Raw genomic sequence first — 144,179 nt, 5'->3', positions numbered from 1 at the left:
AGGTATCATCTTACACCAGTCAGAATGGCCATCTTCAAAAAATCTCCAGTCATTGCTGGAGAGGGTGTGGAGAATAGGGAACCCTCTTGCACTGTTGGTGGGAATGTATACTGATACAGCCACTATGGAGAACAGTATGGAGGTTCCTTAAAAAACTAAAAATAGAACTACCATATGATCCAGCAATCCCACTACTGGGTATATACCCTGAGAAAACCTTAATTCGGAAAGAGTCATGTACACGATGTTCATTGCAGCACTATCTACAATAGCCAGGACATGGAAGCACCCTAAGTGTCCATCAACAGATGAATGGATAAAGAAGATGTGGCACATATATACAATGGAATGTTATTCAGCCATGAAAAGAATCGAAATTGAGTTATTTGTAGTGAGGTGGATGGACCTAGAGTCTGTCATACAGAGCGAAGTAAGTCAGAAAGAGAGAAACAAATACCATATGCTAACACATATATATGGAATCTAAAAGAAAAAAAGAATGTTTCTGAAGAACCTAGGGGCAGGACAGGAATAAAGACGCAGATGTAGAGAATGGACTTGAGGACACGGGGAGGGGGAAGGGTAAGCTGGGACGAAGTGAGAGAGAGGCATGGACATATATACACTACCAAATGTAAAGTAGATAGCTAGTGGGAAGCAGCTGCATAGCACAGGGAGATCAGCTCAGTGCTTTTTGAACACCTAGAGGGGTGGGATAGGGAGGGTGGGAGGGAGACGCAAGAGGGAGGAGCTATGGGGATATATGTATATGTATAGCTGATTCACTTTGTTATAAAGCAGAAACTAACACATTGTTGTAAAGCAACTATATTCCAATAAAGGTGTTAAAAAAAAAAATAGCAAGCAGTGAGGTGAACAAAGTATTATTCCTTCTATTATCCTCCAGCGCTTTGCCCCCAGAAGAGGTTTTCTACCTTATGTCCAAGTTCTGTATAATTTTTCTTATGCTTATAGAATACCATTTTCTGTTAAAGATGTCAACATGATTTCTAATGAAGGTTTAAATAGGCTCATTTTCCAAGTGGGCATTTATTATAACACAGCAGAAGGTGAAAGCTGGCATACCTTTTTCTACCTCCTATCTTTACTCCTGATCTCCAGCGGGTTTTCAGAATAACTGTAGATTTCCATGCCTAGTGATCCTTAGCCCCTGATTTGTGCTTGGATATCTGAGGTGGCTCAGAGAACAGGCATGACAGAGTGCCCACTCAAAGAGCTGTGAATATCGGGAGATTCTGCTGCTTACACTTACACCACGTGGCAAGGTAAATCTGCTTCCTGCTTTTGATTGATCCCTGTGGACGTTGGTGTGTTTCAATAGGAAATTAATATTTTTGAACTTGGGCATTCACTCTTTCTCCCCTATACATATGTTAATTACATAAGATGTAGGTTTCTCTCTGTAATCATTTATATTCATATTCATGAACAATGTTGCCTCCCTTTTACCATTTGGCTTCTATTGAACTCATCTGCATTATTCTGAGAAATTGAATGAATTGTGAGCTAGCATGGAAAAGTATCAGTATCCTGAGTGTATTAACTAGGAAACATTGATCTATAACTAAAAGTTATTTTCTAAAATAATTGTAGGGAGGGTTTGAGGGTTTTGGGGTTTTTTTTTAAGTTTGTTTTAATGTCAGAGTCTGCTTGCATTCAGAGCATTCACTGCATCTACAAAGAAGTCGGTCTTGGCTTTTACTCTCTGAAGGCAGCCAAGGGCAGAGAGGGCCCTTCACATTCTCAGCAGGGGACCTGGCAGAGTGGAAGATGCCAGAATCATCGAGTTCTCCGCATAAATAGTTCCAAGATCTGAATGCATTCTTTCCGAACAATTGAATGAATGGGTTTGTTCCCCCCTTCTTTCTGGTGAGCTAACCCTGTGTTGTTTTGGTCTGTTAAATAGCATTCTTCAGTGAAGATGTTTGGAGATAGAATGTAAATTTTCCCCTGTAAACCGCATATGGGAATGTGATATAGGGTCAGAGTTCACAACAGCTGGGAGTTCTCAGGGTTAGGGCTGCTGTTGAAATATCTAGAGATGTTTCCCAAAAGGAGGAGTGTTTCTGTTTGGCTCAGAATAAAAACACTATTTTATGTGTTAATATAGCATTCACTAAAATTTGTTCTGACGTTTGGGATAACTCCATTAGGATTCTTTCCTAAACACTTTAGATTGCCTGTCTTTATTATTATTTTCGGTAAAGAGGTATAATAAAGCTCAAGATTTTATCTGTATACTAACTTTTATAACTGAAAATGAGAATAGGTACAAAAATGAAAGGCATTTAGATCTTTCTGCATTTTAACTTTAGAAAAGGTTAGGTTCATGTAATGATTTTTTTCCCCAAATAATTTAAAAGGCTTCATTTAAACCTTGATGGTAACTTGAATTAAAGGTTTATTATGTTTCAATGTGATTTGTAGGGTAACACTGGCAACGCACCTTATATGCTTTTATTTTAAATGTTACTTACATCACGGAAGAATGGTATCTTGATTATCATGTAGATTCTTGGGGGCGTTTCATTTTTTTTTTTTTTTTTTTGCATGATGTGAAAACTTACAAGCATCAATTTGTTATTTCCATGCTCGTCTATTTTGAAACATTCTGATTTTAACATCCTGATTTTTTGCCTTGATTATATTTTATTATAAAAAAGGTGTTGACTAGAAAATTTAGAAAATATTTGCAAAGCATGGGGAAGATAATCATCATCTGTGATATCCAAACAGAAAAACTACTATTAATATTTTAGTCTCTTTCCTTCCGATATTTTATCCATGCATGCAAGTGTATATTTATATAGAATTAGGATCATCCTTTATGTAGAGTTTGTATTCTGCTTGATATTATCTCACTTATGGATACTTTGAAACCACAAAAAAGGTTGCAGAAATGTTTCTTTTCAAATGGAAAATGTTCCTGCTATGTTATTAAATAAGAAAGCAATATGTATTTTAAACTCATTTTTGGTGAAAACAACGTTATACCATGCCTGATTTATGTCTTTCCAGATTTTTCCTTATTACGATGTATGCTCCATTCTTTATGCTCTTTTTGCTTATTTGTGTTTTCTGATTGTTCTGTGGTGGAGCATGTGTTAGTTACTTTTTGGACTTCATCAGTATAGATTGAAATAACTCAAAAAGAATCATCCCTATCCAAAAACCTTTGTGAGTAGCTTCTTCTCTGATTATTTTCTTTCTTTCTTTCTTTGTCTTGGGGGGGTGCTGTGTTGGGTCTTCGTTGCCGCATGCAGGCTTTCTCTAGTTGTGGTGAGCCGGGGCTGCTCTTCATTGCGGTGCGTGGGCTTCTAATTGCAGTGGCTTCTCTTATTGCGGAGCACGGGCCCTAGAGCGCTCAGGCTTCAGTAGTTGTGGCACATTGGCTCAGTAGTTGTGGCTTGCGGGCTCTAGAGTGCAAGCTCAGTAGTTGTGGTGCATGGGCTTAGTTGCTCTGCGGCATGTGGGATCTTCCCGGACCAGGGCTCGAACCCGTGTCCCCTGCATTGGCAGGCGGATTCTTAACCACTGCGCCACCAGGAAGTCCCTCTCTGATTATTGTCTTAGAATAAATTCCTAGGAGTGGAATAACTGGGTCTAAGTGCTGAATATTTTGTGTGTGTTGTAGTCTAATTATGTTCTTCTTGGAAAGGAGTTTTAAATGTGTTTTTTGCAAAGTAAAGCACACTTATTCCACCATTTTTGCCCTCACTTCTTTTTTTTATCATGCTTTTTGCATCATTATCTTTTACCCATCTTCCATAGCGTTCCTACCTCCTTATAAACCACACACACTCTTCTCTCTCCACCGCCCCCCCCCCCACACACACAAATCCACCTTTTCTGGACAGAATTATCCTAGGGCTGGCTAGTGGCTCCACACGTCTGTACTGTGCTCTGTACACTGTCCTCTGCCCCTCAGCTCACCTTGGCCATTCCAGAGAACTGTGAACTCTTTTCCCTCTGGACCCATGCACTGTGCCAAACACATGTCTGTGCAGTTCCAAAGAAATCACCTCCTCATTTAGAACTTGCTAAAATCAAAACAGCAGATCCAATCCTGAGATGAAGATTTTGTGAGTTTTTCATTTCTGTGAATTAAGTAGCTTGAAAAAATTAGTGTAAAGAAGTTGTCCTTGAATTTTCAAGCACTCTGGTCCTTATTTTTTATTTTTATTATTTATTTTATTTTTGGCTGCGTTGGGTCTAAATTGCTGCACGTGAGCGGGGGCTACTCTCTGTTGCGGTGCACAGGCTTCTCATTGCGGTGGCTTCTCTTGTTGCGGAGCACAGGCTCTAGACGCGCGGGCTTCAGTAGTCGTGGCTCGTGGGCTCTAGAGCACAGGCTCAGTAGTTGTGGCGCACGGGCTTAGTTGCTCTGCGGCATGTGGGGTCTTCCAGAACCAGGACCCAAACCCATGTCCCCTGCATTGGCAGGCGGATTCTTAACCACTGCACCACCAGGAAAACCCTCATCCTTATTTTTTAGGAGCTGTTTAGAATAAGTTTATTATTAGAAACATAGAGCCCCAAATGAGAAGGTTCATTAGAAATGGTTCAAGTATTTTTATTACAAAAGTACCTAAATTGGGCTTCCCTGGTGGCGCAGTGGTTGAGAGTCCGCCTGCGGATGCAGGGGACACGGGTTCGTGCCCCGGTCCGGGAAGATCCCACACGCCGCGGAGCGGCTGGGCCCGTGAGCCGTGGCTGCTGAGCCTGCGCGTCCGGAGCCTGTGCTCCGCAACGGGTGAGGCCACAACAGTGAGAGGCCCGCGTACTGCAAAAAAAAACCTGAATTGTCTTTATTACAATGCCACCTTTTATGGCTAAAAATCCAACTGTGTGGCTAGAAGGAAAAATCTGTACAGCAGCAGCCATGTTGGCCAAAATTACTTTCGCCTCAAATGCTAGGGCTGTGGACCAAAATTGTCTCATCTCTTGATGCACTGAAGAGGAACAGAATTAGTTTATGATTAATATTCCAACCATATGTCCAGGAATTTGGTAACTGCAGTTACAAAGGAAGACAGAGGGAAGGAAGGAAGGCACATTTTCTTTTATGTATGGTAACAATGGGTTTTAAATATTATGGATATTCCGGAAAGAGAAAGGCATTAAATTCTCCTAATCTGTGTAACTGAATATCTGCTACCTGTTAGGCACTGTGCTAGGAGCTTTGAGGAATAATGTCAAGTTGCAAGAGAACTTCCTCCTTGCTGATCAGACTGTCATAATCAACTCAGGAGAAAAGCATGTGGACACATAACTACAGCAAAGGCAATTTAAGAGAGGGGCTTTTTGGATGGACCTAGAGACTGTCATACAGAGTGAAGTTAAGTCAGAAAGAGAAAAACAAATATCGTATATTAACGCATATATGTGGAACCTAGAAAAATGGTACAGATGAACCGGTTTGCGGGGCAGATATAGAGACACAGATGTAGAGAACAAACGTATGGACAACAAGGGGAGCAAGCAGCGGGAGGGTGTGTGTGTATGATAAATTGGGAGACTGGGATTGACATATATACACTAATGTGTATAAAATGGATAACTAATAAGAACCTGCTGTATAAAAAAATAAATAAAATTAAAAGAAAAAAAAGAGAGGGGCTTTTTGAGTGCTGTTAAACAAGTGCCTTTACATTCAGTTCAGGCACAGGTTATTTCCAACTGTGGAGGTACAGGAAGATATTCTGGAAAGGAAGTAGCTTTTGAGCTGAGCCTTAGATGAGCTGATAAGATCTTGATAGATAGAGATGGTTAAAATGTGCCATACATAAAAGGAACGTAAAACTATGATAAAATTGTGCAAGGCATATTTGGGAAAAGCAAGTAGACCTATCTGACTGGTGTGGAATGTTCAAATGGGAAAGGAGTGAGAGAAAACCCTGGAATGGTAGGTTAATTAAACCCATATGAAGCAGGACTCAGTCCGTCGAGAGGTTGGTATTTCTCAGAGTCGTTTCTGTTTAGACTCACTACATCAGCATTATGTTGAGGTGTTAAAATGCAGGCTCCTGGGCCACACGGCAGATCAGAATCAGAGGGCAGTCCTCTGAACTCTACATCTTAAAAATTGTCCTAAGTGATTCCAATGCACACTAAAATTGGCAAACATTGGTTATTGAAACAGCAACCAGGAAGGTGGTCAGTGAATGCTGTGGGTAGGAGACTGGCTGGCAGGCAGGGAACTGAAGGTCTGGGTTGGGGAGTGGGCATTCAGAGGTGACGGCAGGAGCTAGTGAATGAAGAAGGGGGGGGTCTGTGACTGCTGGTCAGAGGTAGTGAGAGGAAGTCATTCGGACTCTGAGCTTCTGCAACCAGGGAGCCTGGGGGTGGGGGGTCGTCCATCAACAGAAATATGTATAAGTAATGAATTTCTCTGAGCCCTACAGGGTCACTCTGAACCAATAGTCCTCTGCCAAATTGTGTTTAACCCCTACAGAAATGGGGGCGTTAAACACAGTTCAACCCTAACAGAAATGCCCACATGAAAACTGTCTTGACTTTGCAAAAGGAGTCTCACATCTGCTCAGGAACCAGTCCGAGCCCCTAGCACCACGGTTGGCCTGTCGGACGCCATGATGTGAAGATAACATTGCTGGGTCCCTTGCTCTCTGCCCAGGCTGTGACCTTGAGCATCTTGGTCTTGCCCGCTGCCCTCCAGGCCCAGCAGCTTTCTGATGTTGTCCCACCAGCAGGTCTAGGATATGCTGTTGTTGCTCTGAGTTCTGCAGTCCCTGCCCCATCAGCATCCTTCCCTGCTGATCTGCGTGTCACCAGTGACTCTTTGGCTGCTTCACCAGGCAAAGCAGATCTGTGCCCATGACTCTAATTCAAGGGCCACAGTGGATGATACAGATGCTCTACCTTTGTCATGGTGTCATAAAGTGCCCACGTGGGGCACTGTGGCCTGGAGGTATGAGGCAGAATGGGTTCCTCCCTTTGGAGAGCCCTCTGCCAGAAGGGTCTCCAGGCAGCATTCTTTTTTTTTGCGGTACGCGGGCCTCTCACCCCTGTGGCCTCTCCCGCTGCGGAGCACAGGCTCTGGACGTGCAGGCTCAGCGGCCATGGCTCACGGGCCCAGCCGCTCCGCGGCATGTGGGATCTTCCTGGACCGGGGCACGAACCCGTGTCCCCTGCATCGGCAGGGGGACTCTCAACCACTGCACCACCAGGGAAGCCCCAGGCAGCATTCTTTAGCTCTGTGTTTTGCAGATGGAGGCAAAATGACTCTTCCATCCTCTCTGACTTCCTCAGGGCTCAGACTCGAGTTCAGTGGGGCTGCCAGGAGACACTCGGAGTGGCAGAACCTCGTCTCCCCACTGAGAAAGTAGAGGCTTGTGTGGGGTATCGAGTTCATTGTGCCTGGCCCTGCCCCTCCCCTCAAACTGTGTGTTCCTTTAACACTCACAGAAAGACGCCCTCAGTCCTCAGCAGGTGATGCTTCGGCAGGTCAGTCGCATGCCCCCATCACCATATATGCCCAATCCCCTGGGGAGGACACCACTAGACTCATCTCAGATCCCCACTTCGTATGGGGAATTGAAAGGCAGATCCTGTTTGGAAGAGGAGAGACCGAATTTTTTTCACTTAATTTTTTAGAGTAGGCAGTACCTTTATGTGATATAAAATTCAAAAAGGGGAATCCCCTGGTGGTCCGGTGGTTAGGACTCCACGCTTCCACTGTAGGGGGCCCGGGTTTGATCCCCGGTCAGGGAACTAAGATCCTGCAAGCCGCGTGGCGTGGTCAAAAAAAAAAAATTCAAAAGGTACACAGGGGTATCCTGTGAAAAGCCTCCTTGCCAGCTGCATCCCCTGCCATTCAAGTGAACCTGTTTGTGTATCATGTAAAAATGTATCCATGTATTCTACCACCGTTGTAACAATGGAAAATGGTAGCATACTATACGTATTGTTCAGTACCATGTGTTTTAAACTTCCACATCAGAGCTTCCTCATCCTTTTTACAGCTGCAGAGTATTCCATTGTATGAATATACCACGCTTAGATTTAACTGCCCTCTCTAGGTAGAGCTTGGCATTTTTCCAGGGTCCTGCTATTACAAACAATAGTACAATGGACAGCTTGTAAATACAGACACAGGCAGGTGTATCTCTATGGTCAAGACCTAGAGTGAGATTGTTGGTCAGAGGTTATATGAATGTGTAATTTTTAAAAATATTGCCAGGTTCCTCCCCATAAGGATTGTGCCGTTTTGCATTCATATGATCGAGAGACAAGAGTCCCTTTGCCCCAACTACTGTTTCATCAACAGAATACGGTCAAACTTCTGGAGTTTGTTAATGCTGATAGGTGAGGGGTACATTCTCAGTGGTTTGTGGGGCAGGGGAAGGAGGGCGGGGTCACGCTGGAACCTCTGGGTTTCCAGAGCACTGGTTCACACACAGCACACACAACACTGTTATTTAGAGAAAACAAAAGAGGCCACCAGCTTTTTTATTTTTGTTTAAAATGTCATTTTTTATTTTATTTTTTTTAAATGAACAAACAGTGAAATTGATTTTGCTTTGGGTGTATAGTTCTCTGGATTTTAACACTGGGATAGATCTGAGTAACCACCACCGCAACACAGAATGGCTCCATCACCCCAAAAAAGTCCCCCATGTTCTCCCTTTGTAGTCACACCCTCCCCCTGCCCCTAGACCCTGGCAACCACTGATCTGTTCCCCATCCCTGTAGTTCTGTCTTTTAGAGAATGTCATATAAATAGAACCACACAGCATGTAACCCTTGGAGACTGGCTTTTTCCATTCAGCATAATTTCCTGGATATTTCATCAAAGCTGTTGCCTGCATCAGTAGTTTGTTGTTTTTTATTGCTGAGAAGTATTCCATTGTATGAAAGTAGCACAGTTTGTTTACCCCTTGAATGACATTGGGTTTTTTTTTTTTTTTTTTTCCAGTTCTGGGTGATTATTAATAGAACTGCTGTAAACATTTGTGTACTGATTTTTGTGTGAATGTAAATTTTAATTTCTCTTCAGCATAGCTTAATTTCCACTTCTTATTATGAGTAAGTTTAGGTATATTTTATATGTTTAAGAAGCATTCATATTTCTTTTCCTATAAAGTGCTCATTTCCTTTACTCATTTTTCATTTTGGTGACTTTTATCTTAGACAAGTTGGTTTGGGGGTGCTGACAGGACGTCTGAATGAAAATGTCTAGCTTTCAGTTTAAAGAGGCAGGACTAAAGTTTGAGAGAAACGCCTGGAGACATAGTTGTTTTTTTTTCTTTTGTACTTCGCTTTTTTACTTTTTTATTGTTGCATAGTATTCCACTCAATGACTATACAATAGCTTATTTGACCAGTTTTTTAAAGTTAATTTTTATTGGAGCATCTAAACAGAGGCATTTCCACAGACTGTGTCTTCAGGCTCTGCATGTTTTTCTCTGTTGAAAAGTTTGTGTAGGTCCATGGCCTCATCTTTCCATTCTTTACCAGTGTAACACTCAAATCTGTGTCTCCAATGTTGTGCAGCAGAAACTAACACAACATAGAAACTACACAAACTATTCAACAGAGAAAAGCACGCAGAGCCTGAAGACAGAATCTGTGAAAATGCCTGTCTAGGATCTATTAGGATCTACAGGAGGAAACCAAGAAAGAGACTTCTTAGAGGTCAGAGAAGAGCCAAGATGGTGTAGGGTAATATTAATAAATGCTGAATATTAAAGGTCTGCTAAGTGAAGGGTGTCAGTCCACAGGGCCCAGTGTTCAGAAGGAGAAAGAACATCTCTTTCCAAGAGTTCCAAGCAAAACCCGCACAATTTTGTCTGATTGGACTGGAGTAGGTCACATGACCACCCCTGCACCAATCACAGTGACCAGGAGATACAGTGCACTGATTGGCCTACCTAGGTCATGTGCTCCAACTCCATAATTTTCCAGAACTTCATGGATCCCCAGGGGGAGGTATGAGGCTATTGGGTCAAAGACAGATGCTGAAGAAACAACCAGCAAATGTCTAGTAAGTGGCCTTTGAGAATGGTGTATCATCTAAGTCTAGGTTGACAGCACTTGTGTTTCAAGGTGCAGAAGTGGAGATGACAGGTGTAGAAAATTCAATTCAAGAGTTTGGCCCAAGTTTTGGTAACCAGGAAACTTAAATGAAGGATTGTTCCTTTTATTTTCCAAAAATAAAGTAACATTCGTGCACAATCATAGCACAGGAGAAGGTCATGGGGAGAAAGATCATGGAGACTGTGAAGCCTGAGGGATATTTGAAGAGAAGGATGATGGCGGAAGTAAGAACAGGTAAAGCCCAGGTGCCACATGAAGGACAACATGCAGCGACACAAGGCTTTCCCCAACTCTTGCCCCTCTCCTATGTGTTCTCCTCACTGCAGTCAGAAACTCTTGTCATGTTGGTACCCAATGAGAGCAACATCAGTGGCTTCATGTTGCTCCCTGGATGCAGGCTTTAGGAAGCGGACTGGACTCTAGGGCCCTGTGGGAAGTGTCTCCTACCTGTGTTTACTCTTTACTCTCCAGCCCGAAGGGACCATCAAGATCCACAGGCTTATCCCTTTCCCTCATAAACAACAGTAATCCTCTGTCTCTCCACTAAGCTGTAAGCTCTGCCTAGGTGTGGCTGTGATTGTTTGGCTCAGACTGGATCCTCTAGCACTGTGTCTGGCATATAGCAGGCACTCACACATGGGCACTGGAAGGAAGAATGGATGCCCTCTAATCTGTGACATTTGCTGAAGCCTCAGTGTTTATTTCTAAGGTCTGATTCTCACCCACTGTTCACTCAAATCAGATGTCATTTTATTAGAAACTAAACAAGAGAAATAATGAATGAAGCTATTAGGAAAAAAAAAAACCTAAGCCTTTAGAATTCTATTTTATGTTTATATGAAAAAAAAAGTGGGGCTTCCCTGGTGGCGCAGTGGTTGAGAGTCCGCCTGCCGATGCAGGGGACGCGGGTTCGTGCCCCGGTCCGGGAAGATCCCACATGCCGCGGAGCGGCTGGGCCCGTGAGCCATGGCCGCTGAGCCTGCGTGTCCGGAGCCTGTGCTCCGCAACGGGAGAGGCCACAACAGTGAGAGGCCCGCGTACCACACACACACAAAAAAAGTGGAAGGCAACATGCCAAAATATAGACGGCGTTAACTGTAGGTGGTGGAAATAAGGATCTATTTTTTTTTTTCTTATACTTTTCAGTGCTTTCCAGTTTTTCCACAATGCATGTGTTTTACTTTTTGGTGTTTCCCAGATTTTCCAATACATTGAGGAAAGTGTTTCAATTTTCCAATGGTAAACTTTCAAAGAAATCTATGTGAAACTTTGTAACAAAACCACAGTAAGCTCCTCATTCTCTGACTTAGATGTATTCATCTCTTGGTTACATTAAGAATTCACCTTATTTGTATGGAAATATGTTAATATAAACGTTTCAGACATTACATGAAATTTCTAAAAATCTTATGTTCTGGTATAATGTTATAAGTCATAATTCTAGTTATTACTTTAAAATGTATATCTCAGAAATAACTAAATTTCCTTGTCAATTGCATTATTATGAACTTTCATCAAATCTTTAACCGTGGTCATTTTTAAGTCTTTTGTCACTTACAGACAGTTCTGGGTGTACTCTAATGCTTTTGCGAAAATGTTCCTATAAAAGGGTTTCATCTTAAAGGAATTCATGCAAAAGACTCTGACAAGTACAGGTTTCTGGTAACTGACTATACTGCTGAACTGAATGAATAAGCATTTTCAGAACTCTAATGGAAAACTGATGAATTCATAAAAGATCAAGATTAAAAAAAATAATTACACGAGACTGAGTGAACTGATGAGGATGATTATAGTTTTTGTGACTTTGTTTGAATAATAATAAAAAAAATCCCACAGGGACTCAGAGGCAAAAAATATACAAATCAATTTTCACTGCAAAGTAAAGGAGCTGTTACAGTGGAGGATTACTGGACTGAATGTCAATATTATGACATAGTATGAGTGTGTTTCATGTTTGGTAATTGCAATCATTGTTGCTTTTGTTGTGGCCATCCATTTACAATGCTTGGTGTCAGTTCATTTATCTCTTGTAAAAGTAAAATACAGTGTGTGAGAAAAAAAAAATTCACCTAATGAATTTTGCTGCGAGAACGCTAAAGGAAGAAGAAAGTGGATGACATTAAGGAGTTAAAAATATTTTAAACAGGAGTTTAAGGAAAGAAACAAGCAGGGAGGGAGAGAAAGAGGAAAAAATAGGGAAGGCGGGAGGGTCAGAGGAAGCAAGAAAGAAAACCAGACTCTAAAATGTAAAGAAGGATTGATTAAATCAAGCATGGTGCATGCACCCAGTGAAATCTGTACACTATTTGAAATTCTGTCTCTGAAGACAGAGTGGTAGTACCCAGACGGGCATGGCGGAGCTTCGGCACCACCACATCTACAGCATCTTCTCAAACCACCCCAAATAAACGCGATCCATAAGTAATGACGGTGTGCTTGCTAGGAAGTGGCTCCCGAAGCAGCCAGCTTCCTGCTCCAGCCAGCTGCAGCCCCGACCCCTGCCTGCCAAGAAAGGATGACGCCACCTCTGTGAAGATCATGACAACCCTTGTGATATAAGATGAAATCAAAAATAATAGAGGGCTTCCCTGGTGGCGCAGTGGTTGAGAGTCCGCCTGCCGATGCAGGGGACACGGGTTCGTGCCCCAGTCCGGGAAAATCCCACATGCCGCAGAGCGGCTGGGCCCGTGAGCCATGGCCGCTGAGCCTGCGTGTCCGGAGCCTGTGCTCCGCAACGGGAGAGGCCACAACAGAGAGAGGCCCGCATACCACACACACACAAAAAAAATAAAAATACATTGAAGAGAATTCCCTGGCGGTCCGGTGGTTAGGACTCAGCACTTTCACTCCCATCGCCTGAGTTTGGTCCCTAGTTGGGGAACTAAGATCCTGCAAGCTGTGTGGCGCAGCCAAAACAAGTTTTTTTAAAGTACAGAATTCAAAAAAAATAATAATAATAGATTGAAGGAACAGTGTGATTATAGCTATGCATTAAGAAAATAATTTATTCCAAAAGACAGAAAAACTGGAAGAAAAGACATAGCATGAATAGTGTGACTGTGGTTTGTATTTTTCCTATTTTCAAATGTCTACAACTGTACCTTTTAAAAATATGTATTATAAAATAAAACAATATAAAAATTGTATTTTAAATGTCAAATCAATTATATTTGCATCAAAATTATACCTGTATACAGGGGAGCACTCATTTGACTTACATCACCCTTTTCTCTCCCTCAGGATGTGCTGGGTGGCATCCTGATCACCGCCATCCTCATCGTCCTCACCTACCCCGCCTGGACCCTTATCGATCGCTTGGACTCAGCCAGCCCCCTCTTCCCTGTGTGTGTCCTGGTGGTGCCATTCTTCCTGTGTTACAATTACCCCGTGTCTGATTACTACAGCCCAACCAGAGCGGACACCACTACCATCATGGCTGCCGGGGCCGGGGTGACCATAGGATTTTGGATCAACCATTTTTTCCAGCTCGTGTCCAAGCCCACGGGATCTCCCCCTGTTCTTCGGAACATCCCACCGCTCACCAGCAACCTGTTAGTTTTGGGTCTGACCAAGTTTACTGTGGGAATTGTGCTGATTCTCCTGGTTCGTCAACTTGTACAAAATCTCTCGCTGCAAGTGTTGTACTCCTGGTTCAAGGTGGTCACCAGAAACAAGGAGGCCAGGCGGAGGCTGGAGATTGAAGTGCCTTACAAGTTTGTCACCTACACGTCAGTTGGCATCTGTGCTACCACCTTCGTGCCAATGCTACACAGGTTTCTGGGATTACTGTGAGCCTCAAGTGGTCGGAAATTAGCTCACTGGACATGAGAGCAAGACGTCAAAAAGTTGTTGAGTGGGGAAGTTTTGACAACACATTTTTCTTTAAAAAAAAAAAATTCCCTAAGTCACATGTCTGTTTTGCTGATACCTGAGATAAATGTTGCTGCTTTATGGAAGGAAAAATGGTCTCACGGTGACCACTAGCCTGTAAGAGTCATGTTGCAGATGAAGCCAGGCAAACCCACATCTGAGTTCTTTAAGGCGCCCCACCCTGTCCATTACTTGGACTTTGGACCAGTCCTGGGCTGGCAGGAGTTGTGGCCTGGCTTAGGAACGGCCACAAGCGCCCCCGGGTTCTGGAGAGCCTACAGAGAAGGGCATGATCCAGGAGGCTGGACGTCGGGCGTTCCTTTTCAGCTGTGACCTTGCCCAGCGCTGAGTCTCATTTCCAAAACTGGAATGTTGGTCCAAGAGAAAGGGTGGCGCCACGTGAAACTGCATTCCCTGGACAGGATGACTTTCTTGTCATGATGATCACATCAGACAGTGCCTGCTTGTGGGGAAAGAGCTCTGTGAACCTCGCTGGGAAGCATGAAAGGCAGGGGCAAAGCTGGCGAGGCCACAGGCACGAGCCTGCTTTCCTTATGCATCCTGGTCTCTGTCGGGTGCATACTGAATAGGGATCCTCTCCCCCTCGTTTGTACACTTTGCAGGATTCCAGGCACCATTTCTATCTTCTTCTGACCCATGAACCCAACTGGCTGCTCCCTTCTCACCTCATCTGCGTCCCTCTGAGTGTCCTGCTCTCTCCTGCATCAGAGTGACTTGGGACAAGCCCTCTGCCCTTCTTCAGCTTTTTTGCTTCCTTACAAACTGGGAAGACAGTGTCGTCGGTCTGTGAAAGTGGATCAGTAGAAGAACAGATGAACACAATCCTTCCTGGGGCCTGACACAGAGGGAATAGGCCTCCCTCCCTGACACTGTTCCTCCACTTAGTTACTTTTCCTAAATCTGTTTTCTCATCTGAATAGAATCAGCCGCTCCCTTTCCATCTTCCCACCTCTTTCTTACCTCTTGGCAATTTTAAGGGTAATTAATGCAAGAACATCAGCCTCTCTTAGGAAAACAAGCCAACCAAATACAACACCCTTTAAATCTGGGAGAGCCTTAGACTTAGGAAGGTGGTCATTATGCAGACAACCCCCTGCAGGGTCTCCTCTTCAGTTCTTAAGAATGAGGATGAACAGGTATCAACAATGTTCTTAAAAGTGAGTATCAACATGTAATTAACACAGTGTCTTCTAAGGGTCGTGCCTGAGCTGCTGAAGCCAACGATTTATAACCCTCATGCATCCTCACCATGCACACACTTTGGGGGAAAATTAGCCTGCCTGGAGAGTTAAGCCTTTACCTCTGCATCCAGTGTGAAAACTGAACACCTGTTTCTCCTGATTTTGAATAAGCACCCTGGCCTTTTGGTTGTGATGATCTTTAGTATTTGACTTAATGCTCCAGTTTGTTGAAAAGAATAATTGTAAGACATCCTGTTTTTCCTTCAAATTCTTTTTTTTTTTTTTTTAATTTATTTTTGGCTGTGTTGGGTCTTCGTTTCTGTGCGAGGGCTTTCTTTAGTTGTGGCAAGCGCGGGCCTCTCACTATCGCGGCCTCTCTTGTTGCGGAGCACAAGCTCCAGACGCGCAGGCTCAGTAGTTGTGGCTCACGGGCCTAGTTGCTCCGCGGCATGTGGGATCCTCCCAGACCAGGGCTCGAACCCGTGTCCCCTGCATTGGCAGGCAGGTTCTCAACCACTGCGCCACTAGGGAAGCCCCTCCTCTGACATTTTTCATAGTTAGAAGGCAGGGGTCAAAATGACCTGCCGTTTGCCTGTTTTTAGATCCTACTCTGACCAGTATTTGTGGCACCGTGATGGGGAGATGCCCCAGCTCACGGGCACCCCTGCCCTAGGCCGCCCCACAATGCAGTGCATGGGGCACTTCCCTGTACCTCCGACCCCACAGGCTGCCAAACCCGAGGTCACAGTGCTAGCTAATATTTACGCGAAATGATTTTAGTTGATGTCTCTGAAGCCAACCAGCAAAAGGATCAGTCTTTTCCACTTGTATCTTTTGAGAAGGGCCATAATTATTGTCACAGCAATGGGTGTGGGTGATTCATTTGTGTGTGTGTACATTTTACTGCTGTCCTTTCGTTTTAAGTCCCAACAATAGGATTGCGATCAGCTGTATTATATAGTTAAGGCTGTATTTACACAATTTGGATTGAGGATGAATATGTTAGCCACAGCTCGCTAAGGAAAGACCCATGGATTTGTCATGGTTGGTCGCTTTTCAAAGTCTCTTGCTATAGCATCTGAAGAATAAAATGTGCATATTGGTGAGGCCAAGCTTAGTTTTTCAGCCAGTTTCCGTGGCTTAGAAACTGGTTGGAAAAGTCCTTACCTGATTCAAACCGCAGCTTGGCCAGTCCTTTTCATTCACTTCACACAGCGCTTCACTGTTAGACCCTCACACCCTCTCCCTCTCTCTCACACACACACACCCCACTTGCCCCTTCAAAGACTATGCCTTCTGTCTCTGACCTTTGGATTTTCTCTCTGGGGAAAGACTGCCCCCTGCTGGCTCGCGTCAGGCTCGGTCCAGAGCCTCTCTCTTGAGCCAGAGTCCTGGAGATGAAGAGTTTCAGAATCCAGCTCACCGTGATGTATCCAATCTAAGCTTAGGACCTGCGGTCTGGCCAGTCCTGAACTTGGAAATGGTGACAGCAGAGCCCTCGGGGTCGTTGGCCCCTCCAGGAAGAACACACGCCCTGTTCCTGGTGGTCCTCATCCTGCCCCCAGCCCACCACCTCTCTGGACCAGGACATCATCCTGTGACTGTCATTTTAAACAGCCATCATCTCAGGCCAGCTTTGCTCGGACTTGCACCATAACAGAATATGCAAAAGAAAAACGCAGATCAGACCATGAACTAAAAACCCTAAACAGCTGAAATCGTCCCTCCACGTGCCTGCAGATCACAGTGTAGCACAGGATTTTCTTGCCCAAATAGGCGACTCATGCTTCCCGAGTGTAACCAAAGCATGTGGTGTTTCGGGGCCATAGGCTCCGGGTTTCTATTTTGGAAACTTTCAGCTGTCTTGCTTATGTACCATATGTAAATTTATTCTTTTTAAAATAAAATCATTTTTCTTTAAGATTTATTAAATGCTTTAAAAGCCAGTGTTCTGCTACCTTGGAATTTTTTTTCCTAGATCTTTTTCCCCCAGATCCTCAGGGTTCATGCGACCTAAGTTGAAAAGAGGCGACAAAAATAAACAGGAGGCTGTACAATTCTCTATCGCTGTCATGATTCAGTCACGTGCAAATGTTGGTGAGCATCATAGCAGCCACAGGTGATGAACAGGAAGTAAGGGGTAAGATTGCATGCTTAATTACCCTCCTTCAACTCCTTGATACTAAAGAGCATCCTCTTACCATACTTAGAGATAAATGTCACTATGTATTGACAGGTAAATGTTAAAGGTGAGGCTGGTAAAGGTAAGTAAAACAGATGAGTATGTTTTACAGATGAGTATGTTGTCTGCTGAACAAAACGGACATGACCGCATTTCATATTCACATCATTGCAACGATATGCTCTGCCTTTAAGCGTCCCTTGCTATTTGAAATGGTGCCAAAAGCTGATGACGCTCTTATTTGCAAGGCTGAGGCTAGGACCTATTTGTGCCTTGAATGCTGTGTATTTCATGATACCTAATATGCTGCATACTTGAGGCCGGATGAGACCTCATCTGCCCTGTGGAGTTCTCTCCAGAGAGAGGAGACTCAGGCTCAGAAAATTACAATCCAAGACCCAAAGTGTTAAGGCTGTAGGGAAGAGATAACTTTGTAGTGTGAATTGAGAAGAGGGAGAGAGGAATTCCAGCTTTGAGGTCTGTGACTCAAGGGAGGCTCGTGGGAAAAGTAGTGTGTGAGCCAGGCTTAAAGAACAGATGGGGTTTGCACAGGGATGTGATGCACAGCAGGTATGAGATGGTACTCCATGGTGAGGGCACAGCTTGCCAGAGACACTTCTCCAAAAGCCTCCAGCTCTAACAAAGAGAAGACAGACCACACCCGTGCTGGTGAGTGTGTGTGGGAACAACAGTGGTGGCAGGGGTGGGATAGACGGTGAGCAAGAGGCTTTGATGTTGCAGAACCGAATCACGAGACGGGAAGGAAGCCGAAGAAGCTCTTCAGTCCATTTCCTTGCCTCCACATGGGACCATCCAGGGGAGTTGACATCTACAGGTGATTCGTCTCCTTTCGCTGTTCCTCATTCGAATATTTACCCGTGGGTGCCTTCCCCTTCTGCCGTCTCTCAGCAGACGGGACGGCAGCGAGGGACTCAGTCTGTGCCCTTGGTGCCCGTGCCTCTTCCCTCTTCATGATCCTGGCTCTTTCCAGGACCTGTAAATATTCCATGTTGCTCTTTGATGATCAAGAACCAAGCCCTGTTTCTCTAGTAAGAGAGAGATTAACCAGAGCCAAGTGGAATGTGAGCATAGACGTATCTCGTTTTATGGGATAGATGTTTTCCTAAAAGCTGCCTGTGTTTTGATTGTTTAAATGTGAATTTTAAGTGCATCGAGGGATTTGCTGTTTAAAAATCATATGGCAATTCTTCATTTCTGTAAACATAAGGTTCCTTAATGGATTATTTGGGATACACCACGCACGCATTGTTTTCTTCAAATGGGGCACACCTGTAGTGCAGACTCGACTATTTACAGGATGCATATTAAGAAGAATGAGAGCTGAATGTGGACCATGAATAGAATGTTAAATTCTTAAAACTGTAGCCTCATGAGACAAGGGAAATCTATACGAAGCCAAAATCCTTTTTCCTCTTCCACGCCTGTCTGTATAGCAAGCAAAAGCCACCAAGACAAGCAGGGATGTAGTTGGAGTTCCGGCTGGGACGCTTCTTTGCTGCACACACTCAACACACCTGCTGGTACCTGTAGCTGGCACTCTCTCGCTATGACATCAGGGTCCCCTTGGTTGGAGCACAAGCCAGATTCTTTCTCAATGGAGAGGTTCAAAGAATGTCAATGCCTCTTCAATGCACACAAAGCCAGCCTTAGAGCACTGCGGGTGGGGCAGGGTGACAGTTGGTACTGCCATCATGCCATCTACCTGCATCCGTGAGCCTAAATAGGAGCCAGGATCTCCTGGGCTTCCAGTCTGCAGTGTCTCGTGGGAACCAGGTGGATGACCCTGTGACAGGGGAAACTGTGCACAGGGCACACTAAACACAGACCATTTTAGCCATCTTAATTAGGTACTGATAAAAATATTTGGCTGGAAAACTATTTTTGCTGTGGGGGAATAAAACCACAGCTTAACGTAAATTCTTCATGATGTGAGTCAATCAATTCTGCTGCTATTAAATAGGTAATGGTATTTTCATCAGGGTATCCCTTTCTACTTTATCTCCAACATCATAGTTTTTTCATTGATAGAAATTCAAAATATCCATCTTCCACGTCTGTACTTGTGCAATCTTCGCTCTAGCTTCTTAAAGATATGGGGTAGAGTTATAATATCCTTGTCTATTATTTATCAGCTATGTAATTTTTCAGTCTGTTTTTTATTCATTTTTCCCCTTCCTATTGGTTGTATTTGCCACTTTCTTTGCTTGTCTGATAATTTTTTTTTATTGGATGCCAGATACTGTGAAGTTTACAGTGTTGGGTGCTGGATTTTTTTTTTATCACTATACATATTCTTTGTTCTAGGATGCAGTTCATTCCTTGGAAATAGTTTGATTCTTCTGGACCTTATTTTTAAGCTTTATTGGTTGAACCAGAGTAACGCTTAGTCTCGAGTTGGTCTCCCCACTTCTGAGGCAAAGCCCTTCTGGGTACTCTCCCCATGGTTTCCGAGGTTTGCTAGCTCCGGCCCACCTCGTGTGGGCTCCCAGGGCGGTTCCCTCCCGTCTGTGGATGTTACAGGCGGTCTCCTCTAACGGAGCAGTTCCCTCACATGCACGCACTGGCAGTGTTCAACGGAAGACTCAAGGGCGGGGGCCTCCGCCTCTCTCTCCTCAGCTCTTCCCACTTCCCTGCCAACTCTAGCCGCTGCGGCCTCTGTGGACTCCCAGCTCCGTCTCCTCAACTTCTGGAGACCTCCGACCTCCACCTGGGTCCCCAGCGCTGCACCACAGCCTGGACTCTCTCCAGGCCGTAAGCTGGAGAATCACAGGCCTCACCTTGTTTCTTTTCTATCTCTCGGGGAGTCACTGGCCTTCGTTGCCTGATGTCTAGTGTGTTGAAAACCACTGCTTTACGTCTTTCATTTGGATTTGTAGATGGGTAAGCAGAGGAGGAAAATGTTCCTTGGTAAGAAGGAAGTAAAGACTACATGTATGGATCAACTAGGATGCAAGACGCTGAACTAACTTGAAGACGAGAGGTCAGGCCCAGCTGATCCGTGCTTGTTTTTATTATGCTCCAGAACAAACCCTGTCCAGGGCCTCCCCGTGACAGGTGTGGTGCCGTGTTTCCCGCAGGTTGTCTCACCTACACGCTCTTTCTCCTCCCTACGTCATGGTTTGCTCTTGGGGCACCTTTCTGTCTGGCTTATTTTGCTTCATGTGCCGCAGGCTCACCGCCAGTGCTCCGTGTTTAAATGTTGTGCCCGGCAATCACAGCTAAGAGATCTCCAGTGAATCCCATCCGTCTGAGTAGCCTTTCACCCCACACGTATCCAGCACCAGTGTGGATGTCTACACAGGTTTGCCTCTGTTACAACTGGTTTCTTGCTGGCCCTAAGTAGGTACTCATTTTAGGGGTGGGCGGAATGTAGGAAATTTCTTTTTCTACCAGGTTTAGAACCAAGCAGGCACATTTCCTCAACATCCTCACTTTTCTGTCTTAAAAGAAAGGGCAGATTTGCTTTGCATGTCTGACAAGTCCTATAATTCAAATGCCGGAGTTCTCTCATGCCAGTGCCTCCTAACACCTGGGAGGGGTGGGGGAGGGCTTTTTCAAAATGTGTTCTAATGCAGAACATGTCGTGTTCCTGATTTCCTTAAACAGAGACGATCAAGCCCAAACCTATGGATGAGGAGTAAAGAACTTGAGTCCAGGCCTCAAGTATATTTTTACTGCACTGCATGGGTCACGTGAGGGGGGAGAAACAGGGCTTTAGCCATTCATAATCCAATTAAACCCTCTGCTGGAGGTGTTTGTTCAGCCCACAGTCTACATGTTTACAGTCATCCTTTCTGTTTACTAGAACGTTGAAGGTGGGCAGGAAACCTGAAAACAAAGCAGGCAGTAGTGGAAATGAAAATCACCCGGATTGTTGTCAGGTACTTGCCACGTGGCTCCTCTGCCTTTGTCCAAGGAGGCCGATCGCCCCACGTGGACTCTGGTCAGGGGCCTTAGGGAGCTGCTCACAGATTGTCCCAGAGGTGAGCTCTGCCTTGAGTCTGATTACGTATGCCATCCTCTACTTTTTTTTTTTAAGTTTTCTGTTTGTTTTTTTGCTTGTTTTATTTTATCTATTTTTCGCTGCGTTGGGTCTTTGTTGCTGTACGCGGGCTTCCTCTAGTTGCAGCGAGTGGGGGCTGCTCTTCGTTGTGGTGTGTGGGCTTCTCGTCACGGTGGCTTCTCTTGTTGCGGAGCACGGACTCTAGGTGTGTGGGCTTCAGTAGTTGTGGTGCACGGGCTTAGTTGCTCTGTTGCATGTGGGATCTTCCTGGACCAGGGCTTGAACCCGTGTCCGCTGCATTAGCAGGCTGATTCTTAACCACTGCACCACCAGGGAAGCCCCATCCTCTACTTTTTTAAAAAAAGTATATACATAAAATTATTCAAGCTTATAATAAGTCACAACTCAGAAGATCAGATGTCAAATGCTTTTCTTATTTAGAGGAACTATTTTGCTGAAGGCAGTTGTATTGCTTTAAGGCCACCTGTTTGCTTTTGGATGAAACAGACAAAAGAGCCAAGTCAATACCAAGCACTGGGGTCAGTGATATTTACAGGAAACACCAAGCACAGAGGCTAACACTGAGACAAAAGATTGTGTGTGATGAGCCCATCACTACTGAGGGCAGAAGCAGTGGCTAGGCGAGCTGGTTCCTAGTTAGGCTACTGCTATGTAAAAGGTAATAGCAGAATTTCATATGCCCTGCATTGAGAAATCTAACATACTGAGATTATATACTGCTCAAGAACAAAAGTCACATCTAAGAAATATCTAAGATATTCCAGTGTGGTATTCAAATATCTAAGACAATACCAAATGTGGATAGTTATAGTCTTGCATCTTTAGGGATGGTTTTTCATGGTCCCTAAGCCAGTGCTATTTTAGGGGGAGGCATATGGAAGTCCACTGGAGCACTCTTTGTAATTGCAGAGTTGGCAACAACAGAAGGTTCATCAACAGAGGAACAGCTGAACGAATTATGGACATCCATGCAATAGGATTTTGTATCATTTAAAAGGTAGGTAGGTCTAAAGGTACTGGCCTGGAAAAATGGGACACATTAAGTGAAATGTCATGATATACACTATAGAAAATAGAAACCCAAACTTACTGCAAACCAGTAAGTAAAGCATGACCCCAAAACTGTGAGCATGTGTATGGGTCTGACTGTCTAAACTAAGGAAAATGTCAGAAACCACATGAACTGTTAACAATGGTTAGTTACTTTAGAGGATTGTGGGAGGAAGGGTAAATTAGGTTGGGATGGTCTTACTTTGTACAATTTTTTAAAGTAGTGAAGTTTTAATTTTTTGTGTTTTTTAGTATTTTATATATAAAAAACAAAACTGGTAAAAAAGAGAAAACCTCAACATTTGGGTAAGTAGGTAAATGACGCAAAACATTGAGTGATCCATGGGCTCTATGTCACTCTTACTAGGTGTCACAAACCCACTTTTTAGCCATGTGACTTCTGGGCACATTATGAATCTCTCTGTCAATTGTTCTCATCCTATAAGTCAGGGAGGATCCCTATTCTAACTCCCTCCTACAATTGTTAAACCAAGAAATTAAAATGTTGAGACAAAATCACATGTGAAAATACTTTATAAACTGAAGAGTAATGCAGGAATGTCAGGCTGTAGAAGTTATCTGTAAGCTAGAACAGGAATCAATTATATCTAATTTCTCTTTTAATACGAGGGCTCCCAGTTTTTACTACATAGGTGTGTCTTCTCCAGTAAAAGCTTTCTGGCAGGCAGTGCCCACAGACTGCTCTGGCTCCAGTTCAAATGCCTCACGGGGACGAGTGTAAGACGATCTGGCTGTGGAGCCTCCACTCATAAGCCGAAGGTTCATTTCTTCTTCTTCTCATGTACCCGATATTGTTATTCTTCCTGCTGTTTCCTGCTTCAGAGGGCAGAAACCTCCACATGATGGATGGAGTTGATCTTTCCCCTTTCATGCTGGGATATACAGTTAGGTATCACTGGGTTTTTCATTACAAGTTGTTTCTGACCATCCAAAAATTATCCAGGTGGCTGGCTGCTAACAGAACTAATGGCTCCACCCACTTCAACAATGGCTATCACATGACTCACAAACCCTGATTTCAATCATAGCGAACTTGAAACTAGCGGAGGATGTCTCACTAATGGTAGTGGACCAGTAAGCCATCATGCGCAGACATGCCGATTCTAAAATTCATGCTCTTTTACCCTATGTGTGCATCTGCTGGTGTTCGTATTAAAATACAACATGTTGCATTAATTTTTCTCTCCCAGCGTTACTGAGGTGTAACCTACATCTTAACTACCTCCTTAATTAAGGTATAGATATTTCCATCACCCCAAAGAGTTTCCTCTTAACTCTCTGCAGTCAATTTCCCTTCCACAGGCTCTAGCTAGCCAATCAATCTGCCTCTGACTTTTCTAGAACTTCATATAAATGGAATCACTTGTGTGACACCAGTCTTGTGTCTGGCTTCTTTTACTTAGTGTAGTGTTTTGAGATTCACTCATGTTGTTCTGAGTATCAGTAGTTTTGTTTTTTTTTTTTTGGCTGAGAAGCATTCCATAGTATAGATATACTATAACTTGTTTATCCATTCATCTGTTTGAATAACACTGCTGGGAACATTTGCATAAAAATCTTTGTATGGCCATATGAGTAGAGTAAACCTAGGAGTAGAATGTCTAGATGGCAGATGTATGTTTCATGATTTAACATATTGCAAAACTATTTTCCAAAGTGGCCATATCACTTTACATTCCCACCAGCCACACATGAAAGTTCCAGTCTCACCAACACTTGGTATATAGTCAGTCTTTTTAATTTTAGCCATTTTAATTCATATTTTTTTTATTTGCATTTCCCTGATGACTAACGATGTTGAGCATCTTTTCATGTGCTTATTTCATTTATCTTCTTTTGGGAAATGTCTGTTCACATCTTTTGTCCGTTTTTTAAAAACTGGGTTGTCTTAAGTTATAAGAAATCTTTATGAATGCTGGACACAAACCTTTTGACAAGCATTATTTTTAATGGGCGTATCTCACTTCATTACTGAAATGTAAGGATCAGCTTACAATGGGATTGGGAAGGAAGAGATGGCAGTCTGTACGTTCACAAATCTTGCTAAGCTGGACATTGCTGCCCTGATTCAAGGTAGTAATATAGTCTTAGTATTAGGTGCAGCAAAAGCTCCATAAACATAATTCTTGTCTATCCTTACTAGCTATTTCTACAGGGACTTACTTTGAAGTTGTTTTACAATTTACTGTGTTTCATATCATCTCAACAGTAACCGAGAACTTTTCTCAAACATTACACCCAGCTTTTTTCAATACATGGTACCTACTGGAGGATTCTAGACCAAAGTATTAAAGTAAATTAGGAGGTTAAGACAAGGCCGACTGGCAGAAGCTTAGCTTCAGAGGAGAGACCTAATACCTCCCTATAAAATAAGACAGAGACTAGTAGCTCTATTAATTATTTAAAACCATGATTTTATAACAGTGACAACAATAAAATGTATGGCCTAGGGCAAAAATAAGTTCATTGTTTCCTAACGTTCATAGTGCACTGGTACCCGTGTGTCCCTTTTAACTCTTCTAGCAGAATGAATCTGTGCTGTGTGTCCACAAACCCCATCTCTGAGTATCACAGAGTAGCCAATACCGATGCACCCTCAAATATACTGAATACGTGTGCATTTTTCTTTCACTTTAAGATGACTTCAAAGGCTGCAACTATTAGACCATCACTGATTCTTAAAAGTTTTCTAAAAATGCTGTTACTGTTTCCCAGTGATGAACATGCATCAAACGTAGAAAATAGGGACAAAAAGTTCTTAGTTAATCTCGTACGTGTGCTCTAATCAGCTATCTCGTTTCATCAGGGAAAAGAACAGGATTCTGTCCTGAAGACGTGATGGTGACGGTGAGAGGCTCTGATGTGTGGAGAGCTTCTCTGTTTCTCAGAACAGCTCCTGGCCCCCCACTGGGCTCTCATGGACAAGCAGATGCCGCATTTGTGCAGTACAAGCTGGCCTGATGCAGGGATGGCAGTACCACCCACGGAGCCAGACACTGCTTTCTACTTTATTCAACATTAACGCACAAGCACAAGTGGACTTACTGACTGTGGGGACAACTACAGGGCACCTGGGAGGAGAGAGGGACCCTCGGGGCGAGAACCACACGAGACCCATCTTCACAAAAACGGCTCAATGTTGATTTCCACGCAGGAGCACGGCATGGTCAGCTCGAATCTGGTGATAACATCAGGATGGAGGACCCCCAGCTTCCCGATGCTCTGACCCCGGGCAAAGATCTCAGCACATCGCCCGGGGAAGAATGCAGGGCCTGAAAAACAGGGAGAGAAAAATCAACGTTTCTCCTGAAAAAACTGTCAATAGACATTTAACGTTGAGAGCTCACTCATCTACTTTAAAAATAACTATTCTTCTTTAAACTACTGGCCATGAAATAAGACTGCTCCCTCACACTTTCTGGTCTTAAAAAGAAGCATTTGAGACAGCTCGTGGGAAGCAGCCGCATAGCACAGGGAGATCAGCTCTCTGCTTCGTGACCACCTAGAGGGGTGAGATAAGGAGGGTGGGAGGGAGGGAGGAAGACGCAAGAGGGAAGAGATATGGGGCTATATGTATACATATAGCTGATTCACTTTGTTATAAAGCAAGAAACTAACACACCATTGTAAAGCAATTATACTCCAATAAAGATGTTAAAAAGAAGCATTTGCTATTACACGAAGACACTCATAAGAAAAGGTTAGGGGCAAATATGAAAATCAGGGCCCTGTGTTTATCACAGCAGTCCAGGCAGGATGAAGAAAAGGAGGCTGAAGGACCAGAGGTGGGAGAAGACTTGGGAAGTGTGCCGACGCGGAACTGCTCTGAAGAGGACAAAGGGAAAAATGAAATGTACAACCAACGACCTTGCCTGGGAAGAACCTGTTTTGAAACAGGTTTTTCCATAGTAATACTTGCTGGATTAAAAGCATACACCGAATTCATGTACTATTCAAAACATCACTCTTTTCTACCTCATTCCATAGAGAAACACGAGCTGCACTGTCACCGGCAGGCGTAGGCCTTGTACCAGAACGTGACCCACATTCCTGTGGGAAAGAGAACTTCCTAAGCAGTTTTGGCACATCTACTGTAAACCCACAGCAAAGGCTAGCCCCAGAACAAGGCTGGGTTGACCTCTGATTTACTCAAGACAGGGAGAAGGTTCCCTCGCCATCTGGGTGCCAAGGCATGGATATGGCTTACTAACCCAGTAACAGTTCTTGAGGTTTAAACAGCTAAAAACAAGCAAGCAGACAAACGTACAGGCCCACTGCATAGTCACTAAGTTACCAGTGCCACAGGGATGCATCAACGCTCCATACTCTACTGAGGTTAAAACCAATGCTGACTCATTTCTCTCATCACCAACTTGTAAAGGGATTAGGTCCACAGCTCCTGACTGATTCAACCAAAACATCTACTGGCGTGAACTATAAAATGCTGAGCCACAAGCCTCCAGCCCGCCATTTCAGAGTGAGTGCATTATTTATGAAAGAGTAAACTTCTGAGTCTCTACTAATGGCTCCAAGGTCAGCATAAGGAAGAAACACAGAACTGGTAGTGTGTGTGTGCGCGCGCGCTCCCATTAAGTCAGCACCAGCCACACCACAGAGACACAGGATGACTCTACAGAGGATGTTTTCCTGAAAAATATTTTTAACTGTCATTCTTAAATAACCCCAAAGCAACCTGGTTGAACTATAACGTGGCCTGTTTCTCACATGCCCCCAAACTAAATAATTCTGCTTCACTATTAAAGCCAAAATTTCAGTGAACTGCATTTGAAGTTCAGAATTGTTTGGCTATGTGCATTAATCCACACTTGGAGAGAGGGATCAAATAAAATAATACAGAAGCCATACTGCATCGATGATGTATAGCCTAAGAGAGAGACAAATATTGCTAAATCTGAGAAAGATGGCATGTTTTATGTCTGTCAAAATAAAAAACCTAACTTAAAAGATAAAACCAGACCAAAAAAAAAAAACCACATAAGTTGTACTCCCTGGCGGTCCAGTGGTTAAGACTCCGTGCTCCCAATGCAGGGGGCATGGGTTCAATGCCTGGTCAGGGAACTAAGATCCTGCATGCCGTACAGTGAGCCCCCCCAGAAAAAGACCACCCCCATCTCCCACCAAATAAATATTCACATGACAAGTCTGTAAAGGTGTTGGTGGTAAGTGGTATAACCAAGAATCAGAGCTGAAAGGGCTGCCCCAAAGTCATTTATTCCATCACCCCTGGCACCCCTTGTACAGAATTACATCTGAATAAACTACACTGTCTGAAAAAGACCCAGATTATTTTTAAAGGCCATTCAGAGCGGAAGTTTGCAAGAACCTCCCTGACAACCTTGCTCTGTTTAAGAATCCTCACCGTACCCAAATCCTTCCTTTTTATCTGCCTTCAAATTCCAATTTGATTGGATTCATTTTAACTGAAGCATAAAACCAAACTATGTTAGAATCTAAGCCAGATGTGCTAGCTCTGACGGTGTTAGCAAAATAAAGCCTAAGAGATAAGAACTTAGAATTTTTACATCATAAAGCAACTTTTTTAATCAGAGCTTTTTTAGCAAAATTCAGTCACGTTCTTCTTCAGCTAGCAAGCACGATAATGCCAGCTGGACCTCTCTCCAGAAGTTGGCACCAAACTTTGCTGAAGCTCACTAACCAGCTAAATACTTGGTCAAACAAAAATATTCATACCATTAAATAGAATTTTCTCCCTTTCCAAAGAAAAGCAAAAAGAACTGAAATTCGTATTATGCATTATTTAAAACATATCCAGGTGTGGGAACATTCTAAATGACACAAGTATCAAAAGCTCTCAGCCCAGCACAGACCCTTCCCAGTCACTACAGCATCCTCAACTGCCCCGGGTCAGAGGCCCTCCCCACAGAGGAGCTGCTTCCCAGTGAAGCAGGCACCAAAGGGGTCCTCTGTCCTCTCATCCGATGCTAACGCTCCCCTCCCCATCCACATGTGAAAATGAAGCCCAATAATGCGTCTTCTGTAGAAACTCCACTTTGCCGAAAACTGCACATTTTAACCTGTGATGACGATTTTAACTTTCTTGCCATTTTTCATTTCTACAAGGTCTTAAGATTTTTTGATGGATGCCTCTGTTGAGTTAGAGCAAGGCTAAAGGTCTCTTCTTCAGACATAAATTGAGAGGCACACAGAAGTGCCTTCAAGTTTGTAACGGGTACAGAGAGCAACCGTACCACTTGACTGATGTTGTATGTGAACTAGAAATACTGAAAGACAATTTTAAGTTACTAGAACATAAGCATTTCTCAGTGCTTTTTAAAAATCTTTATGGTTCGAACCAAACTTTGCAGACAGAAGTGAATGGCTTCAAAGAAGGGCAGGTAAGAGAAAGAGAATTGCTTCACTAACAAAAAAAAAAGGGAACACACCCCACTAAGGCAGCAATTAGGCCCGAGTTCAAAGATGAGAGCATGTCCTCCATCAGCAGGAGGGGAGCTCAGCACATCAATGCGATCACAATGCTCTAGTTAGGACCAAGGCAACTTAAATCAGAGTCTTTCCAGAAGTAAAAGAAGTCACATCTGAATGGAACCTAAATATGGGTCTAGGCTTACAAAACATCAGACCCGGATGGTAGCCAGAGGCTACTTTTCTCTCATTAGCAAACAGAAGTATTTCTGGAGAAAAGCACCCTGCTGTGTCCAGAGTCATAACGCTGCCAATTCAAGGGAAATCATGGTGCGTTGTGAATGGGATTTCTAAAATTCAAATTCTACAAAGTACCTTCTTTTTCTTTTAATCACGCATGTAGGCCCAAACAGAGTTCTGGTTGACTGTTGTACCAAGGTACATAAAGACGACAATTTTCAACCTGTGCCCAAAACACTCTCCAGCAAAAAGCCTCTCAGCCCACTTTTCTACCTAGCTCCTTATACCGTTTAAACCTTCAGCTTTGCTGGTATCCGTCACAGCAAAATGGCTTCGAACGGAAAACAGACTTGGGAAAAATAGTGTCCTCTGTTGAAGTACATGTGGAAACCCAGACAAAAGAAACATCAGTGAAGCACAAACAAGAATTTAATTTCCAGAACTTAGTGGGGTGTAAGTAAGTCCCTTAATGAAAGCTTTTGTAGCATCTCCTCAAGGTCTATAATTGTCTCTCTGTGCTCAAACGGCAGGACCACTTTGAGGACCTTGGGGGCAATTCTTGGGCCCGTAATCCAGCACAGCACCCAGTCTTTAGCACATTTTCTGGCTAATTGACCTTCAAAGAGTTTGTGAGCTCCCTCTCTTGCTCGTTGCCAAACACCTTTCACAGTTTCTTTTTGCCCCCGTCCTTCTTTTGGAGTAATATTATAGGCCCAAAGTTTGGATAAGCTTTACACATAGAGTTATTCCTATAATTTTGTGAAGCATCGGAAGTAGAAGCTTAAGGCGGTAACTGAGCAGACCCTTAATCTGAAAGCTCCATGGTGTTATCAAGCATAAGGCTTAATTCCTTAATCTTTAAAACCCCTGCCATTGACTATTTTCAACTAATTCATTTGGTATTTTATTTAATCCATCTCTAAAAATCACCCACTCATACAATTTTACTTTTCCCTTTCTTCACATTACTAATACATACTTTGGGGTTCAAATCCACATACTGTAACTGCCTTCAGTCTGGTACTTTATCAAATTTTCCATAATAAAAAGAACAAAATTAAAAGGAGGGTGGGGAACACTGGAAAAGGAATGTCAGTGTATCCCATACATCATGGCCAATAATAGAAGCTATCATCATGAGCTTTAATAAAAATAACCACATATAAGTCCCCAAATTCAGGGACGAAACACAAAATGCAGAATTATATAAATATAGTAAGCCACTGGGCCAACAGAATGTGTTTTAAATCTGTTCTAAATGACTGATGATGTATTATGGGGTGGGAGGAAGGAATAATCACTTAATAGGCTGACTCTAGGGCTGGCCTCTACCCAAACCCTATCCTTTCCTCCCCCGAGGCCCTAATTCTAATACAATTAGATACATATAAAATTATCCATTCCTCCGTCCAGTAACCCTTCCTAGGAAATCACACAAAGGGAAAAAAAAAAAAATAAAACCCACTGTTCCATTCTGGAGTGAAACTGACAGAGTAGGTGACCGGCCAAGAGTAGAATGGGGCTGCAATGATAATTTCCCACGCAGGACTTTCTTCTGGTCTCCTACCACTTTCTGAAATTGTAGTAACCATAACTAACTATGCCACCAGCACATCAACCTCACTTTCCTTTTCTAAATAATGTTAATTTAAAGGAAAAAAATATATAGGGCTTTAAAAAAACCCAAAAAACTCCGACCACACACTTATAACATGTGAGCGGGGTATCATTCTTAAGGGTGGTTGTTCTCTAAGTTTTAGAACCAGGAGTTTTGGAGTGCCTCAGTGGAATGAGGGAGCACCCAGGGTGGAAAAGGCACAATGTAGATAAGACAAGAACTTATAAAACGAAAAGGTTTAGGAATATGAGGAGGAAAAACTGGCACAACTACCACGATATAAACACACACATTGTTTCCAGATCTTAGTACACTCCGGGTTGGAAGAGAAGTTCTCTGCAAAGACCATTTAATTTGTAAATGGAGACTGAATAATTTCCAACTGGTAATATAAAACACCCATTTTCCCCCAGATATATACAAGTCTTCACCTTATATCTGAAGTGGAATATTTATGGTACCTAAAGTCTTTAAAGAGAGGGGACCTAATCCCTTGAGTTTAATGGCTCTCTTTCATCCCTTTCTGAAGATCAAAAGAAAGAAAACCCCCTTACACAACTTTACAGTGCTAATCCCAACACACCTGCAGACTTCATTAACCCTTCACGTGGAGGCCACTGGACGAGAGAGGAGCACCGGGCCCACCTACACCCACTGCACGGACTCAGAGGGAGCCTGCGCTCACGGGAGGAAGCCCTTAGGACCTATTTTAAAGTCTGACCTTAACTATCTGTCTCTCATACACACATACTCATATTTCATAACCTGAAGAGGATCAAGAATGTTAGGAGAGGGGCTTCCCTGGTGGCACAGTGGCTAAGAATCTGCCTGCCAATGCAGGGGACACGGGTTCGAGCCCTGGTCCGGGGAGATCCCACATGCCGCAGAGCGACTAAGCCCGTGCACCACAACTACTGAGCCTGTGCTCTAGAGCCCAAGAGCCACAACTACTGAGCCCGCACGCCTAGAGCCGGTGCTCCGCAACAAGAGAAGCCACCGCAATGAGAAGCCCGCGCACCACAACGAAGAGTAGCCCCCACTCGCCGCCATTAGAGAAAGCCCACGCAGCAACAAAGACCCAACACGGCCAAAAATAAAAACAAACAAATAAATAAATTTATTAAAAAAAAGCAATACATGCCCTGAAGGTTTATATTTAAAAAAAAAATTAGGAGAACTTAAACATGATACATCTAGCTGCAATTTTAAATCCGTCTCAAATTAATTTGTGTAAAACCAAAGGATTTTTAACTCTAGGTTAACAAGTGCCCTGTCTATTGGCTTGTTTTGAAAATTCCTATTCCAAAATAATGCCACCATCCTACATTTGTCTGGCACTTGAATCATTTCCTCCCAAATTTTCACATTTCTTAAATGTTCACAGGACAGATATAGAATAACAACTCAAAAATAAAAGGTATGGATCATCATCCTGCCTTCCTGGGTCAATAAAATGGGTCTTTCCCAGTCTTTCATCTGATAAAAACCTTTAAAGGACAATTTCTCCAACCAAATATAAGCAATTTATTATCAATACTTTCTCCACAGTTATAGTAAAATAATAAAACAACAACAATAAAGAGACTATTCTAGGGCTAATTAAAGGAAAGAATGGAAATGTTGAGTGTTTGAGATTGCATCTGTAATTTCACAATTAGTTAACTTACTCAACTGAGACCTTTGGCCAGCATGGAATAAACATAACCTCAAACATGTCATTATCATAGATGTGCTGTAGTTTCAGAATTAAACTTCAGCAGACAAGTAGGGAGTGTAGAAGACAAAGAAGAGAATAATGAGATTGTGAAAACAAAGTATGTTGCTTTCTACTCATCTCCTTTCATCCCCAGTAAAGGGAGTGACTTGGTCCCAGTGCAGCCCTGGCCAAGCCCCAAGGACAGGCAAGTTACAGATGGAAAAAGTGAAGCACAAGGAGATTAGGGGACTTGCCCGAGGCAAGCAATAGCATAGGCCAGAGAGTGACCACCTCTGTGTGTGGCCCCAAGGCACAGAAGGCCTAGGGAATGGTGTTTTCAAACTTTTGGTCAAGCTGTCCATTTCATGTTTGCAAACCTCCTCTGGTTTAAAATTAAATAAACAAAACCTTTAAAAAAAGACTGACAACCTCTAGCCTTTGGACATAACCAAGTATGCTCTACAATATTATTAACACAACATGATATAGACAAAACCTAGAGCTTTCCAGGGAAGACAGAACTACATTTTAAAAAATCCCATATAACACAGGCATCCTTAAAGAATAAGTTCCAGATTCCTGAAACAAGACTGGAATAATTTAAACAGATAAATAAGCACCACAATGACACCACCTAAAAGGGTGAAGAAAAAGAGCTGCTACATTAGACCCTCAGGCAGAGACTGCTTCTGAACCATTTAAACTCCTGCAGAATCTTCAAACTAGAAATGACCCTGGCAGTGATTTTGTCCATGCCTTTATTTCTAATATGAGAAAATGGATACCAAAGAGGTTAAGAAAACCATACAGCCAGGTAACAGCAGAGCTGAGAACCCAGTTCCTTCTTGAACCCCAATCTGTGACTCTTTTATCCAATGCTGATTTTCTGAAGGGCAGACCTAGTATCTACCCAGAGGGTACTCTGGAGAGTGATCACCCGTTCCAAAATGCTGTCCCAACTTCTTATATCTGCCTCTCCCAACAACCCTGTGGTACAGACAGGACAGACATTATCATCCCCATTTTACAGATGAAGAAACTGGCATAAAGGGATTAAGTCCTAAATCACATGGGCTAACACAACAGAAGGACCTGACCCAACACACAAGAGTTACGGTTACTACATCACAGTTGATCATGCCTCCTAGGGCTCAACAAAATGTATTCTTCCCTATCATTTTAATTAGAGTCTCTACCATCTTAACATCTGCTTTTTCAACTTAGTTTATAATTCACGTTTATTATATGCCATTATATTTGTATGTAGTAGTTTGCCAAATTGTTCTTTAAGTATTTTATGTTGGAGTTGTTTCCAATTATCCACTGTTATAAATAGGGCTCCTGTAACATGTATGTTACTTGTTGCTCTTTTTTGGTTTCTTCCTTTTGCCAAAGATAGTACCACACAAGTAAAACAATGCCAATTATTGTATAGTTCAATTACATATCAAAATGTTAAACAGTGGACTTCTAGCAATGGTAGTACCAACCAACCACAAACTTAATGTAAGATTATACTGATCTTATTTTGTACAACACTGATTTTTTAAAAATTTGCCCTTGCATAGTACCAACTACTTACTACCTTTTTTTTCAGTTCCACTGGTGGGGGGAAAAAAAAAAAAAGCATCAATGCAGCCCAGGAAAATAATTCCAAAAGGAGATCTTTGTTCAGAGAATGCAATTCACAAACAAGCTAGGGGCCTTTAGGGATTAAGAGAATAAGCAGAAACCCTTCCCTTCTGGAAGAAGAGTGTCAAAGTGTAGTGGCTGCGAAAACAACATTGATAAAATATTTAACAGCTACTGATGAATATTGGACACATCAAAACAGGTCTCACAGAACAGACAACAGGAAGTTCTGGAGACATTTAGAGCAAGGCATTTTATCTGATATTTCTGCTCAACTGTTTACTCTTTATGGGCTGGCTTCAACATCATTCAAAAGAAATAAAATTATTGTAACTACAGTCGCACGGTTTATTGTTTAAAGAAAGGCAGGTAATTAATGTCTACCTATTTGCTAATATACTGGGCCATGTTGCTGTTTCCCACGTTTCTTCTTTCACCTCTTCCAAACATGCTCTTTTCACATAAGGAGGTGTGTGTGTGTGTCTGTCAACTGGGTGTGGTTTCAGAAGATGGAAAGGATTTTCCATTCCACTAAATTTGCCCCACCCTTTTTAAAGCTAATAACCTGACATTTTCATAAAGGGACCAAATTTTTCTCCTTTCACAATGAGAAAGAATGCCAAAAATTAAAGCATCTCTTAAGTTCACACTGATATGTATCAACTGAACTTCAAGTCAGATGCTTTCCTGAAAAGAAATTTTTTTTTAAAGGGTAAAATGGGAACAATGAGAGTACAGGGTTCTGAAGGGGGAGTAGCGGAAGAAGGAACAACTAAGACGCAAAGGCTGCAAGTGTGGAGGGCTGGGGTCTGAAGGCGAGCTGCCGGCCCTGTATGTGGCCTATTTGGCCTAGAAGAACCCTCGGCAGGAAGACAACGTTCCTGACCCACGACCCACCAGGGCCAGCAGGTGCTCAGAGGTATTTCCAGGAGGGGGATGGGTTGCCCACGTCACCCAAGTGACTACTGGCATTTATTTCTCAAGCAGGTGGAGATTAGGCCACAGCTACTGAACACTAATGTAAAGTAAAATAATCCATCAAGATCAAAACCACAACTGGGACCTCAATGAAGTCAGATGGTCTGCCTATCATTTATATAAAAGTAGCAGGAATGCTTTAAATGAATGTCAATCTGTGGGATTCCTGCAATGCTGTAATATACTGAAGACTGTCTCTCTAAAGGCAGCATAACGGGGAGGGAAGGAATGTGCTGGCAGATGAAAGAAACTCCAGAGAAGACAGATACCTAATGTATGTTCGATTAAGGTTCTGCCTCCCCACTGCCCCAAAGTCCACAGTAAAATATGCATTTCTAATTTTTAAACAAAGCAGACTGTGAATTAATATAATACTTTAAAACATCAGTGCAAGCATTAGTTATTTAAGGCTTCTACAGTCTTGCCTGATAAAAAGAAATACTGGGAATATGTTGGTCAAAATGTACTTTATTTTGTAGAATATTTTCTAAGTACAAAAAGAACTGAAGATAAAGCCTAAACTGTTTCTAACAATCATGTTATTAGCAATAATATTGATATTTTGAAACAAAGATGGATAAATAGGTAATAATGTAAATTCATTAGGAACCAAGATTTTCAATGTAAAGAAAAAGAGCTAACTATAAAGACAAACATATTAAGTAAAAATCCTCTAATCCTGAATATAAATTGGAACTACCCATATGAACTCAAGGCTTTTCTTTAAAAAAAAAAAATTTTTTTTTTAAAAAGGTTTTCCTCTGCGTACCAAAAAGTCCTAGAAACAATGACTCACTCAGTAGCAATGAGCAACCTTAGCACCTAGACTGTGATCTAAATTTGATTTCTCACTAAAAGGAACCAGGGCCACTTGGCAATATAGCTGATTCCAGGTCTGAGGCAGAAACTATATAAGATGAGCCCAGAAATATATTTCCTATATTATCACCCACATCCAAAAAAGCATCACCATATACAACTATTTTCTCCCTTTCATTTTAGTAAGAACCTCCCTACCAATAAAAGCTTCTCAAGACTTAAAAAGTCTTCTCCTTCCCTTCCAGAACAATCCAGCCCTAAAGGGGCTGAGGAAAGAAGAAATCCTCTCACTCAAGTGTGGGCACTGGGTGTCAGAGCTAAAGGGGGCAGGGAGGGCATGCACAGGTGAGAGGGGAACAGCCCCGAGGGGGCAGTCAGAGACTGAGAGTGAGTGATGGGCAGGGCAGACACGCAGGGGACAAGATGGAGTTTAGTTACCAACAGGAGCAATGAGCAAGTAAGTGGATAAATTATGAATCACGGGAACCAGGTTCCTCACTGTTGGAGAAGTGAGGTACAAATACAGAAGGGGAGAAAACTGGAATGAACCCTAAGGTGTTGGACTGGAATGGAGGTATTGCTGGGGGCTTATGGTCTTTAAAATATGTATAGATACAGGAGTAAGTTAGTATATGTATGTGTCTGTGTGCAACTAGAACCCTACATCTTGACTTGTAGACACCATTCCCCACTAAAAGGAACCAGGATGGAGAAATGGGACAATGGAAAGATCAAGATAAGCCTTGAATATCTTCTTGTGCCCAAAGCAAGAGAGTGCTAACAATAATAAAGAATAATAGGAACATGTTAAAAGGATACAGAAGCCAGCTTGAAGGGACTCCCACTGGCCAAAGTGAGGACAACGTGAGAATCAGAATAATGGATTAAGATACACTGAATAAAACAGAAAATAATGAATCCATACTAAGATAGATAAATAGGAGGACTGATTAGGAATGGAACATTTGCATGATTTCAAAGCTCCTGCCCACAAAATGTTTATGATGATAATGGAGAAACGAGTAACTTGACAGTAAAGAAGCCTAGCAGACACTAGTTTGATCAGGTGATTAAGTGAACATTATCAGCTATAAGTGGAAATCGGGTGCCACTGACAGGATGCACTGAGAAGAGAGCGTTACTTCTGCAACATTCCTGCAAAGTTGCCTAAGTTGAATCTAGACAACCCCAAATTGAGGAACACACTACAAAATAACTGGCCTATAATCTCCAAAAGTGTCAGGGTCATGAAAGTCAAGGAGAGACTATTCTATAACTCTCCAGAAGGAGGCTAATGAGACATGACAGCTAAAGGCAATAAGTGATTCTTTGATATAAAGGATAACTGATAAAACTTGCCCAGGGTAAAAGGATTAGATGGGGTTAACATTAACGTGAATAATATTTTCCTGGTTTTGACGATTATATTTTGGTTATGTAGGACAATGTCCCTGTTTGTAAGAAATACACACTAATGTATTAAGGGGTACAGGCTGGCAATTTATTCTCAAACAGTTCAGGAAAGTTTTTTGTCCTGCACCTGTTTTAATAAGCTTGTAACTGTTTCAAGATTTTAAAAAGTTAATAAAATGGCGTTTACATTATAGGAGTTTCTTCCATCAATTCTCAAAAAAAGGTGGGGGGGTAAAAATTATTGCCCTCGTCCTACACCTTGAAAGAAAAGGAAATACTAAATGTGAATACCTCAAGGGGAAAAGCACATTTTTCAGATAGGAGCACTTATTTATCAACCCTACCTAGAGATGTATTCAATATGTGTACCTCTTTTTCTCTCCACCCATCCATCCTTTTAATCCTTCTGGATTAAAGCTGAATTGACTGTTTAGGGGGTTAATATTTAGTGCACCAGAACACATCATTCTCTAGGAATTCAGAGGAGAGCAGTCGCTGCAGTGCACCAGTGTGCCAAAACCAGGGTGCTGCCAGTGTGTAAAGGTGCTCCTCCCTGAGGCAAACCAAACCTACATATGTAAGATCAGAACTGAGTAGTGCATTCAGACAATAACACAAAGCTACAGTAAACAAAACAGCGTGGTGCTACCACAAAAACAGACATATGGATCAATGGAACAGCACAGAGACCCCAGAAATAAACTCACACACCTACAGTCAATTAATATTTAATAAAGGAGGCAAAAACACACAATGGAGAAAAGACAGTCTCTTCAGTAAGTGACACTGAGAAAACTGGACAGCTACGTTAAAACAATTAAATTAGAACATTCTCTAACACCATATACAAAAATAAACTCAAAATGGATTAAAGACCAAAATGTAAAACTGGATACTATAAAACTCCTAGAGGAAAACATAGGCAGAACACTCTGACATAAATTCCAGCAGTATTTTTTGGATCCATCTCCTAGAGTAATGGAAACAAAAGCAAAAATAAACAAATGGGACCTAATCGAACTTAGAAGCCTTTGCACAGCAAAGGAAACCATAGACAAAATGAAAAGACAACCTACAGACTGGGAGAAAATATTTGCAAACAATGTGACTGACAAGGGATTAATTTCCAATATATACAAAAAGCTCATGCAACTCAATAACAACAAAAACAAAAAAAAAATGAATAACCCAAACAAAAAATGGGCAGAAGACCTAAATAGACACTTCTCCAAAGAAGACATACAGATGGCCAACAGGCACATGAAAAGATGCTCAACATTGCTAATTAGCAGAGAAATGCAAATCAAAACTACAATGAGGTATCACCTCACACCGGTCAGAATGGCCATCATCAAAAAGTCTACAAATAACAAATGTTGGAGAGAGTGTGGAGAAAAGGGAACCCTCCTACACTGTCATATTGTGGGAATATAAATTGGTGCAGCCACTATGGAAAACAGTATGGAGGTTTCTTAAAAAACTAAAAATAGAATTACCACATAATCCAGCAATCCCACTCCTAGGCATATATCCAGAAAAGATGAAAGCTCTAATTCAAAAAGATACATGTGCCCCAATGTTCACAGCAGCACTATTTACAATAGCCAAGACATGGAAGCAACCTACATGTCCATCAACAGATGAATGGATAAAGAAGATGTGACATATAAATTCAGTGGAATACTACTCAGCCATAAAAAGAATGAAATAATGCCATTTGCAGCAACATGGATGGACAAAAGAATATCACACTAAGTAAGTCAGACAGAAAAAGACAAATATTATATATCACTTACATGTGGAATCTAAAAAATAGTACAGGGCTTCCCTGGTGGCCCAGTGGTTAAGAGTCCGCCTGCCAATGCAGGGGACATGGGTTCGTGCCCCGGTCCGGGAAGATCCCACATGCCGTGGAGCGGCTGGGCCCGTGAGCCATGGCCGCTGAGCCTGCGCGTCCGGAGCCTGTGCTCCGCAATGGGAGAGCCCACAACAGTGAGAGGCCCGCATACCGCAAAAAATAAAAAAAATAAAAAATAAAAAAAATAAAAATAAAATAAAAATAAAAAATAGTACAAATGAACCTATTTACAAAACAGAAACAGACTCACAGACATAGGAAACAAACTTATGGTTACCAAAGGGGAAGGGCGTGAGGATAAATTGGGAGTATGGGATTAAGAGATGCATGCTGGGCTTCCCTGGTGGCGCAGTGGTTGAGAGTCCACCTGCCGATGGAGGGGACACGGGTTCGTGCCCCAGTCCGGGAAGATCCCACATGCCGCGGAGCGGCTGGGACCATGAGCCATGGCCGCTGAGCCTGCGCGTCTGGAGCCTGTGCTCCGCAACGGGAGAGGCCACAACGGTGAGAGGCCCGCGTACCGCAAAAAAAAAAAAAAAAAAAAAAAAAGAAGTTCAGAAACACTGCGTTACAAGACCTATCAGATGGGAAAGTGAGCTGACCAAGTCATTCAAGTGGGACCTGCTATGGAGCACGCACTACGACCCTGAGTACTGAAATGTCAAGTGGGTACCAAGGCACACCAAAAGCACGAGGTGGTGAGCATGAGTGGAGAGAACTTTGCCTCACACATATGAGAGTGAGGCAAGGAAATAAAACACACTAAAGAACAATACAGGGCTACGCAAATCATGATAACTGCTGAGGCTTTAATGGGCACTGTGGCCCCATGTCATCCCGCTGTGGTGATCACTGCAGATGTGTTTAATATTGCTCTTAATAAAGCCTTCAAAGAAGGTAACAAAAATTGGAGTATTTGAAAGCTTGCCTCAAACACCGAAAAGAACCAGAGAATCAGAGGATTAAGGACATTTTTTACACAGAGTAATAAGGTCAGAAGCTTAAAAACTTCCAAACCTTTTTTCTTTTCAATGTGGTGCCTTAACAGAGTAATGTCTTTGCTGATGGTAACTAAAAATGTGGAGACACTATACAGATCCCCCCTTTTTTCCAGCCTAGACTTTTGTGTAAATCAGACCATAAACGGAACCCTTTACTCCAGCAAGCTGTTCAGTACATATTCTCATATATTTCCAAGCTCATGTTACACTAAAAACCAGTGTGAAGGCTGGGGAGACATCACAATTTCACCCGTACTTTTTAGCATCTGAAATCTTTCACAGGTGTCCTAAAAGAGGAAAAAGGTCATGACCTACAGGTCAAGTCAATGATCATTAGGTGATGCTGTAACAGAAGGTATCTAAATGACCTCTGTGGGTACATATGGTGCAGGATTAAATGTGCCTATTACTTACAAGGTTATTTTTCATTTCACAAAATGAATTCTGAGCAGCATGAAAATTAGAATTGTCAAAACTAAAAGTACTAAAACTTCTGTTTTTCCATCAGGAATCTTGTCTCAGGTTAAACTGACATTTTCCATAGATTTGTGAATAAACAAAACTGAAATAGTAACAAATTCAAGGGGAAAAAATACACACTCAAGTCAATGCAGCCAATCCCACACAAAGCCTACTACCTTCCCTAAGAAATTATTTTCGCCACTGATTTGCCCAGGAACCACATAACCGTTCTAAACACAAAAATGTTGCGAATTTTCCTTGCCCAGAAGTGGTTTTGAAAAGGATAAATGCATTTTTACATAATTTAGTTTGCAACAAACCACAAAAACAAAGGAGAAGAAGTCTGAAAAAAAGCATATACATATGCTGTAATGATCCGATCAAATGCCACTAAAACATGATGAGTTGTTCCAAGTGCTCAAAATGCTCTACAGTCTGTTAAAAAGTTAAAGGTTCTTCTTTCTTTTTTCTACTCAACGACTGCCCTTATTCTATAAGCAGTGTGGCATTCTAGCTCACCTTGTGTTCTTAATTGCAAGGGCGCTCAGCAAATAAAAACTCTGTGAGACTAAGTGACCATGGCTTCTAATTGTGGCTGCAGTCACAGGACTTGGGAGTGCTTCTCAGAGATCCACAGGCTGCAGAGGGCTGCTGTCTGCATGAGAAGCCAGGTTACATGCCAATGTCAACAGAACTCCCTGAGATCAATGTGATGATCAATGAAATGAGTTACCAGATTTCTCTCACAGTGGACAGGGCCAAGTTTCTCAAAAGGGAATCAAGTTCTGCTCCACTCTCTACCACCAAACAAAGCAGCACAAAAGTCAGTGGTGTTCATTAGAAAGGACAGAGAGAGATTAGGTATATCTGCCAATGAACTGACATTAGCAAGACTCTCTGGTGAACAGACTTAGCTCAATTATAATGGCAAAGCCACCACGGACTTTTAATTATTAAAAGGTAAACCATATGCCAGGGTAATAGAAGACAACTCAGTAATCAAGAATGGCAGGAAACGGTAGCTCTTAATCTGTTTCTTCTTGACTTTTTTGATACTCTGAAGACCTTTTCTTGAAGCAGAAAAAGCTTTATGCAAAATAACAATAAATCTGAGAAAATGATGTAGCTAAACATGCCCCAGCAACCAAATTCCTGTGTAGGGATTTACTTAGGAGATATATATATACACATATTATATATGAATTAAATTTTAGATGAAGAACTTATACCAACCTTACTGCTGACTTATTTTGACAAGCCACTTCTTTAGGTCTTGGTTTCTTTAACCATTTTTAAAAAGGTAATCATATTTGTCATTACGTAATCAAAATAGATAATTAAAATATAATATAACATTACAGTATTCTACTATGAGAGCCAAAGTAAATTCAAAAGGAAAGACAAAATGGCCTCTGTCCTCATACAAAATCAAACACCAGTAACAATTTGGCCTAAAAAACTGAACATAAAGACCTACAACCACATCGTAAGTGGTTACAGTTTATGAATGTATTTTCTAATTTCAAAACACCCCCCCACACACACACACACACTCCAAGCCAAAATAATAGACATCTACATAATAGGGAAATTAAGTACTAAGTATTATATTGTTTTGGTGCTAAAATATAAAAGGATTAAAATTATAATATCATAGGTTTAGAATGATGAAAATAGAACTTAAAAAAAAGATCAACACATATGAGCTGTATCCTAAAAGGTTCCGAGTGGCACAAAAGGTTCCAGGTGGAACTTTTCCAAATGCTGAATGCTGTAGCTTCTACCTTCATAAAGTTTCTTAAATCAGTCTTCTCCTTGGTATAGCCTTGGCCGACATTCAAAGTCAAGTCCTTATTCTCACTATAACACCTTTCAACCATTCTCTTCCCCTCTACTCTCCATGCCGCCCAGCCTACATACTGCTGCCAGATTAATTCCTTCAAAGTACAGATCTAATTACATCACTCACTTAAGGAAAAAAAAAAAAAAAGCAGCAGCAGCTTCAATATTTTCCAGCTAATTAGCTACAACTCCTTATTTTAGCACTCAGGACTCTAAATGTAGTCCCAAGCTTCTTCCTCACCCTGTAGTCAAACCAAACTGCACTAGGCTATGTTTCCCATCATTTTTTGCCTTTGCTCTGGTGGTTTGCCTTGCTTCCCCTGTCTCCCACCTATTCCTTCGAAGGCCTATGTCACTTTCCAGAAACTCACTAACGCTTTCCCATATGCTCTTAAGAAACCGCACCATCTCCCTCTTTGGAAACTTCAAGGCACTTGCCTTAGCAGCTTACTGTGAAAGCTGGTATGCAGTGGTCATTCCCCCTGTAGGTTCCTTGACAGCAGGATCTGTGTCCTACTTATTCTGTCTTCTTGAAGCCTGTCTCATGACAGGGGAACTTAGAGGCTTCTGAGAAACATGTCTAAGGAACTTACTGAGGCAGGAGAGTCATAATATTAAGACACTGGTTTATGGCTTATAGAAACATCATTAATATAAAAGTTACATATAAAAGTATCATATCCACAACAAATTATGTTCCAATTTACCATTTCAGCTCTCTGCAACATTTCAAATAAGAAAAAAAATTATATCTCATATATATGGCATAATCTGTTTCAGGAAACAGATTTTTATTCAGCTAATCTCTATATGAAGTAAAATTTCTGAGAAAAGACTCTGTAAAGAAGGTTAAAAAAAAATGTGTCACATCAGCTTTCAGGTTGCCATTAACTTGGATGACCAGATCTTAAAGCAGAAATTCCAGAAGAGTCAACTGGTGAATGAGTAAAATGTAAAGCCACTATAAAGATAGGCAACTTGGTCTTGTGGAAAGAACACTGGGAGGCAGGCGCCCTGGGGTCCCCATGTGTGACCCAGGCCAACCCACTTAGCTTGCCTATCCTTGGCTCCTTCACTTGTCAAATCAAGGAACTGGACTTGATGAACTCTAAGACCCAGTTCCAACACTCTAAAATTCTATAAGCATCACACATATCTTTACTGAATGATTACTAATGAGGGATGTGGTAGAAAACGGTAACTCCCTGCAATATTTAATCTTTCAATTTTATTAAAAAAAAAGATAACTCCACAAATCTTCAACCTAAAAAGGCCATATATTTAGGGTTATTGCATTTTCAAAGAAGTTTCCAAATTAAAAAAAAAATTGAAACAAACAATAAAAAACCATCCCTGAGGACTAAGAAAAATAAAACTAGGGGAAAACAAAAATATGTCCCCCCAAACCTCACACCACCATAAGTACCGCTAAATAACACTTTTAAAAAAGTGAACGTTCCAATAGAAATTTAAGATGCCAAAAAAAGTTATAAAATTGTCAGGTAAACAGTGGAAATAAAGTGGTAAAATGTTTCTTTCAAGTTGTCTCTGGATCTCTTGTCTAATACTGATTCAAGCTATAGGGATATGAAAAGCAAAAATTTCAGAATTCCTCAGACAACAAGAAACATTTTAGGAGTATAAATACAATTCAGCATTTTAGGAGTTTAGCATTACTCCTATATTTAGCATTTTAGGAGCATATATACAATTTAGTTAGCCTAACTTCCAATGTCTCTCTTTTTTCTTTTGCCTTAAAGGCTTCAGGCAGGAGGCTCTGAGCACAAGTCATGAGTTTTGGTTCTCTCAGCTTCCAGTTTGGATTGTGGGTTGGCCATGACTTGATGGTGCCAGTAACTAGGGGTTACCAGCACTCAGCTGGAACAAAAGTATACTGTGTGGCACTACAAGAGCTCTGAAAAGCATCTTCTCAAAATGCTGGAGGGAAAAAGGGTATTTCTAGAAAATACTGACAATTCATTGATATGAAGCTCTATCTCTCACCTCCCCTCTAAATTAAAACCAAAAAAACTTTATCACAAATAGGGCTTCGCCTCTTCATTATGGGATCATTGACTCTAGACTCAGCTGATCTGTCTCACCTTCTGATGCTTTGATCACATATCCTCCCTTCTTTTCACCAGGAGGCACATCAAGTAGCTGCATGATTCTGTCCAGAAGCCCATGGATTATCTCAAACCCAGGATTCTTGTTGTAATAAACAGCACAGAGATGCCTGTAGTTTCTTGCACCTACATCTGAAAAAAAATAAAAGAATTGGTCACAAGGCTACACTGACCATCACTTAAGAAGCTGATTTACCCCAAAACATAAACTCAAGCAAAATCAACAAAAAAGGAAACCAATTAGAAAACGTAGAACCAATCAACCTCAGAAAGACGAGATAAGATGGTTTTTCAACCATTAAATTCCCTGAAGTGATTTACTTGGGGGAGATGCGGAAAAACCTCAATGCTGGCCCAGGAACAATAAGGCTTCATCGTGGTACGAATTGGTAAAGAATTTAGCAACATTTTTCAGAGCCTTAAAATTTCATACTCTTTTATTTACAATACTATCCAAAAGAAATAATTCTAAATACAAAAATGGATTCATGTAGAAAGATATTACTTCTACATAAAGCATTATTTCCAATAGTGAAAATTAGAAACAACCCAAATTGGGAAATGGCTACATGAAGTACAGCACACTCACTCAGCAGAATACTACACAGCTAAAAGGCATCTTTATAAAGATTTATCATAATAGAGCTAGAATACTTACAATAGTAAACAAAACAAAAAAAGGAGGCCACAGGGCTTCCCTGGTGGCGCAGTGGTTGAGAGTCCGCCTGCCGATGCAGGGGATGCGGGTTCGTGCCCCGGTCCGGGAAGATCCCACATGCCGCGGAGCGGCTGGGCCCGTGAGCCATGGCCGCTGAGCCTGGGCATCCGGAGCCTGCGCTCCGCAATGGGAGAGGCCACAACAGGGAGAGGCCCGCATACCGCAAAAAAAAAAAAAAAAAAAGGAGGCCACAAAGTTCAAAAAGAGTCAAAACTAAATTATATTATCTAAAGAATATACACAGGTTGGACAACTATGAAGCAAAGAAGGGAATGACTATCACAAAAGTTAGGACAGTGATTGCTCTAGGTAAAGGGAAGGTAGTTTTGATGGGGAAGGGTCTTAACTTGGATGGTTACACTAGTGGTTGTTTTATCATCTTTTTAAATTGTTTGTCATATATACATACCACAATTAAAACATGAAAAAAAAAAGCAATTTATGAAGAATCACAGCTATGTAAATATAACCACAAGCCAAAAAACTCCATGCACAGGAAAAAGAATGTAAAGAAATATACCTGAATGTTAATAGAGGTTCTGTTTGGGCAGGAATTTTTTTTCCCCATTTTTCCTTGATTAGTATATTTTTTCTACTTTGAAAATCAGGACAAACTTATACAATGTAATATTTTTAAAAAATAATTGCAATAATCCAAGTGAACTCTAATGGGTGACTAGATAAACTGGTTCACCCATACAATGGAATACTACTCAGCAATAAGGGAGACTTGATAACTTAGATGAACCTCAAGGACATGAAGCTGAATGAAAGAAGCCAGTCTTAAAAGGCAATATAAGTGGACAATGTAAGTCCATTTATATGACATTCTGGAAAAAGCAAAAGTATACCAACAGAGAACAAGATAGTGGTCGCCCGGGGTTAGATGTGGGGGATAAAATGTGACAACGTGGGACACGTGGGTTTTGGGGGTGACAGAACTGTTCTGTATCCGCAGTGATGGTTACAAAAATTTAAAACTCACTTTTTTTTAAACAGCTTTATTGGAGTATAATTGCTTTACAATGTTGTTAGTTTCTGCTGTATAACAAAGTGAATCAGCCATATGCAAACATATATCCCCATATCCCCTCCCTCTTGTGTCTCCCTCCCACCCTCCCTATCCCACCCCTCTAGGTGGTCACAAAGCACCGAACTGATCTCCCTGTGCTATGCGGCTACTTCCCACTAGCTATCTATTTTACATTTGGTAGTGTATATATGTCCATGCCACTCTCTCACTTCGTCCCAGCTTACCCTTCCCCCTCCCTGGGTCCTCAAGTCCATTCTCTACATCTGCATCTTTATTCCTGTCCTGCCCCTAGGTTAGTCAGAACCATTTTTTTTTTTGAGATTCCGTATATATGTGTTAGCATACGGTATTTGTTTTTCTCTTTCTGACTTACTTCACTCTGTATGACAGACTCTAAATCCATCCACCTCACTACAAATAACTTAATTTCGTTTCTTTTTATGGCTGAGTAATATTCCATTGTATATACGTACCACATCTTCTTTATCCATTCATCTATCGATGGACATTTAGGTTGCTTCCATGTCCTGGTTATTGTAAATAGTGCTGCAATGAACATTGTGGTACATGACTCTTTTTTGAATTATGGTTTTCTCAGGGTATATGCCCAGTAGTGGGATTGCTGGGTCATACGGTAGTTCTATTTTTAGTAAAACTCATTTTTAAAAGAAAGAAATGCATAGCATATAAAGACAGACTCAAATTCAGTGGAGATCATTTAACTTTTTAACAGGTAGATACACTTGTGGTCCCTTAATAAATTCTGGAGGAGACCACTGCTCTACACAAACAATAAATGAATGTTGGCTTCGTTTTGCCATTCAAATCAGGAAAAGAGAAAGAACAAACTAATGTCTATCTGGGAGAACAAACTGAAAATAAAAAGCTGCTTCATATTAGCATGTACTGAGCAAAAGTTCTTCCACAGACTTATTCCCATACTATAATTTGCACAAAATACAGAATGTCTTTTGCCTTCCAGATATCCAAATAAACAAATGAGTATTTTAAAACACTGTATTTTACTGCTAGTAATATAAAAGTTAGCCAATAAATGGGGTAAAAGGAAAGGGAAACTTAGTATCCAGAACTTAGTATCTTTCTATCAACCTATCTGTCATCTTAATTCTCAAGACACTCATGTAAGCTAGGTTTTATTGTACCTATAAAGTGGATAGGGAAAATAAGATGGGGAAACAAAAGTTCAGAAAGGTTTTGCCCAAAGTCAAGCTAACTGCCTGGAGATAACTGTAATTAATTACACAGCTAATAAGTTACAAAACCAGGATTTGACCAGGACTGTCTAACTCTAAAATCCATGCCCTCTCTACTATACAGTAGAAATCTCTAAATCTCTATAGGATTTAGATGAGATCTCTAAATCTCTAAAGGATTTAGATGAAAATAAGGGCAATATAAGGGCAAGCTTATGTATGAATATATTAGTATAGTCAAAGATGTGCATTCTTGACATGTTTTTGATATGATACACAGATGTTTTCATTTTCAAAAGTTTTCATATTTAAGAATTGTAGTCAAGCAACTGAAATAAATTATTTTAAGAAGTCAGTTAACTAAAGTTTCTAGCCATCAACAGTATTGTAACTCATGGGAAGTACATTCTGAATTAAACTTTGGAGTGAACATACATACAGAAATAACTGTTCTTGCCATGTAACATTTCTTAGCACCCACTATGTTCAAAGCAATCCACTCTAGGTATCCCTAGAGGGTAGAGGTCAAAGCCAGCATACAGCCTGCCCAGACTAAACCCTCAACAATTATTTTCTGAATAAATGAATAAAGCCTGGAAAGGAAGCTAAGCATACACAAAGAAATCATTAAACAAGGCCAGGACAAGACAGTGGCCACAGTCTAAGTCAGCACAAGAGCCAGCTGGTGTCGGAAAGTGAGTACTGCGCCACTGTCACTCTCCATCATTTCCATGTGCAAGAATAAAGTAATGTGGTACCTAAAAGCTATAATCGGAGGTGTCAGAATAAAGATTAATATTAAAACCAGGCAGGCATCAAACGTCACTAAATCAACCACATGCATTAACTAAAATGAGGGGCCTGATTGCTCTGTAGGCGCACACACACACACACACACACACACACACACACACACACACACACACACACTCGTCCTCTCCCCCTCCTCTCCCTCTCCCTCCCTGCTCAACCCCTCTCCCCACCCCCCTTCCCTTGAAGGGAAAAAAATGAAATGAAACAAAACTAATTTATCCCTTTCATATTACAGACTTGCTCCTGGGTATCTCTGCCATGTGGTACCCATTTGTTGGTGTCACATGCTTCCACTTTAACACACAGACACGTACTGAAACCACTTTGTAGTCCCATTTTTGCTGTGAGAGAAGAGTCCAACAGTAATGCCATCATCCAGAGAGCTTAGCAACACAAACTGGAAGCTCTGTTTTGGTAACCTTTGCCTTGGAATACTTCTGTCCTGATCTCCAAATTATGTAAAACTTGCCGTTCTGATAAGAGGAGCAACATCTGGTTTAAAGACTTAGAATTAAAAAAACAATTAAGTGATTTTGATGATCAGAATAATGAAGTTACAATAAAAAATACAGGACTTAAAACAATTATACTCCGTTCAAGAAAGATTTCAGGATGTTTACAGCACACGCATGAACAATAATGAGCTATATATTTTTAAACTCAATTTTGCAGTCTTTTAAGGAACGGCCACTGACTTTTGGGGCTTTATACTAAACCCACCATAAGAATTAGATTAAACATGTTATCTAGGTGCCCCCTCCAGCTCCCACCACTGATTGGCTGTTTTTTCACATCTCTTCCAAGTGCTACCATTCCCTCTAGACTTGCTTCCTCACATCTTGCTAAGGCATTCCCTCTGAATTAGCTGGATTGAATTAAAAGAGAAAATAAACACATACTCAGTTCCACGCAGAATTTCTCCTTGGAGAAACTGCTAGGCATAATAAAATTCCCACTTCCTAGTATTTTGCACTGAGAGACCATATTACATCACAGGAAGTTCACTGACTGCATGCCGCAAAATAAGAACTATTTAAATTTCATGTCAAAACTAGGGTTTGTTGGAAATGCCTCAGTTCTTTATAACTCAGTTAACAGACCTCTTGTGTCATGCCATCAAACAATTCTGCTTTTTAAACAGGCCTGCCAAGTATGTCAGCCTAAATTACCAGTGTCTTTCACAGACTTCAAAGTACTGCCCGGAGAGGCTGATGTAAACCACCCAGAGAAGGGGTGGCTGGCTACGATTCTGGAAGCTGAAAGAACACGCCAAGTGATTTTATAAAAGAAGAAAAAAGGAAAAAAAGTGATATGTGATGTCCCTTAGTAAATGACTATCACATACAACTCAAATTTTTCAAACAGCCTTCTGCTTAGTGTAGATTCTCTCTCACCAAAGTACCAATGATTAAAAGCAAATTAGGGGTGTTAGGCAATGTTATCGTAAGTGGCACAGAATGCAAAAGGATAAGAGTCTTCAAGAGAAGCTTTCCATCTCTGTTCTCACATTCACCGAGAAGCCCAAATGAAGATGCTAGGACAGGGCTTCCCTGGTGGCACAGTGGTTAAGAATCCACCTGCCAGTGCAGGAGACACGGGTTCGAGCCCTGGCCCAGGAAGATCCCACATGCCATGGAGCAACTAAGCCCGTGCACCACAACTACTGAGCCTGTGCTCTAGAGCCCGTGAGCCACAACTACTGAGCCTGCATACTGCAACTACTGAAGCCCATGTGCCTAGAGCCTGTGCTCCACAACAAGAGAAGCCACTGCAATGAGAAGCCTGCACACTGCAACGAAGAGTAGCCCCCGCTTGCCGCAACTAGAGAAAAGCCTGCATGCAGCAAAAAAGACCCAACGCAGCCAAAAATAAAATAAATAAATTTATAAAAAGAAAAAGAAGATGCTAGGAGAACGCCTACTGGGAGACCACAGAGCTCCCAGGGCAATTGGTGGCTGATACTGAGCTTGAGAATAATAGCCTGGCCAAGCTCAGAAAATGAAACAAATCACCTTGATTTTTAGTCTATTCCATCTAACAAATTTCTTTAATATTGGTACCCATGAGACTAGTATAGCTTATATTACAAATTTTACTTATCTTCAGAAGAAATTCAGAGTAGGCCTAATGATTCACAAAAGCTATAAGAATCCTGTCAAGACATAGACTTTAAAAAATTAGATCTAATATGGGAGAACAGGAACCTTTACACACTCTTGGTAGGACTGCAAATTTGTAAAAAAAAATCCTTTTTAGAAGAGAATTTGACAAAGTAGCAAACATTTAATATGCATACCTATGGACTGACCAATTCAATTTCTAAAAACACATATTTGTATAAGGGTACAAGGATATTCATTACAATGGACATATTTTAGCAAAAACCTGGTAACAATCTAAACAGTCGTCATAATAGTTTGAGTCAATAAATTACAGTATATCCATATAATGAGATACTATGCAGCCATTAAAAAGAATGAGGTGGACAGAATGTGTTCATAGGAAAAAAGCACAGAAGACAGAAAAAGCATAATCCTATTTGTGTAAACACTAAAAAGAATTTACCTGTATCTGTGGCTATATAGAGAAATGTAAAACATACGGTTGCATATGCATAGAATGTCTGGCAACTACTTCTAAGAGTAGGATTTGGGAGAAGTTGGATATGTGTATTTTTTTTAATGTGAAAACAACAGAATTACTCTTAATACATATTTGTGAAAGTTCTTAAAGATATTACAAATACATTTTCAATTTTAAATACAAACATAATAAAACCTAAGAACAATTTTCCTTAAAACACTTCTATATTATGGCACTGAGGTAAAGACTTTTCATTTTTTAAATAATGCTGAAAGCCAAGAAACAAATGTGAGGAAAAATCTATGACCTTCTCAATGCATGAAGGAAAAGGTTACATCCTTGTGGGTTGGCTTTTATTTCGTTAACATAAACCTGGAATGGATTTTTATCTATGAAAAAAGTACGATATTCAATGCATGACAGAGCACATTATACTCACGTTAGCAGATCTTAACTATGTGAACCAAACGTACTAAAATAACTTTCTATATTCAAAATGATGGTATTCACAGTTACGATGCCATCACATATGTGAATGATGCTACTTCAAATACTGTTAATGTCAATGTTCCTTACACCCGTATTTTTTGGATTATTAATTGGAAATTCTACATGCCAAAAATATGAAGTAGTAAAATTAAACTAATCTAGACTGATGACATAAGCTCTCTTCAGAAAGCCACATTCCACATGTGGATGTGAGATAATCTTCCATTATTTAATGGCTGCAGAATTAATGGACCATTTCTCAGAGCTAAAGTATTTTACAAGCTCATAATGAAAATGCTTTCATTGAGCTTTTTATCAAGCAAAAAATTATACAAAAAACTACGAAGACTGGGCCCCTAGAGTTTAGCAGGTTACAAAATAAGACAGATATATGAAAGGTACAAACCGACAGCAAACAGAGGAACAAACCAAATCATAAAAGAACAGTGAATTAGCTGTTCTATGTGGCCACGGTGCCAGGAGGAGAAAAGAACAAGAATCTTAAATATACTAAAGTTAAAAAAAATTAACTTTAAATTTAAAAGTTTTAAAAAAATTCTAGATTTCCATATCCAAACTAGGCAAGGTAAGAAGTAGATCTTTCAGATTTAGAAAAGTTTCAGGGAGAATGAGAAATTTTAGCAACTATTTAAGCAGCAATTTGGGGGACAGAGGAAAGGTGGCTTGTTCCAGGGCTGCAGCAACGCTCTGGAGATGCAGGAACAACCTGAGCAATACAATAATTATTAAAACCCAGCAGTTTTAAAATTATTAAAATGCAGTAGTTAAAACTAAGGGGCAGCATGATTATCGGGGTTCTCCACCGATAAATGTCAAACTGACAACTGGATGACTGTATCATGCTAAATTTAAAACACCCTATATACTTGCCTTATGAAGCCAAAGTAAGTCTTCCTTCTTAGGCTATCATTCCTTTTAAACTCAGATTCAACCCCATGATGCATTTTCTCCTGCCATTTTTGTGAGCTTTTAGGCATCCTGGCAGCTTCAGTGACCATTGTGGAATAAACTGTGATGGCAGAATTCAATCTGCGTTTAATAAAAAGCCAGAAGGCTGGACTTTGCAAAATATAGTTGCATTTCTGGGCATGAAGATTAGAAATTCACAACTGCTCCTCTGAAGTAATTTTTTACTATTTTGTTGATAGTTTCTCCTCCACACTGAAAAGACAAACATAACAACTGAAACCAACCAGTTACTCACACAGCAGCCCGATCTGATAGCTTCCGTACAGCCTCTACTGGACTTCCCTGCTATAATAAAGCTGAAAATTTACCCCACAGCAGAGTCTGCATTCAACTTCTCGTTCCAAAGACACTGCCATGCCACTCTGCCCAACAAAAGGGATAAATCAGCTTTGTCCCTCGAGTCATGACTAATTTTTTAAAATGTTGCAGCAACTTCAGATCTTACAATTCAATAAATGCAGTGACTGGCTCAGCCTCTAAGAACAGGACTGTGTCTGGCTCAGAGTGGAAATCCTCATACTTGAGGAGGGTGCCTGAGTCCCTCACCAGGCAGCCTGACAGCCTCATGACATGGATGGCCAGATAGAAAGTCCACATTAGCTTAAGAAACTGTCCGATAAGGTCAAGCACAAAAACACGGGCTAGGAGACTTTTGTCTACTCTTACAGGAACGCAAGTCAGACAGAATTTGTGGAAGGCATATTGAAATCCAATACAGATTCCTCTTCCATTTCCATTTTGGAAGATACACTTGCCTACACAAAACCGTGAGGCTGAGAGTGTTGGGTTTTCCTTAATGTTACGAAACAAGTTAGTGGCAGCTGTCACTCCCTTCTCTGTGCTATCAGGGCACCTTGTACACTCCCTTGGCAACCTTTTCTCTCATGTTCCAAGCAGCCCCTGGCAAAGAAAAGGAACTAAAAGATACTTCCTCCCAGTACAACAAATGAGACTGTCTTGCCATACATCTCCACCCCTTTTAAAACCAGCAGTTCGAGTACTGCCCTCACTAGTGAAAATTTGGGACATTTTCATAGTCCCTAGAAAACTGCTCTGTCATTTCACTTTTGATGGTCTAGATTTTTTTTTTCTTCAAAATTGTTTCATTATTTAGGAGGAAATGGCTACTGTAAATCCAACAGAAAAATGGTTCCTGGTTTGAGAGACGGTAAAAACATATACGCTCAATTCACTGAAAAGAAGTGGGTGATGAATTGCTCAAAAAACATTCCTGGACTTCCCTGGTGGCGCAGTGGTTAAGAATCCGCCTGCCAATGCAGGGGACACGGGTTCGAGCCCTGGTCCGGGAAGATCCCACATGCCGCAGAGCAACTAAGCCCATGCACCACAACTACTGAGCCCGCGTGCCACAACTACTGAAGCCCGTGCGCCTAGAGCCCATGCTCCGCAACGAGAAGCTACCACAATGAGAAGCCCGCGCACAACGAAGAGTAGCCCCCACTTGCCACAACCAGAGAAAGCCCACGCACAGCAACGAAGACCCAACACAGCCAAAATAATAATAAATAAATAAATAAATAAAAACCCCAACACTCCTACTTTCTTAAGTAAATTCCCACATTAGTATGTTTTGGTTTTCTTTTCCTAAAAAAAAAAAAAAATAGTGCACAACAGAAGAAAAACCAATTAAGTTCAAAGTTAGGATAGAAATGAGCCCCAAGTGCCTTAGCAAGGTGATATTAACCCTTTAATGGCCAGCAAAGGTTTTTCAATTAATTCTCAAAGAAAATTTCCAGAGACCAAGAAGCTAGGTATTGGGCCTTAGGGATTGCTAATATGCTGATAGTCAGAGCAAACACCAAACGGTGCTTATTACGTGGCTGGAACTTTTCAAAATACATTTAATTTTTACAAGTCTACTGAAATAAGTGCTATCATTATTCCCACTGTACAGATGAGGAAACTGAGGCACCAAGAAATTAAATAAATTGTCCAAAGTTAAGCAGCTGGTAAATGGCAGAACCATGACTCAAACGCAGGCGCTCTGGCTGCAGAGTCGCTCATGGAACCGCGGTGCTGGGCTGCCTCTCCTGCAGAGTCCTCTCTGTACACCAGATGACAGGCAGGGAGACCACAGGTCCATATTTAGAATAATCCATCAGAAAAGCTTCTTCTGTTATGAAATAAAATCCAGGCCTACCTAAACAGGAAACACACTCCACGTAAACTAAAGCAAACCTATGTTTTCAAGATGGTAGACTTACTAAGTGCATCTACCTGCTCTTATTCCTCAAGTCCCATTGATATGACAGAAAATTTTAAAGAAAAACAATAAACCATGATGGTGTAAGACAACAGGCAAAAGTATTATCAGTTAAAAATGGATTGATGGGGAAAACAGAGCAGAATGATCACAACTAAAATCAGGTATAAAAGAGGTTTGCTACAGAGATAAGAACTACTCTTCCTGATGAAACAAAGTGTAGCAGAAAGACAAATCTTTGAATTAAAAAGTATATGGATGGGGTTTCTGGAACTATCACCAGGGTGATTTGTTAAATGATGGCCTATAGCACTTGTATTTAAGAATAGCTCTCTTTCAGCCTCAATCATGGGCCTTCCCAAGAAACAAAGAGGAAAAGAAAACCAGCAAAGGCACCTCTACCCAGGACTGCAATACAGTAAAGTGGTGTTCCATGCCTACAGTGAAACCTTCCCTGGGGCAACTGTGGGGACCGCAGCTCGCGCCTCACCCTCACAGTCCAGGCTCTGAGCTGCCTGCTTGTGAGCATGCCCAGCCCTGCAGGGAACCTTTGCAATTAGGGAAGAGTCCTATTGCTGAAACAGTATTACAGAACTTTTGAGGAAATCTCGAGTAATTAACCTAATCCTATATTTAGAAATATGAAAGGATCACCAAGGATCAAAACAACATAAAACTCAAAGAACTAGGATGAAAGGTAACAAGTCAAAGTTAATAGAAAAAACTGACATTGGAATTACAACGAATTCTCAGTTATCTATACCAATGGATGATTTGAGGTATAAGAACCCTCAAAACTATTTGCAGCTGGCACTGAAAATGTTTTCTGATTTCTATTACAGCAGATTTATCACCCAAGGAAAATTCTACATAGAACTTTTATTCTCTAAGGATATAAGCACTGAGACCAAAATTCTGGCCCTAGCTCTAAGTCCCTTATTTTATGCAGCCTTGAGCAAATTACCACTTTTCTGTCTTAATTTTCCAGTATATTAAATGGGGACAATATTTTGTCCCATTTGCCTCCAAGAGATGTTTTAACAATCAAAAAAGAAAAAGTACCTTAAAAAATTTTGCGGGGGAAGCAAAAAGCAGCATACAAATGCAAGGTGACACTGTTAACTGAAGACAGGCTGCATACTGGGAGCACATGGAATCCAGCCTAGGCTGAAAGGTTTGCAATGGACAGTCCACAGCATACCTTTATAGAATCTATTTCCTAAGACAGGCCGATTTACAGTCAATAGTTCTTGGCTACTTTCTAGTAGTTAGAATGACGCCATGTTGTCCTCTTCAGGAGAAACTGAGGAAAAGGCCCCCTCTTTTGTCAACTGATTCAAAAGAACACATTCTGAATTCTGCAGAGTCTGGAGTAAGACTGAATAAATACTGCTAGGACTTCAACTGTTAAATCCAGGGAATCAAAGAAATACTGCCAGTAATTTAGTCATTTGAGGGCACTGCTCACCAAGAGATACCACATATGCAGCTCGAACAGTCAGTCGGACTTACATAAGTTGAAGACATGGAAAAGTTTGAACGAGATAGGCTTTCTTGGCAATCAGGTTTAAGGACTTACTAAATACATAATATATTAAATAACAGCTACATTCCAAATATTAGACAAAGCAACTTGCTGTACTAACAAGTCCAGACCATCCTCAAAAGAAGCAAAAAATGGTAAAACACATTTACAATCACTGGTACAACAGTATTATGAACAATCATTGTTAAACTAGAATAGTAAGGTATCAAGTATGTCAAAATGATATGCATATAAGTCACATGACATAAGAAAAAAAGAAATACTCCATAGTGCTTTTCAAGTGGAGGTTTTAATAGGGTTCTTCATAAATATTATTAAATTCTCTGTTAAAATTTGCTTTCCATTAAAAGTAAGAGATATTGCAATCAAATATCTGGCCCTTGCTTGGACTGATTCACATAAATCAGTCATGAAAATTAAACTTACGAAATAATTGGGAAAATTCAAACACTAGCTGGATATTTGATGATAAGATATAATAATGGCATTGGATTATTTAAAACAATAGTGGTAGCCCTTACCTATCATAAATACAAACTAAAGTGTTTGTTGATAAAATGATGTGATGTCTAAGATTTATACTAAACGAATACGAGGAAGTGGGTTGGAGTATAGGTGAAAGAAGTCTGGGCATGTGTGAGTTGATAACTCTTGAAGGTGGGTGCTGGAATCACAGGAGTAATTACATTATTTCCTCTATTTTTATATACAATTGAAGTTTTCATAATAAAAAATGCTTTAAGTATACAAATCAAAGGTGACTCGTTCTTACCTCTGCTAGAATCTTTTATTACAATGTCAGAGATTTCAAACAGTTTCAGAGGAAGGGGCATCTTCCGATTCGCAGCTATGGTCTTTAGGAGGCCAGGAAGCAGGGTAGTGCGTGCCACCTACAGGAGAAGACATGAAATTGCACTGACCAAATAGGAACCAGACATACTTGATTAATCATGGTCTCACAGGAAGACACTTTTGGAAAATGCAATGCCTAAACATCCAAGTCATTTTTAATTTTTAATTCCAGTACTTCATATCCTGTTTCATTTCACAAAGTAATGGAAGTAAATTACAAGAAATACAAATATTTAAACAGTTTTAACATGAATCAACCAAATTTTAAAAAACTAGGACCAGGGAAAAAATATAAATGCAATTAAAATACCAGGACAATGAGAAAAACAGAACACAAATACGTAGGCACTAAAAAACCACACAGCTGCTATGGGCAGTTTTCAGCTTAGTAGCCAAAACAAATAGGAAAACGTATAGTTATTTCATTCTTAATATTCATAAGAAATACAAATACACATTCCAATTCTTAAAAAAAAAAAAGGGGGCAAAACTTCCCCTGCTTTTGTCCGTGAAATAAATTTCTCATTCTAAGCTGTATGAGATACGTTAGCTTTCAACACATCATGTTACCAGAAGGGTTTTATGAGCGACAGTATTACATCTGCAGTCAGACTCCAACACCATTATCTTTTGCCCAGACTCTGCATGAGCTTCCTAGGATGATTTCTCTGCTTCTACTTCGCCACCTTATGATCTATTATTCTCCCCACAGAGTGACCCTTTAACACCTAAATCAGATCATGGAACTCTCCTGCTCAAAAACGTCCAATGGACTTCCATCAGATTTTGAATAAAACCCATGCCCTACATGGGGCTTTATGTGAATCTGGCCCTAGCCCCCTCTCCAACCCCGACGTCCGCTACTCCCCCTGGCATACTGCGTGTGCTCCAGCCACACACAGCCATCAGGATCCCATCCCAGGCCTCCACACGTGCTCTTTCCTCTGCCTCATACATTCTTCCTCTAGATTTTTTTTTTTTTTTTTTTGCGGTACTTGGACCTCTCACTGTTGTGGTCTCTCCCACTGTGGATCACAGGCTCCGGACGCGCAGGCCCAGAGGCCATGGCTCACGGGCCCAGCCGCTCCGCGGCACGCGGGATCTTCCCGGACCAGGGCACGAACCCATGTCCCCTGCATTGTCAGGCGGACCCTCAACCACTACGCCACCAGGGAAGCCCCTTCCTCTAGATTTGTATGTAGCTATCTTACTTCCTTCAGGTCTCTGCTCAAAGGTCTACATGGTCCTACATGGGCCTGCCCTGCCCACCCTGGCTAAAACAACAGCCCCTCTTAGATCCTGCACATATAACAGTAAGTCCTTAAAAGGACTTGCTGGATTGTGTTGAGGAAAGAAGAGAACACAGGGACCTCCCTGGTGGCGCAGTGGATAAGACTCCATGCTCCCAATGCAGGGGGCCCGGGTTCAATCCCTGGTCAGGGAACTAGCTCCCACACGCATGCCACAACTAAGAGTTCGCATGCCACAACTAAGGAGCCCGGGAGCCACAACTAAGGAGCCCATATGTTGCAACTAAGGAGCCCACCTGCAGCAACTAAGACCCAGAGCAGACAAATAAATAAATAAATATTTAAAAAAAAAAAGAGAGAACACCTTTCCTACTATATTCACTCTACCAGAAAGCTGCTATTAGCCCTCAACTCAGTGCTTTCTGAAATATGGGTCACTTTCCCAACCAGAGAGAAAGTGTCCAAACCATTCACAAAACAAAACTACAATGTTTAAAGAAAGCTTAACTTATTAGAATAGAAATAAGCCACTTTTGTAGTTGACTTTTTTAGGTTTTTTTTTTCACTTTATTTTATAGATAAGATTTATTTACTTAAAAACTCACAGCAACACAAAAAATTAAACCTGAATAAGATCAAGCTCCTAGATCTAGCTCCAATTTACTGAAAATATAGGGGACCACAGGAATATAGTCGGCAAAATCCTAAATGTGAGAACTCTACAGGATAAGTGACCCAGTTTCTTCCACAAAGTGAAAGGGGGAGGGGGAGAGAGGGAAAGAGATGAATGGTTGGAGGAGCAACCTGTGGATTAAGAGACTTAAGAATCACATCAATCAACTTTAATGTATGAACCTCATTTGAACCCCAAATCAAATAAACTATTTGAAAAAAGACGCCTGAGAAAATTTGAACACTAATTGGATATTTGAGGATATTAAGGAATACTATTGCTAATTTAGGGGGATATGGTAATTTTCTGTAATTATGTTTACAATAATTATAGTAATATTTTACATACTTCAGTAAATAACATTTCTCTTATTTCATCCATTCTCTAGTATAACTACTACCATAAAATAGCTCAAAGTTAAGAATTATGCAAAAGAAAGAATAAGCTTAGACAATAAATTGAGATACAAGACCATGAACAACTTACACTTATTTTAACCATAAATAAATATAAACCTGTTAGCCACATTGGTAATGGTAGGACGTATCTGTTCATAAAGGAGGAGTAAAATAGAGAATCTGTCAAATCTAAAAGACAGACTCTCACCTCTTAGGTAGTATTTAATGCAGAAATATTGAGTCTTACGTGTGCTGAGCCACAGCTATTTAGAGTGACATTTAATGTGTTTCTGATTTGTTTTCCTTCCACTTATATAAAATAGATATGATGTAAACCCTAAAGAACATAACATTACCACATTGTAAGAAATCTATCAAGCTTGAGAAATAAAACTGGGAGAAAAAGAAACACTTGGAAAAAACTCAAATAAAAATCCATTAAGGGCTTCCCTGGTGGCGCAGTGGTTGAGAGTCCGCCTGCCGATGCAGGGGACATGGGTTCGTGCTCCGGTCCGGGAGGATCCCACATGCCGCAGAGCGGCTAGGTCCGTGAGCCATGGCCGCTGAGCCTGCGCATCTGGAGCCTGTGCTCCGCAACGGGAGAGGCCACAACAGTGAGAGACCCGCGTATCGCAAAAAAAAGAAAAAAAAATCCATTAAGACTTACTGAAAATTTTCTCTATCCAAATGAATTTGAACATCTCTTATTAAAGAGAACACCTCAGACGTCTTAGAAAAGCTAGTGGGCATCAGAAATCAAAATATAAAAATTATCACAATCCTTCTAAACTAGCGTAAGGATTCTTCAAAGTTCTGACACTGAATATGGAGAAAGAATTTATGTATTTGATGCATATTATTAGCAATTAGTTCTTTAGTCTAGCTCTAATCTGCCACATTAGTATGTAGCTCTATACATTAAATCTAACTCTAAAAAATCTAAATCTGAACATTTTTAGAACTTTTAGAATTTTTAGAACTAATCCAGACACTACTTTTACAAAAGTGAAAACCAAGATCCAAAGAAACTATCTCAAATCAAAGTTCATGTATTATTTTATAATTAACTTTCTGAAAAGCATTTCCTTCCAATTCTAAGATTCCCCTTGATTCTAGAAGACATGATCTTCTCTAAAGCCTGTTTAAAAAAACACTGAAATGCAAATACATGGAAAATAGAATGAGCTTATTATATGAAAGAGATAAGACGATTCAAAGTCATTAATAAGCAGATATTATAACTTTGAAATGCTCTCTTTTTATAGTTAAGGTCCGAATCTATCATGTAAATCACTTAATGTTTACATTAAGGGAGTATCATTCTCATTTAAATATTCCTAACCTCCACATGAAACTGCCAATAAACTAGACAATTACAATGAAAGGCACAGTCAGCATAGTCCAGAACTGGCATAACGACTTATTTCAAAGTAAAAGACTTAATGGAGGTACTGGGAACAGGTGTAGTTTCACTTATTACAAACGGATGGAAAAGAGATGAAACCTGAAAATAGTATTAAAAAAAAATCAATTGTGAAATGGAAAGTTCAGACAAGAAAGGCTGGGCTACGTATAGGTAGCACAAAGCAAGTAAGAACCACCTATAAGGTTAATCAAGAAAAGACTATAAAATATTTAAAGAATTTTTGTCAGCAATGTATGTAAGAACCAAATATAAACCTATCCAAGAAGAAATTCTAAAGAAGCTCTATGATTTTGCCATTTGAGATAAAATAACTGAAGAGACTTTTCATAACTCATGTACCGCCTCTCAGTTTTTACCCAGATTCTTAACTACTTAAAACTCTTACCTGAAATTCGGCTGTTTTAGGATTACTTATGAGGACTGCCTTTGTTGCAGAGATATCCAAACCCAGTTTATCAGCAATATCTTCTTGGGAGCACTAAGAAATACATAAAAATAGATCAATATGGAAAAGCAATGACTAAATCCAATATAAAAAAGTATTTAATGCTGTAACAACTTTTGATGGCCTCATGGCAATGTAGATTATATAAAGTAAGCTAAGACTAAGCTGAGAATAAACGTATATCAATTAAATTCAGGTCCACAGCAGATGCAATTTAACATTAATAATTCTCTTACAATGAGTTCTAACCATGATGCAGAGCTAAAGTACATTTTTCACATGGAGCTGCTGGTATAACCTGTACTTGGGCCCCCCTAAGCTAGCCTCCCACTGACCTCACCAGTCGAGTCTCCTACAATCCCCTACTCATTCCCTGAACTGTACACTTTTCCCTACCTTCACCTGAAATGCCCTGCCTGCCCGACTTGCTGCCACCCCACCCCCTGAAAGATTCTACTTAAAAGACATCTCTTGCACCACTTCCATAAAAATAACCCTAATGACTCCAGTCAGAAATTCTCTCTCCCTCCTTGGTGCTCATATGACTTTCTGTTTTGACTACTATTGTAACCTCTGCAAAATCTGTACTGACTTGTGAAAGGATGGTGGGACTAAGAGCAGAATTCACATGGCCTCAACTATGTCACTTAACTTCCGTGCAGATGTGCTTGATAAAGCTCTGGGTAATGAGCAAACTCCTAAGCACTCACCCACCAAAAAGAGAAAGATGCCTGTCACCCTCAAAAACCAGGATGGTAGGCAGAATTCTGAAAATAAAACTCAATGACTATGAGATACAGCAAGTCTTTATCTTAATGACTATGAGATAAAGCAAATACAATACCTGTCGCAAACTAAGTGATCAAAAAATATTAATGATGATAATTAATGTCATTATTAAGAATAAACAATTATCACATATATTAATGTTAACGTTTGTAAGAGTTTAAAACTTAACATGAAAACTGATGTACCATCAGTTACTCTTTTCTATTTTCCAACATTAGGTTGGAAAATAGAAAACTGTCCTCAGGACTAGTGGTCTGTATTTCACTTAGAAAAAAAGAATGGGTTTAGATGCCAATGCCAGTTCTAACAACTTCTGCCTTGCTCTTTCACGAAGGATTCTGAAGACACATACAGGCACAGCAGCAAAGAGCTCCCTGCATCGCCATAGCTGCAGCAGTGGAGAATGGCAGCAGGCATGCTGGGAATAACCATTTTTTCCTCCATAACATGGAGGAGTTTTAATAACAAGATTTAGACATAATGTGACCAATTAGGAAATGCAATTTACATGATGCGATCTATTCTCAAACAGAACTAGTACTGTCTGTATCAAAGAAAAAGGGCCCACAGACACATAGCTACACAGTTAGGTATCTGAATGACCTTGCACTTTATCATGATGATGGACCATAAGGGATAGAGGTAAGAAGCAATTTAAATCAGGTATCCTGAATTGGCAGTAGCTGGTATACAGGATGAAATGTTTATAAGTGTTAACATTTATGTGTTTACTTTAAATAAACACATTTACTTGTTATAAAAAATAGAATAAGTAAACAAAGCCCATAATATTTACAAATATTATTCTTAAATAAGGCTGAAGTAGGTTTTTAGTTTTAAAAGTGAGCTAATTTAAATGAAAATATTACAACTGGTATGCAGATACAGCAAAAATCATGATGATGATGTGAATTACTTACACCTGGGAAGTCAAGGGCTGGGTTTTAGGAAGAGAAGGGCCGTTACTCTTGTGCAAAACTAGATATAAGGCTCAGTGATGTTTAGGTTTGCTTAGAAAGTATGTAACTTTATAAATACCTTTCATGTTGAAATTCCTATAGGAAAACTTACTGCAAATCTGAAACTCTCTAGCACCTAATTCTGACCCCCGCCCTGCCCCGCCCCACTGTGATAAAGTGTTGAAATGACCTTGGGCAATTGAACAGACTGTTTCTGGCACTCGTGGTGGGACAGTTCAGTCACAGGCCTGGGGTACAGACAGACCTGTGCTGGAATCCCTGGTCCACAGCCAACTGGCTGCGTGAAGTGGGACAAGTTACCTCAATTAACTGCTGTGTAAGACAGAAACACCTACTTCACAGGGCTGCACTGAGAGATGGAATCATGTACGTAAAGCCCTTTGTGGAAGACAAACTCTCTCTGCAGAGTAGCTACTTGTCAGGAGGCAGAGAACGTGCTCCCCCTTAGATGCGTGGGGCTACACAGTTACAAAATCAATTCCTTTGCCACTTAATTATAAAAAATAGAATACATTTCTAGAAAAACAGAATACATTTCCTTGTGCTATTTTTTGTACATCAGTTCACATGAAATCACTGCTGCTCCTGACTGCATATGCATATGTGGTCTATATATGAATGACATGGTCCTCAAACCTAGCATTCAGTCTGACATAACAGAAAAGTACTCCTCAAGAAGTCAAAAGGCCAGATTCTGGTCATGGTTCTCCTGCTGTCTGTGTAAACTTTGCTGGGTACTTATCCTCTCTCAGCCTCCGGGGCTTCCTCACTGGTACAGTACCTGGCATATAACAGATGTTCCATAAATGTTGTTGAATAAAAGATTTCTAAACCAGAAAAAGGAAGGTGTTGGGACTTCCCTGGTGGTGCAGTGGTTAAGAATCCGCCTACCAATGCATGGGACACAGGTTCGAGCCCTGGTCCAGGAAGATCCCACATGCTGCGGAGCAACTAAGCCCGTGCACCACAACTACCAAGCCTGTGCTCTAGAGCCTGAGAGCCACACTACTGAGCCCATGTGCCACAACTACTGAAGCCCGCGCGCCTAGAGCCCGTGCTCCACAACAAGAGAAGCCACCACAATAAGAAGCCCACGCACCGCAACGAAGAGTAGACCCCGCTCGCCACAACTAGAGAGAGCCCATTCGCAGCAAAGAAGACCCAATGCAACCAAAAATAAAAAAAATAAAATTAATTAAAAAAATATTAAAGAAAAAAAAGCAAAAGGAAGGTGTTGAACTAGATCTGGTTCCAATAAGAACATTCTATGAATTACAAAGGCTCAATAAAGTGACGTAGAGAGAGGCTACATCTCCTCACCAGCCCTCTGTGCACTGGTCGTGATTCCCACCACTGCCTTCTGTAAACACCTTAAAAGAGTGAGACGTTTAGAGCTGGAATTGCGTTGTGGGGAGCTTTCCTAGCTGTTTTGGGTTTTGCCTTACATCGTTAAGCTGAAACGGACTTGCATAGTCAAGAAGTACACTGTGGGCACCAGAGCACAGCTCAGCAAGAGAGAGAAAGAAACTACAAATTGCAGACACATTTCGATATCTTCAAATGCTCGATCTGCTGGGGGAGGGAGATTTCTGTCTGATTTTGTAATAAAACTCATTTCCTGACTTAGGCCTTTCATGTCAGCTTTTCAACTCAAAGCAAATGTCTGTGAACATGTTCAAAGACAAAGAAACAGGCTTAACGTGGAGCAGTCCACAAGCCCTTAACCAGGGCGGCATCTAGTGGGTACAGCCACAAGCAAATTAAGACTAAAAATTCTAACTTAATAAATTTGGTTACGAACTTCATTGTGAACCCTCAACAATTACATGAAACTCTAAAATTTAGTCCTTTGTGCTTTTCTGTGACTAAAAAAAAGAAATCTTCATTTCTTTACCAGAAATTACACAATCTCAGGTAACAAAGTGTTCTTTATAACTTTTTATAAATTCATATAAGGAATCACAGGACAAGTAATTCGGAGATTAAAAGAAAACAATCAGCAGGGCACAAAAAGCATGTACAACATACCAGAGCAAAGGTTAGTGCCTCAGTGAATCCAGCAGCTGCCATGTCGTGTCTCAGGAGTTCTGTGAGTTTATTTAGGGGAAACTGGGGGGAAGAAATTATTTCACCTCAATAAAATTTCCCACTTTTTTAAAATTAAAATAGAAAAGAGAGATTTATAGAAAACTTGTCACTTAAAGGAAACCACCCTTCCATCCTAATATGCTGCTCGGCCCACCATTTCCCCACCACACAGACCTCTCCCCATCACCTCACTACCCCAACACTCCTACCCAGACATACAAACCCCCCGCTTCTACCTCTCCCACATGCCACTTCTGCCTTCAGGCCCAGGATCAGAAAACGAATCTCCTACTTAGAGATGCAAGAAGGGCTCCAAACTCGAAACCTGTCTTTCTTCAAAGAACTAGTCATCACAGGTTTTCAACGTACTCTAATCAATCGGGCATCTGTTTTGCATCCTCTCCACAGCAAATGCCTCTCAGAGCAGAGCATGGCCAGTACTGCTTAATTCCTATGTTCTGTTTTTCTCGAAGCCTTCCTGGCATTCAATAATCAGTTTCTAACAATAAGGAGTGTTTATTTAAGTTGCAACCTTACTTGATTAGCTATGGTGTATGTTTTCGGGAGAGTCATCTGAATGTTGTTATATCCATAAGCAATAGCTGCATCTTCTATGATATCACAGGCGTGGATAATGTCAGCTCTGGTCGGAGGGATTTCAATTTCAATCTGATTCCCATCGCCTATGACTTCTGACTTTAAACACATCCTGGTCAGAAGCTTGGCAAGATTTTCTGGAGTTTCTCTGAAATAGGAACATACAAACCATAAACTTCACTGGATTATTTAAAACATGTTTATATTTTGTTTTAAAATATGCTACTACCTGAAACCTGTCTTTGTGAATTCCAATAGACACCAGACATCCTAACTAATGTTCTATTGTCACTTATTACTCTGAAGGGATATCAAAATTCTCTCCAAGCATTTTCTCAGGGAAAATTAAGTAGTCATATGTGTACTTCATTCTTGAATTCTCTTCAACAGTAAAGAAATAAATGAAGTTTTCAGAGCATACCTGATCCCAACTTTTTTGTTAATTAGATCAGCTCTCACCATCTCCTTTCGATAAGCCAGTTCCTTAGAGAGAAAAAGAGTTTGAGAAGCTGAAATCAGTCCTGCCAGACACAGCATTAGCCTATTTCTAATTCAATTCATTTTTGTTGTGGTTTCATTACCCTCCCAGGAAGTTGTCATTAGAGCCAGATATCAAAAATAAACTCAGGGCGCTTCAGGACATTATTTGCTACATTATATTCATATATGAACATTCTACTTGCTAGACAACTGGAACTGCTTGGAAATATTATAAAATGCCAAACATTTTTCTCTTTTACTTGGTCAATCACCATTCTCTTCAGCAAAACACTAGTGCATTACATCATTTCTAAAATGCTTACAAATCCTGCTGAAGATTTTCAGTTTCACCTCATGCAAGTAGGTGTTTATGACCAAGAAAGAAGAATTCATGTGCCATATTGTACTATCCATCATACTAAATCTAAGAGTGTTATGAAGTCATTCCTTTCCTACCATTTTTTTCAGGTGGGGAAAAGCAACTATGACCCAGTCCTAGCTATCAATCTGCTCCAGGAGACAGCCAGGCTGGGAGCATCTCATGAATTAGTACTCACTCTCCTTCAAACAGTACGTAACTCTACCATGTGAGATAGGAACAAACACACATAAAATCCAGGCTTTTCAGCAATGTTGGAAACATACCTATGAGTATTTCTTATCACAAAATTACTCTCAAAATTGTAACCGCCACTAGCAAAAAGGCCATAAATTTAAAAACCTGTGTGGACTCAGGTAAGGACAATGGGCTTGCTATTCAAAATGCAATTCTCAGAGCAGAAGCATCATTATCACCTGAGTGCAGCCACCACCATGTAAAGAAGCCCAAGCTAGCCTGCTGGATGAGAGGCACTTGACCTGTTCACCTCATTGCCAAGACGCAGACATGTCAGTGAGGCCATCCCAGGTCATCCAGCTGCTAGGCTACCAACCAGCTGGAGCCTAGCAGAGATTAGCCCAGCCAGTCCTGACCAGAACTACCCCGCTGACCCCCCAGAATCATGATATAAACAAACGATCATTGTTTGAAGTTAGTAAACCTTGGGGTGGTTTGTTACATAACAAAAGCTAACTGACAACAGCAACTAAAATCAATTAAAAAAAAAAAAACTGCTATTGGGACTTCCCTGGCGGTCCAGTGGTTTGGAGGGCTGACTAACCTTAAAAGGGGTGAAACTATAAATTACCTAGGTACCTAGTTAATAAGGGAATAAACCACAGGAATTATGGCCATATAATGCTGTGGTATTAATGTAGTGGGTTGGGACTGTCTGGGCTTAAATCCTAGCTCCACCACTGAATAGTAATAGGCAAGCTATTTAACATTTCAAGGTCAAGGGCCTAATGATAGCAACCACCCTCATAGGGTTAATGTGAGGATTAAATCCATGTAATACATACAGTATAGTGCCTGGCATGTAGGTGGGTGGATGCACAGATAGAAAGACCAAAAGCACCCTATAGCTATTATTATTAATGTTACTGCTGTTGTCAAAGTCATCATCATCATCAAGTCACTTCTTCTATACTCACTGGAAAGGTATGTAATTTTCCATTAGGAAAAACTACCTCAGCTGCTTCAACCCTGAAAACAAAAATAAAGCCAGAAATAAAATTAAATATAAATAAAATAAAACTTAAGGGGAAAAAAGGGCCATAAATTCTAAAAATGTGTGTGGTTAACAAAACTTTCACTTGGTCTACAACTGCAGCCTCAACACACTCAATCTATTCACATTCCAACACTGCTGTCTGGATTAATCCTCCCATACACAACATTACTATTCCATTTCCTGTGGCTCCCATGTCTCTTCAGGCAGCACCCACTTGATAAGTTTATCTCCCAGTCCTGCAAAGCATGCATCCTTGATGAACACCTTGCCAATACTGACACACACATTCCAGGCTTTACCAGGGTCACGCTGTTACACAATGAAAGCTCACTGACACAACCACTAAAATGCAAATCAATTTAAAAAAATAACCAACACTGCCCATACAATGTCAGTCATGCTTTCTACAGTTATACATTTATTTTGAATTATAATACTCTAGAATAAACTATGATGCTAGTACACAGTAAGGGCCATATAGCTTTGATAAGCAATTTTTTAAATAAAAAATTAGCTTTGGAACAAATACAGTAGTCTTATAAGTATACACAGGATACATGCTTCACTCTTATATATGATTCTCTATCTTTGTTTAGCTGTTCCTTCTGCTGTTTCTCCATGTTCAGTCTCAAATCCTTAAATACAGCTTAAATTTCATTGCCTCCATGAGGTCTACCCAGATTGCCCCAGTAAGCAGTAACTTGACCTTACAAACGGCCAGAACATCACTGGAACTTTTTAAGGTACTTATCACTTTTTACTTTATATATTATTTGTTCATGTCTTAGCTCCCCAAAGAGATTATATATTCTAGTTACAGGAACCACATATTTCATCTTTATATTAAGCACAAGGCCTTAGTGCTCTGACTTCAGAACAACAGGCCATCATCGATAAAGATGTCGAATGAACTTACGTAAATTGATTCTCACAATATTCACTGAACGTGGTGACAATGATATCAAGAACTATTTTTGCCTGCAAAGGAAAAAAACAAATATTATGGTAACCCATAAATATACTTTCTTCCATCAGCTGGAAATGAATTAATATTTAATATAATTTAGTCTCCAAACATCTAAAACTATCTGTATATATAAATTTTAAAGAAAGAAGTGGAGTAAAAACTCTTGAGCTTGAGAGGCCCTGACCTTATCTTCAGGTGTTCTGCATTTATGCGGTTCTCTGACAGTTACAACCCATGACTGAGACAAATCATCTATTTCCCCACCCCCTCCCTTGGGCTGAGCAAATTTCAAGAAAGACAGATGGCTAACTATGGCAGTAAACCATATCAGGCTCATAAGTTTCTGCAGCCAGATGCCAGACTCCTGGCCCAAGCACTTACTAGCAGTCTGATTTTGCGCATGTTACTTAATTACTGTCTTTGTACCTTTGTTTGTTTGTTAAGTAGAGATAATAAAAGTTCCTACCTCATTTGGTTAATATAAGGATTAAGAGAATGAGTGTGCGTGTGTATAAAACACATAGAGCGATGCCTGGTACACAGTGAAGGCCATATAGATTTGTTAATTTTTTTTTTAATTAAAAGAAAAAATACAGTAACCTTATTGGGATATATGCTTTGTTTTTATATATACTTTACTCATATACAAGCTTCAGAAAAGATATCCAAGGTCTGCTAATGTGCAAATTTTAAAAGTTTTTAACAGGAACAGCTATATTATTACCCTGACAATATTTCTGCAGGCACATATGGTATATGAGTTATAAATGAATTATCTTACAAGGATCTCCAATCCCGTAAGACGTATGTGAATGCCATTCATCTGCCCTGCTTCTATACTCCAGCCTTCTGTCATTCAAGTTTACCTTTCTTAATGTGCTTAACTGCCACCTCACTCTATGGCTTACTTAACATTTGTAAAGAAAAAATATGCCATAAAAAAAAGCTTTCACAACAATCCAATCTAATATATAGTGACGAAAAGTGACTGAACGATTAGTATTCTACATATTCTAGACACCTTTGTGTGTACAAACCCTTTATCAATTTGCTAAATAAAACTTGATAGCCAGTTGGTTTTAATTCTTTTTTTATCAAGTACACAAAGGTACTAAATTAGTTAGCATTCAAACTAAGCCAACTAAGACGAACACTTTATACAGGTGGCATTACAATGTATATCCCATTCTCTGTTTTACAGTAATGTATTTGGCTAATTCTCACAAGATGACAAGTTCCTTGAAGTCAAGAACATGTAACTCATTATTAAATTCATGGCATTGGAAAGATAGTAGGTGCTCACTAAACATTTGTCAACTGAATGAAAGCACCTTAACCAAAGTACAGAATAGCTACATCTTCCTAATTTTCTAAATGGCTAAAGTATGTCCCTGCCTACAAAATAAACATATTTTAAAGTTTAGCCACATGGTCTTGGCCCAGAAGTAAAAATCTACCCTGACAGTACAAAAATAGAAAAAAAGTTGTATTTACCTTAGTAAAGTCAGTCCCTGTGCATTCAATAAATATATTTCTAGTATTTACTGTTATTTTGGAATGATTTCCTGCAACAAACGCAAAACAATAATGACAAAACAATCAGTTTCAGAAATAAAAGTGCACGAAAAAGCTCTACAAAACAGAAACTACATTTTAATTTAGAACATAATATAAGCAGACACCTCAGAGGTAAGGAGATATACAACTTCTATTCTAAGCTCCCATTATAAGCTGGAGAATAAAGATAAAATAAAAACAAGGCTTTACTGAGTGCATTCCATATGTAAGGTGCTTAACAGAAGTTGTCTCATCTCATCTTCACCACGATCTATGACAGGGCTGCAGGCAGGACAACTAAGATTCAGAGATTAAGCTCACTGAACATGATTGCAGCTATTAAGCGGCAAGGATAAGATTTGGGTTTGGATCTGGCTCACTCCAAAGCCCACTATAAGTACTAGAGTCCAAGATCTTGAGGAGGAAAAGATTCTCCTTCCCTTCATGAATCAACTGAATCCCCTTCTCACCTCCAGAAGGGCAAACATCTATGGCTCTGACATCACTAAATTTTGTAAATATGTTCAAGTTGCTTCTTCAACAAAAGCTTCAGAAAGGAGTTAAGAGGGTAAAATTCAGTTTTAAAATTTTAATTTAACTATAAAACAGCAGGCCAGACAAAATTTGATTCTAAGTTTAACTAAATGAATTACCTGCTAAAACCACAACACCCTTTGGAGGAATATAACAGAATCCAGAGACTAGCACCAGAAAATATTTATAATAAACTTATAAATATGTATACATTTAAAAATTACACAAAAATCACCCGTAAAATATTGAAAAATGAATGAAAAGAACTATTACAATAAAATCCACAAAAGACCTGAGACTCTCAGATTGAGTCATCTGATTGATTCAGTCAAGTCTATTGAGAATTCCACAGAAATGATAAAGAATAAGAGGGAAACAGCAAAAAACCTATGGTGCTTAAGAAATAACTCACCATTGATGACTGGAGGCATTGAAAGGACGACACCATTGCTATCATAGATAACTGGATACAGAGGTTTATTTTCAATTATATGTAAATAATGTTTAAGGTGGTTGTCAGTCTGAAAAAAAAATAAGTCAAACAAAATTAGCTTTTTATTTCTGTCACTGTAATTAGTTTACATACCTACCTAGCATAAAAAGAGGGGGGAAAACTCAGAAAAACAATAAAACAGCCCCCAAAGTTTTAAATGTATAATATTTTCTAATGTAAATTAATATCTCAGAATCCTTATACAGCCTCATTTCCTACTGGGGAAAGATAAGACTGCAATCGTTTTTCAAGACTGAAAACAGACTTGCAGAGTAAGCCTGAATCACCTTAAGCAAAACACAAACCATACAAAACTATTTAGATAAATAGGAAAAAATCACTTGCAAATCAGGTCAATGATAATAGCTGCTTTTTCCAAATGATACCCACCTCTACTATTTGTTAAATGCAATTTAAAGTGACTACTGGAGGAGCCGGAGGAAGATGGCGGAAGAGTAAGACGCGGAGATCACCTTCCTCCCCACAGATACATCAGAAATTCATCTACACGTGGAACAACTCCAACAGAACACCTACTGAATGCTGACAGAAGACCTCAGACCCCCCAAAAGGCAAGAAACTCCCCACATACCTGGGTAGGTCAAAAGAAAAAAAGAATAAACAGAGACAATAGGATATGGACGGGACCTGCACCAGTGGGAGGGAGCCGTGAAGGAGGGAAGGTAGCCCCTTCGAGGGCGGAGACTGCAGGTGGCGGAGGGGGAAAGCTTCGGAGTAGCGGAGGAGAGCACAGCAACAGGGGTGTGGAGGGCAAAGCAGAGAGATTTTGGCACAGAGGATCGATGCCCTCAGGCACACACCAGCCCGAGAGACTTGTCTGCTCGGCCGCCAGGGCGGGCGGGGCTGGGAGCTGAGGCTCGGGTATCGGCTTTCAGTCGGAGCGCAGGGAGAGGACTGGGGCTGGCGGCGGGAAGAGAGCCTGAAGGGGTTAGTGCTAGCCCGGAGGGAGTCCGGGGAAAGGGTCTGGAGCTACCGGAGAGGCAAGAGACTTTTTTCCCTTTTGTTGCCTGGTGTGCGAGGAGAGGGCATTCCCCTCCCTCCCCTCTGCCTGAGTGAGCCAGAGCCCCCGAATCAGCGGCTCCTTTAAACCCGTCCTGTCTGAGCGAAGAACGGACGTCCTCCGGCGACCTACGCGCAGAGGCGGGGCCAGGTCCAAGGCTGAGACCCGGGAGCTGTGAGAGCAGAGACAGGGAAATCTCTCTGTGCAGCCTCCGAGGCAGCGGATTAAAGCTCCACAGTCCATTTGATGTGCCCTGCGTCTGTGGAGTGCATGAATGGACAGCGAATCATCCCAAATTGAGGAAGTGGACCTTGAGGACAAGATTTAAGACTTTCCCCCCCCTTTTTTTTCCCCTCTTTTTACAACGAATTATCTCAAATTAAGGAGGTGGACTTAGCAAGATTTCAGACTTTTCGCCCTTTTCCTCTTTTTACAACGAATTATCCCAAATCGAGGAGGTGGACTTGGAGAGCAAGATTTTTGATTTTTCCCCCTGCTCTCTTTTTGTGAATGTGTATGTGTAATCTTCTGTGTAAGATTCTCTCTGTATAGCTTTGCTTCCACCATATGTCCCAGGGTTCTTTCGGTCCGTGTTTTTTTTCAATAATTACTTTTTAATTTTAATAACGCTACTATATTTCATACTTTATTCTATTCTACTTTACCTGCTCTTTCTTTTTTTCCTCCCTTCCCTTCCTCCCTCCCTCCCTCCGCTCCTCCTTTCCTTCTTTCTTTTTCTTTCCTCCATCCCTCCCTCCCTCCCACCCTTCTTCTTTCCACTTTCTCTTTCCTTCCTCCCTCCCTCCCTCCCTCCTGTCTTTCTTTCTTTCTTTCCTTCCTCCCTCTCTTCTTCCATTCACTCTTCCTTTTGCTTTCATTCCTCCCTCCCTCCCTCCTTTCTTTCCTTTCTTTCCATCCTTCCTCCCTCCCTCCTTTCTTTCTTTCTTCCTTCCTTCCTTACTTCCCTTCTTCCTTTCTTTCAATCTCTCTTTCTTTCTTCTACTAATTATTTCTTTCTACTTTTTCTCCCTGTTATTCTGAGCCGGGTGGATGAAAGGCTCTTGGTGCTGCAGCCAGGAGTTAGTGCTGTGCCTCTGAAGTGGGAGAGCCAACTTCAGGACACGGGTCCACAAGAGACCTCCCAGCTCCACATAATATCAAGCAGCGAAAATCTCCCAGGGATCTCCATCTCAACACCAGCACCCAGATTCAGTCAACGACCAGCAAGCTACAGTGCTGGTCACCCTATGCCAAGCAACTAGCAAGGCAGGAACACAACCCCACCCATTAGCAGAGAGGATACCTAAAAACATAATAAGGCCACAGGCACCCAAAAACACACCACCAGACGTGGACCTGTCCACCAGAAAGACAAGATCGAGCCTCAACCACCAGAACACAGGCATTAGTCCCCCCCACCAGGAAGCCTACACAACCTACTGAAACAACCTTAGCCACGGGGGACAGACACCAAAAACAACGGGAACTACGAATCTGCAGCCTGCAAAAAGGAGACCCCAAACACAGTAACATAAGCAAAATGAGAAAGCAGAAAAACACACAGCAGTTGAAGGAGCAAGATAAAAACCTCCCAGACCTAACAAATGAGGAGGTAATAGGCAGTCTACCTGAAAAAGAATTCAGAATAATGATAGTAAAGCTGATCCAAGATTCTATTTCCCAGATCCAAAATCTTGGAAATAGAATAGACAATATGCAAGAAACAGTTAACAAGGACCTAGAAGAACTAAAGATGAATCAAGCATCGATTAAAAACACAATAAATGAAATGAAAAATACTCTAGATGGGATCAATAGCAGAATAACTGAGGCAGAAGAACGGATAAGTGAGGTGGAAGATAAAATAGTGGAAATAACTGATGCAGAGAAAAATAAAGAAAAAAGAATGAAAAGAACAGAGGACAGTCTCAGAGACCTCTGGGACAACATTAAACGCACCAACATTCGAATTATAGGGGTTCCAGAAGAAGAAGAGAAAAAGAAAGGGACTGAGAAAATATTTGAAGAGATTATAGTTGAAAACTTCCCTAATATGGGAAAGGAAATAGTTAATCAAGTCCAGGAGGCACAGAGAGTCCCATACAGAATAAATCCAAGAAGAAATACGCCAAGACACATATTAATCAAACTGTCAAAAATTAAACACAAAGAAATCATATTAAAAGCAGCAAGGGAAAAACAACAAATAACACACAAGGGAATCCCCATCAGGTTAACAGCTGATCTCTCAGCAGAAACTCTACAAGCCAGAAGGGAGTGGCAGGACATAATTAAAGTGATGAAGGAGAGAAACCTGCAACCAAGATTACTCTACCCAGCAAGGATCTCATTCAGATTTGATGGAGAAATTAAAACCTTTACAGACAAGCAAAAGCTGAGAGAGTTCAGCACCACCAAACCAGCTTTACAACAAATGCTAAAGGAACTTCTCTAGGCAAGAAACACAACAGAAGGACTATACCTACAATAACGAACCCAAAGCCATTAAGGAAATGGGAATAGGAACATACATATCAATAATTACCTTAAATGTAAATGGACTAAATGCTCCCACCAAAAGACACAGAGTGGCTGAATGGATACAAAAACAAGACCCATATATATGCTGTCTACAAGAGACCCACTTCAGACCTAGAGACACATACAGATTGAAAGTAAGGGGATGGAAAAAGATATTCCATGCAAATGGAAATCAAAAGAAAGCTGGAGTAGCAATTCTTATATCAGACAAAATAGACTTTAAAATAAAGACTATTAGAAGAGACAAAGAAGGACACTACATAACGATAAAGGGATCGATCCAAGAAGAAGATATAACAATTGTAAATATTTATGCACCCAACATAGGAGCACCTCAATACATAAGGCAAATACTAACAGCCATAAAAGGGGAAATCGACAGTAACACAATCATAGTAGGGGACTTTAACACCCCACTTTCACCAATGGACAGATCATCCAAAATGAAAATAAATAAGGAAACACAAGCTTTAAATGATACATTAAACAAGATGGACTTAATTGATATTTATAGGACATTCCATCCAAAAACAACAGAATACACATTTTTCTCAAGTGCTCATGGAACATTCTCCAGGATAGATCATATCTTGGGTCACAAATCAAGCCTTGGTAAATTTAAGAAAATTGAAATTGTATCAAGTATCTTTTCCGACCACAATGCTATGAGACTAGACATCAATTACAGGAAAATATCTGTAAAAAATACAAACACATGGAGGCTAAACAATACACTACTCAATAATGAAGTGATCACTGAAGAAATCAAAGAGGAAATTAAGAAATACTTAGAAACAAATGACAATGGAGACACGACGACCCAAAACCTATGGGACGCAGCAAAAGCAGTTCTAAGGGGGAAGTTTATAGCAATACAATCCCACCTTAAGAAACAGGAAACATTTCGAGTAAACAACCTCACCCTGCACCTAAAGCAATTAGAGAAAGAAGAACAAAAAACCCCCAAAGTTAGCAGAAGGAAAGAAATCATAAAGATCAGATCAGAAATAAATGAAAAAGAAATGAAGGAAACGATAGCAAAGATCAACCAAACTAAAAGCTGGTTCTTTGAGAAGATAAACAAAATTGACAAACCATTAGCCAGACTCATCAAGAAAAGAAGGGAGAAGACTCAAATCAATAGAATTAGAAATGAAAAAGGAGAAGTAACAACTGACACTGCAGAAATACAAAAGATCATGAGAGATTACTATAAGCAACTCTATGCCAATAAAATGGACAACCTGGAAGAAATGGACAAATTCTTAGAAATGCACAACCTACCAAGACTGACTCAGGAAGAAATAGAAAATATGAATAGACCAATCACAAGCACTGAAATTGAAACTGTGATTAAAAATCTTCCATCAAACAAAAGCCCAGGACCAGATGGCTTCACAGGCAAATTCTATCAAACATTTAGAGAAGAGCTAACACCCATCCTTCTCAAACTCTTCCAAACAATATCAGAGGAAGGAACACTCCCAAACTCATTCTACGAGGCCACCATCACCTTGATACCAAAACCAGGCAAGGATGTCACAAAGAAAGAAAACTACAGGCCAATATCACTGATGAACATAGATGCAAAAATCCTCAACAAAATACTAGCAAACAGAATCCAACAGCACATTAAAAGGATCATACACCATGATCAAGTGGGGTTTATTCCAGGAATGCAAGGATTCTTCAATATACGCAAATCAATCAATGTGATACACCATATTAACAAGTTGAAGGAGAAAAACCATATGATCATCTCAATAGATGCAGAGAAAGCTTTCGACAAAATTCAGCACCCATTTATGATAAAAACCCTGCAGAAAGTAGGCATAGAGGGAACTTTCCTCAACATAATAAAGGCCATATATGACAAACCCACAGCCAACATTGTCCTCAATGGTGAAAAACTGAAACCATTTCCACTAAGATCAGGAACAAGACAAGGCTGCCCACTCTCACCACTCTTATTCAACATAGTTTTGGAAGTTTTAGCCACAGCAATCAGAGAAGAAAAGGAAATAAAAGGAATCCAAATTGGAAAAGAAGAAGTAAAGCTGTCACTGTTTGCAGATGACATGATACTATACATAGAGAATCCTAAAGATGCTACCGAAAAACTACTAGAGCTAATCAATGAATTTGGTAAAGTAGCAGGATACAAAATTAATGCACAGAAATCTCTGGCATTCCTGTACACTAATGATGAAAAATCTGAAAATGAAATCAAGAAAACACTCCCATTTACCATTGCAACAAAAAGAATAAAATATCTAGGAATAAACCTACCTAAGGAGACAAAAGACCTGTATGCAGAAAATTATAAGACACTGATGAAAGAAATTAAAGATGATATAAATAGATGGAGAGATATACCATGCTCCTGGATTGGAAGAATCAATATTGTGAAAATGACTCTACTACCCAAAGCAATCTACAGATTCAATGCAATCCCTATCAAACTACCACTGGCATTTTTCACAGAAGTAGAACAAAAAATTTCAAAATTTGTTTGGAAAAACAAAAGACCCCGAATAGCCAAAGCAATCTTGAGAACGAAAAATGGAGCTGGAGGAATCAGGCTGCCTGACTTCAGACTATACTACAAAGCTACAGTAATTAAGACAGTGTGGTACTGGCATAAAAACAGAAAGATAGATCAGTGGATCAGGATAGAAAGCCCAGAGATAAACCCACGCACATATGGCCAACTTATCTTTGATAAAGGAGGCAGGAATGTACAGTGGAGAAAGGACAGCCTCTTCAATAAGTGGTGCTGGGAAAACTGGACAGGGACATGTAAAAGTATGAGATTAGATCATTCCCTAACACCATACACAAAAATAAGCTCAAAATGGATTAAAGACCTAAATGTAAGGCCAGAAACTATCAAACTCTTAGAGGAAAACATAGGTAGAACACTCTATGACATAAATCACAGCAAGATCCTTTTGGACCCACCTCCTAGAGAAATGGAACTAAAAACAAAGATAAACAAATGGGACCTAATGAAACTTCAAAGCTTTTGCACAGCAAAGGAAACCATAAACAAGACCAAAAGACAACCCTCAGAATGGGAGAAAATATTTGCAAATGAAGCAACTGACAAAGGATTAATCTCCAAAATTTATAAACAGCTCATGCAGCTCAATAGCAAAAAAACAAACAACCCAATCCAAAAATGGGCAGAAGACTTAAATAGGCATTTCTCCACAGAAGATATACAGACTGCCAACAAACACATGAAAGAATGCTCAACATCATTAATCATTAGAGAAATGCAAATCAAAACTACAATGAGATATCATCTCACACCAGTCAGAATGGCCATCATCAAGAAATCTAGAAACAATAAATGCTGGAGAGGGTGTGGAGAAAAGGGAACACTCTTGCACTGCTGGTGGGAATGTGAATTGGTACAGCCACTATGGAGAACAGTATGGAGGTTCCTTAAAAAACTAAAAATAGAACTACCATATGACCCAGCAATCCCACTACTAGGCATATACCCTGAGAAAACCATAATTCAAAAAGAGACATGTACCAAAATGTTCATTGCAGCTCTATTCACAATAGCCCGGAGCTGGAAACAACCTAAGTGTCCATCATTGGATGAATGGATAAAGAAGATGTGGCACATATATACAATGGAATATTACTCAGCCATAAAAAGAAACGAAACTGAGCTATTTGTAATGAGGTGGATAGACCTAGAGTCTGTCATACAGAGTGAAGTAAGTCAGAAAGAGAAAGACAAATACCGTATGCTAACACATATATATGGAATTTAAAAAAAAAAAATGTCATGAAGAACCTAGGGGTAAAACGGGAATAAAGACACAGACCTACTTGAGAATGGACTTGAGGATATGGGGAAGGGGAAGGGTAAGCTGTGACAAAGCGAAAGAGAGGCATGGACATATATACACTACCAAACGTAAGGTAGATAGATAGTGGGAAGCAGCCGCAGAGCACAGGGAGATCAGCTCGGTGCTTTGTGACCGCCTGGAGGGGTGGGATGGGGAGGGTGGGAGGGAGGGAGATGCATGAGGGAGGGGATGTGGGAACAGATGTATATGTATGACTGATTCACTTTGTTATAAAGCAGAAACTAATAAAAAAAAATAAAAAGAAAAAAAAAAAATAAAGTGACTACTGAATTCATTTTCACTGCTGGACTCTAAAGTGCTAATCACGGGAGGCAGACACTTTTTAATAGTGCACGCTACAAAAAAACTAGCTAAATCTCATTGTTCCTTGTATTTGAATGAGTTTTAGTTATACCTAAATATGAATATTACAATGTGGTATGACCTGCTTCAGTGGTTCTCAATCCTGGCTGTACGTTAAAAACATGAGAGGATAAAAAATAATAACAGGGCTTCCCTGGTGGCACAGTGGTTGAGTCCACCTGTCAATGCAGGGGACATGGGTTCGATCCCACATGCCGCGGAGCAACTAAGCCTGTGTGCCACAACTACTGAGCCTGGACTCTAGAGCCCACGAGCCACAACTACTGAGCCTACATGCCACAACTACTGAAGCCCACGTGCCTAGAGCCCATGGTCCACAACAAGAGAAGCCACAACAATGAGAAGCCCACACACTGCAACGAAGAGTAGCCCCCGCTCACCACAACTAGAAAAGCCTGTGCACAGCAATGAAGACCCAACACAGCCATACATACATACATACATACATACATACATACATACATAAATAAAAGTAATAATAAACAAAACTATGCCCAGACCTCACTCTAGATCAAAGGAATCAGTATCTCTGGGTTGGAGCCCAGACACTGCTATTTTTTCAAGCACTCATTTTATTGCCCTAATTAAGACTTGATTTGGGAGGAATTTCATGATTTATCTAGAGCTATTACATTAACATAAAAGAACATTTACCTTGTATATGTTCATCAGTTCACAGGCTGTATACTCCTTGGTCTTATTTAGAGGCTTGAATTTGATATCGGAAGGTTTCTTCGCAGTATAAGTAAATGGGCCTGACAAAGTGTCCAAGTCATGGGTACCAATAGCAACCAAGGCTCTTTTCCTAAATGTGGAGAGACAGAGAGAAAGAGAAACAGAAAACGATTTGAATATCTCAAAGCAGAAATTCTAAAGATAACATAGAGTACAGGTTTTTTATTTTTAGACACTTCTTTAAAATAGCCTGTTACTACTATATAGCACCTTTACAACCATTAAAAATTATGAGAAATATAAATATAAAGCTACTTAAAACACATTATTTCAGCAGCTGAAGTAAATCCCTTCCACTATGTTTTCCCTAGTACTATATTAGGACGTTTTCAAAGTCAACATACCCTTTATCTTCTTTTAATCTATTTCCTCTAGTGTCCTCAAGTAAACATAAATCTTTTATTAAATTAGAATAAACTACCAAAAAACTCCTGTGTTTTTTGGCTTTTCCATATTTTCCTAAATTTCCTGTCACATAGCTATATTGCTTTATTAATGGAAATTATTTAGTTTTAAGAACTGTGAATTGTATTTAAAATTTAATACGTAAGGAAATTTCAAGAGCTATTAATTTCATTTGTTCTACAGTTTATCTGTAAAGGATTTCAGGTAATTTTAGGAACTTAAAGCAAGATACAAAGTAGGAGAGAAAGAAACAGAAGTAGGGATATAAAACAAAGCCAGAAACAATGTTGATACTAAATTAGAATTTCAAAGCTTACAGTCTTATCACAGAGGGTCACAAATTTGGCTCTAAGCTTTCCAAAAGACAATTCAAAAAGAGAAAACTGGTCAGAATTTATGATGTCCTAAAAATTCTTAAAACGTGTGTTAGACTATGTGTACATATATTCGAATATGTATGCATAACCACAATTAAATATCAAATGGATAAAATCATTAGTAATCAAGGAATATGTTAAAGTCCATATTACATGAACCATGACACAGTTTTTAAAATTTGTAAGAAACAAATTTTGGTCAACCTCAAATTAACACAACATTGTAAACCAACTATACTGAATAAAACAAATTAAAAAAAAATTTTTTTTCGTCAAACTCCAAGACAGGTGACTAGAACTTTAATAAATACGGGTAAATTGAACAGAGTTGTTGACAAGCCTAAAGGAAGTGTTACTTTACTCAATGAGTTACATGTTTATATACTAGCATAGGTAGAAATATACATGGTTCAGTAAGTTTAGATAAATTAATAATTGACAAATTCATAGGTAAGAAAGTCCATGTTTTCTTGGACATTAATATTGGTTTCTTAATCCTGAAACAGCACCTCAAAATGTCACTAAATTTCAACTTCAAACCAATCACAAAAAAACAAATTCCGGATTAATCAAAGAGCTATGCATTTTGAAAAACAAAAGGCAAACATACACATACATACATACACATACACACACACACACAACCATAAAAATTATTCAAAGAAAATATAGGAGAACAATGCTTAAAACTGTGGAGTAGAACATCCCTTCTTAAGACACAAAACATAAAAGTCATATAGGAAGACTGACAAACTTGACTATATCCAAACTGTAAACTTTATACAACCAAAAGACCCCAAAAGTCAAAAGACACACTGAGAGCAAAGGTCTGCAACGTAGGTACAGAAAAAGGATTAATATCCCAAATATAAAAAGATATGAAAACAAAAAATAGTCAAAAATCAAGATTTTACCTATTCTACTGGTAGAAATTTTATTAAAGTCTTGCTGTGAAAAAGCAGCAGCTCAAAGAACTGGGCAGAAAATTCTGCTGCTGCCAATTGCAGAGGTCTCATCTAGCCAAATCTTTCGAGTCTGAGTCAGGCTAAGTATTCAAGACTCTTTGCCTGCAACAGAAACCACTTCTCAGAGAAAAAGAGCAAAATAAGAGCCTCCTACATAACAAAATATTCTGTATGCAATCAAAAAGCAGTGCATATGAAAACAGGGAAACATGACATACTCCACACGAACCAACCCATAAAAACCAATGCTAAGATGACCCAGATTTTCAAATCACCAGATTTTTAAAACGTTACTACTACTACTACTACTACAAAAAAAAAGCCACTACAAAAAGCGTTCAAGAATTATGTGGGAAATATACACATAATGAACAGACAGGGAAATAACAGCCAAAAAAAAGAGAAACTTTTTAAAAAGGAACCAAACAGATTCTATAGAGATGAACAATAAAGTAACTGAAGTAAAAAGTTCAATGGACCCTTCCAGCCAAGATGGAGTAACAAAGACTAGATTTACTCTCTTGCCTGATACAATCACAAAAAAGGCAAAACATATAAGACAACAGTTTCCATGGCTGGCACTGGAGATCAGGCTATGAAGGGCAGATGACAGACAGGAAACAGATAAGGCGAGCCCTACGACTGCCCAGCTGACTGCGTGGAAGGGTTTCAAGCCACAGGGCAGGAAACGGGGTCTGGCTAGAGCCCAGTGGACTCCCTAAGTTGAAGAGACACAGCTGAGAGTCTAGGGAGATCAAGACGGCCAGAGTTCACTGCATAGTACTGGGGAGGACAGAGCTACTCAGACAGAGAACTCTGATATCTGCAGAGGGGCCCCCTCAAGAATTCAGCTGAGCATTAATCAGTGTGTGCATGTGAGGAAACCAGCCAAGGCCAGGGAAAGAACCAACCAAGGCAACAGTGCTCACACAGACTGAAAACCTCACTCTTCATATGGCAATGGATAAATAGGAACAAAGTCTTGCCTCAGCAGTAAGGACTAACTAGCCCTAGAGAGAACACTGCATGATCAATGAAAACAGAAAAATAGGGGAAAAAAGCAGAGAAAAGTCAATGAAACCAAAAGCTGGTTCTCTGAAAACCGATACACAATGATACACACTGAAGTAACTGATGTGTACACTGATCTCTAGCTACACTGATCAAGGGGAAAAACGAGAGAAGACACAGGAATGAAAGAGGTGATGCTGATACAGATACTACAGATATTAAAGGATAATAAGGGAAGATCATAAACAACTTTTATGCCAGTAAATTTTATAATTTAAATGACATAAATATATCTCTGGAAAAACGCAAATTAGGATTTACTGACTCTGGCACACCAGAGTATTAGGATGTGATTTATTCTCCCCTTAGAAAAAGCTCATGATTTCCAGGAATACTGCATAAAACAGAGCTAAAGTCGAATTAAGGAAATGCCTTCCAATATAGATAAAAATTAGATTCTTCAAATGACCAGAATAGATAACTGGGCTCAAGCACTTCCTAGCTATATCAGTGCTTGTCAGAAATCCTCCATCTTGTCCTATATTCTGAAACTATATTTAAATTCTTATTGTTTTGCTCAAGAATAACATATCTGCAAGATGACAAATAGATTATTTTTATAAAGGAACTTGGAATAAATGTTATTGCTGAGAAAAAGTTTCTTCTATGATGTATGCAAAAATGTTTCAAGAAAAAGAAACCTCGTGAGCTTAACCACAAGTATTTTAATTTTTTAAATATTTTTCACACCAGAAGAAAACGCCCAAGGTCCCCCCAACCCTGTCTCTAGACCACCCCTTACACAAAAGCCTCTTTTAGTTTCCATAGTTTACCAAGTTGCAACTACTGCAATTATTAAAATATAAAAAAAAATTCTTCCATTTTTACTCAAGACATATGTAACTGTTAATCATATCTTTGACTAGCATGAGATAACTTACGTTTATATATTTTAGTACCAACACAAAAAAAACTTGGTATGTTAGCTAAAGGCTGACATTTCTTATCATCAGTAAATATATATTTTCTATTAGGATTTTTGAAATACTGAAATTAGTTCAAGGACTCCCATTGTTACCTTCCTCGACCTTTAGGGGTTCAGCAATTATTAGGTTTGAAGATCACCACACTAAAGGGGGCTGTGTGGGAAATGATGTGTAGCAATGCCAAAGACAGAATAAGAAAATTCAGTTATGTAAAGGTCTCAAGTTTCACCTGTCAATTTATAATTATATTCACTCAAAAAATGAGATCAAGCCAAAAATTTTTGTCTATTTTTAAAATAAGTCATACTTCAAATTACCATGGTTTACTATTTAGTAGTATAATCCACTGTTAATGACTTGAACCAAGAAACAAAAACCAAGAAAATGTCTAGGACTAGGTATTTCTTCTCTATATAGTACTCAAAATATATCTCTTATTTCTCCATGGATACACTATCTATAAGCAGTAACAAAGAGCTGTTTGGTGAAATTTAAACTTATTTAAATTTAAATTTAGTTAACTTTAAACTCTTGTTACTCCCACATATGATTAATTTAGAAATGCTGTGAAAAAAGTCTACAGTGGAGGAAGAAAGAAAAGAGGGGGGGAAAGAGGAAGAGAAAAGGGAAGGGGAGGGAAGGAGGAGGAACAGGAAGGAGAGCGGGAGGCAAGGAAGGAAAGATGCAACCACAAACCTGCAAATGTTCTGATGTAACTTCTCCTGAAGTTCAATGAAGCTGTCATATCGATCTTTAGTAAACTTTATGTTTCGGAGAACTGCTGCAACAGCGTACGGGCGTATTTTAGCTGTCTGAAATTCGTTATATCATTAGAGATGGTAAATATTAAGGCTTTTCTTTGTAATATCATCTTGTAATAGAAAGTTAGCTGTCGCAAATTTTCATTCAAGCAAGTGTACATTCATTCATTCAATCAACAGTAAGATATAGTGGTGATAAGAGACAAAGTCACTGTCCTCATGCAATTTACATTTCAGCAAGATCTCTGAAAATTTACCGAATTACTGAGAAAAAAATTAACCCTTAAGTAGTTTGCTCGTAGTTAATATTTCTACTAAAATAGCCTTTCCCCAAAAGATTTTTTCTAAATTTTATTAATATACCACAATTAAAACAATTATATCGCAAATGTATTTTAACCAAACATTTGGATGTTATTTTCCAAAATTATTCATGGAAAACAAATGCTGTGTTCCCTTTCACTTCTTGGTAAAAAACGAAATGACAATTTTTAAGAGCCAGAGGCTAAATATACATCCATTTTAGCAAGTGATCAAAGAAAACTACATTTGGCAGAAGGGTCACCTTTGTCCCACCTTATAGAGATATACACAAAAGAGATGTTTTTAAAAGAAAAATAAGAATGAATCCTTATTACCTCTTCTGTGATGATCAATTTCTGGATTTCTCCATTAGGCATTACCCGTTTATACATTGGAGCCTTTATCCTAAAATATTAAAACAAATTTGCTCATTATTAACCAAAACATTCGGTAAACTAATTTATTCTGTGTATAGAAAGTATACAAAATGAACAGAACTAGACAATGGGTTGAAGTTACAGCAAATCAAATTTAGGCTGAGTATTAAAAAAAAAACCCAAACCTAATAAACTTTCTAACATTTCTAGATGTCTAAAAATAGGCTAGGGGCTTCCCTGGTGGCGCAGTGGTTAAGAATCTGCCTGCCAGTGCAGGGGACATGGGTTCATGCCCTGGTCCAGGAGGATCCCAAGTGCCGCGGAGCACCTAAGCCCGTGCGCCACAACTACTGAGCCTGCGCTCTAGAGCCCGTGAGCCACAACTACTGAGCCCGCGTGCCTAGAGCCCATGCTCTGCAACAAGAGAAACCACCACGATGAGAAGCCCACGCACCACAACGAAGAGCAGCCCCCGCTCACCACAACTAGAGAAAGCCCATGCGCAGCAACGAAGACCCAGCGCAGCCAAAAATAAATAAATAACATAAATCTGGTAAAAAAAATAAAATAAAATAAAAATGGGCTAGGATGCCTCGTGGTAATGTGTGTCCTATCATTGGAGTCTCGGCAGAGGCTAGAAAACCTTTAACTAAGCAACTGTATAGGGGGCATTTAAACATCAGCTGAGGGGCTGGATTAAATCACCTTGAAGTTTTATTCCAACCATGAGAGTTTGAGCTTCTAAGAAAAATAGGGCTTATGACAAATACAGATGGCCTGGTCCCATCTGGACCTAATGAATCAGGATATTCAAGGGAAAGGCCTGGTAGACAGTACATTCTGAAGGCACAGTCCAGGTAACTGTTATCATCAGAAGAGGGTGGGAACTACTGTTCTAAGTCAGTGCTTTTCAAACCTCAACATGCCTACAGTCAACTGGGGGATTTGTTAAACCACATATTCTGATTCAATAGGTCTTGGGTAGAGGGTGAAATTCTGCAGTTCTAACAAGCTCCCAGGTGTTACAGATGATGCTGGCCCATGGACCACACTTTGAGTAGCAAAGGTTTTAAGTCACTTTCCTAATTCAGTCTCATCATAAAAATCATACGAGGTGCCTATTAAAAACAGAAATACATATCAGACAGGTTTGGGAAACACACTGTAAGGGCTTATCCCTGACCCTAAAATATAAACATCTGATTGTCATGCAGAGAACAACTGGGTCAACCCCCAAATTTTAACCACATTAACCAAATGCCTAATTATCATCCTTTCACCAACACCCATCACTCATCCGAAGGCCTCACAGTTCCAGAGTCTAGCCCATCAGCCTGAGGCTCTTACTCTTTTGCGACTGACTAGATAATGAATAAGTAATCAAAACCAAAAATAATTATTTTTGATAGCTTTACTGTTTCACCTCTTTTTCATTTCATACGTTCACCATTTTCTATATGTATTACACGAAGAGTTGGAAGAGGACTTAAAAATATTCTTCATTATATATTAGGAGATTGAAACTAGGAAAGTCAATTAACTTGCCCACAGCCATCATAAGATCTTCAGTTTTCCAGTTAGGAGGCTCCATGCCCAAGCTTCCTCAGAATTCTTAAGAAAAGAGCATATAGTTGTGCCACCTCTACTTTTCTCCCAGCCTTTAACAAACCCAACAAACTATTTACTCCAGTTGGATTACTAAAGAACTCACATGAACCCATTAAAAAGCTTTTTATGATGCCATAAAATCATTAACCACTCCAGCTTTAAAATACGCTCCCAAAATGAAAGGCTATGACTCAATATTCAGGCAAATTTTCAAACGGCTACAATCTAAAGGCTCCAATCATCCCTCTATGCAGACCTAAAGCTGTGTACCTGTCCAACAAGTTTTTTTCTAGAAACTTAAACAGGGTTGCTGATAATGACAGGCAAAGAAAAAAGAAACCCAACTTAGCCAGGTATTTAATGAACATATTCCCTTACCTTTCTTTGAAGACCTGAAGTCCTCGAACCAATCCTTCCAGACATAGGAGATCATATCTATTGGCAGGGACATCAATTTTGTAGAGAACAACATCAGAGGCCCCCTGTGCCTTTTCATTACCTTGTTCCTTACTTATAATTTCCTTCTCAGATGTCTAAAACAAACGCAAAAATTAAAATAAAACTAAATAAATCCAAATTCTTTTGAAAAAGTAGCCCTATAAAGTAGTAACTGCATTATTCATGTTCTTTCCAGAGCAGCAGAAATCCATCTAAAGCAAGGAGTGGGCCAAATCATGCCTGCCACCTATTTTTGTAAATAAAGTGTTACTGAAACATAGCCAAGCCTATTCATTTACATTTTACCTATTGTTATTTACAAACTGCAACAGCTGAATTGTGACAGAGACTATACAGCCTTCAAAAGCTTGCTATCTGGCAGAAAAAGTTTGCCCATCCCTGATCTAAAAGAAAATGAAAACACCAAAAAGAACATAGGGCAACAACAACAAAAGTGTCAATGAGACAAAGTAAAGAGAATTCACCAAATAAAAGCTATGGTGGGAATTCCCTGGAGGTCCAGTGGTTAGGACTCTACGCTTTCACTGCCAAGGGTCTGGGTTCGATCCCTGGGGGGGAAACTAAAATCCCACAAGCCACAGCTCGCGGCCAAACAAAAAAAAGAAAAAAAAATTAAAAGATACGCAACTTTTTATAAGATAATGACTCTAAAAAGCTAAATCCTATGGGCACCCAAGCCTACAAGCAACAGGAGAATGAGAGTAATACTATAAAAACAAGCAAAAACATTTGAAGAGGGGACCTCCCTGGTGGTCCAGTGGCTAAGACTCCATGCTCCCAATGCAGGGGGCCCGGGTTCGATCCCTGTGCAGGGAACTAGATCCCTCATGTCACAACTAAAGATTCCACATGCCACAACTAAGACCATCAGCGCAGTCAAATAAATAAATGACTAATAAAAAAAAAAAAAGAAACATTTGAAGAGATCATCAGAAGCTGTGGTGTAAATTAGAAGGGCTTATAGGTATGATGGGAAGCAATCTAATGACAGTAAAAGGTACAGAGCAGCAAGAATGAAAGCAAACAAGAGGAAAAAGAGAGAAAAATACCACTAGAATAATTTTTAATGCAGTAGCAAAAAGCTTAGACTATCTCAATAACCACACTACAGAGATTTTCTTAAAAACAACCATTGCCAAGAAGTTAAATTCTGTTCTCCATGTTTACTACAGCAGGGAACTGTATGTATACTGAAGAAATTTTCAATCAAAATGCTTAAAAGCCATATTCCAACTGTTAATGTTACCCACTAATTATCTGGAATCCCCACTTAACTAGAACTCCTATTTTTACCACCAATAACCTGCTAAAATAACTGATGAATTCCTATCAAAATATGTGATGATTTTTGTTTTACATGATGCTCTCCCTCTCCCACTGCCAAAATATGAGCAGTTCAAATTATTGCCCAAAGAATTCTAGTCTACACTCGCACAGCATGCAGAAGAATTCACTTTCTGTCAATCAGCACTATGTGCCCGAGCCACACCTGAGGAATCACAGAGTCCATGTGATGCTGGACTGCGCAGGGACCACAGTGCTCACTGACTATGGGCTCCGAGGAACACCTCCACTGGCCATCTCAAACTCAGGAGGCAAAGTTTTTAAATTAGGGAAAAATTAATAATAAAAAAAGAAGAGGACGAAGAGGAGGGAGCAGGAGAGGAGAAAAGAAACGGGGGGGATGGGGGAAGAGGCAGGAGGAGAAATCAGAATTTAAACAGAGTCCAATTAAAGGGGTCAATAAAATGGCTAACGTTTTAGTGAAGAAAGATAAGTCACCTCATGCGGGTGCTGGATTTCAGGGGGGACCCATATAAAGAAGGGAAGAAAATGTGGTAACTTGAGGAAAGAGGGCATCCAAACAAAAAAATGGCCTAATTCCTTTGCAAAAAAGACACAGCTGCCTAAGGCTTCTTCCATTTTCAGTATCTCAGTTCATACAAGATCATATGTGGGGCTTCCCTGGTGGCGCAGTGGTTGGGAGTCCGCCTGCCGATATAGGGGACACGGGTTCGTGCCCCGGTCTGGGAAGATCCCACATGCCGCGGAGCGGCTGGGCCCATGAGCCATGGCCGCTGAGCCTGCGCGTCCGGAGCCTGTGCTCCGCAACGGGAGAGGCCGCAACAGTGAGAGGCCCGCATACCGCAAAAAAAAAAAAAGATCATATGTGAAGGCTAGGTTTGTCAATGCTAACAAAAATGTTATGGCAATCAATGACCACAGAAATTTCAGAGCCAGAGGGATCTATAGGCATCATACAATGCAAACCTCTTATTTCACAGATGAAAAGGAGGCCCAGAGAGGCAATGTAATTGTCCATGGTTCCACAGCTAGTAAATGTGGGAGTTCGAACTATTACTCCATTTTTCTGATATCCAGTCCAATGCTCTTAGATATCACAGAGCCTCAAGCATAATTTTGAGTTCTAATAAAATTAATAACAATTTAATACAAACTACAGAAATCTCAGCTGACTTCTTAAGCATATGGATGCTTATTAATATTAAAAAAAAACTTTCCACAACATTAGTTAAGAAGCAACAGGAAAAACAAGGCAGAACAATATAGGTTTTTGTCAGTCTGAGGGTTTTTTTAACCTTATTGTGTTATAAAACACTGAACAGATCAAGAAGGCTTGGGGTAAAAAATAATACTAATTACCAGAGACATATTAAATTATCTTTTTAGTTACAAGTACAGTGTCTCTAGTACATTATCATTATTAATAATATATTTGGTAAATAAAACTATTTTTTCAACATTTTAATCATTATATAATCAAAAGACCAGGAAAATGTTTCAAAATCATTTTTACAAGCAATTCTTCAAAAAGTAGGAGATAATTTTACAAGACGAATGTATAGAGTAATAAATGAAGAGTGAATTAATGCTGGTTAAATAGGCACGAAGCAAGGTGGGGTGGGACACAGAGGAAGTGAAGGAGGCGGAGCCAGAGGCCAAGGAGACAGCAACTCCGGCTGAAGCAAAGTTCCCACTGCTCGTGGCCCTTCCATCTGGTTATATGCAAATGGCACCTCACTGCCCGGGAGACTGCTTTCATTCTGGGGTTACCTGAGAGGGTCTATCCACCTCCACAGCACTAGGCTGATGACTTGAGGGTACTGCATCAGAATAAGGCATGAACCCCTTTTGAGATTTTACACAAAGTAACACTCTCAGAACCAGAGCTTAGCCCCTTAACACAGAAAGCACCACGGCCCACAAATGTTCCATCTTGGTCTAACCGTAAGGTAACAAAGATAAAACATAATGAACTTATACACAGAATATCAGAGAAATAAATATCCAATACATACAATTTCATCAAGTTCCAGACCAAATTCAAAACATAGTTCATCAAATTCTTCGTCAGCTAGAAAAAAAAAAAAGAGATTGCTAATTTTAATCTGTTCAGTACAAATGAAAATAGCATATAAACTGCATTTTTAAATCATCTTATACCAAGCATACTAAATATCAGGCATCAGATATCTCCATTTAAAAACAAAAAAAGCTTGACCAAAAAACATTTTTTAAGAAAACCAAAACTATTTTAAAAAGGGCTGATTCATCTAATATCAGCTACAGAATTAGGTTACCTGCACTAGGGAGTTTACACTTACTTGTAAGAAAAAAACTTGCTAAGCAGGGATCCAACGTAAAGTAGGCTCCAAATCACAGATCCAACATAAAGGAACAATGTCATATAAATCCTATCATTTAAAATTCTCTGAGGTGGCCTGACAGTTGGCTTTGGAGCCAGATCAATCCAAGTTCGAATTCTGACTGTTCCACTTACCAGTTGAGAGCTTGGCACTTCATGTAAACTTTCTGATTCCTATGCCTCATCCATAAAGTAGCATTTTCCAGCCACTTATTTGTAGCATGCAACTGTTGGAAAGACTTAAATGAGTTCATGCAGATAATGGGCCTGGCATAGTGCCCTGAAACATAGTAGGTCTGCAATAATTAATAGTTCTCTTCCTTACTTTTAAGTTATATCCTACTTTGCTTTGCCACCTGATACAGCATTGTCAGGGTTTCCTTGTTACCAAAAACTGAACACAAACTATCATTACTAGTATATTCTAGTAAGAAGCTGATCTTAAGATTCCTGTTCCTGACATTGAACTTCAATTTAACAAACATTTATTGAGCACCTACTATGTGTCGGCACTGTACTAGGTGCCAGGGCTACAGAGATAAATACAATTCTTGCCTTAACTATGGCCTACTCTAGTAAACCAGATGTGCAAATACAGTTATGGTAAGTGCAAGGTACCGAGTTGGCACAAAGGAAGCAATCAACTCCACTGAGAGTCAGCGAAGGCTTCACAGAAAGCATGAATTCATTAGGCAGGGACTGTGGGGAATGAGACAACCGCATGGCAAATTTGGGACGTTCCATATGAATGAAGCGTGAGGTTCATGTCAGGAAGAGATATGATGAAAAAAGAAGAAAGAAGTCAGCTCAAGATGCCAAGGGATTTGCCCTCTGTCCTGCCTGAGGCAACGGGGAGTTACAATAAAGGATTTCCAGCTGGCCAATAGCATGATTAGACCTGCATTTTAAAGAATGGTGGTGGACAAACTGGAGCAGAGAATCTACTGCCACAGACAAGCGAGACAGTGAAGACTTGGTTAAAGCAGCCAGCAGTGAGTCTGAGGGAGAAGGAAGAATGTGCGAAACGTCAGGGGCAGAATCTGTAAGGCTCAAGGACTGACTGGGAGGTGGGAACAGTGAGTGAGCAGGAGGCGTGTGCAATGGCTCCCAGGTCCCCAGTGTGGGTGAATGGGTATCATTAGGGCAGGAAATAACAGAGGCCCCCATGACCCCTGCCTCCTGGTACTCACACCGTTCACGTCTCAACCAACCACATGAGTGAGCTGGGAAGCAAACTCCAGCCCAACCAAGCCATGAGATGACTGCAGGCCCAACTGACATGACAGCTTGACTGCAACCTGGCGGAAGACCCAGAGCCAGATCACCCAGCTATGCCACTCCTCCCTCAATTCCTCTCTCAGAAACTGTGTGAAATGATAAAGGCTTGTTGTTTTACACTCCTAAGTACTGGAGTAATTTGTTATGTAGCAACAGGTAACTAACACAGACTTCAGTCCCTGGACGGAGAGCGCTGCCATAACAAAACACGGGAAAACATGGGGAAGGCTTTGGAATCAGGAGGAGGTGGGCTCTGAGAGTGTCAATGGAAACCTAAAGTGCCTTGACAAAGCTGTTAACAGAAGTCTCAGTCTCTGATAAGGATGCAGGTGAGGATATGAAGGAAAGTGAGGAAGTGTTATTCGAAACTGACAGAAGGGGTATCCTTTTTTATGTAGAGGCAAAGTTTAGCAACACTGTTGCCTACAGTTATGGGGACTGGAGAAAAGGTACCTGCTCGACCGGGTGACTTAACTAACCTTTCCAACCAGTGCTGAAGGTGTCGCCTGGTTTAGACTGTGAGAGAAGAGATGAACTAAAGGAAAGACTATTAAACAAAAAGGAGCCAGGACCTAATGGTTTTAAGAATCCTCAGCCTCCCCAGATGTAAAAAAAAAAAAAAAAAAAAAAAAAGCTAAGAAATGGTTCTGAAGAACCTAGGGGCAAGACAGGAATAAAGACACAGACGCAGAGAACGGACTTGAGGACACGGGGAGGGGGAGGGTAAGCTGGGACGAAGTGAGAGAGTGGCATGGACATATATACACTCCCAAATGTAAAACAGATAGCTAGTGGGAAGCAGCCGCATAGCACAGGGAGATCAGCTCGGCTCTTTGTGACCACCTAGAGGGGTGGGATAGGGAGGGTGGGAGGGAGACACAAGAGGGAGGGGATATGGGGATATATGTATAGCTGATTCACTTTATTATACAGCAGAAACTAACACACCATTGTAAAGCAATTATACTCCAATAAAGATGTTAAAAAAAAAAGACTTCTGATCAAAGAGCAAATCCAGAGTATTTCCAGGGAAACGTGGTTAAAAGATGAATCAAGGACATGATTGTAAAATCTTAAGACGCAGTAAAATCAAAGGCACTATTCATTCAGACAAATGGCACTACATATAAAGAAAATAAAGGTGTGTCTCACAAATTTATTCAGTCACACAACTGAGCTTAAATAAGAGCACTGTATCAGCAAAAGCCCAAGGTACAAAACAGCTTATTTCAGAGATCTGTGGGTGGTGTGTCTTTTGACTACTGAAGTGGAAACCAGCAAAACTGACCAAAGACCCACAAAGTTTAACAACAACAACAAAAAAAGCAGAAACATGGCAAGCTGGAGCTGAAAGGGACAGAGACGGGACAAAATGAAGTCTGTGAGCCCCCAAAATTCTATTAGTGGGAAGTAGACCAAGAAAACTAATCAGCTGTAAAGCACGTGCTTTCTTTCACCAAAAAATAAAATAACGAGGATCACCCCGAGTGTGGAACCAAGAGCCTAGAAAGTAGGGCAGAACCATGGACACTGATCCCAGGCCTTGAGATCTGATCAAGAACATGCAACATCTGCCAGCTCAGTTTCTGAACTGCCATGGGCTAATAACGCCTTTGTGTCTCCCATTTTCCCCATTTGAAGAAGAATGTCCTATGCCTGTCCCACCACTGTACGTTAGGTGCAGGTGGGGCAGATAAACTGTCTCTTTAGTCTCTCAGGCCAAGAGTAAAATTCTGCTCAAGCAGCTGTACTTAAGGAACTACACCCAAAGAGCCTCATCCACAACTGGACCCGATTTAGCTGATGAGACTCTGGATTCTGAGCTGCTTCTGTAATGGGATGACACTTCCGGGGGCCTTGGGAGGGCGTGTATGTGGCATGTGGGAGGAACATGAATCACTGGGGGCCAGAGGGCAGACTGCAGTAGTCAGCCCCCAAGATGGCCTCCAAGAACACCTGCCTCCTGGTATTCACACCCTTTGTAGTCTCCACCCACACGGTGCCAGAATTGGTCCTTGTGACCTAGAGAATATGACAAGGGATGGTTTATCCCTTATGAGATGTTAGTAAAAAACTGTGGCTTCTATCTTGAGCACTCTCTCAACTACCTGCTCTCTTGGACCTCTCACTCTGGGAAAAACAAGCCACCAAGTTGCAAACAGTCCTATGGAGAGGTCCAGGTGGGAGGCACTGAAATCTCTGACCAAAAATCAGCAAGGAACTGAAGTCTGCCAACAAGCACTTGAGTGAACTTGGAATTGGACTCTCCAGCCCCAGTTAGGCCTTGAGATGACTAGAGTCCTGACACTTTTACTACAACCAGGTGAGAGTCAGAACCACCCAGCTAAGCCACTTCCCAATCCTTGAGCCTCAGAAACATATAACAAATGACTGTTATTTTAAGCTGCTAAATTTGGGGGTAATTAATTATGCAGTAATAGATAACTACATGGTTACTTACCAAACTGTGCAGAATCATTAAAATACACTGAATCCTCTACTGAGTCCTAATTATCATACAATTTGTTTTATTCCTTTCAGCTGTATTTCATGCACTTAGACTGACTAATCAACAATGAAATAGTGATTAATGATTCCCTCTAACAAAATGACACACCTGAGTAACTACATCTTCAAGGTTCATGATATACACAGGTGGCTCTGGCCGCATTGCCAGCAATGACACCAAGGCAGAACAGGGCCAGAATTGAAGTACAGTGAAAACAAACCAGTTAACAAAAAAACGAGTGGCAAGAGGAAAACACCTGAGCAGAAAGGCGATTAAAAAAGGTAGACTAAGGAGACAAAACTGCCCCAGAGGAGCAAAATGAACAGAATAAAAGCAGCCTGAAAAATATCCTTTGCTTATCCTTGATAAGCAAGTAAGTGGTGAAAGGCAATAACTGATGAAACAATGGAATTTAGGACAGACAAAAAGAAATCCCTACAGGGACTGAAAAAAAAAGAGGGAATGGGGATAGAAAAGAGTGAATGAGACATTACCTGAAAACAAGAAAAAAAGAGGAAGACAGAAAGGGGGGAGGGGGCAAGAAACAAGGCGATCCACACTACTTGCAAAGGAGATGCTTTGCCAAACATGTGTTTCCAACTTTGACCTCAACCTAATTTACACTTAAAAGATTTCAAGAAAGAACATGCGAAATATAAACTAATGATAAGTATTACTTCTGACCCATCTGAAGTACACCTCAACGTCAATCTTCCTGACTGAAATTTTAATGACTCAGTAGTCCACAGATATTTATGGATAATCAAGCTTACCTGATCTCTCTCAATATGGAAAAGGGGAGGAGGCATCTAGAGAATATATTAAAACATCAGATGACAGTAAACAGGTTATAAATCATCATGTTTTAAAACCTGACTTATTTCTTACTTTCCCAGATATGGATACACAGGTGGGAACTGATCACAGATGTACTGGACAAATTTTTGCTACACACCATCTTGTGTGATTCAGGTATATCATACACAATTAGTGAGAATATGGTTTAGAAGGATGGATAAGAAATATAAAAAAGCATAGTATGAAATAAAAAGTATAGGCAGTTAGAGCCCTGTTTAGAGGACAAGAGTATTACCTCTATTTTCAGGGACTTAGGGCAGAACCCTAGACAGAATAACACTTTAAGAATACAACTGACCCTTGAACAAGGCAGGGATGAGGGGTTCCCAGCCCTCCACCAAGTCCAAAATCTCTGTAACTTACAGTTGGCCCTCCTGGGTTCCACATGAGAGGATTCAACAACCATGGATTATGTAGTACCTTAGTATTTACTGTTGAAAATAATTCCTTCTATAAATGGACCCACCCAGCTCAAACCTGGATTGTTCAAGGGTCAACTGCACATAGTACCTAAAAATGCACCTTAAGAAACGTTTTTAAAAGCTAATTTTATTTTCACAGTAATATCTTACTGTAGGAAGCAGTATCTGTTAAATCGACTAGGCCTTTGTTACATTGAGCCCTAAAACCAAAAACAGCTCCCACAAACCAATTATCACTGCTGTCACACAAGCTGATGATATGGGACATGGCAGATATCACTTCAACTGCTACATGTATAGGGTAACTGATAATCGTACTTAATACTTCTCCCTTTTTTTAAATGATAGTGTTTTTAAAACTGAAGAGATGAAGCGTAGCCTGAAGACTAAACCCACCAAGTAAAGACTCCTTGTCACTCTGGGCTCAGCCCACGTTACCACCCTATCTAATGCTGTTCTTAGCACAATATCTTTTTTGTTTCCCTGCTAGCACTTAACATTATCCGAAATCATCTTATTAACATGCTGGTTTTATTATCTGCCTGCTTCATCAGAATGTGAACGTGGACCTTATGTGCCCTGTGCACCGCTGTATTCCCAAAGTACTTAGAACAGTGCCTGGCACATAGTAGGCGCTCAGTAAACGTGAATAAAAGTAAAACTAGGAAAGAAGGCCGCCCTCCCCCCCACACACACACACCCTGTTGCTCACAAATGGAGTTCCCACAGCGCTCTTCTGATTGCACTTAATGAACTACACTCGGGAGGCAACCCGGAGCTTCATTCCTACTCTATCCCCTGGCATCAGACACGCAGCAGGCGCTCGATATCGCTGAATGAATGACACAGTGAGCCCATCACGTGCGGGTGATGCAATGGCACCCGCGGAGACACCGGTTCCCAGAGGCTACATCAGCCCAGCAGGGCCGCCGGGGACTTTATGCCGTCTCTATCTAGAACTCGAACGCCCAAGGCCAAAACCGCGCGGCAGCATGAACGTTGCCACGATGCCTTTTTGCAGGGGGTCCCAGCCTCTGAGGAGAGGCGCAGAGCCCAGGCTGTGGGACAGGCACTCACTGTAGGTCCGGCCCAGAGCTCGGAAGAGCAAATCGCGCTTCAGGCTGACAGTCGGCATGGCGAGTCCGGTCCACTGCGCCTGCGCGGCGTGCTGGCCTGGGCGCGGCGAGCTGGCCGGGGCTTGGCGACCGAGGTGTGTAGGACCCGGCCCCTTTCGTCGGGCTGTCTTGAATATCGCCAGTCTTCTTCCAAAAGCTCCGCCTCTCTTTTCTCAACTGAAAGCAGGTAAATTGCCACCACTAACCTCAGTAAATCTAGCTTCGTTGGGTGAATAAACTATAGGCTGAAAAAGGAGACAGAATTGGATAAAATGGGCTAGGATTTGATGGGCAATAAAATGAACAGCCCGCGAAAGCCCTCACGCCTCCAACACACTACGGACGGAGGACGCCAAGCTAGGGGGGCGGGGTGAGGGGGCGAGTGCGTAAGGGGGCGGGACCTCGTGGTGGAGAATCAATCCTCCTGGGAGGGGGTGAGAGTGTGAGTAGGCGGGGTCTGAGGCGGCCCCGATAGAAGGATGTGCAAAACCAAGTAGTGGGAGCGAGAGAAACTGTTAGTAGATCTGCTTTTATCTCATTCCTTGATCTCCTACACCCTGCTACGTGTTACAACTGTGCTTTTTTGAACCTTACAGCAGCCCTATTAGGGAGGCTTCCTTAGAAACGTCTTTTTTAAAAGAGCAAAGAGACTGACATTTACTCGTCGTTCTGTATTGGCAGATGCTGGGCTCAATCCTCTGCCAGCCTTAGCAGATCTCCTTCTAACAACCCTCAGTATAATAGGCAGAATAACAACCCACAAATATATCAAGCCCTAATCCCCAGAACCTGTAAATGTTACTTTAAATGGAAGCAGTCTTTTCAGATTAAGTTAAAGATTTCCAGATGAAACGACTCTTCTGGATTATCAAAATGGGCCACTAATATGTATAAAATGGATAACTAATAAGAACCTACTGTATAAAATAAATAAAATTCAAAAAAATAAAATAAATAAAATTCAAAAAAAATAAAACCACCAATTAAAAAAGGGGGGGCCCTAAATGCAATCACATGTATCTTTATAGGAGGAAGTTAGAGGGAGATTTGAGAAAAACAGAAGAGGGGAGGCAGTGTAACCACTGGAGCAGAGATTGGAGTGATGCAGCCACAAACCAAGGAATGCCAGCAACCACCAGAAACTGCAGAGGCAAGGAAGGATTCTCTCCTAGCCTTCTGGAGCAGCCCTGTCATGTCTCTGGACACATTGACTTGAGCTCAGTGAAACTGATTTTGGACTTCTGACCCCCAGAGCTGTGAGAGAATAAATTTCTTTGTCTTAAGCCACCAAGTTTGTGGAAATGTTACAGCAGCCATGGGGAACTAATACACCAGGGTAGGTGCTACCATTATTCTCATTTTACAAATGGTAAAACTGAGGCCCACTCTGAGTCACCCAACTCAGAAGGCAGAGCTGACACAGTTCCACGAGGGAGCATTGCCCTTATCCTCTCTATACTGTACAGTAAGGGCCCCAAGGCCATTCAGGTGAGGGGACATAAACTGGGAGGGATTTAGGTCTCTCTGACTGCCATTCAAGCAGTTTTTTACTACATTAACTTCCCTCTATGGCTGCAGGCAATCCCTCCCCAGTGAGCAATATAATAGATTGGCAGAGGCCACATCAATGGCAAATACCTCCAATGCCAAATAAAATTCTCTGCTCTCAAACTGGTACTCAGTGAAAAATGAATCAATGAATAAAGGACTTCCTGAATTATTGCATGCTGACCTTCTCTCCTTTGGGCACCCCAAGATGTTCTGTGGCCTTTAACCTCAGTTTCCTTACCTGTAAAGTAGAGATGATAATAATGTACATCTTAGAGAATTATTGTAAGGATTAGAAATAATACTCATAAATGACAATCATAGTTCTTGTGTCTTAAGTCCTGGAAATTGGGCATTGTCATTACTGTTATCTTCCTAGTCAGTTTCTTGCTATTCTCAGACTACCCAGAGGCATTCTGTTCCCATCTCCCAAATGCCACAACTCACCCATCCTGCTTTTTATCCTTGCACACGCACAGGTACCCTGTGCCTTCTCTATGACTAGCTAAACTGTTAGGATAATCTAATGGAAAAGGGAAAACTAGGCCACAGGTACTCATCACAAATGGCATTGGCTGACAGATAAGGAAGATATTTGGAAAATGTTGAAATAGTATATCACAAAATGTAGATATGTGCTTCTCTTGTCTAATTTTAGAGCCAGCCTGAGAGCAGGAATGAGATGGCAGAATTTCCTAGAACTGAAAGACGGGCTGGCCAATAAACATGAAAAAAGCTCTCCATACATTAGAAATTAGGAAGATGCCAATTAAAATTATAATGAAATACATTTTTATACCTACCAGATTGGTAAAAATGTGCAAGTCTGACAAAACCAGATGTTGGCAAGAATGTGGGAGTATAAATTGATACAACCAATTTGGAAAATTATGGCCTTACCTACCTAGAAAGGCAGAGCGTGTGTGTACCCTACTACCCAGCAATTAGGAACCCAGGAATATTCCCCAGAGAAACTCTTACCCATGTGCACTGGAAGACCAAATAAGAATGTTCTGTTACATTGTTCATTATAACAAAAAAGTGGAAACATCCCAATGTCTATCAATACTAAATTCATTACAGTGAAGCACCATACAGCTATGAGAATGAATGAACTACAGCTTCATGTATAAACTTGGACAAAAAAATAAATAAACCACAAAAGCATATATACTGTATGGTGTGATTTGTATAAAAATGAAAAACAGGGGTTTCCCTGGTGGCGCAGTGGTTGAGAGTCCGCCTGCCAATGCAGGGGACACGGGTTCGTGCCCCGGTCCGGGAAGATCCCACATGCTGCGGAGCGGCTGGGCCCGTGAGCCATGGTCGCTGAGCCTGCACGTCCGGAGCCTGTGCTCCGCAACGGAAGAGGGCACCACAGTGAGAGGCCCGCGTACCGCAAAAAAAAAAAAAAAAGAAAAACAGGATAACCTAAAGAGTATATTATTTAGGCATACATAAATAGATGGTGAAACTAAAGGAAAAGGAATGAGAAACACAAAATCTGAGACTAGTCAGTTCTGAGTCGGATGGAAGGGACGAAGCCTAGGGAGTTGAGATACCCAAAGGGTTTCAAAAATATTGGCAGTGTTCTGCTTTATCTAGTATACCTTTAAGGAAGTTAAGATGAAGTTGAGAAACAAGAGATGAATGTGGCCCTCTTTTTGCGGGGTGAAGGAGACAAACGCTTGGTGGCCTATAGCTGAGTAGAAACACAATCGGAATACTTCACATTTGATTTTGTTTTAAGTTTTTTTTTTCAGAAGGGGCATTTTTAAGAGTTTTATTTAAATTAGAGTCTAATTTATGATTCTTTTTCTTTATAAATTCTGGGTTTTATGTTATGTTTTAATAGGTCTTTCACCACACCAAGTTATTTTTTTTTTAAATCACATATACTTCTTAGAGGACTTGAATGGATTCTTTTTTTTTTTTCTCTCCATTTAAGTCTCAGATCATTCTGAAATTTGTTTCGGTTTTTTTTGCGGTACGCGGGCCTCTCACTGCTGTGGCCTCTCCCGTTGCGGAGCACAGGCTCCGGATGCGCAGGCTCAGCGGCCATGGCTCACGGGAACAGCCGCTCCGCGGCACGTGGGATCCTTCCAGACCGGAGCACGAACCCGTGTCCCCTGCATTGGCAGGCGGACTCTCAACCACTGCGCCACCTGGGAAGCCCTTGTTTCGGTTTTGAGAGACAGTGAATTAACCAGCTTTATTTTGTTTTCAAACAGCTCTCTAGTGAGCCCAACAAAATTTATAAAATAAACTTCTTTTTTCCCAGAGATTTGAAATACCTTCTTTAGCACATATTAAATTCCCATATATATTTGGGTATATTGCTGAACTATCTATTCCATTGATAGTACAAAACTATTTTAATTATTATAGCTTTATAATACATTTTAATATTTGAAAGTGTTCAATGCTTTTTTTCAAAAATTTCCTGACTATTCTCTCATGTTACTTTTTCTACCTGAGCTTTGAATTCTGTCAAGTTCTGAAAAACATTCTTTTGATGTTTTACTAGGAATCAAATGTAATTTATGGGTTAATTTAGGAATTTTTCTATCCAAGATCCGCAGCCTCCATGCAAGTTTTTGAACATGTCAGGCAGTGGTCCACCTTAGAACCAGCAGTTTCCTCTGTTACAATGTTTTTGCCCCCAGACTCCTGCAAGGCCAGCTTGCTCAGCTCCAACAAGTCTTCCCAGAAAGACCTATCCCTGACTATACTATTCATTATGGTTATTAGATATAAATGTCTCTCCCTGATAAAACATAAATTTCATAGAGCAGAGACTTTTGTGTACTAATATATGCCAAGAGCCTTAAACAGTGACTGGCACAGAGCAGACCCTAGATAAATATTTGAAGTTTTCTTTTAATGATAGGAATATCATATATATATATAATTAATAACATATTATTATATATTATATATATTGTATCATCTTTTCTTTTTTAAAATAGATACTTCAATAGAAAAAAATGGGCAAAGAATAGGAACGAACAATTCAACCAATAGAAACAAAAAACAAAAGTGAGGAGGGGAGGAGAAATGCAAATTAAAACAACAGTGAAAGCAGGGATATTTTCTCCAAGGAGACTGGCAAAGATTAAAGAAATAAATGATCAACCCTCTTGCTGGCAAAGATTTAGAAAGCTGCCACTCTTAGGCACACCTGTCAGGAATATAAACAGTAGCTCGACAATAAGAATCAAACTTTTAGATATGTATACTCTTTGTTCCTGAAATTTCACTCTTGGGATTATTCTAAGGAAGTAATCAAGGAAGTATTCTTCTGTTTGTAATACAGAAAATTTGGAAACAAACTAAGTGTACAACAATGTGGGACTTGATTAAATAAATTCTGATACCTCCATACAATAGACTACCATGCAAACATTAAAAATGATAACTAAATTTTTTAACATGAAAAAACGTCTACAACATATTACATGAAAATGAGTTACTAAACAATATACTTAAAATGATTTTTTAAATGCATGCATGTATGTGAGTGTGTAAAAAAGTAAAATGGCTAGTATGGTATACACCAAAGTGTTAAGTGGTTATATTTGGGTGGTGAGATAATTTTTGTCATTGTACCTTTTGTATTTTACAGAATTGTAATTAGCAGGATTATTTCTATTGTGAGGAAGAACCAATCGTGTTTGGTTCTCCTCCTTGCCTAATCAAACATTGGTAGACAACCTCACTCTTTCATCACCACATAGGTTGTGTAGATCTGTGGGGTCATGTTTGCTTTTGTCTGTAAAACATGTAACGTAACACAGAGAAAGTTTCTGAAACGACTGGGCCACTTTCCTGTAATGCTTGTGGGTTAGGCAACAGTTGAGAAAGAGATGTTGTCAGATCTGAAATTCTTCCTACATAGATCCTGAAAATACAATGCTGTGTTTGATGACATCTCACACTAGAGCAGCAGAGGGTGGCAGCCTGGTCCATCAACAGATGAATGGATAAAGAAGATGTGAGATACACACACACACAATGGAATACTACTCATCCATTAAAACAATGAAATTTTGCCATTTTCAACAACACAGATGAACTTGGAAGGTATTATGCTGTCAGACAAAGACTGTATATCACTTATATGTGGGATCTAAAAATTAAAACAAGTGGGTAGACCTTCAAAATGGCGAAGGAGTAAGACGTGTAGATCACCTTCCTCCCCACAAATACATCAGAAATACATCTACATGTGGAACAACTCCTACAGAAGATTCCCGCACAGAGGATCGGTGTCGACGGGCACTCACCAGCCCGAGAGGCTTGTCTGCTCCCCTGCCGGGGCAGGCGGGGCTGGAGCTGAGGCTCGGGCTTCAGTCGGAGCACAGGGAGAGGACTGGGGTTGGCGGCGTGAACACAGCCTGCAGGGCGTTAGTGCGCCACGGCTAGCCTGGAGGGAGTCCGGGAAAAGTCTAGAGCTGCCGAAGAGGCAAGAGACCATTGTTTCGCGGTGTGCAAGGAGAGGGGATTCAGAGCACCGCCTAAACGAGCTCCAGAGACAGGCTCAAGCCGCGGCTGTCAGCGCGGACCCCAGAGACGGGCATGAGACGCTAAGGCTGCTGCTGCCGCCACCAAGAAGCCTGTGTGCAAGCACAGGTCACTCTCCACACCCCTCTTTCGGGGAGCCTGTGCAGCCCGCCACTGCCAGGGTCCCGTGATCCGGGAACAACTTCCCCGGGAGAACGCATGGCGCGCCTCGGGCAGGTGCAACGTCTCGCCGGCCTCTGCCGCCACAGGCTCGACCCGCATCCATGCCCCTCCCTCTCCCCGGCCTGAGTGAGCCAGAGCCCCGAAGCAGCTGCTCCTTTACCCCGTCCTGTCTGAGCAAAGAATAGACGCCCTCGGGCGACCTACACGCAGAGGCGGGGCCAGATCCAAAGCTGAGCCTCTGGAGCTGTGCGAACAAAGAAGAGAAAGGGAAATTTCTCCCAGTGGCCTCAGGAGCAGCGGATTAAATCTCCACAATCAACTTCCTGTACCCAGCATCTCTGGAATACCTGAATAGACAACAAAGCATCCCAGAATTGAGGAGGTGGACTTTGGGAGCAAAGATATATAATTTTTTTTCTTTTTCTCTTTTTGTGAGTGTGTATGTGTATGCTTCTTTGTGTGATTTTGTCTGTAGAGCTTTGCTTTTACCATTTGTCCTAGGGTTCTGTCTGTCCGTTTTTTGTTTTGTTGGGGTTTTTTGTGGGTTTTTTTTGGTATAGTTTTTAGCACTTGTTATCATAGGCAGGTTTGTTTGTTTGTTGGTTTGTTTGCTCTCTTCTTTCTTCTTTTTAAATTACTTTTCAATTTTTAAAACTTTTATTACTTATTTTTTATTTTAATAACTTTATTTTATACTATTTTATTTTATTATTTATTTTTTTCTTCTGAGCCGTGTGGCTGACAGGGTCTTGGTGCTCCAGTCGGGTGTCAGGCCTATGCCTCTGAGGTGGGAGAACCCAGTTCAGGACATTGGTCCATCAGAGACCTCCCAGCTCCACGTAATATCAAACAGCGAAAGCTCTCCCAGAGATTGCGATCTCAACACTAAGACCCAGCTCCACTCAATGACCAGCAAGCTACAGTGCTGGACACCCCATGCCAAACAACTAGCAAGACAGGAACACAACCCCACCCATTAGCAGAGAGCCTGCCTAAAATCATAACAAGGTTATAGACACCCCAAAACACACCACCGGACGCGGTCCTACGCACCAGAGGCACAAGATCCAGCCTCATCCACCAGAACACAGGCACTAGTTCCCTCCACCAGGAAGCCTACACAACCCACGGAACCAACCTTAGGAACGGGGGGCAGACACCAAAAACAACGGGAACTACGAACCTGCAGCCTGCAAAAAGGACACCCCAAACACAGTAAGTTAAGCAAAATGAGAAGACAGAAAAACACACAGCAGATGAACGAGCAAGGTAAAAACCCACCAGACTAAACAAATGAAGAGGAAATAGGCAGTCTACCTGAAAAAGAATTCAGAGTAATGATAGTAAAGATGATCCGAAATCTTGGAAATTGAATGCAGAAAATACATGAAATGTTTAACAAGGACCTAGAAGAACTAAAGAGCAAACAAACAATGATGAACAACACAATAAATGAAATTAAAAATTCTTTAGAAGGAATCAATAGCAGAATAACTGAGGCAGAAGAATGGATAAGTGACCTGGAAGATAAAATACTGGAAATAACTACCACAGAGCAGAATAAAGAAAAAAGAATGAAAAGAATTGAGGACAGTCACAGAGACCTCTGGGACAACATTAAACACACCAACATTCGAATTATAGGGGTCCCAGAAGAAGAAGAGAAAAAAAAGGACTGAGAAAATATTTGAAGAGATTATAGTTGAAAACTTCCCTAATACGGGAAAGGAAAGAGTCAATCAAGTCCAGGAAGCACAGAGAGTCCCATACAGGATAAATCCAAGGAGAAACATGCCAAGACACATATTAACCAAACTATCAAAAATTAAACACAAAGAAAAAATATTAAAAGCAGCAAGGAAAAAGCAACAAATAACATACAAGGGAATCCCCATAAGGTTAACAGCTGATCATTCAGCAGAAATTCTGCAAGCCAGAAGGGAGTGTCAGGACATATTTAAAGTGATGAAAGGGAAAAACCTACAACCAAGATTACTCTACCCAGCAAGGATCTCATTCAGATTCGATGGAGAAATTAAAACCTTTACAGACAAGCAAAAGCTAAGAGAATTCAGCACCACCAAACCAGCTTTACAACAAATGCTAAAGGAACTTCTCTAGGCAGGAAACACAAGAGAAGGAAAAGACCTACAATAACAAACCCAAAACAATTAAGAAAATGGTAAGAGGAACATACATATCAATAATTACCTTAAATGTAAATGGATTAAATGCTCCAACCAAAAGACATAGACTGACTGAATGTATACAAAAACAAGACCGTGCTGTCTACAAGAGACCCACTTCAGACCTAGGGACACATACAGACTGAAAGTGAGGGGATGGAAAAAGACATAGCATGCAAATGGAAATCAAAAGAAAGGTGGAGTAGCAATTCTCATATCAGATAAAATAGACTTTAAAATAAAGACTATTACAAGAGACAAAGAGGACACTACATAATGATCAAGGGATCAATCCAAGAAGAAGATATAACAATGGTAAACACTTATGCACCCAACATGGGAGCACCTAAATACATAAGGCAAATACTAACAGTCATAAAAGGGGAAATTGACAGTAACACAATCATAGTACGGGACTTTAACACCCCACTTTCACCAATGGACAGATCATCCAAAATGAAAATAAATAAGGAAACACAAGTTTTAAATGATACATTAAGCAAGATGGACTTAATTTATATTTATAGGACATTCCATCCAAAAACAACAGAATATACTTTCTTCTCAAGTGCTCATGGAACATCCTCCAGGATAGATCATATCTTGGGTCACAAATCAACCCTTAGTAAATTTAAGAAAATTGAAATCATATCAAGTATCTTTTCCAACCACAACGCTGTGAGACTAGACATCAATTACAGGAAAATGTGTAAAAAATTCAAACACATGGGGGCTAAACAATACAATACTTAACCAAGAGATCACTGAAGAAATCAAAGAGGAAATTTAAAAAAAAAATACCTAGAGGGCTTCCCTGGTGGCGCAGTGGTTGAGAGTCCGTCTGCCAATGCAGGGGACACGGTTTCGTGCCCCGGTCCGGGAGGATCCCACATGCCACCGAGTGGCTGGGCCCGTGAGCCATGGCCGCTGAGCCATTGTGTCTGGAGCCTGTGCTCCGCAACAGGAGAGGCCACAACAGTGAGAGGCCCGCATACTGCAAAAAAAAAAAAAATAATAAATAACCACATGCAAAAATTCTGATTAGGGAAAAAATAATAAAGTGGTAAGCTTTTATGTCTGTAATTTCTTCTCCAAAAACAAACATTGTCCAGTTCCTTATCCATAAAGTGAGGGTAGGACCTCTCCGGATGGTTTGGGGATAAAGTATGTTGAAACAATTTGAAACATGCTAAATACTTTTGAATATTAGACATTTATGTTCCAGGTAACAATCCAAGTGATCTGAGACTATTAATTCTCTCTGGTATTGAGCTTAGTAAAAGTGGGGTTGCTGCTGTAAACTGAGGTGATAGATGATACAATTTACAATAACTGAGTTTGTTGTAATTACTATGTATCCAAAACGAGTTCTGTTCTGGCTGAAATCTTTTATGCGTTTCCTGTAAGTCTCCTGGGGCATTCTAATCCCTTTGTAGATTACCCTGAAATTTTTAGGACTACATTAGAGTTTGGACTTTATCTTAAAAAATATTTTAAGCAGAGAAATGACATGATTGACTTGGTATTTTGGAAAGGTCACTTTGGGTTCATTGTGGAGAAGGGATTAGGTGTGGTAGTTCAAGGGGCAAAACTCAAGGCACAGACATCACTTAGGAGGTTGCAGTAATCCAGAGGAGAAATGATAGCAGCCAGGCTGGGGAAATGGCATGTGTTGGGGAAAAAAGTAATAATAATAGATCCAAAGAATCAACAGGTCCTATACCAAGTAGCCATAAACAACCAGAAAGATACAAACATGAGAGAAAGCCCATCCATTGGATTGGACCTTCTTGGAAACTGGAAGTAAATGATGGAGCCTGCTTTGCCACGCCTCCAAGGACACTGCTGTTTGAGTTGCTGACTGCTTCATTCAAGAGCCTGTCCTGGACCCAAGTTGGTTGCAGTAGGCATTCCCAGTCACTTTCCCCTAGTTTTTCCCTTGTTTGGGTTGCTGGGGCCCCAGTTAGGTTCTCAGGCCAGGTGCAAACAAAAGGGGGGAGAGGTTCATGGGAAAAGAAAGGACATTTCATAAATATTAGTGATTACCGTAATAATTTCTCAGAGTGATTGTTCATAGTGTTATAAAAGTTTAAAAGAGCAGCTATGGAAGCACCTGTTTTGTAGAGCAAGTAACAAATATTAACATTAACTAATGGAAAGATAAAAATTGAACCTATATCAATGGAGCTTTCAAAGGAGAATGTGAAAAGAAAGCACAGTATATAGAGTCTGAGAACCTGTATGTGCCTATAGCAACAAGAAAACACAGAGGAAAGGTAAACTTCGGACCATTATCATGGTGGCTACAAAGTCTCACTCTCTTGGGAAAGACTCCTGAAACTTTGCCCAGAACAAACATACTCCAGCCCTGTCAGATTGATAACATAGTTCATTGAGAAGAAAATCAGAAAACAGAGGGGCCTGGGCAAATTTCTTGAACTTTGTTCAGAAGAGCCTTGAGAATAGAATTTCGTGAAGGACATTCCATCGAAATTACCATAGTGATGGTCCTCTATTTGACTTTAACCCGAGCCAGTCACTCTCAATGAATTATGGTAACTGTCATGGTTGGGTTCACAGTTTATGTGGTGTGTGTGTGAATGAGAGAGAAATATTTATCTTTATGACTAAGGCATCTTATGAAAACCAGAACAGTGACCTTTGTCCTAAACTGTCCCCTTTAAGGACTCTCAATCTAGAGAGAATGCTGTTTCCTTTTAAACTGAACAATAGGCACATTTTAACTTAAACTACAGTAAAATAGAAAAATGTCATCTTCTTGTTAGTAGAAGTTAGCTATGGTAAAATGCACAGGAAACAAAATAAAAAAAGGAAGTGATTTTTAGTTATTCATTTCCAAGGATAGGCTTTTGTAATCTATAAGGCAATCTAAACGATCACCTTCTCATTCCTTAATTAGAGTTGAGAAGTGGAAAGAGGAACCACACTCGATTGCCGGAATCTCAGATCTTCAAGCCGGACAGTGTTGATTTCCTTTCACCATGGCCACTTCAGGACTTAACCACAGCAGAGGTGCTTTATAAATTTTTGTTGAATTATTGAAAAGTTATGCATGTTTTATTCACTCATATGTACCCAAAGCCAAGCACATAGTATATGACTGGTAAATATCAATATTTGTAGACTGAATGAATAACTAACCCCAACCCAAACCATGACAAAGCTGGTGTTCTGCCTTCTTCTACCAGAGGTTCAGTGACCGGTTCCTCTGTTTCAACATCCCCTTCCTCCCTCGTGCTATCATTTGAGGAAGAGCTTAATATAGCAGTTACTTGCTCAGGCTCTAGAAACAGACAAGCCTATTTTCAAAAAACAGAAACTTAGTTTTACTACCTACTAGGTGAACAATTAGTTTGACCTCTAGCCTCACTATCTTTACTGGTAAAAGGAATAATAGTACCTACCCTGGAGAGTTGCTGTGAGGCTTAAATCAAACACAGCACAGAAAGCATGTAGCCCAGTACCTGGTAGTTGGTAAGCACTGAGTAAAGTATATATATCACATATAGTTTTTTAACTGAAACCCTGTTTAAACTTTGTATTTCTCCAAATATTAGCCTACCCACCACCACCAAAAAAAAAAAAAAATGTGGTTTTCAACCTGGGTTTTGCCGATCCCTCAGAGGTTCTGTAACTGTTTGATATCAGTTTCATTTTGCTAAAGATACACCTTGGGAAGGAGGAAGATACTGAGAAGGTGGGAGTCAGGATCCCCCTTCATTTCCAACAAGAGCAGATTCACTTTGATTTCTTTTATGAATTGGAGTTATCTGAAGATTAAAAAAAAAATCCCCCTGCTAAAGTCAAAGTTTGAAACCATGATCCTACATGACATTGCTTCTGCTCATCTGTTTTTTGTTTGTTTGGTTTTTTATTTTATTTTATTTTTTTTTGCGGTACGCGGGCCTCTCACTGCTGTGGTCTCTCCCATTGCGGAGCACAGGCTCTGGACGCGCAGGCTCTGGACGCGCAGGCTCAGCAGCCATGGCTCACGGGCCCAGCTGCTCCACGGCATGTGGGATCTTCCCGGACCGGGGCATGAACCCGTATCCCCTGCATCGGCAGGCGGACTCTCAACCACTGTGCCACCAGGGAAGCCCTGCTCATCTGTTTTAGTACAGTTGTAAAGAGATCTAGGTCTACTCCTTGCCAGTAACTGGCTGGGGTACCTTGGACAAATCCCTCATCTTCTCTGCTGTAAGCTCCCTATTCCACAAAATGTGTAGTTTGGAAAGAAAACGTGTAAGGTTCATGTTTTCCTATTAGTTTTATTTCTAGAGATCAACAAAACTTTTACAGAAAAGTTGTTTTGAATAGCTTGTTGAATTAAAACGTTTTGAATAGCTTGTTGAATTAAAAGTTTCTCACCATTTCACTCCAATAATCATTTAACTCCAATAACCTGGTACACAAATAAACATGTGTTGACTGTTAAACAAATGAGTGAATGATTGATTTAGTTGCTCATTAAAATGGTGATGGACCCTCATGGGTCCCTGCTTTGCTTAAAGGAGCTGTGATGGGGTATGACAGTTCTTTTCTACCTGCTGAGGGCGCGGGGACGATGACAAGAGCATGAATCAGACGAGTTAGCTCCAGGTGACTCGGAGCAGGAGTTCCGGGTGTGCTGCTCTTCTTATCTCCTAATAGACTGTGAACCCAATTAATCAATCCATCCTGCCATTCACATCTCCCAGGCTTATGTCAAATCCATCTCTAGTCTCCTTTGCTAACACAGTAGACCAAGCCACCATCCTCTACTCTCACCCTACAACAGCCTCCTTAGGGTCTCCCTACTTCCACTCTTGTTACCTCCAATCTCTTCTAATTAGGTGCTCATTCTCTATCACTGGAACTTGCATGTTTCTTTCAGGGCACTAGCACACATTTGGTTTATTTTCTGTTTCTCTCACTAGACTGTGAACCCCAAGAGGACAGAGACCTTTCTTATTCATCTCATCTCCACTCCTCACCTAATGCTTAGCACATACCAGCCTTTCCATAAATAATCAATGAATGAATGCGTGTGAATTCTCAAAGGCTCAGAGACCCTGTCTTAATTCACCTTTGTGTTATCAGCACGCAGGGCAATGCCCGGTGCAAAGCAGGCATTCCCTACATACTTGTTCCACGTGTGGGTCAACAGATGAAGGGATGACTCCTTTCCAGGTTTTAGACGACAAAACCGTATTTGAATCTTCACTCTGCCAGCTGTGTGACTTTGAGCCTGGCCTTCATTAACTGCCAAAGGAGCTAACAGTTATTTCGCAGGGTTGCTCCAGGATAAGCTCAGGCTGGTGAAGGGCTCTGCACAATGTCTGACACGGTGTGTACTCAACGCATCCCCACTACCAGTGGGGTAAGGTGCAGGGAAGAAATCTAGAAGAATCTAGAAGAGAAGAGGGAGGGGCGAGGCGAGAAGCTCCTTGCCAATACTGCGTTCTACGGCCGCGCGCGGGCTGGCCCTCCCGGCTCGCCTTCCGCCCCTCCCCCGCCCGCCGCCGTCACCCGGGAAACGGGACGCTATCCCCCGCCCGCCGACCTAAGCGAGTTTCATGGCAGCCACGAAGAAAGCAGTTTTGGGGCAGTTGGTGGGAGCAGTGGACCAGGGCACAAGCTCGACGCGCTTTTTGGTTTTCAGTCCAAAAACAGCCGAACTACTTAGTCATCATCAAGTGGAAATAAAACAAGAGTTTCCAAAAGAAGGATGGGTGGAACAAGACCCTAAGGAAATCCTGCAGTCCGTCTATGAGTGTATAGAGAAAACGTGTGAGAAGCTTGGACAGCTCAATATTTCCAACATAAAAGCTATTGGTATCAGTAACCGGAGGGAGACCACTGTGGTCTGGGACAAGTTAACTGGAGAACCTCTCTACAATGCTGTGGTGTGGCTTGATCTAAGAACCGAATCTACCGTTGAGAGTCTTCGTAAAAGCATTCCAGTAAATAATAACTTTGTCAAGACCAAGACAGGCCTTCCACTTAGCACTTACTTCAGTGCAGTGAAACTTCGTTGGCTCCTTGCCAACGTGAGAAAAGTTCAAAAGGCAGTTGAAGAAGATAGAGCTCTTTTTGGGGCCATTGATTCATGGCCTATTTGGAGCTTGACAGGAGGAGCCAGTGGAGGTGTCCATTGTATGGATGTAACAAATGCAAGCAGGACGATGCTTTTCAACATTCATTCTTTGGAATGGGATAAAGAGCTCTGTGAATTTTTTGAAGTTCCAATGAAAATTCTTCCAAATGTCCGGAGTTCTTCTGAGATCTATGGCCTAATGGAAGCTGGGGCCTTGGAAGGTGTGCCAATATCTGGGTGTTTGGGGGACCAATCTGCTGCATTGGTGGGACAACTATGCTTCCAGGATGGACAAGCCAAAAACACGTATGGAACAGGCTGTTTCTTACTATGTAATACAGGCCATAAGTGTATATTTTCTGAACATGGCCTTCTGACCACAGTGGCTTACAAACTCGGCAGAGACAAACCAGTACATTATGCATTAGAAGGTTCGGTAGCTATAGCCGGTGCTGTTGTCCGCTGGCTCAGACACAATCTTGGAATTATAAAGACCTCAGAGGAAATTGAAAAACTTGCTAAAGAAGTAGGTTCCTCTTATGGCTGCTATTTTGTCCCAGCCTTTTCAGGGCTATATGCACCTTATTGGGAGCCCAGTGCAAGAGGTATCATCTGCGGGCTCACCCAATTCACCAATAAATGCCATATTGCTTTTGCTTCATTAGAAGCTCTTTGTTTCCAAACCCGAGAGATTTTGGATGCCATGAACCGGGACTGTGGAATTCCACTCAGCCATTTGCAGGTAGACAGAGGAATGACCAACAACAAAATTCTTATGCAGCTACAAGCAGACATTCTGTATATCCCAGTAGTGAAGCCCTCGATGCCTGAAACAACTGCCCTGGGAGCTGCCATGGCAGCCGGGGCTGCAGAAGGGGTTGGCGTTTGGAGTCTCGAGCCTGAGGATTTGTCAGCTGTCATGATGGAGCGGTTTGAACCTCAGATCAACGCCAAGGAAAGTGAAATTCGTTATTCTACATGGAAGAAAGCTGAAGTCCATGGGTTGGGTTAGCACTCGGTCTTCGGAAAATGGTGACCCTAGCATCTTCAGTAGTTTACCCTTGGGCTTTTTTATAGTGAGTAGCGTGGTAATGTTAATCGGAGCAAGTTACCTATCAGGTGTGCCATAAATAATTCCAAGTCATGGATTCCAAAGATGCGAGCTCTTTACCTAACAAGAGAATTCAGTGATTCTGTCTCTTAATGTGCTGACACTATTCATAGACTCTGATTTTATTTATAAGCCACTTGCTGCATGACCCTCCAAGTAGACCTGTGGCTTGAAATAAAGAAAATGCGGCACACACAAAAAAAGTGATTTCTCAATTAGGAACAAAAAAAACAACCGCAAGTTTTGCATACAAAAAGTCACAAACAACTCCCCTGAACTACCCAGTGGTTGTTATTTTTATCCAACTTTCTATTAAAACGTTGAAGGAGAAAGGGGCATGGTGGGGGGATGGGTAGTCAACTCTGTTGTTTTGCCCTCTTCCAGATCCCTTCTAGCAATGACTTGACAGCTACCTGCCACTTGGTGTTGGTCATCTATACAGGAAAATTTACAAAGAAAATATAGTGGGTGCTCACAGCATGAGGCACAATTTAGAATACATCCATTTATTTAACACATCATAATTGAAACCCTTCACTGGCAAATCTTAGGGTAAAGACTTGAACCCTAAACACAGTCTGCAAGGATCTGGTCCTTGGCTACCATTTTTGACTCATTTCACTCCATTCTCCTCCTTGTTCCCCAAGCTCCCACTATATTGGTCTTCTTTGAGTTTCAGCCACAGGACCTTTGCACATGTGCTTCCCTTTGCTTGAATTACATTCACCGTTATAATTAAAGTCAAGGTCACTTCTTCCGAGACTGACCTTCCAGTCTATGTCCTAGAACCTTCTCATTTATTCATAGTAGCATTTCACTTTGCAATTACACACCCAATTGTGTGGTTATTTTCTTTATGTTTCTCTCCCCCCCCCATAATTTGTACCCTCTGAGAATCGATGAATGATTTGGTTACTGAGTGTATCCCCAGCGCCCAGGATGGTTCCTGGCACGTGGGAGGTATTCAATAAATGTCCTTTGAATGAATAAGCGAAAGTTTTCCAGGATTCGTCTAGGAATCTGAGACACAAAGATGAGGAGGTCCCAGAGTTTGGGGGTGGTGTGGGGAACACAGACCAACAAACAGATGGGTACCAAGCTCCAGAGAAGCTAACTCCTGCGCCTTCCTCCAGCTGGTGGGAGATCCTAACCCTTCCCCAGCTGCAGACATCCTCGGAGGAAGAGGTGGGTTTAAAGGCGGATGCTGAAGCCTAGCGCACGGTAATCGACCAGCTGAACAATGGTCAGAGCCCGGTGGAGATCCCAGGTTTGGGCGAGGTTGCAGGAGCCCGCGTCGCCGAGCTCTGGCAGGCTGCCAGGTGACCCCTCTCGTCCACCCTTGTGCCCCAACGCGGCGCGCTCTCATCTGCGCACGGGCGCGCCAGCCAATGCGCCCCGGGCGCCGCAGCTGCTCCCGAGCCCGGGCGCGTGATTGGCAGCCTCCAGCCTCAGCCCCGGCGCGCCCTCCCACCCAAGACTAAGTCCAGTCCGCGCCCACTCCGGGGCGGTCGCCGCCTCCTCTGCGCCGGAGTGCCGGGCGCTGGGCCGGCAGGCAGCGCACACCCGGCAGGCGCTGCGGAGCAGCGAGGTCCCAGGCGGCAGCGCTCGGCGCAGTCCTCGCTCCGGCCGGGCCATGAAGGTCGAGTTTGCGCCGCTCAACATCCCGCTGGCGCGGCGGCTGCAGACGGCGGCGGTGCTGCAGTGGGTCCTGTCCTTCCTTCTGCTCGGTAAGGACTCCCGGCCGCGCAAGATCCGAGCGAAACACCGCGGTGCCTGGGGCTCCGTCTCCCCCGTCCCGGACATCACTACTTCCCTTGTAAGCCAGAGCAGGCAGGTCACAGAGGGCATTTGTAGCTAATTTAGGACTCCCCTCTTTGATTCATCTTTCCACGTGAACCTTGTAGCAAGCCACTGATTGGCGACTTCATTTTCCCCTGTGCTGTTTTTAAAACTCGAGGTGTACTTTACCCACAGTAAAAGGCACAGATTTTAACTCGATGAGTTTTTACAAATATATACATCCAAGTGTAACCACGACCCAATCGAGCTATAGGACATTGCACTTAAGCCCCTCAAAAGTAGATAAACTCGTTTCTTGAATCATCGATTCATAAATGGAAAAGCAATGTCCAAGGATTGGAAACGTGATTCCTTCCTTATCCCCACCCTCATAACAAATATCTGTGTTAGCTTTCCCGTGTTTAAGATTTTCGGGTGCAGAAAGCTACCTTGCTGCAAAGAAGACTGCACCACACGTTAGGCTGGATGGCCTCTGTCTGTAAATAATTCGACCCAGGAAGAGTGTGTTCTAGCCAGTTCCCAAGTTAAGCCCATGTAGAAATGCACAGGAGCCAGTCACTAGATGGGGCAGGGGGCTTATCTGGGAGCTTTTTCTCTGGATGTTTGTTCTGCTCTTGAGGGGGGCGGGGGCATGGGGAGGGTCAGGGAAAAGGAGGGGGTATAAGAGGACAGGAATTACTGCGAACTTAAACTCTTCTGAAGGCTAAAGTCATTTGTGTGCTATAAGATCATGGGTTGTACACTGTCCAGGCCACAGTAATAATAAATTCATTACACTGTAGAGGTTTACAATTTTGAAACCATTTTACATTTTGAATGCCTGGATCAGTGGTTCTCAACCTTGACTGCACATTAAGATCACTGGAGGAATTTCTAAAAAATAAGATGCCCAGGCTCTATCCCTAGAATTTTGAATTCATTTGTTTCAGAAAGGAACCTGCACATCGGGATTTTTTTTTTTTTTTAATAAACTCTCCAAGTACAGCTAGAGTTTACTAAAAAAGGAAATTCAAATAATTAACTCATTAAGTCCTCCTAGGCCAAACTGTTGAGACAGCATTACACTTTGTTTTGCTCTAGGCCAAAGTACCATTGAGGTAACAGCTACACTTATCGAGGGCCTCGTGTGTGTCAGGTCCTGTTCTGCCAGCTACAGCTTGGCACTTGCCATCTGCCTCTACAATTCTAAGCACCATACACTATTAACCATGTAATCTTCACAACAGCCCTATGAGGTAAGGACTGTGTCTTCCTGCGCTCATTGTACAGATGAGGGAACTAAGAGGTGAAGTGAACTGTTCAAGGTCACACAGTTAGTAGGAGGTGGAGGGGCTGGGTGCAAACCTAAATATTGTACCCAGAGTTCCTGCTTTAGCCACTACGCTGTCCAATTTAATGCCTTGAACCTGGAGACTGACTTTCTTGCCCATCAGCCAGCACATCTCTGATAGCCCACTGTCCTTTCCTTCCATGGCCCTTATCATTGCTTGTATTTGTGTTATGTCTGTGGTTACTTCAGAAAGGTCTCTATTGCCATCTGTAGGAGAGCAGAATTTGCCATCCCAAAATATGTCTCTTTGGTATATTAATTATTTTAAGCTGGTTATTTTCTAAGAAGCAGCAGACATAGGAAAAATTCTGAAAACCTAACGGGAGTTACCCTTTTGTAAGAAACATTTACACTTATAAGGGAAATCTCTATTTGTAAGGGTGTCTCTCTTGCTGTACCAGGAAGAGGATGATGACCAAATCTCTAGAAACCTACCAATGAAGAAGGCAGGGACTTAAATTTGCATAAAACCTTACCCTTCCTTACTGTGCTTTTCCTGATAACTTCTCATAACTGACTCAACCCACGTTCAATATCCTTTTTTGTCTTTAGCTGAGGATGGTATTTAAGGGGAGGGTTTTGGCCATTTTGGCAAGTTACTCAGTTTTCCTGGGTATCCCCCAGGCATTAAAATGCCTGGGGTATCCCCCAGGCATTATTAAAATTTTGTTTGATTTTCTCCCATTAATCTGTCTCATGTCAATTTAATTCTTAGATCAGCCAGAGGAACGTAGGAGGGTCGAGGAAAATTTCTTCCTCCCTGATACATCCTAGTTTACAGGCTCAGTGAGGGAGTACCCAGCACGTGCCTGGCCCATGGAAGGCACACAATAAGTACTGGTTGAATGTCTTCACTCTGTCACCCAAAAGGGAAGTGGTCCACCCCACATGTCCCTATTTGTATCAACTCATGTATGTAAATCCCCACAGCGACCCTAGAGGTAGGGGCTAACCCCTGTACTCATTTTCCAAAGATAGAGCTTGGAGGTCTGCTCTAGGTCACAAGGTGGGTGGTAGAGCCTTATGTGTCACATGTGAATGGACTAATGACTTAGACGTGGCCCACCAGTCCTAATTTGAATCAAACTACAGTGGCTTGACAGACAATTCATTTAAATGCTCTTATTGCATGCATTTGACATTCGTGTTACTAGGAGCATATTATTTTGTATTATCATATATTTTGGAAATTTTATTATGAAAAATTCCAAACATACAGAAAAGTAGAGAAGGGTATAAACTGCCATATACCCATTACTTGGATTTATAATTATTTTAACAATTTGCTATATTAGTTTTACCTATTTTGCAAAAATATTTTAAAGCAAATCACATTGAATTTTAATCCCAAGTACTTTAGTATGCCTATTATAAAATTGTTTTACATAATTATAGTAACATTGTTCCCATGTAGCATAATTAACAGTAATTGCTTAAAATCATCTAAACCAAGTCAATATTCATATTTCCTAAAATTGAGCCCCCAATACACTTTTATGTGTGACTTACTTGAATCAGGATCCAAAAAAGCCCCCTGGGTTGCATTTAGTTTTTAATTTAGAACAGTTTTTCCCTCATTTGTTTTCTTGTCAGTGAAGCATTGAAGAAGCCAGGTTATCTGTCCTGCAAGATGTGTCGCCTTCAGGAGTTCTCTGATTGCTATTTTGTAGGGTTAACATGTTCCTCAATTCCCTGTATTTCTTCTAAAATGGAAGTTGGAGCTAAAGGTTTGATTAGATTTAGGTGAAACCTTTTTGCAAGTCCTTTTCCGAGGTGCTGCTGTGTGCTCATGTTGCATTATGTCAGAATGCACATGATGTCTAGCTGTCCCATTATTAGTGCCTGAGAGTGGTCAGTGGGTACAGGTAGGAAGTAATGTGAGGGGTGGTAATTGACATGCTGCAGATAAAAGTTCCCTGTTGACCGTTGACCTTTCACCTAGTCTCCATTAATGATCCTTGACCAAATTAACTGTTTTATTTGGGACTACAAAATGGTAATTTTCATATTCTATCATTCATTCTTCACATATTAACTAGAATTTATGCCAGGAATAATTTTTCCTCATCATCTAGGGCCATTGATTACCCTACAATTCAATTCTTACAGTAAAGGCAGTATAAACGCCTACCTATTTCTTTCCATTTTAATTATTTTAAAGTAAGGAGTTCATGTAGTATCTCCTTCCAATGGTGATAAGAGAAGTTTTATTAACTATGTATTTTAAAGTCTCTAAATCAAAATCTTGGAATGCATTTTTCTTTCCACCATCAGGAAATGAGTTTAAGCTATTAGCACTTGGGATATATTTTTTAATTTTTTTAATTTTAATTATTTATTATTTTTTTATTTTTTTATTTTGCGGTACACGGGCCTCTCATTGTTGTGGCCTCTCCCGTTGCGGAGCACAGGCTCCGGACACGCAGGCTCAGCGGCCATGGCTCACGGGCCCAGCCGCTCTGTGGCATGTGGGATCTTCCCGGACCGGGGCACGAACCCACGTCCCCTGCATCGGCAGGCGGACTCTCAACCACTGCGCCACCAAGGAAGCCCGGGATATATATATATATATATATATTTTTTTAAAGTAAAATGTTTCATTTAGTCATGAAATCAAATACTGTTTCCTCGAGATAAATGTTAAGTGCCTGTCTTCCAATCGTATAACATTGTATTATTTTTCGGTGTGCAACATAATGATGTGATATATGTCTATTGCAAAATGATTTCCACAGTAAGTTTAGTTAAAATCCATTACCACACATAGTTACACATTTTTTTTCTCTTATGATGAGATCTTTAAGATTTACTCTCAGCAACTTTCAAATATGCAATACCGTATTGTTAACTATGGTCACCATGCTGTACATTACATGCCCAGGACTTATTTATCTTATAACTGGAAGTTTTTACGTTTTGATCAATTTTACTCATTTTGCCTCCCCCCGGCCCCCCCGCATACCTCCACCTTTGGCAACCACCAATCTGTTCTCTGTATCTATGAGCTTGTTCTTTTGTTTTGTTTGTCCACACATGTAAGATTATGTATTTGTCCTTCTCTGCCTCACTGATTTCACTTAGCATAAAGCTCTCAAGGTCTGTCCATGTTGCCACAAATGGCAGGATTTCCTTTCCATGGCTGAATAATATTCTATTTCATATATGTAGTATATATCACACTTTCTGTATCCATTCATCTGTTGATGGACACTAGTTGTTTCCACGTCTTGACTATTGTAAATAATGCTGCCGTGAACATGGCGGGGTGCAGATATCTTTTCCAGGTAGTGATTTCATTTCCTTCAGTAAATGCTGGGAAGTGGAATTGCTGGATCACCTATCTTCCAATCTTAATATTCAAGAAACTGAAACATTACTTTACTAGCTTGTGTGCTACCAACCTGCTAACTGAAAAGTGGAAAACTGAAAAGGAGAGAGACAACATTTATTGACCATCTTCTATCTACAACTCCTTGTGGCAGGGGTTATTTTATTGATTGATTGATTGATTGATTGCAGTACGCGGGCCTCTCACTGTTGTGGCCTCTCCCATTGCGGGGCACAGGCTCCGGATGCACAGGCTCAGCGGCCATGGCTCACGGGCCCAGCCGCTCCGTGGCATGTGGGATCTTCCCAGACCGGGGCACGAACCCATGTTCCCTGCATTGGCAGGCGGACTCTCAACCACTGCGCCACCAGGGAAGCCCTAGATTTATTTTTTTAGGTGAGAAAACTGAAGCTCAAGAGGTATGTATCTTACCTAAGACCATGTGGTGAGACTGTGATCTTTTACTGAATGGGTCTATTTATTTACTTATTTCTTTAAGCAGCCTTATTGTGACACTGTCAAACAGTTAACTGCACATATTTATTTTATTTTATTTTATGGCTGTGCCGTGCGGCTTGTGGGATCTTAGTCCCCCGACCAGGGATTGAACAAGGGCCTTTGGCAGTGAGAGCTCAGAGTCCTAACCACTGGACTGTCAGGGAATTCCCACTGCACATATTTAATGTGTACAGTTTAAGTTGTCACATATGCACACCCGAAAAAAATATTGCCACAATTAAGATAGTGAATATAGCCATCATCCCCAAAGGTTTCTCATATCCCTTCTGTAACCCCTCCTTCCCCCATCTACAAGCATCCACTTAATGTGGTGCTGTCATTCATAATACTAGTTTGCATTTTCTAGTGTTTTATATAAATGGAGACACAGCATATGTACTCTTTTTTTGGGGGGGTCTGGCTTCTTTCACTGAATATAATTATTTTGAGATTCATTCTTTTTGTATGTGTATTAAGTAGTTCATAGCTTTTTTGTTTCAAAGTGGTATTCTAGTGAGTGAATATATTGCAATTTGTTTGTTCATTCATCTATTGATGAATATTTGGGTTGTAGCTATTATCAATAATACTGCCGTGAACTTCTACCTACAAGTCTTAACGAATGTATACTTTCTTTATTCTTGGGTAAACCTAGGAATGGAATGGTTGATCATGTTATGGTTGGAGCAGGTTTAACTTTTTAAGAAATTGCCAAACTTTCTTCCCAAGTTGTTGTACCAGTTTACATTCCCACCAGCACCGTATGAGAGTTCCAGTTGCTCCATATCCTTGCGATCATTTGATATAGGCAGTCCTTTTTTTTTTTTTTTTTTTTTAATTAATTTATTTTTTTTTTATTAGTTTCTGCTTTATAACAAAGTGAATCAGTCATACATACACATCTGTTCCCACATCCCTTCCCTATTGCGTCTCCCTCCCTCCCACCCTCCCTATCCCACCCCTCCAGGCGGTCACAAAGCACCGAGCTGATCTCCCTGTGCTCTGCGGCTGCTTCCCACTATCTATCCACCTTACGTTTGGTAGTGTATATATGTCCATGCCTCTCTCTCACTTTGTCACAGCTTACCCTTCACCCTCCCCATATCCTGAAGTCCGTTCTCAAGTAGGTCTGTGTCTTTATTCCCGTTTTACCCCTAGGTTCTTTATGACATTTTTTTTTTAAATTCCATATATATGTGTTAGCATACGGTATTTGTCTTTCTCTTTCTGACTTACTTCACTCTGTATGACAGACTCTAGGTCTATCCACCTCATTACAAATAGCTCAGTTTTGTTCCTTTTTATGGCTGAGTAATATTCCATTGTATATATGTGCCACATCTTCTTTATCCATTCATCCGATGATGGACACTTAGGTTGTTTCCAGCTCCGGGCTATTGTGAATAGAGCTGCAATGAACATTTTGGTACATGTCTCTTTTTGAATTATGGTCTTCTCAGGGTATATGCCTAGTAGTGGGATTGCTGGGTCATATGGTAGTTCTATTTTTAGTTTTTTAAGGAACCTCCATACTGTTCTCCATAGTGGCTGTACCAATTCACATTCCCACCAGCAGTGCAAGAGTGTTCCCTTTTCTCCACACCCTCTCCAGCATTTATTGTTTGTAGATTTCTTGATGATGGCCATTCTGACTGGTGTGAGGTGATATCTCATTGTAGTTTTGATTTGCATTTCTCTAATGATTAATGATGTTGAGCATTCTTTCATGTGTTTGTTGGCAGTCTGTATATCTTCTGTGGAGAAATGCCTATTTAAGTCTTCTGCCCATTTTTGGATTGGGTTGTTTGTTTTTTTGCTATTGAGCTGCATGAGCTGTTTATAAATTTTGGAGATTAATCCTTTGTCAGTTGCTTCATTTGCAAATATTTTCTCCCATTCTGAGGGTTGTCTTTTGGTCTTGTTTATGGTTTCCTTTGCTGTGCAAAAGCTTTGAAGTTTCATTAGGTCCCATTTGTTTATCTTTGTTTTTAGTTCCATTTCTCTAGGAGGTGGGTCCAAAAGGATCTTGCTGTGATTTATGTCATAGAGTGTTCTACCTATGTTTTCCTCTAAGAGTTTGATAGTTTCTGGCCTTACATTTAGGTCTTTAATCCATTTTGAGCTTATTTTTGTGTATGGTGTTAGGGAATGATCTAATCTCATACTTTTACATGTCCCTGTCCAGTTTTCCCAGCACCACTTATTGAAGAGGCTGTCCTTTCTCCACTGTACATTCCTGCCTCCTTTATCAAAGATAAGTTGGCCATATGTGCGTGGGTTTATCTCTGGGCTTTCTATCCTGATCCACTGATCTATCTTTCTGTTTTTATGCCAGTACCACAGTGTCTTAATTACTGTAGCTTTGTAGTATAGTCTGAAGTCAGGGAGCCTGATTCCTCCAGCTCCATTTTTCGTTCTTAAGATTGCTTTGGCTATTCGGTGTCTTTTGTTTTTCCAAACAAATTTTGAAATTTTTTGTTCTAGTTCTGTGAAAAATGCCAGTGGTAGTTTGATAGGGATTGCATTGAATCTGTATATTGCTTTGGGTAGTAGAGTCATTTTCACAATATTGATTCTTCCAATCCAGGAGCATGGTATATCTCTCCATCTATTTGTATCCTCTTTAATTTCTTTCATCAGTGTCTTATAATTTTCTGCATAAAGGTCTTTTGTCTCCTTAGGTAGGTTTATTCCTAGATATTTTATTCTTTTTGTTGCAATGGTAAATGGGAGTGTTTTCTTGATTTCATTTTCAGATTTTTCATCATTAGTGTACAGGAATGCCAGAGATTTCTGTGCATTAATTTTGTATCCTGCTACTTTACCAAATTCATTGATTAGCTCTAGTAGTTTTCTGGTAGCATCTTTAGGATTCTCTATGTATAGTATCATGTCATCTGCAAACAGTGACAGCTTTACTTCTTCTTTTCCAATTTGGATTCCTTTTATTTCCTTTTCTTCTCTGATTGCTGTGGCTAAAACTTCCAAAACTAGGTTGAATAAGAGTGGTGAGAGTGGGCAGCCTTGTCTTGTTCCTGATCTTAGTGGAAATGGTTTCAGTTTTTCACCATTGAGGACAATGTTGGCTGTGGGTTTGTCATATATGGCCTTTATTATGTTGAGGAAAGTTCCCTCTATGCCTACTTTCTGCAGGGTTTTTATCATAAATGGGTGTTGAATTTTGTCGAAAGCTTTCTCTGCATCTATTGAGATGATCATATGGTTTTTCTCCTTCAACTTGTTAATATGGTGTATCACATTGATTGATTTGCGTATATTGAAGAATCCTTGCATTCCTGGAATAAACCCCACTTGATCATGGTGTATGATCCTTTTAATGTGTTGTTGGATTCTGTTTGCTAGTATTTTGTTGAGGATTTTTGCATCTATGTTCATCAGTGATATTGGCCTGTAGTTTTCTTAGGCAGTCCTTTTAATCTTTTCAACTTTAACAGGTGTGTAGTGGTGTCTCTCATTGTAGCTTTCGTTCACATTTCCCTGATGTCTAATGATGTTGAACATCTTTTCATGTGCTTGTTTGCCATTTGTATGTTTTCTTTTTTTAAAATAATCTTTCTTTTAATTTAGTCTTATTTCATTTTTTTAATATAAATTTATTTGTTTTATTTATTTATTTTTGGCTGTGTTGGGTCTTTGTTGCTGCGCACGGCATTTCTCTAGTTGTGGTGAGCGGGGGCTACTCTTTGTTGTGGTGTGCAGGCTTCTCATTGCGGTGGCTTCTCTTGTTGCGGAGCATGGGCTCTAGGCACGCAGGCTTCAGTAGTTGCGGCATGCGGGCTCAGGAGTTGTCGCTCACGGGCTTAGTTGCTCCGCGGCATGTGGGATCTTGCCAGACCAGGGCTCGAACCCGTGTCCCCTGCACTGGCAGGCGGATTCTTAACCACTGTGCCACCAGGGAAGTCCCTGTATGTTTTCTTGGTTGAAGTACCTGTTTAAATCTTTTGCCCATTTTTGATTGGGTTGCTTGCTTTCCTATTATTGAGTTTTGAGAGTTTGTGTTCTTCTGGATACACGTCCTTTATCAGGCATACACTTTGCATAGATTTTTTTCTTCCAGTCTATGGGTTATCTTTTGTGTATCTGAAAAGCAGAAATTTTAAATTTTGGTGAAGTCTAACTTATCCATATTTTCTCTGTGGATTGTGTTTTTGGTGTTATATCTAAGAAATCTTTGCTTAATCCCAGTTCACAAAGATTTTCTACGTTTTCTTCAAGTTTTATAGTTTTAGGTTTTACATATAGATCTATGATCCATTTTGGGTTCATTTTTGTATGTAGTACAAGGTCCAAGTTCATTTTTTTGGCATATGTTTGTTGCAGCTCTGTTGTTCAAAAGAAAAAAAAAGCTGTTTTTTCTTTACTGCACTGGGCTTGTGCTTTTGTCAAAAATCAGTTGTCCATATATGTGTGCATTTATTTCTGGATTATTCTGTATCATTAATCTGTTTATCTATCTTGATGCCATTAGCATGTTGTTTTGATTCTGTGACTTTATAATAATTCATGAAATCAGATAGTGTTAGCCCTCAAGCTTTGTTCTTTTCTTCAGAGTTGTTTTGACTATTATAGGTTCTTTACATTTTCATATGCATTTTAGAATTGGTTTTTCAGTTTATACTAAAAAGCCTGCTGGGGTTTTCATTGGAATTGCTTTGTGATTGAGATTAGTTTATAGTTTAATTTGGAGAAAATTGACGTCAAAAAATGCTGAGTCTTCCACTGTTGATTTTATTTATATCAGAAGTTTTCAACTTTAGAGTATATCTAAGAATCACCTGGGGACTTGTTAAAATGCAAATTCCCCAGAGATTTTGATTCTGTAGGTGTCAGGGAGGGCCCTTAAAATTGTTTTCACTTTTTATTTTGAAGTAACTTCAAAAATAATAATTGTAAGTTTTTTTGTAATTTTCTATATTTCTTCATCAAATTCCCCAAATGTTAACATTTTACCATGCTTCCTTTATCTTTCTCTCTTACACATGTATATCATCATCATCATCATCTGAACTCTTTAAGAGTAAGTTGCAGACATGGTCTGCCTTTATCCTTAAGTACTTCCGCACATATTTCCTAATATATATCTCTTACATAACCACAGTACAATTATCCAAATCAGAAAAATAACAGTGTTGCTGTACTATGACCTAATCCAGAGGCCCTATTCATATTTCAGCGATTGTCCTGCTGATGTCCTTTATAGCAAAGGAATCCACATGTTGTATGTAGTTACATCTTTTTAGTCTCCCTTAATCTGGAAAATTTTGAGGGAGCACATTTTAGCATTCACTCTAGTGATTCATACTAGATTCCTGGACTTGCATGAACACTATTGTGCCTCTTTTATCATGGATTATTTATGTGGTTTTCAGTTTGTAGGTATACAAAGTATTTGTGCTTCTTTTGTCCTTCAGCTTGTAAAGCTTTCTGAAATAGTATGAAAATGGGACTGGTTTCAACTGGATCCTTGTTATAATTTATTTGACTTCATTAGGCAAAGAAATAGGTCCAATAATGAATTCACTTTTAAACAAGGAAAATGCAGATCCTTGTACGGCAATACTTTTTAAAGGCGGTATGGAGCAGACCCACATATGAGGAATACTAGGCTGAAAAATTCCGCAAAGTGTTCTGAGATTTGTCTTTGAGCCCCATCCTCATCCTAAGAAATTCTGAGAGGCAAGTTTTCTTAAAGCAGGAATTTTAAAAATTAGAGGAATGTTATACTTACATTCTTATACTCAGCAGATGACACCGATTGATGTTTTGAAATACAATGCCTCAGGAATAAAAAGGAAAAGAATGTGACGTGCTAAAGGATTTTGCTTACCTCTCAGTTGTTTTCTTTCTCCATACTATGTTAAATGGCTAAAATAAGCATAGAAACAGTTTTCCCAGGGGGAAAAATGAAAACTTCTTGGATACAAGTGGAAGGGATACACATACAAGTTAAATTTTTTTTTTTTTTTTTTCCCGGTACTCGGGCCTCTCGCTGTTGTGGCCTCTCCCGTTGCGGGGCACAGGCTCCGGACGCGCAGGCTCAGCGGCCATGGCTCACGGGCCCAGCCGCTCCGCGGCATGTGGGATTTTCCCGGACCGGGGCACGAACCCATGTCCCGGGCATTGGCAGACGGACTCTCAACCACTGCGCCACCAGGGAAGCCCTGGATTGCTTTCTTTAAAATGGCTAATTTATGTTATGTGAATTTCACCTCAAAAAACAAAAATAGCAGGAGGCAGCTTCCTCAGTGATGTAGAGAAAGTAGAAAGTAGAATCTATGGCAGTTAAGTAAAAACAGAGTATAAGTGATTGGGGGCTGACTTGTGGTTTCTTATCCAGAATGTACCCAAGTCAAGGAAGCTGAAATTTAGGGGAATTCCCTGGCAGTCCAGTGGCTAGGACTCTGCACTTCCACTGCAGGGGGTACGGTTCCATCCCCGGTCGGGGAACTAAGATTCCCACACACTGTGATGCAGCCAAAGAAAAAAAAAAAAAAAAAAAAAAGGAAGAGCTGTTCCTGGGTGGTGCGTGGGGCTGGTGGCCGACAGCTGCCCCTGCCACCACCAACATGGAGAGTTTGTACCGAATCCCATTCTTCGTGCTCGAATGTCCCAACCTGAAGCTGAAGAAGCCACCCTGGGTGCACATGCCGTCGGCCATGACGATGTACCACCAGAGCGGTGGTGGTGTCTTACTTCCTCATCGCCGGAGGAATCATTTATGATGTTACTGTCGAACCTCCAAGTGTCGGCTCCATGACTGATGAACATGGGCATCAGAGATCAGTAGCTTTCTTGGCCTACGGAGTAAATGGACAATATATTATGGAAGGACTCCCATCCAGCTTCTTGTTTACAATGGGAGGTTTAGGTTTCATAATCCTGGACCGATCCAATGCACCAAACATTCCCAAACTCAATAGATTTCTCCTTCTATTCATTGGATTCTCCTGTGTCCTACTGAGTTTTTTCATGGCTACAGTATTCATGAGAATGAAACTGCCGGGCTATCTGATGGGTTAGAGTGCCTTCTGAGAAGAAATCGGTGTATACTGAATTTGCTCCTGTTAATGAAGTTTTAAAGGTTGTACCAGTCCTCTGATATGAAATATGGAAAAGGATGAAAAGCAGCAGAAAAGAAACATCTAGTGAAAACATAGGAAGCGTATTATAGCTTGGACTAGAATGCCTACTTGGTATCAAAGAGACAAGCTTATCGGTATTTTTTCCTGCTGGCCCATACTGACATACCAACGATGTTAAGTGGCATTTTCTTCTTTTTTTTATTTCTTAAAGAAAATATACTTCATTTCTACAACTATAATATTGAATAAAATGATTATTTTTTTACAAACCCCTTAACATTTTTTGGAGATGACATTTCTGACCTTCAGAAATTAATGTAAAATCAGGAAGTGAGATCCCATAAGCTGAGAACTCTGGACAGCTGATCAGCTTTACCTGTGGTGCTTTGCCTTTAAACAGAGTGTGTGACAGTACATCATTTCAGATAAGTATGTAAGACTGTTTCCTGAACAATAAGATGTATGAAAGGAGAAGAAATAAATAATTTTTCTAATAAAAAAAAAAGGCAGCTGAAATTTAGGCCTTCAGTGCAACTTGGTTTGTGAATCTAAACAATTTTTTTTAAAGTATCAACATTAGTTTTCCGAGCTGCACAATGTTTTGGAGTAAATATTTTTAACTTTCTCTTCTGTTTGACCTCCAGTTTAGGAGAATCGTGTTACCTTGGATTGCTTAGTGGGATAAAAATAGAAAATAAAGGTGATCTAGTCACCTGGTTTTTATAGTGTTTTCTGCTTTCAATCCAATTTAGGATCAAGGGATTAAAAAACTATTTTGGTGCTGTTTGTGATATGAAATAGAATCTTTACGCAAGATTATGTTATTAGAGAAAAGTTGTTAGAAGCCCAAATATTCAAAAACAAAAGAATTTGAATTAGTACTGACAACCAATGGAATGTTGCTCAGTCATTAAAAATAACACTTATGGGGGCTTCCCTGGTGGCGCAGTGGTTGAGAATCCGCCTGCCGATTCAGGGGACACGGGTTCATGCCCCGGTCTGGGAAGATCCCACATGCCGCGGAGCGGCTGGGCCCGTGAGCCATGGCCGCTGAGCCTGTGCGTCTGGAGCCTGTGCTCCGCAACGGGAGAGGCCACAACAGTGAAAGGCCTGCGTACCAAAAAAAAAAAAAAAAAAAAAAAAAAAAAAAAAAAAAACACTTATGGAGAGGTTTTAATGCCAAATTTATAATACCAAGCAGCTAAGATGAGATAATCGTAAGTGATCAAATACAGAATAAAAAATATGTGTGATCAACTGTGTTAAAAAAAACATAACCTGTTTGATGGAAAAAGACGGGAAAATTTAACAGTAGTTTTTGTTGGGTGACAGGAATATGAGTGTTATCTTGTCTGCTTCTACTTTTTACATTCTCCAAATGTATCCTAGTAAACACAGTTATTATAAAAATGGCTCCCATTTGTCAAGTGCTTGCTCTGTGCCAGACAGTGTAACATCTCTCTGTTTATTCCCCCAACAGTCCTTGGAGAGTGGTGCTGTTATTAGCCCATTTCACAGGTAAAGGAATCGAGGCTCAAGAAGTAAAAGACCTCACCCCAGGTCAGGAAGCTGGTTGGTGGCACATTCCAACATAAGGAGTCCAATTTCCCATCCATGTCTTAACCACTGTACATGCAAAACACATAATAAATGTTAGAGACATGCAGTGTGTATTCACCTAGAGGAATGTGGTTGGGTGAGTCGACCATTGAATTAGTAGCCGGAGGACTTTGTTTCTGGACCTACTTTTGACTCACTCTGTGGTTGAAATTAAGTCAATTTGCTTTTGGTCTTAGTTTCTCCACCTTTATAGTAAAGAAAATAAAACCTTTCATGTGCCTGATTCTTTATGCTTATGAACCTGCTTATGTACTTGTAATAAACACATGTTTATGGTGTTAGGACCATTAGCTGGGGATAGTTTGGTTTTCTAAGAAAAAAAAAAAAAGTGCCTGGGTTTAAGGATTAGGCAGATCCAGGTTCAAGTCCTTTGGACACTCAAACTCCCTGAGCCTCAGTTTCCACAACTGCAAAATGGGGACAGAACTCTGTGCCGTGAGGGTTGCAAGGAGGAGTAAATAATGTTGCCCATGCGAGACAGTTACTACTCAGTACCTATGCCCTCCCTCCCTTGCTCCATCATAGCTCACCTGATTCAGCTTGGGGTAGAGAATAATGAGACCTATTTATGTTTCTTGTAAATGTTTTGCACATTTTAATAAAATAAAATTAATTAACAGGGGTACATTGTCAGCACACAGACCTGGGTAGAAGGAAGCAGGTAAATCAAAATAGAGTGATCTTGGTAGGAATGAGGGCAGAGGACACTCTTTTGGCCTCACTTCTAGACTCGTGGAAACTTTCAGAATGCAAGAAAACACCCCACTGAACGGTGGAGGGCACATGCTTCCTTAACCTTTCACACACTTTTAACCTTTAACCCACCCTGGAGAGAGCAAGTCAGTCCTCTGATGGGTTCAATTCGGTATTTGGGTTAAATCTATACTGGGAAATGTATTAATTTATATATTTCTAGAAATATAAACATGTGTTCTGTTTTTGCCAAAAAAAACCCAAACAAACCCAAATCTATACCTACATCTATAGCTATAAAACAATAATAGATCAAGGTGCTCATGTCAGATACCATGATGGATTGTTTGGGGACAAAGCTCTTTTTAATAAAGGTGAGAATGGATAGGAGCTTGGGGGACCAAAGTTAGTACTAGATTAGAGACTGTAGCACATAATAAAGAAGAAAGAGGTAATGGCACTCCTTAACCCAATAGTAATAGCTGGCATTGGTTGAGCACTTACTCTGTGCCAGGCTTTAAGTCTTTGTGCTCCGCGCCATTGATATATTTTTCTTTTCATAAATAGTTTTTAGTACAACACATAGCACAGGCATAAAAAGAAAATGTCTAGCTTAGCTTAATGTATTACTTTAAGGCAACTATTCTTGTCCCTACTGCCCAGGTCAAGTTTTATCAATTCCTGCTTCATCTATTTGAAGCTACAGCCTTAGGTGCACAAGCAATTAGGATTGCTCTGTCATTATGAAATGTCAAGAGAAGTGGTAAGTGAGCTAAGGCGTAGAGTCCCTCCTGTGCCATGTCTACCTCTGGCAATAGACTTCCGGGAAATGAAGTTTGTCATTGGAATGTGCCCTCTTCATGGGCACGTGCATAATGGCTGCTCAGTCAAGGTGAACACTTGTAGTAGGAATTCGTCCTGTCAGCGACAGTTCCTCGATGTATCATGTCGGGGAGATGGTGTAGGGCCATGGGCTTTGAGAATGCATCTTGAATTTAGACAGGTCAGCCACTTACACCTCCGTGTAGTTTGGGCAATTCACTTAACCTCCCTAAGCTGCTATTTTCCCTCTTATAAAAAGAATGTTAGGAGTGCTAGGGCTGCTTCATTGATGCTGCGGCTATATGAGGATTAAATTTTAAAATATTTTGGTGGAATCCACAATACAGTACTTGGTATATACTAAACATCCAAGAAATATTAGGTCATACTGTACCATTGCTGTCTTGTTACATCACCTCACTTGAACCAAGGTTCAGTGGAACACACTTTGTATATATTAGATTCCCCTACCTTGGGCGAATGATTGTACAGTACAGTGAGTAGATGCTAACTGACCCTGATTCCTGAGGTCTTCCCCTTTCTTACAGCACAGGTGTGCCTTGGAGTCATTGTGTTCCTGATCATATACAACTACTGGTTCCTCTACATCCCTTATTTGACATGGCTTTACTTTGACTGGCAAACCCCAGAGCAAGGAGGCAGGAGATCCGACTGGGTCAGAAGCTGGACCATTTGGAGGTACTTTAAGGACTATTTTCCAATTCATGTGAGTAGATTTTTTTTTTTTTTTTTTTTTTTTTTGTGGTAGGCAGGCCTCTCACTGTTGTGGCCTCTCCCGTTGTGGAGCACAGGCTCCGGACGCGCAGGCCCAGTAGCCATGGCTCACAGGCCCAGCCGCTCCGTGGCATGTGGGATCTTCCCGGACCGGGGCACGAACCTGTGTCCCCTGCATTGGCAGGCGGACTCTCAACCATGCGCCACCAGGGAAGCCCTAGACTTGTTTTATATAGTATGGTTTTAAGCTGGGAAAAGAATTCAAATGTGTTTTTATCACATATTTTTTAAGCTTTTCCCTTTTTAGAGGGAGAGAGCCTGCAAATCAGCCCAAGTTACTAAATGGAGTCTAACCTAAATTGACAAAATTTAGAAGGCTGTGTATGAGGGGCTCTGGGTTCAGGAAACAGTTTAAAAATTTGGAAACAGCTCTACCCCAGGAAACAAAAATGAGTCATGTTCTTCATTTCCTCTTGAACGTAGAACTAATTCTGAGTCCTTCTGTTTCTTATTGGAAACTAATCAGGGAACATCTTATTCTTTTATGTCAATATAAATGCACTGTAGCTCATCAAAACTTGGGATTTGAATCCAAGTCACAACTACATATTTGGGTTTCACCCCCATGGAGTGCTTGTTGCTGGAGCCTTTGGAAACTTTTGTACAAATTATTCAAACTTCAAGGAGCTGTTTCCTGGCCTTACTGCGTATCTTCACGTGCTTCCATTTTGGTTCCGGTGTCCGTTCTTCCGAGAATATCTGATGAGTAGTGGTAAGTGAAGGCAGATCACTGTTTCTCTAGGGTTCTGGGTGGGCAGGACCACACAGAATGTCCCCTCCCAAACCAGCTGGGTTTACAGTTTCTTAGAGTAAAACTCTAAGGAGATGGATTTGGGAGAACTCAGCACACATAAGTGGGGTTTGAATCCATGTGCCACGTGTAGAGATAAGGTTAAAAACAACAGGGACGAAAAAGGAGCCTGTCTTAGTTCAGCTGCTGTAAGAGAATACCATAGACTGGGTAGCTTGAACAATAGAATTTATTTCTCACAGTCTGAAAGCTGGGAAGATCTGGTGTCTGGTGATGGCCCACTTGCTGGTTTGCAGATGGCCATCTTCTCATTGTATCTTCACATGGTGGAAAGAGAGAACATGCCAGCTCTGTTCCTCTTCCTATAAGAACATTAACCCCATTCCTGGGGGCTCCACTCTCATGACCTAATTACCTCCCAAAGGCCCCACCTCCCAATACCATCCTATTGGGGGTTAAGTTTCAACATATGAATTTTGGAGGAACGTAAACATTTAGTCCCTAACAGCCCTGAGACATAGCAGCATTTAAGCATGGCCTGAAGAAGGGAAGCCTCAGGAGGAAACTGAGAAGTGTCCAGAGGCCAATGAGGACTGCCAGGTGTCTGGAAATCCACGAGGCCCTCTTTCCAGTGGAAGCAATGCCTCCAGCTCTGACTCAGGGCACGCAGAGCAGAATGGCCGTGGCTTTGAACTCAGTGAAAGCTCACACCTATTTGCGCTCAGGTTCTCTACCCTCTAACCTACCCTCCTCTGCCTCTTCTCTTCAGAGAGTCACTGATCATTCAGAATCCTGTCCTAATTTTATATTCCCCCAATAATAGGAACCCACAGTAAAATGAGCATGTAATTTCCTTCAAGAGACGAAGGGTCGTGTCTTGATAAAACTAACACGTTCTTTTTTTTTTTTTTTTTTAACATACAGGATAGCCCATTCTCAAGGCTCTGACCTTTATTTATTTAGTTAATAAAATATTTATTTATTTTTGGCTCCATTGGGTCTTTGTTGCTGTGCACGGGCTTTCTTTAGCTGTGGTGAGTGGTGGCTACTCTTCGTTGCGGTGCACGGGCTTCTCATTGCGGTGGCTTCTCTAGTACGGAGCATGGGCTCTAGGTGCGTGGGCTTCAGTAGTTGTGGCACGCGGGCTCTAAAGCACAGGCTCGGGTGCACAGACTTAGTTGCTCCATGGCATGTGGGATCTTCCTGGACCAGGGCTCGAACCCGTGTCCCCTGCATTGGCAGGCGGATTCTTAACCACTGCGCCACCAGGGAAGCCCCACATTCTTTTATGACTAAAAAAAAGAAAATGGATAAAATCAAGAATGGAAGGAAACAGTAAGACATTAAAAAGTGGTTGTCTCTGAAATATGGGTCACAAGTTGTTTGTGTTTTCATTGTTATTCTTTTCCTCGAAGAGTTCATAGTATTTTCCTCCAAGAGTACATAGTCCATTTAAAATCTGAAAAGGAGTCTTTAAAGTTATTTTTACATGGGAAAGGCTGATATAAAGGCTGAACAATTATGTAACTTACATCTTAAATAAACAATTTACCAAAGTCAAACTAGACATTTGGGAATCACCCACGGGTTTAGCAATTGATGTAGGTTATTTGTCAGATGTCTGAATTTTTGAAACCATTTACATTATAAATCCATGTCTGAGAAATAAGAATCCATAAAGAATACCTGAAAACAGACCATTGTGTGTTCAAAAGATCCAGGGCAACCTCTTGGAGGTTATACTGTTTGGTTCTGAGCAAGGATCTGCCAGAATAAGGAGCAAGACTACCACATACACCTATGCAGATTTGTGCACTGAACAACTCTGGGGGCACCTTTTACTTATAATGCAATATGAATGGAATCTGTAGAAATGAGCAGTACACAACCTATCTGAACAAGTGATAGACCTAGTAATAAGCAAGTGACATTTTAAAGACCTAACCCTGTCACCTGCCAGAATGTTAGATCTTATTAATGGAATCTATTACCAAAGGTTCGGCTATGAAAAAATTATAAACCTGCAAACTGCTCCAAATGTAAGCAGTCTAGGAAATTCTGTGAAATATTTGCTGGTGGCATAGACTATTATGATAAGAGTGTAAAAGGGCAATTAGTTAACGCCTTTTGTTTTATTCACTAAGGACCAGTCTCAGTTTCCAGGAGAAGTGTGTCTCACGTGCTAAGCAAGGAAGGAGGTGGAAACATCTCAGTCATTGTGCTTGGGGGTGCAAAGGAATCACTGGATGCCCATCCTGGAAAGTTCACTCTGTTTATCCGCCAGCGGAAGGGATTTGTGAAAATTGCTTTGACCCATGGGTAAGTGGCTTTTCATTTCAGGCAACTGGGTCAGGGAAGTGAACACATTATTAAATGAACACAAAGAAGTAAAGTAATTTTTCTGGCCCTTAAAGACGGAGCTCCTAATCGGCTTCCCAATGAAAGCAGATGTAAATGTTTATGGGGAATGAAATACAGCCTTCCCACTAAGGTAACTCAATGTCATGGCATCCAGCAATTCAACTTGTCTATAAGAGGAAAACAAAAAACCACAAAATGTTATATGCACAGTATAAATTCCCAGCCAAATGAACAAATGAACCATGGCCAAAACCACAGATGACAAAGAAGCTTCCTGGAACCTTGAATTTCTATAGAATAAAATTCCACAAACCACTAAGACTGCTGAGGTACCTCCCCAAAGGACCTCAAGTATAAGTCAGTTTCAACTTATGGAACATGAACTTGGCACTATAGGGAGGCTTGGGAACATTAAAGAATTGTTAGGAATCTGTTGTAAAAGTCAGCTGGGCTAAATGAAATATTTAAATCCTTTTCATTGAAAATGCTTATTCTTCCTCGTTATTTGCAGTGCTTATTTGGTGCCAGTGTTTTCTTTTGGTGAAAATGAACTATTTAAACAAGTTAGCAACCCTGAAGGCTCATGGCTTCGAACTGTGCAGGAGAAACTACAGAAGATCATGGGATTTGCTTTGCCACTGTTCCACGCCAGAGGAATTTTTCAATACAATTTTGGCCTAATGCCCTATAGGAAACCCATCCACACTGTTGGTATGTACATCAAAGACTCGAGGCCTGTTAAACTGAGTAAAAAGGATTACCTTACTTTGAGCTATGTTTATTGTTACCGAAATAGCTTTGAGTAAGAACTTCCTAAAATAATAATCCTATAGGTGTTATTTGAGCTTCGTTTACAGTCTGTCTTTTATTTATGAAATGACTATGTTTTCCATTTGAATGGGAATCAATTATTTTAAAAATATTGCTATTGAACTACAAATAGAATTCAATTTTAGAAATAGAATTTCTAATAGTCTATGATGAATCTATTTCTCTGTACTAGCAGATTACAACATAGCAGTTCTTTGAACACGTTACATCAGAGTCTATTAATATGTGAACATTTCTGTGTAATAGATGCCTTCATCATGTTCAGTTCACATAGGCATCAGCTCATACGGCAAAAGCATTTTTTCCCCAACTAGATACATGTATTCTAATATAGACTGATTTTATCTTTAAAAATGGCACGTGTGGGGGGATTAAAATGGGGGAGGAGGATGAGGACCACATTAACCCCAAACTCCTAATTTATCCCTCCCCCCGTCCTTTGCCCTTTGGTAACCATAAGTCTGTGGGTCTATTTCTGTTTTGTAAATAAGTTCGTTTGTATCTTTTTTTTTTTAGATTCCACATATAAGCAATATCATATGGTATTTGTCTGTCTCTGTCTGGCTCACCTCTCTAGGTCCTTCCGTGTTTATAGCTCTGTTTTTTTTGGGTTTTTTTTGCGGTACGCGGGCCTCTCACTGTTGCAGCCTCTCCCGTTGCAGAGCACAGGCTCCGGATGCGCAGGCTCAGCGGCCATGGCTCACGGGCCTAACCGCTCTGTGGCATGTGGGATCTTCCTGGACCGGGGCACGAACCCGCGTCCCCTGCATTGGCAGGCGGACTCTCAACCACTGCACCACCAGGGAAGCCCCATAGCTCTGTTTTTTACTTAATGCCTGTCAAGCATGCATCTCTTTAAAGACTCAGAACAAAAGAAAATTGCTTCAGTGCATCCTTCCCCTTACCCCCGAACGATTACATCAGAAACACCAATTCTAGTCTCTAGCATCCTCAGAATCCTGCTATTATGTGAAGCCGTTTAAAAACCAAGCTAAGAATATGCATGTTTCATAAAGACTCAGCTGCATGCTCTTATGGTGGTCAGGTGGGAGTCAGACGGCTAAGAGCAGCCTGGTTTGTGTGAACCAGACCCTCAGACAATGTGTATTTAAAGACTTTTATTTACTTGGAGAAACACAAGTTAGGGATAAGTTATTTACAGTTCCATAAACAAAAGCAAATCTATGTATCATTCACGTGCACCAGAGAATAAAACACAACATGATTTTGAAACCATGATCTAAGTTACTATGCTCATTTCTGTTTTAAATCAGCGCGCTTCAAACCCAGAGCTGTTTCTCTGCTGACTCCCTGACACACCCCAAGCAGAATTCAGGCAGCGTCCAGAGTGGCAAGTTATTTTGGGGTCCTTCTGCTCCCCCCTCTACTTAATTAAGAGTTTGTTGGGGTTTCCCTGGTGGCGCAGTGGTTGGGGGTCCGCCTGCTGATGCAGGGGACACGGGTTCGTGCCCCGGTCTGGGAGGATCCCACATGCCGTGGAGCGGCTGGGCCTGTGAGCCATGGCCGCTGGGCCTGCCTGTCCGGAGCCTGTGCTCCGCAACGGGAGAGGCCACAACAGTGAGAGGCCCGCGTACCTCAAAAAAAAAAAAAAAAAAAGAGTTAACTCTACCTTGCATCACAAGAACTCATTAGATATTAGTTGAATTCACCCTAAATCATTACTGCATCTATAATCCTCTCACTCCCAGGTGTCCACAGATGCTCTGATTCTCCATCCTGTAAATAGTTTTCCCCCATATCTCTCAGACCCCACTTCATCAGCAACTTCAACCAGAGCATTCATTTTTTAAAAATAGATATATTTATTTTATTTATTTATTTTTGGCTGCGTTGGGTCTTTGTTGCTGTGCCTGGGCTTTCTTTAGTTTAGGCGAGTGGGGGCCCCTCTTCATTGCAGTGTTCTCATTGCGGTGGCTTCTCTTGTTGCAGAGCATGGGCTCTAGAGCGCGGGCTTCAGTAGTTGTGGTGCACGGGCTTAGTTGCTCCGCGACATGTGGGATTTTCCTGGACCAGGGCTCGAACCCGTGTCCCCTGCATTGGCAGGCGGATTCTTAACCACTGCGCCACCAGGGAAGTCCCCAGAGCATTCATTGCAGTGTGAGCAAGATTCACTAAGATTCACTAGGACTGTAATGGTTTTGTCTGTTAATGTCCTGTTAGTTAAAATCCCTTTAAAAATGTGCTCTGGCTAATTCTAAGGTGCCATCATCAGTCTCTGCTTATTTCTTACACCAGACTTTGCTAAACCATCAGGTTTCTCTGCATCCTCCATCAAGACCTTCTTTCCTCTTTCCTGAGGGTCATAATGGACATAATTTATAAAGAAGCTACCATATATTTTCTTTATGTGTCACAAATAGTATGTCATTTATATATTTTATCCAGGTTATTATCAGTTTATCCAAGAACAATAAAGCGTTCACATAGATTATATTTTATTACATAATAATGGAGAGAAACTGATTTCAATGTCACATCCATCATGACAACTGGGAGAGAAAAAGGAAATGAGTTTAGACTTTAAGAACAGTGTGTAAAGGGTCGCAGTTCCTTGCAAGAATGTTGCATAACTAAAGACTAATTTGTTGATTCACAAATTGTCTTGAGTTCCTACCCTGTGGGCACTGAGAATATAGCAGAGAACAAATAAGGCAAAATCCCTGCCCTCCTGGAGGACTGTGATGCAGAAACAAACAAAAAAGCAACATTCTTGCAAGGAACTGTGACTCTTTACACACTGTTCTTAAAGTCTAGTCTTTACTTAGGCCTGTCTGATTATAATTCTTAAGTTTTCAGAAATAGAACAAGTACATATTAAAATTTTTTAAGATGTTACTATTAGGTTCAAGTCGTAGAGCCGGTACAGGTGGTATGACAGAAAGTTGTTTGGGTAAGAAAGTAAAATACGAGGGAAACTTGCTATTTAAAAGAGGAAATTTCATGTGTCCTAGTATGTGTTGGATTTAAGTTTTAAAATGTCATGTTGAAAAAATTCAAATGTTCAGAAAAGTCTCATGAGTAGTAAAACGAACTCCTGTGTGCCTTTCTCCTAGACTCACCGGTTAACATTTTTGCTACGGTTTTTCTCTCTCTCTAATGGTATCATAAATACACCTTTTACTGTTGTTATTGCTGAACTGTTTAAGTGCAAACAACATGACCATTTGTTCCTAATTACTTTCATGTCTATTCTTAAGAACAAGATTATTCTCTTTTATAATGTCAGTACAATTCAGGAAATTGAACGTCGATTAAATACTATTAACTAGTGTACATGCCATACTCAAATTTCATCAGTTGCCACAATAACATTCTTTTTAGCTATGGGTTTGGGTGGGGGGCAGTTTTTTTTCCCATAGCAGGATCATACGCTGCATTTAATTTTCACTTTCTTTAGCCTACTTTAAGCTGGAATAGGTTTTCAACTTTTCTTCGTCTTTATAGCATGAGCAGTTTTAAGGCTGATAGCATGATCGAATCAATGATGTCTACAACTTACTCTCAAATGGTTCTACAAAAATAAAAATAATAATACATGTGTATATCCATATACATATTGTGTGTGTGTGCACAAAATGTTTAAAACTGGTGAGTCTAGAGGAAGAGCATGCAAGTGCTTATTGTATTATTTTTTCTATAGGTTTGAATTTTTTTTCTTTTTTTGATAAAAAAGTTAGGGAAGGGAATGTACCTTATTTAAATAAAACTGGTTTGGAACCACTGGAGGACAAAGGTAGTCCATTTTGTTTCAAGTCATTATTCTATCCTAATGGGAAAAAAAGCAGGCTAATGGATTTTCTGAAATAGAAAGGAAGGAAAGGGAACCTAATTTAAATTGTAAAGTAGGGATTAAAGGAGGTAATAATAAAGGAATTAGTATGGTGCCCAGTACAATGTATTAAGTGCTCAGTAAATGTTCATGAGTGTGTGTGTGTGTGCATACGTATACATACTTATATACACACATACTTAACATTGGGCGTCTTCTGAGGCTCCATCATAAGCCAGAGGTTTACTTGAACCCAGGTTTCGACTCTTCCCAAACCCCACTCTGCCCAGCTCTCTGCCTGGTCTCTCTCTTGTGTATGGCTATGTAGCATCTAAAGAAAGAGTAATTCCTATGCGAGACCATTAGAGACAGAAAACTCTGTAAAATTTTCACAATTACAGAGAAATAGAAAAAAGACTCCTTATTGTGAAATATCTACTCTTTGCCTCAATGAGAAGAAAATAACTCCCATCTCCAAGCTCTTCTCCAGCTGCAAATACAATAGCTCGTGAAGCTGCTTATTCTTCATCTAGGTAAATACAACACAGCATCACAGAAATTAGAGCAAGACTGCTGTGTAAGGCAATAAAGACATAACTAATCCTGAATTGTTGGATGGAATTGAAAAGGGAACAAAGGAGCATGCCAGCTATAAAAAGCACCGAAACATAAACAAGAGCTAAGATTCCTGACTCTGCCACAAGTAGATGTTAGCTGATTTTTCCAGGGCAAGGAGTTCTACCTCCAGAGCAGCCTGATGCAGCTGGTTTTTCCTTTGTGTTATAAAAAGGGAGTCAGGCAACAGTCTGCAACTAACCCAGTCTTACTGGAAAACAGCTTTCTTCTCCTTGATAGTAAAAATCTCCTTTTTGTGGAGAGAGGGAACTCTGGTCTTCTAGGGCTCTGGGGACCCTTCTCAGATTTGCAAGTTTTTGTTTTGTTACCTCTGTATGTATCCCTAAAAAATAATTGAGAAAGGTTCTTACTCTCTAATCCAATTTTGGGTTAGTTTAGTAATGAGGGGCAGAAGTGCTGGGTTTAAATCTTCATTTCCTTTGGTTTTTGTTTGTTTGTTTTTGTGTATGTGTATATATAGTTTAGAAACTTTCAGCATCTCAGTTTCTCTGTGGGTAAATAAGAGAAAGACAAGTATGACGGTGTTTGTCTCACAGTTTAAAGGGAAAAATCTAATGATGACAAATTCAATTTATATGAGCGTGTTTGAGCTCTCTGGAAGAACTATCTGAAATATAATAAAACCATTAATAGGAAAAGAACAGGATTGGAATTAGCTGTAGGATATCTCAGGAAATAAGACTCAATAATTCAGAATTCACAAGCCCTAACTGAAGTAAGCTGGGAACTACACTCTTCATCTTCTTAGACCACTGTATCTCTTTATAAATCCCCCCTTCCACCCAGAATAGCTGCACTTAACCTCTCTTCTTGGGATAATTTCACTAAGAAAACAGAAGCTATTTCTATAACACCACAAATTTGCTAGTAGATTTGCAGGTAGATTTCTCAATGAGCACGTAAATTTCTCAGTTTCTTTCCTCAAACAACAACAAAGATCACAGCTGGATGGAAGCTTCAAGGTCGCCTACTCTTTTATTGCATACATGTGAAAATTAAGGCCAGAGAAGAAGTTACTTACTAGCTCGGTGTACCTGCTGGTGAGCTAGCACTGGATCTGGTCTAGCCTGGTGCTTCTTGTGCAACACCAGGCCCCAATTCCACCCCATCATTTCAGCCTCTCCTAGTCTGTATTTCAACCACAACTGACATGGGAGTTCCCTGGCCATTCTGTGGTTAGAACTCAGTGCTTTCACTGCCTTGGCCTGGGTTCAATCCCTGGTCGGGGAACTGAGATCCTGCAAGCTGTGTGGCAAAAAAAAAAAAAAAAAAAAAGTCAACCACACTGACAGCGAGATAGTTATGTTAAATTACAAAGGATTGATGTCTACTATGTATGTTTGACATCCAAGCTTTCAAGGAAAACTGTATAGGAGCTTCTTGAGGCTATATATGGTTAAAAACTTAGCAATTTGAGAATACTAATGTTGTGATAAGGAGATTATATATCTATACATAGGATATATAGATTATGTGTAACATTGTATATAAATATAGATAGATATAGATAGATATCTTCTTAATATATAATATATTATAATATATGTGTGTGTGTTTGTGTATATACATTCCCTTCTCTGTGCTCCCTTACCTCCCATACTATTGTCACATTTCCTTCTACTGATATTTATCACTTCCTTCTTTCTCTGGTATCTTCTTAACTAATCACCTTTTGTTACTAACATGGATCGAACCTTGGATGTAGCATGGGGAGACTCCGGGTGGGCAAAGGAAGCCCTGCGAGTGCCATTCTGTTACCTACAGCCCCATTTGACCTCACGCCCAGGCTAATCAAATGTAGTAAGCAGTTTGCCGTTCATTGAACATCCTGTACATAATCAACTCTTGGCATCGGTAGCAGCATCAGGCCAGCAGAGGGCGCAATGAGTAGCAGAGAGGACTGAGGACAGCAGGAGGTGGAGCCACGTATATCTAGTCTCTCAAAATCTGACACAAGTGAGATAAAAGTTATTTATTACATAAATTTCTTAAAATACATGTAGAAATTGCTAGGTTTTAAAAAATTAATTAGTTCATTTTTAATTATACAGATAACACCAATGCCTTCTCATTGTAGAAAATTCATACAATACAGATAAAATGTAAATTCCCCCAGCTTTACCTTCCTCCCTCCAGGTAAGGGCTATCAGTGTACCTTGTAGATTTGCTTAGTGCACTAAAAGCTTATAATGCACCTAGATATAGAAATTTTTAATAAATAGGATCATACTATGTTATTTTACAACTTTTCCCCACCTACAACATTTTCAACATCTCTCTGTGTGTACATACATACATATTTCATTTTTAAAATTGAGATATAATTGCATATAACAGCTTCAAGTGTTGATTTGATATTTGTATATATTATAAAATGATCACCACAATAAGTCACCATACACAGTTACAAAAATATTATTTAGTTTTTTAAAAAATTGCTGCCTAGGATTCCACTGAATGAATGGTCTGTGGTTTGTTTAATGTTTTTTTCTATTAAGACTTTTGGTTGGTTTTGTTTTCCACCATTACAAACAGTGGAATCCTTGTGATTATGTATGTTTTCTAGTACAGATACTTAGCAGTGAAGATATATATTCTTTTCATTTTTTTTAGGATGACATTAAACAGAGCCAGAATAGAGGGCTGTTGCCTCATGAGTTAAGATTTCCCAGGCAGTGATAATAGAGCACTGTGGTCTGGCTGTCAGCTGTACCAGAGGAGCGAGCTGCTGACGTGCACACACAGCGATGTCCTCTTATCTCCCAGCTGCAGCCAGCACAGTAGTTCATTTGACTCAAAGTCAAAACCACAAGCGTCCTGACAATCCAGTGTCTGCTGAGAAGGAAAGCTCTTTATTTGCTACCAAAAGAGATGGTGTGACCACGGCAGGCAGCCAGTAAAATGAAAAAGGGATGGGAGCTGGCACGCCTGACAGATTCTGATTGGGAGATCTTTCTAGGGCTGTCCATTAGAGGTGGTAGTTTGTGGTGGAGTGGTTTTGATTTCTTATGTATGATGTATTCTCTGTTTTTGCAGTTGGCCGCCCAATCCCTGTTCATCAGACCCTGCACCCAACCCCAGAGCAGATTGAGGAGTTGCATCAGACCTATATGGACGAGCTAAGGAAATTATTTGAGGAGCACAAAGGGAAGTATGGTATTCCAGAAAATGAAACTCTCATTTTTAGATAACTGTCCTCTTAGAAGGCATGCAAGAGGGCGAGAGACTATCCCATTGAAAGAACAAATATTTTAAATAAATTAAATTTTTTCTTTGGTAAAGTAATCATATTTGCAACTGAGAAGTATTATGTATGGTGACAGATGTTGATGTTTATCTATGGTAACTAAAAACCCAGTGGGTGACTATAGGGTAAGGTTGAAGATGATTATCAGCCTTTTAATCGTCTTCCTCATTTAGGAAGGTAAAAATTATTTTACAAGTTAAGAAAAGGTTTAGAATTATTCACGTGCGGGACTTCCCTGGTGGCGCAGTGGTTAGGGATCCACCTGCCAATGCAGGGTACTCGAGTTCCAGCCCTGGTCCAGGAAGATCCCTCATGCCTCAGAGCAACTAAACCCGTGCACCACAACTACTGAGCCTGTGCTCTAGAGCCCACGAGCCACAGCTACTGAGCCTGCGAGCCACAACTACTAAAGCCTGTGCGCCTAGAGCCCATGCTCCGCAACAAGAGAAGCCACTGCAATGATAAGCCCATGCACCACAGGAAAGAGTAGCCCCTGCTTGCCACAACTAGAGGAAGCCTGTGCGCAGCAATGAAGACCCAATGCAGCCAAAAAAAGCCCCCAAAATTATTCATGTGCTTAAAAAAAATGACAGCTTCAAAAAAAATAATTAGACCCCTTTACTAAATATTACAATAACTTAATGTGGCGTTTTCACTGAATATGACAGCTGTTGTTCAGCACAGCTGGAACATTTACAAGACAGTGTGTAAAATAATTTGCCATGTAGAACTGGAGGACATCATTTTTTTTTCTGCTTGAACAGACCATTTATTAGTGAATAATGTTACTTTTAAAACTTAGATAATTTGATCCTTTAGGTCATATCAACCAACACATTTTTATACAATATTGCAGAATTTTAATGCCATTTTGGAAACAGGATGAATCTACCATATGGAAACCCATGTGGATGACAGCATGTCTTCTCTTTTCTAATTATGCTTAGAAATATTCATTGTTGCCATTTGCTTAGAAATATGTTCATTTGCTACAGGTAAGGAGGTCTTTTGGAAGACATGCTTTGGACGAGTTTTAAGACATTGAAATTCCAAAAGGTTTTCACAGTAAAAGGAGGGGTTTTAATTGTCTTCCAATATGGCCTCTTCGAGTAAGATGAGCTCTGAGAGACAGCGCCCTCTCTGGTGAGATGTGACCAGTTCACCATTGACTCGGGTTATATGATTCTCCCTAAACCAGAATGTCAGGTCCGAGAGGGCGGGATCCTTGTCCTTCCTGTTCATGGATGTCTCCTTAGCGCCTGGGTCAGCTCATGATACATAGTAGGCATGAAATAAGTACTTGTTGAATGGGCGTATTTCTAGGTGAACACACAAACCTTGCCATAGGTGAAGAATATTTTAAAGCTGTACCATAGTATGAAACCTATTCTAAGAAAAGACGTACTTTCCGAAGGAGGTAATTTATGTGTGATTGTCCCGTGCCGGTAATTGACAATATCGCAGGCTGGTTTGTAAAGAGCAAGTTGAGGAGGGTTTCTGAGAATTAGTCACTAAGCATTAAGTAATTATCCAATAAGTAAGAAGAATATCTAGTTTCCAAGTGATCTTCACTGCCACATGTCTTTCTATACCTCCTCCACTCTCAGTATTTGGGGACAACTTTATTGAGTTGTTGTAACTTACTGTTAATACGTGTTAAAACCCCTAATTTTTAAAACATCGGTCCCTGGGCTAGAGCCTGGATTGGGTGTAGCAACAGCAAAACACAATCATGCTGGGTAATGCCGTGAGTAGAAAAGCATTTCACACACGAAAAAGGGAACCTTCTCAATTGCTCTATAGAACACTTTTAGGCCAGCATCCCTTTGGCTTCATATGGTTGAGCAGTCCAGGAGGCCACTGACCCAAGGCCTTAAAATTAGATCAGTTTTTTTGTCAAAGCAGGGAATAGGGCACATCCTATTTTATTCTCTCTCTCTCTCTCTCTTTTTTTTTTCTGGCCTCTCCTTGTGGCTTGCGGGAGCTCCCTGACCAGGGGGTTG

General features: G+C 40.7%; 4 protein-coding genes and 1 pseudogene across 8 annotated transcripts in view; 4 read left to right on the top strand and 1 right to left on the bottom strand.

The window, feature by feature from the left end:
- Window positions 1-13,872, top strand: part of SGPP2 (sphingosine-1-phosphate phosphatase 2) — a gene marked incomplete at its 3' end in the record, with an annotated part of 124,455 nt that extends 110,583 nt beyond the window's left edge. The window contains exon 5 of the mRNA XM_079709969.1: window positions 13,321-13,872. Coding sequence (XP_079566095.1) covers window positions 13,321-13,872 — 552 coding nt within the window. The remainder of the gene's footprint in view (window positions 1-13,320) is intronic.
- Window positions 13,873-24,262: 10,390 nt separating this feature from the next.
- Window positions 24,263-96,963, bottom strand: FARSB (phenylalanyl-tRNA synthetase subunit beta; the record flags this gene model as incomplete). 4 transcript variants are annotated; one of them, XM_079709754.1, is made up of 17 exons in its annotated part: window positions 24,263-25,722; window positions 44,517-44,672; window positions 56,923-57,040; window positions 61,135-61,227; window positions 64,992-65,072; window positions 65,589-65,796; window positions 66,070-66,131; window positions 67,662-67,713; window positions 68,658-68,719; window positions 70,203-70,273; window positions 71,212-71,320; window positions 79,762-79,912; window positions 84,283-84,398; window positions 84,986-85,055; window positions 87,014-87,168; window positions 90,415-90,470; window positions 96,906-96,963. In XM_079709754.1, 17 exons carry the CDS (start codon window positions 96,961-96,963, stop codon window positions 25,571-25,573), a joined length of 1,770 nt encoding a protein of 589 aa, XP_079565880.1. In that variant the 3' UTR covers window positions 24,263-25,570. The 4 variants fall into 4 exon arrangements, with proteins under 4 accessions (XP_079565880.1, XP_079565883.1, XP_079565881.1 ...); XM_079709757.1 differs by lacking the exon at window positions 44,517-44,672; XM_079709755.1 differs by lacking the exon at window positions 64,992-65,072.
- A 13,976-nt stretch (window positions 96,964-110,939) lies between these two features.
- On the top strand, window positions 110,940-112,472 carry LOC307056904 (glycerol kinase-like; the record flags this gene model as incomplete). The annotated part of the gene is made up of 1 exon (XM_079709891.1): window positions 110,940-112,472. The coding sequence occupies one exon, from the start codon at window positions 110,940-110,942 to the stop codon at window positions 112,470-112,472; it is 1,533 nt and encodes a 510-aa protein (XP_079566017.1).
- Window positions 112,473-114,204: 1,732 nt separating this feature from the next.
- MOGAT1 (monoacylglycerol O-acyltransferase 1) lies at window positions 114,205-142,120 on the top strand (the record flags this gene model as incomplete). Its single annotated transcript, XM_079710770.1, has 6 exons — window positions 114,205-114,298; window positions 130,314-130,492; window positions 131,068-131,272; window positions 133,456-133,630; window positions 134,184-134,383; window positions 141,966-142,120. The coding sequence occupies 6 exons, from the start codon at window positions 114,205-114,207 to the stop codon at window positions 142,118-142,120; spliced, it is 1,008 nt and encodes a 335-aa protein (XP_079566896.1).
- On the top strand, window positions 125,924-126,568 carry LOC307057597 (oligosaccharyltransferase complex subunit OSTC-like; annotated as a pseudogene). Its single transcript has one exon. The product of its transcript is annotated as an oligosaccharyltransferase complex subunit OSTC-like (transcript).
- Window positions 142,121-144,179: the final 2,059 nt, after the last annotated feature.

Source organism: Hyperoodon ampullatus, assembly GCF_949752795.1.
Source record: "Hyperoodon ampullatus genome assembly, chromosome: 8".
Taxonomy (NCBI): domain Eukaryota; kingdom Metazoa; phylum Chordata; class Mammalia; order Artiodactyla; family Ziphiidae; genus Hyperoodon; species Hyperoodon ampullatus.
Note: the sequence above shows the minus strand (reverse complement) of the source record. Positions and strands in the feature narration are given on the sequence as shown.